This window comes from Crotalus tigris, unplaced genomic scaffold (assembly GCF_016545835.1).
Source record: "Crotalus tigris isolate CLP2741 ecotype Arizona unplaced genomic scaffold, ASM1654583v1 scf7180000018573.505203, whole genome shotgun sequence".
Taxonomy (NCBI): Eukaryota; Metazoa; Chordata; class Lepidosauria; order Squamata; family Viperidae; genus Crotalus; species Crotalus tigris.
Window position 1 is genome coordinate 48,573 of NW_024097080.1, and position 144,179 is coordinate 192,751.

Below are 144,179 nucleotides of genomic sequence, written 5' to 3' on the forward strand. Positions count from 1 at the left end.
CATTCCACTAAGGGTAGTTACAGAAATGTATTTGATCTGTTGACATACTTTAGAAAATTGTGTTTTGTTTTTTTAGTAAAAGCCTTTGACAACATATTGTGTTTAGCAGTCTTCCATCAATTTTATTCTAGTTTAGGATGATGAGAGTTTATAATACAGGTATAATACAGATCTAGTTGATCTAAAGAGTAAGGAGCTGGAAAAAGCTGTACCAGTTTTCATTAGTACACAAACAAGATTTTGACTTTTCAGTCAACAGTCAGCAGAAGAAAGTCTGTTGCAAAATAAATAACCACAGTGTAGAGATAGTGGAGTCAGCAACCATGTGTCATATTGGCAATAGTGGTGTTGCTATGAAAACAAAGGGTTAACAAACACAGTCATATTTCCAGCTCCCTAAGTGTTTGTCAGTATATTTACATATCCTTCTTAGCTAATAGGATGTGGGATCTCAAGATTAGAAATCCTAGGCTGCATAGAAAACATTGGGGTAAAACTAAGCTTTAGTTACATCTATGCCAACTGACCTCAGTTAACTTCTCAGTTAAAATATGGAAGCATGTTTCTGAACAATATAAATATGATGCTAAGGCATTGTCATTGTTAATTGTTATGTATTGATGGTAAGATAAGACAGATAAGATAACCTTTATTGTCATTTACTTGTATACACAATGGCAGACATTATAATGAAATTCCAATGCACAGCTCATGAAGGAAAGAATGCTATCCACTGAATAATGTCACCATCCCAAGGATAACAATAATAATATAACAGCAGGAGCACAAAAAATGTCAAGTTATAAAAAATGGCACCAAAACTTATATTAACCACAGTTCATTTTGAATACCTTTGCTAGTTAATAATGTTGATACTATAAGGAACAAAGCTGTTCCAGAATCGAGTTGTTCTGCTTTGGATACCACAAAGTCTCCTCCCAGAAGGCAACAATAAAAACCGCCTTGATGATGATGTGTAAAGTCCCTGACAATACTACAGACCCTGCTCAAACAGTACTTATATGCCATGTCCTGGATAGAAGGAAATGAACTTCCAATAATCTTTTCTGCTGTCGTCATCACTCCCTGCACAGCCTTCCTGTCTGAAGCAGTAATATTTCTGAACCAAACAGTAATATATTACAACAGTATGTTTTCAATAGTCCCTCTAAAGAAAATAGTAAGGAGAGGAGAAGGAAGATGTTCTTTTCTTAAATGATGCTGAAAATTCAGTCACTGCTGTGCCCACTTCACCAGTGTTTTCCTGTTAAGGGACCAAGCAAACCTATTTGTTAGCTGCACTCCCAGAAACTTAATACTACTAACCACCTCCACAGTTGAATTATTAATACACTGAGGTGTATGTCTGTGCTTGCTTTTTCTGAAATTGATGATGATCTCTTTTTAGAGTCAAGCTGTTCTTATTCCACCAGCTCATCAAGCCCTCTACTTCCTCCCTGTAACCACCATCACTGTCATCCTGAATGAGGCCTATCGCTGTTGTATCATCTGCATACTTCACAATAGGTTGGTAGCAAACCTTGCACAACAGTTATGGGTCAACAGAGTGAACAACAATGGACCTAGGACACAACCCTGAGGAGAATCTGTGCTTAAAATAAATGGTGTTAGAAATATTAGTCCCAACTAGTACATACTGGGACCTATCAGTGAGAAATCAAGCCCCAAAGTCCCAGTTTGTCTACTAAATGTGGAGGAACGATAGTATTAAATGCCAGACTAAAGCTGACAAATAGCATTTGTATATGAGTATTTCTTTCTTCAGCAAAGCAGCTTCTTTCTTTCAAAGTTGCTTTGCTGAGTTAGTCTGCAAAGCACAAACATTTTTTCTTCATGCTGGATAGAAAAACCTATATTTTGTAACTTGAGCTAGCAGTGTTGACACTGAGAACAATGAAGTTACTTTGCCTCAGGTTTCACAATGGGCTGAAAATGAGGTTGCTGGCCTCCTTCTTCCCAGCCTCCTGAATTCTGCAGATCTTCAGAAGGCAAGCGCGGGATTGTGACAGATGGAGGTGACTATAGAGACCCCAAGAGTGGGAAGCAGAACACAAGGTATCTCAGTGGTGGTGGGGCTTCAGAGGCCCAAGACAGGCATCCCTGAGGTACCCCATGTACATTTAATGACCCATGCATTTGTTTAATGTATACATTAGGGAGAGCCAATGAAACAATGAGTTTCATTTAACATCCTCCTGTCTTACAACTGTAATGGGCAGGCTCCATTACTGTTATAACTCAAGGATTACCTGTATTGCCCTTTTAATTAGGAATTCTGAAATATATGTTGCAGGATCCAATCTGTATGGGTCACCAGACAAGAGGTTTAGTCTTCTGAGCTTTCAGACTTGTGCTGGAGTCCAGACTCTGGGAACCTTTTTGTATCAGAATGTGTGCTTTGGACTATTCCATGTGTAGTAACTACACATAGAATAGCCAAAGTACATTTTCTGGTAGAGAGAAGTTCCCTGAGGATGGACTCCAATATGAGTTTGAAAGCTTGGAAGACTAAACCTCTGGTCCTGGTGACCAACACAGATTGGATCCTGTATCTTTATCCTGGGACATGTATATTGACTTTGTTTGTAAAATATATGTCATCACTAATGCTGCAATTAAGAAAGAAAACCATAAAGAGACAAATAAGCCTTAATTTGCTTCACCTCCTCTCACATACATACATACATACATACATACATACATACACACTCAAGGAGGAAATACAAGTCAGAAAAAGTGTAGTTCTGCTAAAAGATACTATAAAGTTAATAAAAGTTCATAGAAAATTTCAGTTCCAAACAGAAACTAGAAAGGTTATCTATGAAGAGTAATAATGAGTAGCTGTTTAGTTCACAGAATGAAGAAAATCTATGTGGGCACTAAGAATTAATTTTAACTTGATAGTGCATAATCAGTTCGAGCAAAACTTAAGTAATGATGTGACAGGATATAAAATCGTATTTAATTGGGAAAACATGATAAAGTTTTAATTTTTCACAAAGTTAAATTTCCAACTGGTTCTACTTATATTCTTATAAAAAGGAATACTAATCTACTTATACATTTAAAAATACTTTATCATTCAGTACAGAATGTAGAAATTCAATATGGATCATGCTGTATGCTGATGGTAATGACCTTCCCAGTCTAAATGTTGATGAATTAAGTTTTTACATATCTTGAGCCTGGACATGAAACTCCTCAAAGATGTCTTTGTAGAGGAGATTATTATTCTATGGTAGGATACATGGCTTTGAGGCAGTCATCTGCCTTTCTCACAGGAATTTTACAGTTCCACATCCTCACCTAATTATCTGTTCTATTATTCCTTCCTTCTTTCTTTCTCTGGTGTGAGGCTTTTGATATATACTGCACTATTTCTGTTGAAAATCTGGAGGTTTTCTATAGAGCAAGGTTATTCGACCATCAAAATACAGGTGGAACAGAATTACTTGCTCTGAGAATTATTTGCCAATTGCCATTGCATATCCTGTAGATCAGGCATGTCAAACTCGCGACGTCACGTGACGTCATGATGAAACCGTCTGACACCCCTGCTTAGATGATCTGTTTTCAGATAGCAGAGTATCATGTTTCTAATTTCATATAAGAAAGAAAAAGGGAGAGGTACTTTTCAGTTTTCACAGGGTGTAGGAAAACACTTCACTACAAGTACAAAACCTTGACCCATGGCATAACCTGTTGTTTTGCATTTGGTGAGGGAGTGATTTTCAGTTGTTGAATTGTCAAAACTCATCACTGATAAGATAAGAAACAGCAGCTTATTTTTCTTTTACAGTATTGCTCTTGAATGTACTCCAGAGGCCTTTGAGAGTTCTTTGAAGAGCTGCATTTGCTTAGGGGAGACCTTCTCTTTACTGTTGTATTATTAATAGAATCCCCTTTCAATTCAGCTCAAAGGACACTTTATCTCTCCAACTTCAGAGTTTGGAGACCAAGATGGCCTATTTTAGTAACTTCACTGAGGTACTTTCTCCTCTCTGACTCATTGTGTATCAATATAACAATCTGTACTAAGAATACTCTCATGGCCATTGGTGCCATTGTGTCTGCTTTCTTCTGACTGGACCAGGCTGTAAAGACTGCCTCCTTTTTAATACTTCCTATATTAAGATTCCACATAAGCCTTTTGCTCACACTTCAGATACTTCACTTATTTTATGATTAATTAGGGATGGGTTTTTTTGCAGCTTGCCCAATCCTAACAGATCAGATTCTATATACACATACTGTATTTGGACACCCCTTCCAAATTAATGTCAACAAAGCATTGAAAACATGTTCTAAAAAAACATTCTGCAATAAAATTAACCTGTTGTCAAATGCCTGCCCAAATAAGGACTTTATAATATTTTCAGGACTAATGAGCTAAGTAGTGAATTGCTGAGAGCTGGAATTAACAGAATTATGGAATTGCTATCAAGACTTTATCTTCAAAGAATTATACATAAATCATATAAACAATAACTGGGCCATTATTTTGCAAATATTTTAGTAATTAAAGAAAATGAGATGGGTCTATCCCAGGGTAGGCAACCTTGGCTCTTTTATGACTCGTGGACTTCAACTCCCAGAATTCTTCCGCCAACCATGCTGAGGGGAAAAAGAGAGGTTTCCATCCTTAGCCATGCTGGCTCAGGAATTCTGGGAGTTGAAGTCCATGAGTCATAAAAGAGCCAATGTTGCCTACCCCTGATCTATCCTCTCTGAGGAATATTAACTTTGATGCTTTGTACAACCTACATGATCCTAGTAGTTACATTCCACATTTCATTGGTCAAAATATTCTGGGATTTACACACTGTGTTAAATTATGAATTATTCAAAGTTTATTAAATAAAATACCATTTGCTAAACTCAATCTGATTGTTGTGAGTTTAGGATTGAGTTTACCAAATGGTGGTTTATTTAATAAACCATGAATAACTAATTCATAATTTAACACAATGTGTAAATCCCAGAATAAATAACATTACCTTTTAAGCCCAAGCCAGACAAAAGACATATAGTGATTTCATAAATGTGGAAACACATTTACTTTTTGTAATAATTATGTTTTAAGATTTTGAAGGTAGAATGAAATTCTTCCTCATGACTGTGTAAGGGACATATGGTTTTTCTTCATAACAAAAAAACTATTTAAGCACTATGAACTTTGGTATTCCCAAGTTCACTAAAGCAATTTTTCAACTCAATCCCTAGCCAGCATTGGAGAAGGCCAAAATCACTCTATTATTAAAAATACCACTCATAGAGATGCATCTAACACAAGGTTAGATGAACTCTAAAGGTGGATGTGCAGTTCCAATAATGAGACAATTTGAGATTTCTGCAAATACACAATATTGTAATTAAATTCTTACCATCACAAAAATTACCAAATCATCAATATCTCAATGATTTTCCACATAGCAACAAGGGCATTGGATTTTTAAGCAGAAATTTTTTTTCAAGAGGTAGCCTGTGTATCTCATTGGAGTATATTATTAGCTTATCCAACCTCCCATTTTTAGATAACCTTGTCATTTTTTTTCTGTGGGCACACTGGCACATATTAGTGATGCTGTATGGTGTATGTAGCCACTTAAAAATTAACCTTCATATCAGCATAATACCATAGAATGGAAAAAGATTTTGTTACAGAGATGCTACCAATTAACTTTCACTATTTTTATGATGGCAGAAAGGAAGAAAGAGACTTACTCTGATGAACTGCCTGTTTTCTGAGCTCAGCTGCAGGCAACAAAGGCAAGTGTTGATTAGTTGTTAATTTTATGAGTTGTATAAACTCTTAGGAATAGTCCATGCTCATGACAACATGAAGTCTGCAATTGATAATCTAGAAAAGTCCCAGCTGCATTTTAAATAAAATCAGAAGACTTGGGAGATGAAACATAAGAGAATTCCTACTTTTTAATCTAAAGACCAAACTGATCAGGGATTGATATGTGGGCCATCTACTGGTAATGGGAATTCTATTACCTAAAAAGTATAGAGCTAATCCAGCATGCACTCTCATATTTACCCAATTGTATATATTTAAGTATGCTCTGGGTAGGCTTTATTAACTCAGCTGATCCATGCAGAAAGGTTTGCAATTATTTCCCTATCATTGTTTAAAGTTCACTACCTCATTAGATAGATTCCATAATCACGCAAGCAGAATTGTAAATTTCACATGGTTATAGTTCTTTGCATGTATTACACAGTTTCTTGCAGAGTAAAGTCTTAGTGGCATTGCTACATCTTCTTAAACCATCAACTACTACTTCTGTAGATCTAGCACAGAGAAATTGTTGAGTATCTGATGCTGTGGCCTTCAATTGAAGTCTAAGAGTTAACAGATTAAATAATAAGTAGTATGTACTTCACCTGATGGGAAAGAGTATTGGCTCTGGGAAGCCTGGAAGTAGCAAAAGATGAAAATGTTATGTGTAATACTTGTAAAAATCTAATAAATTATATCAAAATAAATCCAGAGCTTCCAGGAAATAAATTGACTTCCCTTGTGTCTCTTTGGAAATCCTAAAGAAACTGTAATAAACACCAAATACATTCTATGAAATCACCAGGGATTGCAATAGGAGGGAAGGGAGATGTCAAACATTTTCCTCAGGATATTGATGAGGAGAGGAGAAATTTGAAATTATCTCCAAATAAAAACAAGCTTTTTCTTGGAGGAGAAATCCTGTACAAAATACCATTAAAACTAATCTACCATTTGACAGTTTATTACCTTGTCACTAATAATTATCTTTAGTCTTTTGGGAAGATAAAGGACCTGTATAAAGTACATGATATTTACATGTTAATTCTGTTCTAACCTATGGAATTGTGTTTAAAGATCTGCTTTTTCAGTTGATTTTAGTAAGGTTGCTAAGGCTGTAATTATAGTATCCAAGAATAAGTCTCATATACTACATTGGTTTATTTTCAATAAATGTTAAAAATAACCCTGCTGGATCAGGCCAAGAACTAGTTCAGTCTAGCATTTTGTTTTGTCACAGTGGCCAACAAGCAAGAAAACTCCTATCCCATTCCAGATTTGCAAAAATTTGAGTTTAAGTTTGGATAATATGCTAGGCTAACATATGGTTGACTGCTTTGTTTCTTTTTTTTTTCCATCCTGGTTTGACTGGTTTTCAAGATTTCAACATCCCATGTTGAAATAAGTTAGTCTTTTCTATGTCAGGCCATTGGGCACTAAGAAGGAATTCAACATACAGTAACTATGTTAGGTTTGCCATGTTCTTGGGTCTCTCTGACTTGGAGTTTGAATTCCGTCTTTGTAATTGTGTAATTCTGTGTAATTCTTAATCAAAAGGTTGTTTTGCAGCTCTTGTAGACATTTAAATATAGATACAAATCTGAGATTTGTGATTGACTGTGCCTAATTGAATTTCAACATATGGCAATAAGACACATATTGGTCTTGCTTTACAAGAAAAATTGATTGCTACAAAATTGACTATGAAATTCCCTTTCAAACTGATCTCATGAACTGTATGCAAAGATGTATCAGTTAAAAGCAAGCTGAAATGACTGACCCAAATTACTTGCTAATGACCACACTTTTGCTTGATGCTGTAAAATTTTGTTTACATAATATAAAATTGGTATAGGATTGCAGTATTCATAAATTATCCTGAACTTGTATCAATAAGCTTTTCACATTTTTTTCAGAACTAAGCTTATAAAATCTCCTTGAAGAGAACAGAAACAGAAGATGACTCATTTTGTCCTAAGTTGAAATTTCTCCACCTAGTTCACCATAATTTACAACTCTGTTTTGCTTTCTGCACTAGCCGGCCTTCACAGATGATGTAAATTACAAAAGGCCTCTTCACTGTCGTTTGTGATCTGGCGGCATGATAACATTAACTGCAAGAGAAGTACCTTCAACTCCAGATAGTTTTAACATGTGATAGGTGACCTTTTGTAGAAAGCAGTTTTCAAGCTAGCTTGAGCAGGAGGTCAGCCAGCACGGCAAGCTCTTGATCAGAGAATTCCTTTTTAAAGGCAAGTTAAAAAAGGCAATTGGTACTGCTTGTAAAGAGATTTAAAGTCCCATTGAAATGAATCAGATCTCATCATCCACAGAAGGCATGCATGAAGGACGTTCTTCAATGCTGTGTTCCTGCCTCTAATGAATGAAATGTATATAGGCCCAAATCTCTTGCAAAAACAAAGAAACAGACGAAAACCAGTGACATCTACTGGGCAGACAATAAAGTCAAGATGGTGGACATGGCCATGTGATCAAATGACCACCCTATTTAATGTGGTTGTCACATGCATATTAAAGACAAAGAGGTTTGATCAGGTGTTGTGCTTCACAACTGCCGGATCAACCTAGAACTAAGAACCAAGCAACCTACAACTAAAGAGAAATTTCCTAACAGTGAGAACAATTAAACAGAGGAATGGTTTGCCTTCGGAAGTGTGGGTACTCATCATTGGAGGCTTTTAAGAAGAGACTGGACAACTACTTTTCTGGAATGGTATAGGGTCCCCTGCTTGAGTAGGGGGAGTAGGGGGAGTGCACTAGAAGACCTCCAAGGTCTCTTCCAACTCAGTTATTCTGTTATATGTTACATCATGTTTGTTTTTTCCACTTCCTTTCAAACATGCTGTGTGAAACCAAATTGAATTCTGCAAACATGCAGAAGTTTTGCTCTCCATGCAAGATAGATACTAAAAACTAAAATACATTATTGACCATAACTAACTACCTAGGAAAAGGCAGTATCCAAGAAATAAAGAACCATATGCTTTACTGTAGAAATTGCAGAATCTATATTTAATACATGGAGAACACTTTACATAAAATCTAGTAGTATCAAGTAAAATGTTCTTGAAACCATTGCAAATGCAAATTAGCTTTCATATGTATTAACTATAAGTGTTAATCCAATAATGTAGGATTCTTTTCTTTAATAAGTAAAGGATATTCATTCAATTAGTTCAAGACCAGCACAAATATCCCAAAGGTACTTTTTAAAGAGGCAACTGGACTTTCTTGTTTTTCTGTGAAGATGTTTTGCTTCTCATCCAAAAATGTTCTTCAGCTCTGGTGAAGGAGAAGAGCTGAAAAAAAAAAGAAGAAGAACAAGATAGTCTAGTTGTCTCTTGAAAAAGCACTTTTGGGGAAACCATGAGCTGGATGACTGACACCAAGACAAATAGTAACATAAATAAATGACATGCAATTATAAAACACCATTTAAAGCAGTTGTTATCAGAATAAGGAATAGTAGAAATTTATATACTGTATTTTGGGTGGCATCAGGCCACATAGGGTCATCTGGAAAATCAGATAAAGCTTATTAGCTACTGATGTTTGGAGTAGTGATGAGGCAAGAGGAAAAACACATTAGAAGTGATTTTGTCCAGAACTTCCTCTAAGTGAGTGTTGTTGTTAGTTGCGAAGTCGTATCTGATCCATCGTGACCCCATGGACAACGTCCTTCCAGGCCTTCCTGTCTTCTACCATCTTCTGGAGTCCATTTAAGCTCACACCCACTGCTTCAGTGACTCCACCCAGCCACCTCATTCTCTGTCATCCCCTTCTTCTATTGCCCTCAATCTTTCCCAGGATTAAGCCCTTCTCCAGTGAGTCCTTCCTTCTTATTAGGTGGCCAAAGTACTTGAGTTTCAACATCAGGATCTGGCCTTCTAAAGAGCAGTCGGGGTTGATCTTTTCTAGGACTGACCGGTTTGAACACTTTGCAGTCCAAGGGACTCGCAGGAGTCTGCTCCAGCACCATAGTTCAAAGGCCTCAATTCTTTTCCACTCAGCCTTTCTTATGCACTCAGCCTTTCTTTCTTACTTTCTTAAGTGAGTAACTGTTTGCAATTACTGTATATTGTTTCATCCACACACAAATTGTGCTGGAACTTAAATTAACTTTTTAAAAAGTCACATGGGACATAGTGCAAGAATATTTATTTATTTATACAATTTATATATCTATCCATCTCAATCAAGTGACTCTGAATGTAGAGTTCCATTTTCTGTTCTGTTCCCAGCACAAAGTCTTCCAGTAGTCACAGGATGAAATGTGAGATACTGTATTGTTCCATTGGGTCACTTTGGACAGTGAAATGAGTGGCATTAATTAATTAATTAATTCAATAGAGTACTAATAGAAGATATCAGTCAAGACAAATAAATGTTGGAACTTTATGTTGGAAAGTTTTTAAAATGCTGAAACTTTCTTTAAATCCAAGAATGCAAGCCTCAGTAACATACATTTACATTACATTAAAATGTTAAAAAACACCCATTCTTTTAATAGTTTGGAGGAACTTGGTTGGCAGCAATTCTGATCAGAGAATAAAAGTTGCTTAGAACAGCATTTAAAATCCAACCTGCCTCATATCAATATCTTTGACTTCTCTTTTTTGATGAAATGAGCCAATTAGTGTAGCAAGGGAAGGGCAGAGCAATTGTTTTTAGTTTTATAAATATTAATTGCATTTAGTTGGGGATCTTCCCTGCAGACCTCTCTTGCATAGCAAGAGTTATGATGGAGTTGGGAAGATTAAAGAAGCATCAATTAGATTAATATATTACTATTACTACTATATTACTATAGTAAAATATATATTACTATATTATATGAGATTATGTTTGGAATATTATATATAGTTTAGTTACACATCCCAGCAAGGACGTTATGCTGTAAAAGCTATAGAAAAAGTGTGTGTTTGTGGAGGAGTTTTGTTGGGAATTAAGGTAGACAACAGGAAACATGATAGAGCAATAAAATAATCCATGCTATGGAAAATATGAATAGGGAATTTATTTATTCTCACACATTGTTGCAACTGAAATGTGATGGGGAAAAATGAAATTATTATTTTCATATAGTTAAAGTATAGAATATGATGCCATCAGATAATAACTGCCAATAACTGCCAACTGAGATAACAATGAGATTGGACAAATTCACAGAGGATTTGACTACTAATATTGATGTCTGCTTATGCAGAGGATAGGTTTAGAGGCAGATGATTAACTCAGTACCAAGTTTCCTCAAAATTGGTGCCTTCTAGATCTAAGGACCTCAGCTTCCACTATGGTCTAAATCATGCTATCCAGACACTCAGGCACTTAGTCGGGATATCAGTTGTATAACATTCCCTTTAATATAGGCAGAACCAGATTCAATAGGGGTGTTATCCATATTGAAGTTGGGTAAACCACTATTGAAAATCCATATAGTGTAAACCCTGACCTATGCAAGATGTGAAGAAACAAATATAAAACTTGCGGAGTCATTTGTTTTATTGATTGTGGATTTGTTTATTTCATGGTTCACCTCAATGGGACTGTAATCCAAGCTGTGTCTTTGTAATTAAATATTTCCTCTTGCTTCCATAAACTCAAAGCAATATTCAGTTGACATGATGGAGCCATAACCTTTCTTCATATCTCTAGGGAATGACTTCCTCTCTTCTGCCTAATCATATACTGAGTAGCTTGTTTACCAAATGCCACATTCTTGACCTTAAAAAAGAAAAAAAAAAGCATAGCACAGATAATTTATTTGGCAGTTAAAATGTTCCAATTTGTGCTTAAATCTATAGGGACTAATCTTGCTAAATACATATTTCCCTTCTGCCCTCCCCCACTCCCTCATAACTGACTTTTGGCAGTGAAAGTCCATCTTTCTTCTGAAATTAGTAATAAACATTAGTGGTCTCTGACCTATTTAGTACAGTTCCTTTTTCCTGGGATTCCAGACAGGGAAATCTTTACTCAGAACAATAATATGGGAAAAGGCTTGTTTCTGTTCTTTTCACAATATAATGTTTGGAAATTCACTGTGGGAACTCTTCTTGGCAGGGTTTCTTCACAGAACTTCATGTACTCAAGTGAAGTAAGAAATCGTTCAGTTTGCATTTAACACAAAAATATTTCATTTTTTTTTAAAAAAATATACGAACTGGAATTCAGTATGTGTTGACATCTTTGGTTTCCTTCCTTTATATTTTATATATTTTTGTATAAGTTACACACATTATTTTAGAATAATTTTCTCTTTTCTCTCTCCTCCAAGCTCTTCCTCCCTCCTTATAGTTTGCTTTTGGTTTTACCTAAGCAATTAAAGTTGTTTTAGTTAAAAGGAAGGTATGCCTGTTATTTTTCTTTTTCAGTAGGAAACCAGCTATTAATTACTGTTATAAAACTAAATTTATATATTATTGCAATTTTAACATTGTCAGCATTAAATGATAGATTGCTGAGGACTCAAAGTGAGAAATATTAAGGAATTTATTGATCAAAGTGAAAAAAGAAAATGCAAAACCTGATATGTTGGTCAATAATTATTAAAAAAATATGAAACAAACGCCATTATCTTTCCTTCTTAGAGATGAAGACTGAATCTGCACTCAGCTTTGACTTTTCTACACTTGATTCGTTATGTGTCTTTTCTCAAGTTTTAAATCCTATAATAAAAGAAAATAAAAGCAAAAAGAGATATGAAGTTGAAGACTATCTTCTTTGGCTCAGAAATTCACAGAATGGTGACTGTTATGTCCCGAGCCTTGCAAACGGGCTCGGGGCGTTTGCAGGCAGACCTGGGCAGGTGCAAGCTGCCTGGGACCAGACAGGCTGTCGCCAGCGCCTGTGCGCATGCGCGGGTGCTGGTGCGGGAAAAGTAACACATTGACCCGGGAAATGCCTATATAAGAGGCTGGGAGCTTTTGGGCGTTGCTGAAGCCTTCATCTATAACCTGAACACAGAATAAAAGAAAACCTGAGAACTACAACTGCTTCTCGTGTCTTGCCTTTCGCAAAGGACTCAACACTGGCGACGAAGGTGGGATGCCTTGCACCGACGGAAAAGAAAAAGGTGTAAGCTTACCCAAGTGAGTCCTGAGCGGCGGAACGGCGTTGACTCGGCAGCTACCCGCCAATCCAGTGCGCATTCGGGGGTAGGCTGGCTGATAGACCCGTCTCCTGAAGATGGCAAAAATTGGAAGGCTTTCGGAGTTCGACGTCTCACATCCAGAGAGGTGGGAGTCCTACGTAGCCAGGGTGGAAAACTACCTCAAGGTGAACCAAGTGAGGGAAGATAGCTTGAAGGCTGCCACCCTGCTGTGTGTCTGCGGTCAAGACGCCTTCGAAATCGCAGAGAACCTCGCAGCACCTGTCCCATTAGAGTCTGTCAGCTATGCAGATCTAAAGAAGCTACTGAAGGAGCACTTCCAGCCTAAGATGTCTGTCATCGCATGGCGCCACACCTTCGAGCAGAGGGATCAACGATCCGGAGAATCGGCCAAAGAATACATCGCCGCATTAAGAAAGGCCGCCAAGCACTGCGAGTTCAAGGACCTCGAAGAACGACTGAGGGACTGATTCGTGTGCGGGCTAAGGCATCGAGAGTTACAACAGAGGCTTTTCGCCAAAGAGGACTTGTCCTTCCAAGATGCCTTGAGAGAAGTCACCACAGAAGAAGCAGCAGGCGGCGCCATCAAGAACATGCGGCCGATCAGGAACAGTCCAGATGTTGCATCCGTGCACCAAGAAGAAGTCCAAGGGAACTCCGAGGAGGATCCGGACGAGGAAGTCGACAGTCTCCACCCCACGAAGGAAGGGAACCAGAAAGGAAGCTCTTCAGCTCCCCTCAAGTGCATCAGCTGTGGAGGTCGCCACAGGAGAACCGACTGCAAGTTCCGCTCCGTTATCTGCCGGGCGTGCGGAAAACAAGGACATATTGCAGCTGTGTGTCTGGGCCGATGAAAGGTACAACCTCAGGAAGAATTGCGCCTGAAAGGTACCAGGGTCCCCAGCCAGAATAGGGTGGGGTTTTGCGCTTCGCGAAGGAGCATCTTTAGGACAGGCACACACAAGCCAATTAAGAAAAAGCTGTCACTCAAGGTGAAGCTACAAGGGGTTCCATTAACTATGGAACTAGACACGGGGTCTGCACTTTCAATCATCTCCTTACATACATTTAGGAAGATTTGTTCCGGCAGTGGAACTCAGGCCACGTTAAGGCCTTCTGACATTGTGCTAACAGACTTTCAGAATTCGAGAGTGTGTGTTAAGGGGGAGGCCACCCTTAACGTTCAGTACAAGAATTTTTAAGGTCCACTAGACCTATTAATAGTAGGGGGTGAACGAACGAGTCTCATAGGACTCGATTGGTTTGAGGCCTTGGGGATACACGTCACGGGGCTCAACAGCTTACAAACACTCGACCTGCAGGAAGTGTGCAAAGAATTCGCAGATGTCTTCAGCCCCCAGCTGGCACATTCAAAGGATCCCCCGTGTCCTTAAAACTAGACCCCACTGTCACTCTTATTAGAATTAAAGCAAGAAGGGTCCCTTTTGCTTTAAAGAGTAAAATTGACACTGAGTTGGACAAACTGATCCAACAAGGAATTCTAGAACCTGTTGACTCCAGTCCTTGGGAGACCCCCATTGTCACGCCTCTAAAGGCAAATGGGGACATTCGCATTTGTGCCGATTACAAATGCACTCTGAATAAGGCATTATAGCAACATGCCTATCCTGTTCCTGTGGTCAGTCATATCCTGGCCTCTCTCAAGGGGGGGGGGCGTGTTTTTGCAAAGCTTGACCTAGCTCAAGCGTATCAACAGCTGCCTGTTGATGATGATGCTGCTATAGCTCAGACTATTGTGACCCACAGAGGAGCCTTTAAGGTAAAAAGGCTACAGTTTGGAGTGAATGTCACTCCTGGGATTTTCCAAAGCGTAATGGAAAACACACTACGGGGCATACCGGGGGTTTGCCCCTACTTTGATGATGTCTTAATTGCAGGAGAACTCCACACACATTCTAGCTGAAAGGCTAAGGGCTGTTTTATTAAGATTCAGGAAGACAGGCCTCAAGCTTAAGAAGGACAAATGCAAAATAGGGGTGCCTTCTACTGAATTTTTGGGATTCAAAATTGATGCTGCTGGGATTCACCCTGCTGAATCCAAACTAACTGCCATTTTAGAAGCACCTAGGCCAAAGTCTAAGGCCGAACTTCAGGCCTTCCTGGGCCTCCTGAATTTTTACAATTCTTTTCTTCCACATAAAGCTAGTGTAGCTGAGCCTCTTCACAGGCTATTAGACAAACAAGCAGTGTGGCAGTGGTCACAAACACATGAGAATAGTTTCAATGAGGTCAAGGCCTTGCTCACTTCTAACAGTGTACTTGCACACTTCAATGAGTCCCTTCCTGTGTGCATCGCTTGTGATGCTTCCCCTTACGGGGTCGGAGCTGTCCTGAGCCACCTCAGGTCTGATGGAACTCAGGTTCTTGTTGCATATTACTCCAGAACATTGTCTTCTGCTGAGCGCAACTACGCTCAGATAGACAGGGAGGCTTTAGCTGTTGTTGCTGGAATTAAAAAATTCCATGATTTTTTATATGGCAGGCATTTCACGGTCTTCACTGACCATAAGCCTCTGCTGGGACTGTTTACCACATGTAAGCAAACTCCCCAAATCATTTCACCTAGAATGCTCAGGTGGTCTATTTTTTTGTCTGCATATAATTTTTCCTTATTTCACAAGCCTGGGAAAGAGATAGGCCATGCTGATGGCCTCAGTAGATTACCCCTGCCAGTAATAGAAGCTGACCCTGCGCCAGCTGTTAACATTCTATCCATCCAAGCCTTGCCAGAGTCCCCTCTGAACGCCAAGGATGTAGCCGCTGAATCGGGCACAGATCACACACTTTCACGTGTCCTTTCTTGGGTTTTGTCTGGATGGCCTGAGCACTGTCCTAGTCCTGAGTTTCAGAGTTTCTGGTCTAAAAGGAACGAGTTGTCCACCTCTCAGGGTTGTCTGCTTTGGGGAAACAGAGTTGTCATTCCCACCTCAATGAGGAATAGGATCTTAGGTTCCCTCCACGAGGGTCATCCTGGCATTGTTCGAATGAAGGCCCTTGCGTCAGCCACTTGTGGTGGCCTGGTCTAGACAAGGACATTGAGGCTAAGGTGCATGCATGCCACCTGTGCCAACGCTCTCGCCCAGAGATGCCCCAAGCTCCTGTGCATAGATGGGAGGAAACACAGTCCCCATGGTCTAGGGTGCACATTGACTACGCTGGGCCCTTTCAGGGCCAATTCTTCTTGGTCCTCGTTGACAGCCATTCAAAATGGCTTGAGGTTGTACCTGTCTCATCCACCACCACTGCAAAGACTATTCAGGTACTGAGGGGGATTTTTGCTGCACACGGGCTCCCAGATGTCATTGTGTCTGACAACGGCCCTCAATTTACTTCCTCCGAATTCCAAGCTTTCTTGCAGGCCAACATGATTCGTCATGCCACTTCTGCACCCTTCCACCCATCCACCAACGGTATGGCTGAACGCATGGTTCGCATCACCAAGGACGCCTTGAAGAAACTCACCTATGGGGACTGGCATCACAGGTTGGCTGACTTTCTCCTTTCTTATCGCACCACACCGTCCACTTCTATAGGGAGAAGCCCAGCTGAACTTCGCTGGGGGCGCAAACTGACTACGAAGCTTGACCGGTTGCATCCGGACAGACTACCTTTATCTACCTCACACCCTAGGGCACCTAGACAACTACTTGTGGGTGCCCCGGTTTGGACTCGCAATTACGGGCCTGGTCATACATGGGTCCCCGCTTCTATTTCCAGGGTCACAGGTCCTCTGTCCTACGAGGTCTCCCTGGACAATGGTCATGTCCTGCGTCGGCACATTGACCAACTCCGCCCTAGGCGGGACCTTCTTACTGAGACTCCTGGGTCTTTTCCAGGGGGGAGGGGGACCCCCTTGAGCAAAGGGAAGGGCATGAGCTGCTGCCCATCACCAATGATGGAGCCACAAACGGCACATTCCAAGATTCCGCGAGTGCCCCAAACAGGAATTCTAAGAGCCTATCCAATTACCAGGCATTCACGCCTACTCCAGCCAGGGAGTCACCCCGGGGGTACAATCACTATTCACCTGCACAGCACAGTACTCCAGTCAGGGAGGATACCCGGGAGCATCCCAATAAATCATACCCCGCAAGAGAGCTGGCACATAATCCCCAGAGTTGGCCTGACCTTACCCCAAGTCCTACAGGGGGTCAAACATACAGGGAGATGGTCGAGGAACCAAGTCCCGACCGCAACACCTCTAGCCCAAATCAGGGAGTAACTGAGTTTTGGGAAGGTACAGAAACCCACACGAGCCCGGACACAGAACGGGGTTTAGGGGATGGACAGCCTCCTGACAGGTCTTGGACGGACCTAGGAGGTTCTACAGAGACACCCAGCAGTGGCTATCACTTCAAGGGGCCCGAGGGCCTACAGCTAGGCGGGTCAACCAGGTCACAAAGTGACAGAAGCCCTGGCCTGACGAGCCCGGTGGACAAGCAAGCAGGCCAGGCATTGGGGCACAGTCCTTGGAAGACACCAAGGCATGATAAGGAGAACAGGCTCATGTCACCCCTCAGTCGGGGAACACCTGTCAGAAACCCAGAGCTGAGAAGGTCACAGAGAGCAAGGAAATCGCCTAAGTATTTAGAAGATTACATAACATTGCTGGCTAAACAAAAGCCAGTAAACAGTAGGAGCACTGGGGAGTAGAACATTGCATTAAGAAATGATTGTATGTTGGTAGTAGTTTTAGCCCGGGGGAAAGGGGTGTTATGTCCCGAGCCTTGCAAACGGGCTCGGGGCGTTTGCAGGCAGTCCCGGGCAGGTGCAAGCTGCCCGGGACCAGACAGGCTGTCGCCAGCGCCTGTGCGCATACGCGGGTGCTGGCGCAGGAAAAGTAACACATTGACCCGGGAAATGCCTATATAAGAGGCTGGGAGCTTTTGGGCGTTGCTGAAGCCTTCATCTGTAACCTGAACACAGAATAAAAGAAAACCTGAGAACTACAACTGCTTCTCGTGTCTTGCCTTTCGCGAAGGACTCAACAGTGACATTAGCCAGAAAATAAAGATATCTCTTTTGACAAGTTTAGACAAAATGTTAAAGTGCAGAGATTGCTAAAAGTGAAGGTATATATTATCAAAGTTGTGGTTTTCCCAGTTATAACATATGGATCTTCAGAATGTTGAAATAATGATAAAAGGATGCATTGGAATTGTGATATTATAAAAAAACAATGAAAATTCTTTGAGCTCTGGAATAAAAAAAATCATTCAATGCTAAATGAAGTGAAAGCTAATTGCTTGGCTGAAGCACTAAAATGAACTTTATATATTTTGGACATATGATGCAAAGAAAGAGAAGCTGGCAGAAAACACAAGCATACAGATACAAGAAATCGGAGAAGCTACTAATTATCTTGGCAAAATTATGCCCATCAGGTCACGGATTATTGAAGGGACTAAGCAACTGAACAAGAACATATTTGCTTTTATTTTTTATAACAGCATCGAGAGCCTTGTTTGGTTGTGAAATTGGGCTCATGAGGCTCATATTTTTTTTAATGAATATACATGATATTTGGTTATATTATAATAGTAGTGGAATTAAAAAATGCTACCTTAAAACTTGACATTTTTCCTGAAAACTATAAGAGCAGATTAGTATAGCAAAACCATAATTTTAAAAGCTATAGTGCTGTACTTAGAACACAGGAAGATTTAAATTGAGTTGAAATCCTTGGTTTACTTAGTTCAGTATGTAGATACTGATACTATTTCTCATACATTTTAAAAGAGTTTTAAATGGGACCATTATCTTTCTTTCTTAGAGATGAAGACTGAATTTGGACTCCACTCAGCTTTGACCTTTATACACTTGATTCATTATGTCTTCTTAAGTTTTAAATCATATAATAAAAGAAGGCCTTGATAAAGTAAGGCTAAATGTGATTTTGCATTTATGAAAGGTAGTGCATAAATCTAGATAAATGAAGGAATATAGCTAGCCAGGCTCTGGTGTAGCCTGAACATGTTCAAACTCCAATTCAGTGGGGCTGTGTTAGTGAAAGTGTAAAGCGGAGTTTGGCTTATTGAATATAAAAATAAGCTTTTATATGAATACAAATACAACAGATGTATTATCAGAGATTGGCAAGCATGCAAGTGTTTGAATCCTGTGTTCTTAATGAGAGCATCTGGTTTTCTTCTATTGCTGAACATTGTTTTTTTCTTGATGATAGTTTCTATTTGGCCTTAAAGGGAAAGAGACCCATATTTAAGAATAGGGCTGCTCAGAAACCAGTCCTGTTTCATTCAGTGGGACTTCTCCTGCATCTATTTATTTAAGATGAAACTATAAGGTTATCCCTGTAATGCATAACATAATTTTTCTTGAAGAAAAAAATAGCAAAAAAGAGAATAGCTGCAGGTTGATTGCTTTTTCTTTTACTAAGTAATGAGGCAATTAAACAATGTTCTGAAAAATGGATGTTAAGACGATCCATAGACAGCAAAATAATTATATTAAATGCTAATTTAATAGAGCAGTGCTACCATATGTCTACGATGGAAAGCAGGGTAGAGATTTCATGGGAAGATAGGAGAATTTCATTTGAGAAAAAAATTAAAATTAAATGTTAAGATATTATTAACATTCCAGAATTTCAGGTGTAAAAGGCAAGAATGGGATCTCTCATCAAACTTCTGTTTAAAGTTACAATGACACTTCGTAATTGTACAAAATTGTACAATGAGAATTTTTTTATATTCTTATACTTCTTTTCTGAAGATTACTAGTTCTTCCTATTTACAGAGAAATCTTATGAGTGTTTATTCATAAATCTATATAGGATTGCATCCTTGCAAACTAAATGTATTTTTTTTCTGGGAAGTGAAACTTTGCTGACTTAAATTCAAAGAGAAAGATAGAAAGGCCCATATTGGGTTACCAGGTTGAATAGTATAATTATCCTGAAACTGTGGATAGTGGCTGAATATTAATGTTATTTTGATTTTGATTTGTACTTCTATTGCTATCTCTCATTTAAAATGACTGCTGTTTCTCTTATTTTTTGCTGTTTTAACATGATAAAGTGTACACTTAATTTTGCCTACTTCCCATTCTGAATGAAACATTGAAGGTTTTTTTTGAATTACTTAGACTGTTAGGCAGCGATTGGCAATTAAAATCTTTAGTTAAGGCAAGAAAATATTGTACAGTCTTGGTTCTAGTATAATCAATTAGTGGCTAGGTGGAGTATAGATCAAAAGGTTGGTATTACCTTAATGGATGAGATTTTGGTAATACAGATTAAAGATCAAAATCGAGTGCAAATAAAGAGAATTTATAATGCTTTAATAGAATTGGATTCAGAAACGGATTTAGTTAAAGATTGTATGATAAAATGGGCTCAAAATATTCAGTAACTGATTTCGTTGGATACATGGGAGATAATTTGGGTTACAAATGTAAAATTTACACAGGCTCAAAATTTAAGAGAAAATTTTTATAAAATGTTTTATAGGTGGCATTTGGACCCTAAAAAGTTGTCTTGTATGTATCCTAATCTACAGCCTAAATGTTGGAGATGTGGTGGTTTAGATGCAACTTATTTCCTTACTTGGTGGACTTGTAGAAATATAAAAGATTTTTGGATTATGATTTGGTGGAACATTCAAAAGATTTTTAAAAGAAAGATAAAGTTTACTCCTCAATTACTTTTGTTGGGTGTTATTGTAGATCTTGATGTTAAACTAACCTGATGTTGAATTTAATAACAGCGACAAGGTTATTGGTAGGTCAATATTGGAAGAAAGATTCCTTGCCTACTACAGAAGAATGGACACTTAAGGTTTCTAATCTAGCAGAAATGGCAAAAATTTCTGCCTATTTGAAGGATCACACACAAGAAAGGTATATTTCAGTATGGAGAAGATGGATAGATTATATTCAGAATAAATATGGGACTAAAAAGTTCCATTTATTTTATAAGTAAATTTTAGAGTATTATTTTTATTAACAGTATATTATAGTGAAATTATTATTAGTTTTATTATTGTTTTAGTATTAGTATAGTTTAATAACTTGGATATTGTTTAATAATATGGAATTGTCTATATTATTATGTTTATTTTACTTGTCTGTATTTATGTTAAAGGGGAGTTAAAGTATACTATGAATTTGGTTATTTTATAGTTGGTTAATGTTATTTAGAGTTTGATTATTATATTTGTAATAACCCTGTATTCAGCTCTGGGAAGTGGGGGAGGGGGAGGGAGGTTAGGGTGGGAGGGTTTTGGGGTGTAATTCTTTATAAAACTTTTAAATAAAAAACATGGAAGTTTTTTTTCAAAGCAATAACAATAAAAATTGATGAGGAGAGAGATCTTTAATACTCTGAACTGTGTATACTGCACATGCAAATTCTTGCTTTCACAATAATAAGGTGCCTTTCACAAATTTATGTTGTCCTAGTTATCTATATCCATATTATCTATATTTGTTTGAATATGTACTTCAACTCATCACCTCATATTTGTGTCATTATAGTCATCATATACATTTATCCATCACTACTGCACAAAGAAAATGAAATGCTCAAAATCCATAATTTCCTCCAGATCAGTTCCGTGGGGATGTAGTATGACCATTCTCTTCTTGCAGCTGTTCATTTCTAGGAGGTGGCAACCCTTTATCAAGGAGGCTAAAATGCTGGTATTAAAATCTTGCTATTTTTGTTGTGCTTGTTCACAGAGTAACATGATATTGTAGGCAGGAATGGATCTGTCAGATGACATCTGCCATCTATGTCCTATTATCTTAACAAATAACAAATCCCCCATTGGTTTTAATGACCACCTTAGGTATTACATCTTGTGGGGACAGTCTCATGACAGTTATTTGAGCTGTATCGTAGTCATGCAATGAAGCCAACTGTCTGCTGTGGAACTGGGTTGACCCAGAAACTTGGTATTCGGCCTTTTCAATCTTCTACATATGATCTTCACTGCAACAAATTATGCAAAACTTCACATCAATGTTAACAAACAATTAGCAAGTTCTGGTCCTTGCAGGACTGACAGAAATTATCTGGAGGATTTCAAAGCTAAGCAAGGATTTTTTTTTTTTGCTTGTTGTGGATATCACAAACATGTTTTTGTAAGAAAGCAACCAAATATTTCCTATCCAGCCTACCTAGTAATATATGAAGAGCTTGGGAGTAAGGCTACTAGACATTTTATTGGGCTACCAGATTTAAGCTGCACTACTAGAAGATAGCATAGAGATTGCTGTCATTTAATAATGATCTGGGGTTTTGTAGACTTGAACAGATGTTCTATATGCTTTGGATTCTGCTGGTCCAGCCAGTTTGATCAAAGGCACAGGAAATAGTCCTAAATATCTAGAGGCAGGAATGTAAATGGAATTCCTCCACAGATTTTATGGGAGCAATCTGAATTCACTGCTAAATGAATGACAGGACTGAAATAATTTCATTTGCCGGGGTTGGGGAGATAAACATCCCTGCCACCCTTTTGTCTGTATAACATGTATCTTGAAAATGAATTTCTGAAAGCTGTTTACAAAGAGCTTATATTTACATATATCTGTGTTGTTTGGTATGTTGTGTTACACACATTTCAGGGTAATTACCCCCAACATTTCTTTGTTAGGGAAAATTGTGACAACTTATTAAGATAAACATATTGCTGTGGCATATCTACCTTCACCACTTTGGCTCAGAAATTTCTTAAATAAATGTATAAATAAAATATTCACTTAGATTTAATTTCCATGTGAAACAATAACTCTGCAAAATCATTTGTGAGAGCCACTGACAACTCAACTAGCAAAACAAACATGAATCAGAATTTATGATATACTGACCTTTATTTCTTTCCCATTTTTCTTCTTTTGCCAACACATCTCTTTGCTTAGTTGATAATGTTTTCACTTGTGCTGTCTCATATAATCTTTTCTCTTTTCTTGGGTTATGCGTTTGCCACCTTTTATGACACAATATTAGTGCTGAGCAGTAAAGTGAATGTTATTACTTCAAAGAAGCATTACTTGCTGACAAGAATTAATTAGGATTCTAAATTGTTACCGAAGTCTTCTATTTTACAGTAAGAGCTTTAGTGAAATGATGGAAATAGATAATTAGCACTGCTATTCTGTCTGTTCAGTTTGGATAGTCCATAAAAGATTTGATGCTTCCTTTCCTGAAATAAACAAAACCAGCTTCTGAACTGTCAGAAAACAACAGCAGTTCTTGAAGGCTAATCATTAGCAGCTTTTGTCATGGACATATAATTGTTTCACAAATTCTGCTTCAATCAGGGAAAAATATGCTTAAGTGCCAATAAAGTTTTAAATCTAGTATAATTTTTTCCACTGGGAGGAGGAAACACATTTCTCCATTGGGGAGGGGAGAACCATTTTTTAATACATCTTTCCTATATAGTATGCATTAGAGTGTCTTCTCTTATCTGATTCCTTCTAGATGAATTGAACAATCTAGCTAGCATGCTGGCTGGAGATTCTGGCAATTGCCATCAGGAAACATCAGGTTTTTCAGCAACTAGAAGCACATTAGATGGCCTAATGGATTTGGCCAAATAGGTTTATTAAATCCAGCTCCTCCAACACAAATATGATCCTCAACATGGATCATGTCAATTTTGTTCTTGGCAAGAAATCACAGCTGAAACTGAAAATCTACCAAGAATACTTCAGCTTCATACATGAATTTCAATTTGCCTTGCATCAAAGACTTTTTGGTATCTTTTGTGCTTTTGTAACACATATATGTTTAGAACCATGAAAATGATGAGTGAAATAATGTGGCTTTCTCTTAAAAAAGGATCCAGAATAAATCACCACATTTTTAAATCTAATTCCATTCTTTTCTACTAAATTACATATTCTTAACTTTTGTAGTATCTTTAATAAAGCTGTGTAGTACTTCTACTTGTGCTTCCTGTCTCCCTCATTTGTGTGTCTGCAATAGCTACCACTGTTCCTATGGGGTAAATATGGCTGCCAACCCTTTTATCCAAAGAGAATGGGAAAAGGATCTTTCTGATGCTAGAAACAAAAACTGGACGTATTACGTCACACCAAATCTGGGAGAATTTTTCTGTATCCACACCATTTTGAACTCCAGACCATGAGAACCATTGTGCAGTGGAACAGCTGGCCTCCTACTGTCATAGGTACTCCATCATTGGAAGCATTCAAGCAAAGTTAGACAGCTGTTTGCCTGGGAAAGGAATTGGACTATAAGATTCCTTTCCATCATATTATTTTATGAATCTCTTTATATCTCACCAATATTCAATTGGATTGGAAAAATAAAAAGACAGGGAAAGCAAGCACAGCATGTGTTCTGGGTGTTTTTCTACCCCTTCTACCAGCAATAGACATGAGTATTTAAGCTATCTCCTTGTGTTGCCTCTATGTGTACATGCACGCTGGGAAGCATAACATTTAATGCATATGTTCTTTCATTGCTCAAACACACCAAATCTGATCTTGATTTTTTTCATTTTATTTATTTATTTTTATTTTTATTTATTTTATTTTATTTTATGAGATTCTCATAAAAGATTTTTTTCTATAATTTATTTCCAACATTCAATTGGATTTGGACAAATAAGAATCATGCTACTTGGAGGTTAAGTAAAAATATGCAGAACAGCATAAGAAGCATCTGGGACCTGTGTGTGAAATGGGTCAATCTGACAAAAGCTCTGTTGTCCTGTTGTGATACAAGCCTAGCTCTCTTTGTACATATTGTTACTCAGTGTAATTGTCCAAAAGTGAGGAAAGATTTGATAGTGCAGTGCTGCTTTCATCACTTTCTCAAAAGTAGCAGGAGCTGCAATTCTCCATGTATAACCTAAATACAGTATATAACCTAATCAGTGGTGGGATTCAAATATGTGAAGAACCGGTTCTCTGCGTGGATGCCGCTTCCAGAAGCCCATTCTGGGCCTGGGCAACAAAAAGTTAGCTACCGGTTCTGCTGAACTGGTGTGAACTGGCTGAATCTCACCACTGAACTTAATATATAATCTAAAAAGTTCCCAGCTGATGGTTTAAATGGATAGTCTGTTTTAGAACTGAGATACTATAGGATTGGATTGTTTTCTATCAAGGCTCCTGATTCATTTAAAAATATTCAGTTCCTATGAAAATTGGTATCAATTCAGTGGTTTTCCTAGGGGTTATACAGAAAATAAAGAAGTACTATCAATAAAATCATATTCTACTATAATCCCTGGACCCATTCTCTGATAGTATTCTTTTTTTCCCTTATGGATTTTGCTATGATATTTTTCACTTGAACAGACTTGGAATGTACTGAATTGGCTTTTACTCCTTAATTTGGCAACAGTATTTGCTCAATGGTGCCACATTTCAGATTCTGTATATATAAAATAGGATTATAGACTATACTGTAATTATATGACAAATGTAAACATTTCTTGTTTTAATTACTGCAGTCACAATTAATTTGTCAATTTGAAAATCTGTGGACCTCATCTCCTAGAGTTCTTCAGCCAGCAACATCTTCAAGTTGGCTAGGTTGACATACACAGGCAAATTCTGCCCACAGCCTGGAGTTTGATTTTCATGGGCTCAAGGTTGACTCAGCCTTCCATCCTTCTGAGATCAGTAAAATAAGGGCCCAGATTGTTGGGGATAATAATGCTGACATAGTAAACTCTCAGAATGTTGTAAAGCACTGTGGAGTGGTATATAACTCTAAATGCTATGCTATTTTATTCTTTGTCAATTTTCAACGACATCCTGGATACTGTGGTTGATCTTTGATACTTGGATCTTATTTTATAGAAAGTGTGAGTTCACATGAGAGAAACTGTCGTTTCAGAAACCTGGATCCAAGACATTTAGTCTCAAAGATCATGGTAAGAAATCCAGGACCATATTTTTAAATGAAAGAGCCATCCGCACTAAAACAAGCATGTCAGTAAATGGAAGATTTTCATTTCAGCATTCCAATGTACATGGTTCTCTGCTTTACCATGAGTCCTTTTTATTGGGCTGCTAAAAAAATGACCATATTTGCTTCTTTTAAGAAATAATATTGGCTAGCTCTGGACTTAGTGATCTGTAATAACACAAATGTGAGAACAATTATGATATTTTGAAAACTAATATATATGAATTTTATTTTTCACAGCTTTCATAAGATATAGAAATATAAGGAAACTACAAACATTAACAATTTGTTTGCTTTTGATATTAGATGTATCAAACATGAAACTAAATTTCAGATACAATGAATATTTTTGTATTGTGCAAGGATGAAACTATTAAAAGAAATTTAAATCCATAGATAATTCACAAATACTTTAAACAGACTTCTAATATCAATGTTTTCAAATATATATTATTGTGGAATCACTAACCAAAATATCATAAAAAAATACATTTTGTTTTGCATGTTTTCTGTATCACCAACTGATTGTTACCTTTCTGCAAGTTAATCCATTCTGTGGATGTTTACATTTTATACTAAATATCCAAGAAATTACTTTACATTCATGATGGGAGGAAATGAGTAGAATAAAGTACTGTTATTAATAAATAGAAATAAATATAATTTCATTTACAAATTTAGCAAGCCAACATTTAAAAATAATTCTGCCAGCAGAAAAAAAGTGTTTCTAATAGATGTGGCAATAACTGAAAATAAAAAGAATTGATGTATGTTTTTTGTTTAAACAGAGAGCAATGTGATCTGTTTTCAAGATGATATTTTGAAATGAAGATGACAATAAAAGTAAATGCATAATTTTATGTTGATCCTTTAAGAAACAAATGCAGATGTTCAGTTGGAATTAAAAAGGACAATTGCACTCACATTTGAAATTGACTACCTTTTGCCATGTGATCGAAGACTTAAATAAAATTTTGTCTCAGCTTATGAAATAGTTCTACTTTGACTACCTTTGTCATGTGATCGAAGACTTAAATAAAATTTTGTCTCAGCTTATGAAATAGTTCTACTTTTATTGATGCATGCATGCATCCTACTTTACTTTAGACTTTCCAGTAGAACATCTGGACATCATATGCTATCTTTTCTCTATGTAATTTGAGTCCTTCATGTTTGGGGAATCTTTATGCAAGAGAATGCTTCGGACAACAGAATTCTCCTTTTCTATTTATATCTTGATGACTTATGACAGTGTGATGCATCTTTCTCTTAAATATATTGCTAAGCTATACTCTTAATAGTTCCAGTCAACATCACCAAGAGTGAAGAATTGGTATTGTAACAGGTGAAGGAACACAATGTTTTACTTAAAGGCATTAAAGTAATGTTTTAATTAAAAGTCTTGCACCCACAGAGATGTTAATAGAGATAAAGGATCCTTCTACTATCTTCAAAGCAGATGTTATCAGAATATATATTTTTCTTAAAGGAAAGTTGTAATATACCATTATAGCAATGTTAAACAAGTAATCCATATCCTTTGACTGTTTGGCAATGCAGGATTTACCACCTGGAGACTAAGATAGCCAGTTTTACATAGCCTTAGAAGCACTGATCCAATGTTCTGTTAAAAAGACAGAGATAAGTCCAGCAGTGGGTATGACTATTAATCTCTGGCTCCTTTGCTTGCAGTTATTTGACCATTACTGATACTGAATTAAAATACTGGATATAAATCCTCACTATGATCAAGGGTAGTTTTAATTAATGTAAAATTATAGCTGCATGATTTTCTTTGCACAAAATAAGTGTTTTACAGATTTAAAAGTATGCAAAAAGTATACACAGAAATATAGCTCTGGGGATTGATAACAGATGCTAAAAGAATATAGACAGCACAGGTGCTTAGTTTGCAATTAGAAAATAAATCCATCTGATTTTAATACCTACTGATCCTACCAGAAGTTCTATACCAGGTTGTCAAACTGCCGGCCCGCGAGCCAGATGCATCATGGCAAAACCGCAACCACCCCATTCCTGGCAATGGAAAAAAAAGTCATGATACATCACAACACGTCATGTGATGTTGCAAGTTTGACACTCCTCTTCTATACTATCAATACCTCTTTATTGCTGACATAGCCCTAGACACTGAGTATTCGTTTGGTTCGTTTTTTGTATACTTTAATGGGTCTTGTTCATATATTATAAAGCATTAATATAGTATGTCTATTTATTTGTGTACACATGTGTGTATGTCCACAGGGATGACGGATGAGTGCCTTTTTGGCATCACCCATATTTGGTTGGTCCTACTGTAGTGATTGTCAAACTTGGCAACTTTAAGATATGTAGAGTTCAACCTCCTTGAATTCCCAAATGCACATTTACCACATGCAAATTTGAGTACCTGTGAGACATTTTCTGTGTATCAAGTTGCCCTGTGACTCCCATCTCCCTGGAATCTAAGTATCTAGAAGCTACAGCTGGTGCGAAATGTGATGGCACTGGTAGTTATATGAACCACAAGACTGAGGCATGTTGAACCTCTGCTCTGCAAGCTTTATTGGTTGCCAGTTTGCTTCTGAATTCAGTTAAGTCAAGATGCAGGTTATGACCTATAAAGTGTCTCCCAGATACATTGCACAGAGCTGATAGTACAGCAGTCATTATAGCTGTAATCTGGATCATCTAGAAGATACCAGTAAGAAAAGGTTGTATTATCAAAACCTTTCTGTATTAACACCCATTTTGAAAGGAACTGTACTAAATAAACAATAGCAGTGATGTAGTAATACTTCTGAAAGGCAGTTAAAATTGTGTGAAAGTAAACAGAAATTTTCCACAGATATATTTTGCCAAAAACTCAGAGAGGGAAATAACTTCAGAATGAAGCTTTTGTTCAACTACATTTAGAAACAGTGCTGTATTTTGAATGTGATACTTTAGTTGTATATGTGGCAAGTGTTAATTGAACATAGAAAAATATTCTATCTAAATATGGATTCATTCTATATTGATTAAATTTTTACCCTTATTTCAAAACTTTATGATATTACTGATATACATGAGTTCAGTTCTGTACTTTTCAGGCTCTGAAGAAGATAGGTGTATGTAATTACATATAGTACAGGGAGGGTTTGATTATAGTTAAGCAGGAAGTTCTTTCACTTTCTTGAAATACACCTTTCCTTTCCTTTTTCCTTTCCTTTCCTTTCCTTTCCTTTCCTTTCCCTTTCCCTTTCCCTTTCCCTTTCCTCTCAGGACTCTGAAACAAGTCTTCTACAGAACACCTATGTATAAGAGAACACAAGATAATTTCAGAGATTTTTCTACATGTAGATGGATTAGATGTTCTACCACACATTATCTGCCACCAAACTCTGACACTGGAAGGCAAGATGCCTGCATTCTTTGTTTAGGATGTTCCTCTTCATAACATGAAGGTAGGCCCCAGTTTTCATAAGGATGAAATATTTCAGATGGTCCAACCCTGCAGAAGAGGAGTAGTGTCGCTCTGACCAACTAATAGCAAAAAATGTGCTGCCATATTATCACTCCACAACCAGAGATCCTTTTTGTCTGGAATTGCGGATTAAATCTTCTGACGGTCGATAAGAAAGAGAAGTCATCTTTGTCGACAAACTGGAATGCCTGACGTTTGGAGGGATATATTTGAGTAGCTGAAGGAAGTATTTTCTAAAGTTTTTCCCCCAAAAGCCATAAAAGATAGGATTCAGGCAGTTGTTAAAGTAAGCTAAGCAGATTGTGAAGGGCATAGCTGTATCCACAATATCTTCAACATCACAGCTCTTAATCACATCAAGCTGAATCAGCACATCTATAAAAGTAAATATTTGATGAGGAATCCAAGAAAAAAAGAAAAAAAGAACTATTGCAACAATCAGCTTGAAGATGTCATCACCTCTGCCGTTATTCTTCTGAAACTGGTAAGCCTTTTTCAGAGTTTTCCAGATTAATATGTAGCTTATTAAAATGATCACAAAAGGAATTAAGAAGCCCAGAATATTTTTAGATAGGCCTAACCCAATGTTGATAGTTATGCGACTGGTTGAATTCCTGCGTGTGTCATACCAAAAAGCACATACTGTGATGTTTTCATTTTCAAGGACATATGCGCGGCGGTGAATCCCAACAGGCAAGCTGGCAAGGACAGCCAATAGCCAGATACTGATGCAAGTTACCCGGGCAACAAGCATTGTACGTCGAAGGCGGGCCTTCATGGGATGCACTATTGTTAAGTAACGATCTACACTGAGGCATGTCAAGAGAAAGACACTGGCATACATATTGAAGGTTGCTGCAACTGAAGCAATCTTACACAAGGAGTTGCCAAAAGGCCAATGGTACTTCATGGCTGTTGTAGCTGCCCACAATGGCAGAGTTACTAGGAAACACAGATCTGCCAGAGCTAAATTAAGCAGAAATACACTGGCCACAGTTTTCAGTTTCATGCAGAAGTAAATGATAATCACAACCAAGCTGTTTCCAAATATACCAATGACAAAGATGATGCTGTAAACAGTCGGAACCATAACGAAAATGTAGCTGTGTCTTCCCAAGGAGGGACAGTCAATGGGATTCTTTTTATCGGTCTCTTCTGCAGAGATATTTAGATTCATTGTGATCAGTTTTGCTAGAGGCTGTGCAGGAAATTGATACCAACACCTGAGAAAGGAAAATTAAAAGGTTATTATTCTTGTTTTCTGCTTCAATGCTCCTTAACACCATTTTATTAGATCTTTAAACTACTATAATACATCAGGTCACTTTGATGGGTTAGATACTTTATCCAGTAGTTTGGTCTCCTTTGGCATATAAACTGTCATTGGGCAGAGACCATATTCAACTAGCTGAGTGTGCCCAATGATACCCTTGAAGCAACACTTTTGCTTAGTATTACATTGTATTTTATGGTTTCTTCCCATTCATCCATTTGTTGATATAACAAATTAAATAGCCTACAGACTTAAGCCTTGGACTGAACTCTGAGACCTAAGTAATAATTTAAATGTTCCTTGAATTTAGGTATAACCAGTGCTTTTTTTTTTTTAAGACTTCACTAGAACAAAAGGTGACCTTGTAATCTGGACACAGCACTGTAAATAAATGAGATCTTGCTCTTTTCCCAGTGTTCTGTTATCAGTGCAAAAACTAAATATAGTTCAACTGCTAGATTCCAAATACCTTAGAGCTCTGTATCTGTTTCATTGGGAATAGATTTAATAAGCATCTGAATAAGTTTCTCTTGCTGGTCTTGGAATACCAAGACAAAGAACACAATTAAATGTGCATTCTAATGATTCTTTAAAGGCATTGCCTGAGATCACAGAGGTTTAGCAGACATTAAGAGAACATTCAGGAACTTTTATTGTTTATTTGAATTGATGTAGATCCCTTGACTTTAGGCAATTTTGATGTGATTAGGAAATATATTGGCTTTATTCTTAAATTCACATTGCACATGCTAAAACCAATCTGGTTAAATCAGTAGGACTCAAAACAATGTTTTAATATTGATTATAACATTTAAAAAATGATTTTTTTTTATTTTGGGTCTGCTATCAGTGGCAAATGATTAGCAGTACATTCTGTTGGGGAAAAAACTTATTAGAGTCAATGTTTGACTGTCATGTGAAAACTCTTAAATAATTACTTAATAAAAAGATCTGGGTTCTGTGTGTGTCACTTGTGAATTTGAAGGTGTGTATGCCTACATAAAAGGTAAAGTAAATGAATTTACATTTGGAAATACCATACTTTCCTGCCTGTGTTGAGACAGTATTCTTATCCAGGACCAGTGACTGTATTTGTATAAACTGATTCATGCTAAACTTGGTTGGGATTTTTATGGCTTAGCCACTTTTGCAAAAAACGATTGACTGGTGACTTCAAAGTACTGCATGAATTAAAAAATGGTTAAATCAGAGACAAGATTAAATATATTGGGTATGTCAACACAGCCACTTTGCACATTTTCTACAGTTGCCCTATCATGTACACGACCCAGTAATTTTAACCAAAAATCCTTAGCTGGATCTCTGGGGGAGGGGGAGAAATCAATATTGGCAGTTTTACATTGCCATTAGCAGAGGGAAGCAGCCCTCTGGTCCCAACTGTCAGCGATCTATTAGCTGGCAAAATAGGGACATTCTAAGTGGGCACAAGAAACCTCCTTCCTTCTCTTTTTTATGAAGAAAAAAAAAGGGGGGGAGGAAATTTCTTAATTCACAAACTGGAAACTTTGAATATTTCTCCAGTTTGGAAGGGAAGATTTTTTTATTCTCAGCTATTGGCTATGTTAAAAATGAACAATATTTAGTTCCAGCTTTGTGAGCTTCAGATTCACAATACCAAGTGATAACACTTCGAAATCTGCAGACCCTTCAGGGGAATCAAACTGCCAGCCCACGGGCCAGTTTCATCATACTGAAGCCACGCCGACCCCATTGTCGGCAATGCAAAAAGAGTTGTGATACATCGTGACACGTCACGTGATGTGGTGAGTTTGACATCCGTGCTGTAGAGCAGGGGTCCTCAACCTTGGCAACTTTAAGACTTGTGGACTTCAGCTCCCAGAATTCCTCAGCGAGCACTGGCTAAGGAATTCTGGGAATTAGTCCATAAGTCTTAAAGTTGCCAAGGTTGAGGACCCTTGCTGTAGAGAAACTGTTTTAGAGTGCATTTATGAGTTATTAGCAAGTGGAAGGCTAGTCCTATGGCTGGTTTCTGAACTTGAAGCATATTGGGATGATTTAATGGGTAGTGATGAAAAGGATACCATTTTGTGGCTTTTGTGATCAACTGTGAAAGAAAGAGAGTTTAACTAAAATATTTTCAGAAAAGATTGTTTATGGATTTAATGGCAAAACTAATATCTTTTTAAGTGATCTTTGCTTCTTTGTCCATGTTCTAGTAGTCTGAAAACAATCACTATATGAAACAGAATAAATAAATAAAATACATTTAATAAAATGTAATCCTTTGAATGTAGCATATCATAAGCTAGCTTTTCCCAAATACATACACATCTTGTTCTATATTTTAAACTACTTAAGTAGAGAAAATAGGAAATTTTATTTCATTTTACATTTTACAGGTGCTTTTCTGAGTGAGCTCTAAAGTGCCTGAGCCTTCAACTGAACATGATGTTCTTAAAATATTTTTGACTACAACTCCCAATGCTTGTAGAACACAACTCCTATGACAGTCAGTTGTGATTCACAATATGTGCAGAACATTAAGCTGCTCTCAGTAATTTATACTGTTTTCTACTGTTTGTTGTTTAAGAATTTTCATTTGACATCTTGAAGTCCTAAAAAGTAACACCTGTATAAATTTCTCATGATAAGGTAACAGTGAGACATATTATCTTATCTGTCTGACCTTGGCAGTTATTTATTTGACATTTTTCATATCTTTCAGATACAACAGCCCAGTACCTAAGTTGCATACAGGAACCTCTGCTAAATCCGAATTGGATTTTTGTATCAAAAGAGATCTTCTAACGTTTTGAAAGAAATGTGTTGCTCTGAAATTCACAGCAATAGCACTAGAATAGAAAATTGAAAAACAAGTACTGTACAAAGCAATATATATTATTGCTAGACTAGAAAATCCAGATGTCAGCTAAAGGAGATAGATGACACATGACAGTTCTGAAAATACTTTTGTTTTTCACTAAGGTATTCCTTTTCCTTGCTAAATATAATAAAAATTACAATGCTCTCACTTTAAAAACAGCAATCTACTTAACATCCATTTAAGTTGCCTAGCACCAATCAGGAAAAAATGTTAAATCCCCAAATAATGTATGAAATATATTTAAAAGTAAAGAATTTCACATTATTATAAATGATTCTTTGCTCTATTTAGAATGTCACTTGTGGCAGATTATTTAACAGCATTGATTTTAGCTAATCAAAATACAATTGGGATTAAACCTGGCTCAAGTAAAGCAATCAGTTGAGGTTCTATTTTCATTAGAACGTGCATTGTGAAAATTTGTTACGTTTTTATTTTTATTAGCTATAAAAATGCAAATAATACATTTTGGCCTTGACCTTCTTCTTTTACTCCTCTGTTTGGTAAATCACAATGTGATTAATTATTATCAGGAATTCAATGTGAAGAACCTTGCAAAGCTGAATATTTAATTAACCTAAAGAAATTAAGAAAGGACACTTAGTTTATTTGTGCCTTCTTTGATCAAAGTTCATATTATGCTGCCATTTTGCTGATTGCCTGTAACAAACAGATTTCATTTTTAAAAAAGAGATAGGAATTATTCGAACCTTCCTTCCTCCCTCCCTCCCTCCCTCCCTCCCTCCCTCCCTCCCTCCCTTCCTTCCTTCCTTCCTTCCTTCCAATGAAACAATGGTACATGAAAAGAACAAATGTGTGTATTGGAATGAACAGTGCCAGAAATCATTAACACTGTAAACCCCAGTAGAATCTTGCTTGTCATTATCCACCTCTGTATACTCAAGCTGGAGAAGACTCCTGCGAGTCCCTTGGACTGCAAGGTGTTCAAACCGGTCAGTCCTAGAAGAGATCAAACCCGACTGCTCTTTAGAAGGCCAGATCCTGAAGTTGAAACTCAAATACTTTGGTCACCTAATGAGAAGGAAGGACTCACTGGAGAAGGGCCTAATGCTGGGAAAGATTGAGGGCAATAGAAGAAGGGGACGACAGAGAATGAGGTGGCTGGATGGGGTCACTGAAGCAGTAGACGTGAACTTAAATGGACTCCAGAAGATGGTAGAGGACAGGAAGACCTGGAGGAATGTTGTCCATGGGGTCGCGATGGGTCGGACACGACTTCGCAATTAACAACAACAATACTCAAACAGTGATGTTTGACAAAGGAGCATTCTTGACTGTGAGGAGTTTTGTTTTGCATTGAAGTGAATACATGGAGAAACTCTTTGCAATGCTTCCAGCTCAGTGTAGGAAGATGTTTTGCCAAATGTCAGGGCAGTGATCAGGTGCCTAGGCAATTGTTTCTTTTGGATTCAGAGACAATAAGCACACCAGTGAATAAAGGGGCTTTAAGCTTTTTTGTTAGCTCAGCCAGAGTTAAAAGCAAAACATAATAAGCAAGATGATACCCAAATCTTTTACAAGCTGCCAGCAGCTTCTTAATGCTACCTGAGATGCCCTGAAAGTAGCCAGTTTCCACAGCCCCAGTTTCTACCTTGGTCTGTGCAGAAACTCCCAACAACAACAACCTCAAGGTTTTTATTAAAACCTGGCTGATTTCATGGCCCTGCTATCGTCAGGAGATCGCAAGACCTGATAGTTACTGGCTGGCACATAACTCTGGGATGACAATTGAAAGTCTAAGACAGTGATGGTGAACTTTTTAGAGACTGAGTGCCCAAAACCTGCCCCGCTGCCCCACCTGTGTCCAGTCCACCCTTGCCCACCCTGCTCCTGCTCTGTCTGCCCGCAGGGCCACCGACCACCTCCATGGCCTGCCGCAGATTGCCCAGGCTGCCCAGCAGCGCCAAGGCAGCCATGCCGTCCATCTGCACCCCGCAGCATCATCTGCGCATGATAGGGCACAAGGGTAGAGTCTTATCCCTGCTGCCCGGCTGCCATGTCCTTGGCATGCTGCTCCGTGCCGGCTGTGCCTGGGGGCAACTCTCCTCCAGGGGGGGCTGCTGATGAAGAGGGAGCCGCAGGGGGAGGTGGGGCTGAGGTGATGGTGCACGTGCCCCCAGAGTGGGCTCTGAGTGCTGCTTCTGGCATGCATGCCATAGGTTCGCCACCACTGGTCTAAGACTTTCACAGCAAAAAAACTTCGAAGCTACATGATTATCCCCCCCTCCCCATTTTATTTATTCAGTAAAAATTCAGGCAGGCTATTGCAAAATGACTTTACTTGATATGAAGGAGAAATCAAAATAAGTCACTAAACTCCTCAAAACTAAGAATGCTCTTCTGCATTGCTACTACATAAGATCACGAGTTACCTAGTTAAGGTAAAGAAATGTCTGCAAGAAAACAAGCAAGCTCAGAGAGCACCAAGGACCTCTCAAGATCATGAGTGTTACAGTGACCTTGGTCCTCCCTAGAGATTGTTGATCAATAGCTTAATGGTATAAGGTAGTGTTTCTTGATATTCCGGTTGGGAATTTCTGAGAGTTGAACTTATAGTTGCTAAGTTGAGAAACACTGGTGTAAGACATAGACTTCTATAGAAAAGGTTCTCTGTAGGGAGAGGGAGGAAAAAGAACCCTTGTCTGAAATTCAGGGACAACAGAGTTTGAGAAGCCAATGGTAGGAATCAGTTTGAATTTATTCTATGCTTAAGTAACACTATGTTTTAAACATAGTTTCATTGTGGTCTGAATATCACATATGAGCAACAAATCATAGTTTGCAAGCCACAATGGCTGAGTTTACATATCCTACTTAGCCAAACCAAATAAACCATATATATGACTTTGGAGGTCAGTCAGCATAAGGAAGCTTCCCATATCATGTTCAGATATTATACAATTCCCATGAAATGTCTACTTTTTAAGCTGGGCAAATATTGTGACAAACACCACAACTATAGCTGCCAAATTGCTGTTTCTGTACTGTTGCAACCTGCATAAGTTATTGTGGCAGATTTTTTCCATAAATGCCAGAGGGAAGCTTGGCAACAGTGAGAGATTGTGGACTGACCTCCCTAACACTGAGAGGTAAAAGTAGTCTTTGTGAATAGGCCCTCATTCAAGGGGCATCAAATGTGATGTTCATTGAAGGCTCAGTCTTTCATCAAATTATATGGAGAGCTGCTAATCCCTGTTGTATGTAACTGTCCTGGCTGACCTTTTATTTTCTTTTTAATTGTGATGATTATAATAAGTCACTGATGAGAATGTGCTGTTGCTTCACACTGTTCCACCAACTATTATTTAGCACTATGCTCATTTCCTATGTTGGATGATCATACCTTCTAATTAAACTGCCTGAGATAACGGAGAAGGATGCTGGGCCTCTCTACAAGGTAAACAGCATTTCGCTGAAATGAAAAACAAGATGAGATACTGGTGACTGCAGCTTCCTGTGACAACTTCATTAACAGCAATCACATAAGCAAGGATTGTAAGCCAGATTTCAAGGAAAAATAATTTTTCAGCATTTCAGCATTTCCAACAAGGGCCTTCTTGAATGTAAGTGGATACGTCTGTAAAAAGGTCACCTGAACATCTTATTTGAAGGACTATTTCATTGCCAAGTCTCTAGATATTTGCTCTTGTGCAAATTGAATGATAGCATAACCTTTTTATATTTATATAGCCAAATCGATCCTTTTGGGCACAAAATAATTCTCATGTATGATTTATATTCCTCTATTTACAACTTCCTTAAGAGGAATAGAAAATATCTGGGAATATGACCTTAAGTAAAATAAACCTGGAGATAAAAAAAAGTCAATCAGCACTTTCTTTCCAGCAAGTTCTTGCACAATTTGGTTAAGATTATAAAGCTGCTTCATATAAAGAAAATTTGTATAAAATGTTTTATAGATGCACATGACACCAGTAAGACTAGCGAAAATGTTTTAAAATGTTTCGAATAATTGTTGGAAATGTAAACAAAAGCCAGGTAGTTATTACCATATCTGGTGGGTATGTCCTAGTGCAAAAATTTTTGGTTTAAGATTCATATATGGTTGGAAAAGATGACTAAAATGCAGATAGATTTTAAGCCAGAACTGTTTTTGTTGGGAATAATAGGATCCAATACTCCAATGAGTATTTAATATTACATATATTGACAGCTGCGAGAATAGCATTTGCCCAATATTGGAAAAATGAAAATATACCATCTGATGAGATCATAATTAGGAAAATTTTAGAATGTGCAGAAATGGATAGACTAACACTAGAGATTAAAGAGAGGGAAGATTCAGTCTATTTTAAAACATGGTAAAACTTTTACCAATGCTAAAACTTTTACCAATAAAACGAGCTAGCGAGAAATGATTGTGAAATTTAATAAGATGAATGTTATTTACTGATTGATATTCTTTATGATCACTGTTATTCTTATTGACTACAGCTATTTATTATTATATTAATTATTGTTATTGAACATTTGTATCTGGACAATAGTCTGCTTGCTAAAGCTTGGAAATGTTATTGGGGGCAACCCCATTGTTGTACCTACCCTTATCCCAAATGTATCCCTGAACCCTACCCTGAACCCAAATACCTAGATTGATCCTATCCCTCCCCTCCCCTTATAAAACTTAATAAAATATCATTAAAAAAAGATTATGAAGCTACTCAGTTCTGCAATTAATTCATACCTTCTTGGGTTTATCCATGTCATCAGGAGAGAAAACCGGGTTCACCGTAGTGGCTTTTTGTTAGATTTCAGCAGAAATTCAGTTCTAGTTAGCTAGAGAATATTGCAATATTATTATGTGCCGGTGCAATTTTTGATTGGCCAGCATTATTTGTGATAGAAAAGTGAATAACAAATAATCAAACAGAACATGAATAGTTTCCTATTCCTTTATCACCTCACGTATGGGATCAAAATTTAGATTTTGGTGCAGTTAAATCCAATCATTACTTTCAGAGTAAACGATGACTCTGAAATTAATTTGGCTCAGCATTAGTTTGGAACAATATAATTTATTATAAACATACTTTTAAGTCTTCACTTTAACCAATAATTTGCTCTTTCATCCATTTTTCATGGCACCCAATTTAACTGTTTTAATTTTAAGGGGGGGGGGGATTCTAATTCTTAACTAGGTTGTCTTTCTCTGTGAGTAGCAGTGTTAAACCAGAATCAAAGTTTTTCTTTTATCAATTATTTATTCATTTGATTTCTTCCCATCACAGTCAACACAGTTTATTTTTCCCATCATTTTATAGCCTAGGTTTATCCAATAAACATTGTTACCAAGTAGTTTAGAACAAGAATGTGATGTGCATGATAATTAATTATAAAATTTATGCTTTTTAGTTTAGAAATTTGAATTTTGGGAGTCCTTCAATAGGGTTACACAGATCTCTGAAGAGGTTTTTTTTATTGTTGATATCCACAAAGTAGGGTGCTGTTTCTAAAGATCAAAATATAGGGACTGCCTGTAAGGTGTGAAAGACCAGGACCACATATGAAATTCCAATTAAACTGATGTATTATTACTCATGCATGTACATAGGAATCTATCAGTGGTGGAATTCAAATATGTGAACAACCGGTTCTCTGTGTGGATGCCACTTCCAGAAGTCTATTCTGGGCCTGGGCAACAAAAAATTAGCTACCGGTTCTGCTGAAGTGGTGTGAACCAGCTGAATCCCACTACTAGAATCTACTCAACTACAGGTTAGCACAATTTCAATGCTAGATAAGGGTCAACAGAATTCAGGAGGGGTTGGACTTTGTTTATGGCTATGTAGCAATTCTAGGCTGATTCCTCTTTTGACTTCACCCCAGGTTCTGCCACTCCTTCTTCTACACCAGGGGTGTCAAACTGCCGACCCACAGGCCGGTTTCATCACACCAAAGCTGCGCCTACCCCATTGCCGGCAACGTAAAAAGAGTTACGATACATCGCAACATGTCATGTGACATGGAGAGTTTGACATTCGTGTTCTACACTGCCCCAGTTCACCAAGACTTCTAAAAGTAGCTTCTGCTAATATCATCCTTATTGAATTGATATGCTGATTGATTTGGATCATCTTCATTTCAGTGGTTTATCTGTGTAACATAAAGCACCCTATGAGAAGGATTAAGAATAATTTGAGTAAAAGATGAACACAAGATCCACTTTTTGGCTTGGAGAACAATTTAACTCATTTTACTTTCATATTTAGAAATGCTAATTGCTGCTTCTTTTATCCCCAGGAAATTGTTCATACCTTGATTTCCTCTCTGCCTTAAAGTATCTTAGGCAACATACATAGATAGATGAAATAGCAGACATAAAAGCTTACCAGAAAGCTTCAGGACAGATTCAACACCCTAATGATGACATCAGAGGTGGATATGAATGAGTCTAGCTGGACTTGAAGAGGAAACAATTCTGTACTTTAAGCACATCTAGACTGAGTAGGGGATTTACCTTGCACATCTGAGATTGTATTAATGTGAGCAAATTATCTCACTCTTACTCTTTTCTCTAACTGAGGATCAAACTAATTATGAAATCATTCATGCAACTATGTGAAGGTGTTTATAAAAGGAAAGGCCATGGACTCCAGGTATTTGCAGCATTTCGGAATCTGATGTGTGTCTATGCATGTAGTACCCGTCTGTAACTCTTTAAAGCAGCTAAATCTTTTCTTGGGATCCCATGTCTGCCCTGCCATATCATCTTAGGAAAGCACATGCCTGATTTACACACCCAATAATGTATTTTGAAGCACCATCTTGGAATCAAATCTGAAGCAATGCTCAGCCGTAATAGTCAGTAAGAATAAGCTTGAGAAACAAGAATCAAGAGCCACAATCAAGATAAATAAGATAAATCTGAGTCCAAAGCAGGAATGGGGATGGAGAAAGTGTCTCAGCATTGACCCTACTTAGTTCACTGGAAGATAAAGGGAGGGGGGCATTCAGACTTGCAAGATTCTGTTACTATAATCCTATAATAAAATTAGTAGCATTCATTACTATGTTTACCTAATCTGGTCTACCTCGATGTGATGACATGATGACATCTTCCCTAACTGGGGAGATCCATAAAGAATTGGGACCTCAATGGTGAGAAATGTATGTGATGAGGCTTTACCTTCTTTTGCCTGTTCTAATTCATTTTGGCTCCCATGCGTACCTTCACATGGGGAAGTGGGGAAAGTTTCATTTGACTTCTATAGAAACTTGTCCTTCAGGGCAAAGGTTGACATCTCTCCCATGTCAAGATTCTCTCTTTACTCTTGTAGTGTACTTTGAAAAAAAAAATAACTTTTATCAAATTACTAATTGCTGAACAGCAACACTGTAGGTAAGCAATATCTTTTGTCCTTTTGTTCCTCGGTTATATTAGCATAAAAAGAATGGAAGATCTGAGTCAAAAAAGCAGAATTTTAAGTGTTTTTTTTTTAAAAATGTTTAACCTGTCCAGGAAGCAAAATAGCTTAAATGTAGGTAACTGAAGCTCTCAAGGGAAACAGATTGTTTTATTTTTGCCACCAGCCATCATGAAATGGGCCTCTGGCTGTTGTGTGTGGGGTGCTATTGGAGGGACAAAAAAGACTATTTAAAAACCTTTGTGCGGGTGTGAAAAAAAAAAGCTTGTGACACCTTCAAATAAATGCAATTTTGATTGCTTTATGTGAAAATATCTGCTGAAAGCATGGCTAGAGACAGTTGAAAAAAAATAAAGCTATTTTCAGCTAGATTCTTGTATTTTTTTCTGAAGATGATTTCAGTAGAAAATGAAGGCAATTCTATTACTCAGAATGAAATGGTTTCATTTGGTTCAAAATGTACTTTTCAACAAATACAGGATTTGACCACTAGAGGTCTGTATAACATATTTATTTTTAGAAAAAGAATTTACCATTACCGAATAGTATCTATACTTTTAAAGAATTTCTTCATGTTCCAGAATTAATAACAGAAGAGAGGATAAACTTTATTCCCTGTGTAGATTAGAGGATAATAATAGATTTTTTTCCTTTGCTAATTGCTGCTATTTTAGTATGTTTTTGATTTGCTGATATTTAACCTAATATTCTGCTATAGTAAATAATGGACTGAGATTTTGACTTCTGTTGCTATAAGGTCACATAATGCTTGTAATCCATAAGCATACTGAAACTAGTTATAAAAATGTTGCTTGCTTTAATAAAAATTCAATATTAAGGAAAAATGAAGAACTCACCTGAGTTGCAAATTATTGCCCCAGAAATAATTTTTCAGATATACAGCACATTTCTTTAAGAACACTTAAATTCTGAGAAATTAGAGGATATAAAGTCTGATATCCCTTCCTGATTCTTTCCTTCCATGCACATTTGATCAATCTCACCATTTTTCTGTTACCTTTATTCACTGAAATTAATAGTCCAAAAATAGGAGTATATAGGAACACCCCCTCCCAACCAAAATTATTCTTTTTCTTATAATGACCTAATGCCAGACATGAAAGGTCAGGACATGTGAAATTCCAATTAAACTTATTATTCTTACTCATGCCTATATATAGGAATCTACTAAATTAATGGTTAGCACTATTTTGGCACTAGATAAAAGTTAACGGAATTCAAGGGCAGGCTGGACTTAGTCCATTTGTGACTATGTAGAGATTCTAGGTTGATTCCTTTTTTGACCCCTGCCCCCAGGTTCTGCCACTCCTTCTTCTACTTCTTATCAGTTTTATTATATTGAATTAATCATATAAGATTATTGAGCCTCCCTTAATCTGATAATTAGGTAGGTTCCCCTTGACCTAATAGGTCAATGGGACTTGGTCATGCCCATTATAAAAATCTGATTTTTCCCACCAGTACAGTACAAAATATTATTTTAATTAAATGCAGGTTTATTGACTTGATTTTATTTTTATTTCAAGAAATATAGTGGAAAGGATAACCTTCCTTTCAGGTCACTTATTCATCTATGGTACTGACTCTTCTTCATATTCAGGATGATGGTGATGATTTATACCCGGAATAGTAGCTCTTCCTCCTCCTGTTTTCTTCTTTATAAAAGATATTTTTTATTTAGCTTCTCACCCACATATTCACCTTATCACATTTCAGTTGTTTTTATCATTTTATATAATATTTGTTTGTGTGAAAAGAAAATGTGTATATAAAGGTAATGTTGTTAACAGTCAAAGCCAAAAATAGCGCATTCAACAAGTTAATCTACGTTAAGATTGGGTTAAGTATTTAGAGGGATCATTTAAAAGATGGGAAAATAAAAACCTCAATTTGACTCTGACTGGCTTCATATTTATTTCCAAATACACCAGTGGGGCCAAAGATATTTTTTAGGAAATAAGAATAACAACAGAAACCTAGTGCTTTTTGTAGAAATGCATCCCCTAAACTAATTACTCCCCAAAATATACTATTTTTTTTTTAAAAAAAACAACCACATCTCAGCATCAAATCATTCGTAGTCTTTCAACTGAGGGATATGAAATACCAGGTTACAAAGAGTATTATTTTGATAGCAGTTATGATTCTTACAGAAACTAAATGAGTCCCTAACCTAGGTACTAGGAGAAAAATAATGAATCACAAACACCATTATGCCATGCCAGAAAAACAGAAATGTTATTTTTCTAAATTTTCATCACAATCTCTCATATTTATATTAGTTCTGGAACCTATGTTTTGTCTTCTAATAGGGAATTTATTATCCGAAAGAGAAAATAAACCCACAGATTTCCCCAAGGTTGGGAAAAAAACAGGAATGTTTTGGTAAAAAAAAAGAGTGAAAAATATCTGCATATCTGTGGTCTAAGAAGGGAATAAGCAAAACTAAAGGGTGAGGGGAAAAAGCATTTAACACTCAAATATGGGCACTTCCCCAGTTTCTAATAAGAAAATGATGATGAGAGAAGAAAAACATGAATTTTCTGAAGTGTCGGAAAATATTATAAGGCATATGGTAGCAGAGATGTTGTACCCAACTGTTCCAGAGATGACAACTTATGTTTTTGGCAATTTTTAGAAATTGAAAGCTGTAAGGATTTTTTTTTCTTTTACTCACATTCTTTCTATACTAGGACATATTCAGTATAAAGATTGCAACTAGGAAGAGTAATAAAAAGAAGAGATTTTTTTTTATATTAGACTGAATGATAACATGACAAGTTGCTGAAAGGCATTGGGACTCATCCTATGCAAAATACATGAACATTCTGGTGTGAAGCACTGATGTTGACTGTTTCCACTACTTCCTTTCTTGGGTGTGCCTTGTGAATGGGTCAGTCTTGAATCCTGGTGACTACATGGACAAGTTCGTGCACTTTTCATGGAATTTTTTTTTTCAGAAATAGTTTCCCATTGCCTTCTTCCTAGAGCTGTCAATGACTGGCCTTAAACAACCTGGTGGGACTAGACCTCATGGATTCCTGATTTCTAGTCCAGAGCCTTAACCATCACAGCAAATTAGCTCTCCTTCAATCACAGGATCTTATAAGCTGATTTTAGAAAGACGATTTGAGTATCAAATTAAGAACAATTAACAGCACCTTGATAATTCTGAAGACTGGTAAATAAGTTACCTAGGTTACCATCTTGCAAGGATTAATAACATCATGAGGAAAATAGCCTACTTACTAGATACAATATGAAGAAACCAGGTTTTAAAGGAAGCCCAAACTGAACTCTTAACAGAGGAGTGGACACAATTCACTGGGACAGAACATGCCTAAACTCCCAGATTTCACCAGCATCACAAGGTAGCACCAATCACAACCTTGAAGAATTAAGAGGGCTGGATCTGATCTGTGTATATTCTACTGAGAAAAATGGATCCATAATATGATAGTTTGATGTAAAGCAACTTCCTGTATTAATTTCTTGAGTTAAAGGCAAATTGTTACAGAATCTATATTCTATTGATTATAGAATATATAGCACACGTGGTAATGTAGCTCAGGATTGCAATGAGGGGTCCTTGGTGCTCTCTGAAGCTTGGCTGCTGAAGACATTTCATTACCCAAACTAGGTAACACCTTCAGTGCTAGTGCTTGGTAATGAAATGCCTGCACAAAAACAACCAAATTCTGAGAGCACCAAGGACCCTTCATTGCTGAGCTACAAATATTCTCCTTCAGTGCTGAGATGTAGGTTAACATGCTAGTCTTGCAGTTCCTTTTTTCTTGCATTATAACTGATAATTCATAGCTCAGTGTTAGTCCACCAGAGTGTGGTTTAAGGTGATTTCATACAATATCAAAGTTTTAGTTGTCAGATGTGGGATTGTGCCTGCACATATTAAATTCAACAATCGAATGACAAACATAACTGTAAGCTTTGTCAACATTCCAGATAATGATTGCCTGATCTAGCACCAATAGGATGATCTTTTTGTTTTTTTTTCTCTGTATAAAAATTGTTAGAAAATAACAGCATAATTCCTTTGCTGAGCAAAAAGCAAGCAAGTAGAATCATCAAAAGCAAGAGGAAACAAAATAGTGGTAACAAGAGATCTTAACCGCTAAAAGTGTTTTGTTTGCTTGTTAATGTTTATTTTAACATTAACATAGAACAATAATGCCATTTGTCGGTGTAAAATCAGCTATGAAAGCAGAAGCAGAATAAAATTTCTTTTAGTCCCAGGAGTATTTGGAGGTATACATAAAAAAGGGTTACGCAAAAAAGCCACCATTGGATCAAGAATGCTCAGTAAATGGAATATCAGGTACAAATGCCAGGTAAAAGAACTGTTTTCCTACTTTTTTGAATTAAAGGTGCCACACACCCTGCAATTTGCCAGGATTCTTTCACTGATGGAAGCTGTAGTTCAAAAACTCTGAAGAACACCAGCTTGTCCATTTCTGACTTTCTCCAGGTCTTCTCCTGAAGAGCACATGGAAGTTGTTTAAGGAGAGGTGAGTGCCTTCCCTTCTTTGCCTTTTGAGACTTCCTTGCATGGAGCATAGCAAACTAAGAAAAACTCTACTTGTTTTTGTCTGTAGAATCTATCAAAAAAGAGTACTGTAATTGCAAGTTAACAAAGAAAAAAGAATAATGAAAAAGATAAAGGAATCAGTTTAGTGCAGGATCCAGTCTGGGAAATGTATATTCGCCTTCATTTGTGAATATGTTTAGTCTTCCAAATGTTACTCTAAGATGCACATAACTAAGCAACAAGAGTATAGCAAGTCTCTTTAGTCAACTAAGTATGTAACTTTAAAGTCTTGATTAGTTACTAAACACTGAGTATGAGGTTAATCAGAGTGGAAATTGTTGAATAAAGGCTCAGTGAGTCTTAGCCAACAGTTAGACTAAACTCACATTGTAAAAGGACACGAACAATTGACTCAATTACTTGATTCACATAAAAATGTGAAGGGATCACATTCATGCAGGCTCTAGAAAATGCCTATCAATACTTGAAATAATTAAGTGAACACAACTAAGCCACTTGCAACTCTTCCAAGATTCTCTGAAAGACTAATACAACTTTGAGATTTGATTTAAATAATTTTGAGAATTCATGCCCCAAACTTGCTGTATGATAAGAATTGGTATTTTCTAATCGTAAAGGAATACGTACTTGTTAAGAGACAGCATGAAAGCAATTTATTTATAATGTTTTTCTATTACTTTGACATATAATTACCAATAAGTATGGAAGCAACCCAGTTGGATCTAAGTTCATCTTTATCCAGGCAAATAGAGTAACTAACCAAACATTGGCTTTGATTCTTGGCAATTGAGCCACTAGTCTCTTCATTAGAGATAACTGTAAATATAGCAGTCAGAAATATTTTTAAAATATTGTACTTTTTCTTTTTCTTCTTTAATATATATTTAATAGACAACCATGTAGAAAAATAGAATAAATGAAAAAGAATCAGAAATTTGAGTAAGGATATTCCAAATAAAATTAAGTCAATGCTATATATAAAATTATCTTAACTCTTAATAAAACTGAACCAACAATCAATCTTTAACAGAAGTAACCAAAGTAGTACGCATCTATCAGTTTTAGAAGATCCATCCTTATTCTGAAAAACAGATAAAATATTATATTTAAAATTTTATGTAAAAATATTTTTTACAATTCAGATGTGATACATATCAATGTGTGGACTTATGTTCCATAAATGATTTATAAAGCAAATTAAATTCCCTAGCAGACAAACCTATTGATGTGTATTCCCATAACATAGTCTGCCATTCTCCTAAAGCAGAGTTAATGTGTGACTTCCATTAAGAAGTGTTAGTATCCCGTCAGCTGTTATCACACAAAAGTCAACTTATAGTTGAAGTGATATAATGTTTAGAACAAAACAGAATAGAATGACAGAGTTGGAAGGGACCTTGGAGGTCTTCTAGTCCAACCCCCCCCCCACGCATGCAGGAAATCCTATACCATTTCAGACAAATGGTTGCCCAATCTCTTCTTGAAAACCTTCAATGTTGGAGTGCTCCATACAGTAAATGTGTGACTGAGTTCAAACAAATGATCTGATGGCAGCTGGAATAAAATTATCTTCCTGATGTATTCTTAGAATTGTTACAATATTTGTTAGGGCAAGGCAAAGGGTAAGGATTTAGTGCATATGGTGAAAATGTGCTCCTAGAAATTGTCCTCCTATCTGTAATAGTTAAAAGTTTATCCAGTTTTGTGATTTATCATTTCTCTCCATGCTCTCCCCTAATAGCACTGTTCTTTCCAATGGTTTTTAATGGAGAACTACCCAAGAGTGATTTTCATTTTGGATGACTGAACATCTTGTTGCAATCAATCAGAATAGCAATTTAATGATGCCTTAGTGTATTGGTAGGAACAACAATATGCCAAGTTTCTGACACCATTCAAATATGCAAATTTCATAAGTAAAAATTATGTCACCAGTAAGAATTAGAAAAAAAAATCATGTACATCCATCCAACTCACGCCCAGGTCTGTTTTTTGTTTGTTTTGAGCATTGCTCTAAAATCATGAATGGAAAATTCTCATTTTTAAATTGCATTTTTGCCAATACTCATGATGTGTATTTTTTTCATGAAGCTGCATTCATGTATAACACCACTGCCACACCCCAAAATTGTGTGTAGCAATAGATGACATGCTGCCATCCAGATGTTTTGGACTTAAGTTTCTATTAGCTGCAGCTAGCATGGCCAATAAAAAAAAGATAAAAGGAATTGCAGTCGAAGATGTCTGGAAGGAACCAGGTGCTTAAACTTGGAAGAATGGGCTTAAGATGGTTTAGAATATTATCCTGAATATAATAGAAACTAAGAATACTTTTAAGAGAGAGGAAGGGAGGAAAGAGTGACTAATTCTAGGCAAGTTTATCTGAAAATATGTCTCATGATTTCCTGGACTAATCTTGAGAGAAGTTTGAACATGAATGCAATTTTAAATATATTTGACTTTGAAGCATGTTGTCAGGAGTTTGGTCTATGTGCTGGCTGAAATGCCGATGGACTGATAAAACACAACATTCCCAGGGAAGCTAAAAGATAAGGAAAAAATTTGTGAGAAGTTTTTATTGCTCTTTTTTTAAAAAGAGTTTTGGGAGAAGAAAGAATTGAACTTGACTGAGGCTTCAATATGAAAAGAAAGGGCTTAATTTAACATAAATGTATTACATTTCTTTAATATTTTGTTTGTGTGAACATATTTTAAGATTAGGTACACATCATCATGGAGGAAAACTTGACACTCACTTGACGGCCCATAATCAATAAAATACAATGGTTTCTGACATTGCTTTGTTTGTAAATAAAAAAAAAAGGTGCCATAACTCACACACATCATATAACCTGCCTTGCCTATCCTACAAGATTCCATCCAAAAAAGGTGCCAGAATTCCATTCTGGGTGTTCTATGACAAAAAAAACCCTGGTTTCTGATTGAATGGTGGGAAAATGGTGACAAAAATCTTATAGTGGATTGATTGCCAGAGATGAGCAGTGTTTGTGTGTGTGTATGTGTGTGTGTTTTGTGTTTGTCTCCCCTATTTTGTTTAAGCATCCGCTAGTCAGCTATGTTTGTGGGAGGTGTTAATCTGCATTTTTGCATGAAGCAATGATCTCATAATCTCTTCCAAGTCTATGATCTTGTGAAGAACCTAGCATGCCATCTGTACATTTAAGGAGAGATGGAATATAAATGTAATATTTCAGTAAAATAACATATAGTCAAGAACCACAAATCTTTTCTGAGAGTTACTGGAAGTTCAGTGAGGTAAAAAAAAATTAAGAAAATTAATAAGATACATGGAAGAGAGCAAAAAGTGAACACCTCTAATCAGATGTATTAATACATAACAAGGTATTTCCAAATACAGGTAGTCCTCAATGTATGGCCACAATTGAGCCCAAAATTTATGTTGCTAAGTGAGAAATTTGTTAAGTGAGTTTTGCCCCATTTCACAACTTACAGAAAAATAGCATAAAAGGCAAATGAGTTTTTTTTCTGCCTTATCTTTCTTTTGGCAGGATGGATTTATCTTAAATGCTGGAATGTTTTAGGTAAGTAAATTGGATATTTATTTTCTCCCTCTGCTTATCCCCTATTTTTGCTCCCCTGCCAACTGAATCCTATTCAGATTATCTGCATAAACAAAGGTTTCAATAGAAACTTAATCTCCAATGTGCTAAATCTGAAGTATAGCCAATGGCCAGCAAAAGAAATAAATTAATGGGACAAACAACATTTTAGGCAGCTCAGATGAAAACAATTCTATATTGCAGGTGCAAGTATGACATATTTGGCTTACTTTGTTTTGGAAGATGTTCCTTCTGAGTAATAAAAATTGTCTGTGCTCTTCCATCCCAAATGTGCCATTTGCCAACATTCTGAAATGGCCATTTCAGTATTTAAGTGTGGGCAGAGAACATTTCTCAGATGTTTTAGAAATAGCATACTTTTAATTATGGGTAGTTCTTGACTTATAACCATTTGTTTAATGATGGTTCAAAATCAGGACAGCCTCAGCTGGCTTTTAACAAGAAAAGTCAATTGGGGAAGCCAGATTTGCTTAATGATTGCATGATTCACTTAATGAACACGTGATTTGCTTAATGTCCATTGTAAATGGTCATAAAATCGGTCATGTGATGACTCACTACAACCAAAATTCTGGTGTGTGAACAATTCTTCCCTCCTTTGCAATCTTTTTTAGTTCCACTTCTACTTGCAGTAGTAGCAGCTCTGCAATGAGGATGGCTACTTATCCCCAATGCCATGGACAATACAGCCAGAGAGAGAGAGACAGAGAGAGACGGGGTGAATAAAAGAAGAAAAGGAAAATGATGATCAAAAGTATTAAAAGTATCCCTGTGGAACAGAAGTGTCAACAAGAGCAGTCAATGATATCAAAATGGTGGGTATGACTGTGCACTCAAAGCTCTGCCCCTTTTTCCATGCATGTTTCTGTGTTATGTTATTATATTATGTTTTAATAAGTGTTAGTCACTCAGAATCATTACAGTGAGATGGGCAGCCATATAAATCAGACAGATGATAGATAGATGCTATCAATTTGATGACATATTATACTACTATAATAATAAATATTCTTCTAGTTTTAATTGAAACTCTTTAAACCGACCAACACCACATTGGATTCCATGCTACAATTTAGCTCTGAAAGTTCTAATTTGAAAATGTCACTGTCCTAAATTAGAAATGCCATTGTGAAAGAAGTTTAAAATGCCAAATGAGAGAAGAGGCTAAAGCATATTTTCTTAAGCACAGCTGTGATGTATTCTGTTGATACATAGTCAGATTGTATCATAAGGAAATATTTTGGGGGTTGCTAACAACAAATACTGAGTATTCATTAATCAATATGGAGCATTTTGATTAGATCCAATTACGTTAAATTAAAGTGCATCATACTGGACTAAAGCAAATTGATTGTATCCTTCATAGTTTTAGAGTTTGTTCTGTTCATGATATTCGTGAAGTGTAAATTCTCCACATTGTAAGACACCTAGAATCAGAGCTGGACTGCTATATCAAAATCATGAATAAACAAATTATAACCCGCTTGTTTACATATTGGGGATATTAGATGAATATAAAGGATTTTTTTGTGGGAGGGGTTATCCTGTCCACCAGGGCAACAAATGTATTAAAAAGTGCCATTTTGCACCAGATTTAGAGAAAAAAATCCCAGCATTATTTTTTTTTAAAAAACCCAAAGCTATTTTGTCTACTAGCAATATCCTGGAGGCAATTTCTGGAAAATTAGGCAATACCACTCTTGATTTTCAAATGTTCTAGAAACAAGCATTGTGTTTCATAGATTTTGGTCAAAGTAAATTTTATCATTTTTGCAGTTTCTCATTTTTTCATGCAGATGTTTTAAATACTGTATCAATTAACTTTTCACACTGTTGCCAAAAACCTTGTTCCTTTTTGCAACTATTAAGACTCATTTTCCTAAAGTTATTAATTTCACTATGAAAAATGTAAAACAGTTCTTCTGAATCATTAACTTAAAGGCCAGAGAAAAGTACAAGCATAAATAGTTTTTCTGAGACCATCTACAATGATGATAATAATAATAATAATAATAATAATAATAATAATAATAATAATAATAATAATAATAATAATAAAGTTGGAAGGGACCTTGGAGGTCATCTAATCCAACCCCCTGCTCAGGCAGGAATCCTACACCATTTCAGACAAATGGCTGTCCAGTCTCTTCTTAAAAACTTCCAGTGTTGGAGCATTCACAGCTTCCAGAGGCAGGTTGTTTCGTTGGTTAATTGTTCTAACTGTCAGGAAGTTTCTCCTTAGTTCTAAGTTGCTTCTCTCCTTGATCAGTTTCCATCTGTTGTACCAAAAGCTGAACTAAATACATTTTCAAATCTACACAAAATGTTGCAATTTCTTATTTCTTTCCTTGCATATGGGCTTCCAAACATATATAAATATTCCAATACAATTGAAATGCTATTTTCAAATCCTAGGTGTGATTTCTAACTGAAGAGAACTAACTGAAGTATTTGCAGTTAGTTCTTAGTATGAAATTACATCAACCTTACTTCGGGGGAGTGTGAAGTTTGGGCATATAGACCAAGGTTAAAATTTTTCATTTTAGATATGGGGGAATTGAAAACTAAACAACAATTAGAGGAACAAGGAATAAAGATGGATTGGTTCATGAGAACACAAATACAATCTAGATATGAAAAAGATGTTAAAATAGATGGTGTTAATTTGGGGAGAACAGAGTTAGATGAAATACTCACAGGAACAGAAGAAAAATGGATTAAAAAATGTATAGTTATCTACTACATATGGAGTTAGAGAAGGAACAAGTGAAAGAGACAATGATAAAATGGACAAGGAATTTTGGATACACAATTGAATTAGATAGATGGCAGCAACTATGGGAAAGAAACTATAAATTGACAATGGCGACTGCATATAAAGAAAATATGTACAAAATGTTTTACAGATGGCACATGTCTCCAGAAAGATTAGCTAAGATGTTTAAGGACAGGTCTATGAAATGTTGGAAATGTCATCAGATACCAGGTTCCTTCTGCCATATGTGGTGGACATGTGTAGAAGCTAAAACTTATTGGAATATAATTAGAACATGGATAGAAAAGATAATGCAACAACGTATAGAACTAAGACCAGAAATATTCCTGTTGGGTATTCTACCAGAGAAATACAATAAAAACATATTTAATTATTCATATAATCACGGCAGCCAGGATTGTGTTTGCACAAAATTGGAAAGCACTGAAAGCCCTCCAAGAGGGAGAGGTGATTGGGAAAATACTGGAATGTGCAGAAATGAATAGACTAACAATGAGAATTAAAGATAAAACAGAGTCATACTACTATGAAATTTGGGGAACTTTTTATGATTGGCTGGAAAGAGAATATGGTTAAAAGATAGTAACTTCAATTTAGATAGAAGAAGAAGGAGCAGATAAGGAAGGAGACCCAGGCGACACAGTATTGAATAACTGGAGGTTGTATAAATATTTATAGAAGTATATACCAAGAAGGTTAGATAAATAGAAGTATTAATGTAAGAGAAAATTAATCTTATTGTATATAATACAGATAGGGAAATTTGGAGAGAGGAGTTGCTCAGACATTACCCCTGAATTGTATCTGAAGAGGGATGAGAGGGAAGAAAGGAGAGGAGAGAGAGTAAAGGAGGGGAGAAGGAAGTAGGAAGGTTGGAGGAGAAGTGGGGAGAAGTGGTGAAGGAAAGAGAAGAGGAGAGGAAGAAGAGGGAAGTAGGAAAGAGAAGAAAGGGAGAAAGAAGGTAGAGAAGAAGGAATGTGGATACAGTGAAAGGGGAAATGGGCGAGCAACACCAAAAGTCATGTGTATGTATTTATTTCATTTTATCAAAACTATCTTATATATGAATGTAAAAAGAATGTATGTTAACATCTGATAAATATCACGGTATATGTATGGGGGAGAGTTTGGAAAAATAAAAAATAATTAATAAAATTTTTCATTTTAAGCTGAATTGTTTTTTTTATTCCACTGTTTTGCTTATAATTGTTCCTCAGAAGATGCTTCAGAAATCAGATTGATTGTCTCACTGCAAGGAGAGATGATGCTCCAACCAGAAAGGGAAAATCTTCACTTGTTCTAGAATCTTCTGCACCCTGTATTTTTCCAGTGTTGGAGCTTCAAAATAGGAGGAGGAGGAGGAGGAGGAGCTACCAAAGATGAGAAGTTTCTGGGCAAAAGATTCTAGGTTTTCTCAAAGCATACTCCTGAAGACCCTAGTAATCCTGTCTATTTTTCTCTTCCTCCTCCCTTGATATACAATATATGTCACTTTGCTATTTCTCTCCTCCTATACTCCTTAACAAGAACTTTGTTAATAAGAAAAAAGAACCTTTTCTTTCTTGTTCCTTGACACATAAAAGGGTTGGACACACTGCCAAAGAAAACTGCAACCCAACATCGTCATTTTTCTGGTCAGTCTTTAGGATGGGAAAGTACAGCCAGGTCTTCCCATGTTTATTGTAGTAAAGCAGTACCATCATCATTAGGGGAATATATATGTTGTGCAAACAAAAGGTTTTTGAATACTCAGACTGAAACCTGCTTCTCCTTACCAATGAACTATTTAGCCCTATAGTTGAGATAAATTAATTTCTTTCCTGATTTAAGTGTGAGAGAATTTGCTACAAATCATAACATGGCAAAAGTCAGGAAAAGCAGAACATTATTGCAGAACGTTTATACTTCCACTCAAGTTTCTTTACTAGGCACACATCTTTTATGGGATCTGAAATGGATTGGCATGAGGATCAGCTGAGAATTTTGGCAAAGGATAGCATGTAAAAATGTTTCTAGAGTCCAGAATGGGGGGCAATGATATATTTTACAGTGAAGTTGTATGCGCAATAAAATACTGTAAATATAGATACTGCATTAAAATGCTTTCCTAAGAACTGTATTTGTACTTGTAAATACTGATGACCACTGGAAAATTTAATAAATGCTGAGCTTTTGTGATGAAAGATCTTCATTAAAAATAAAAATCAGGACAATGAAATGAACATTCATGCTGCATAACCAGCATTATGTGAACTCTAAGTTCAAAATAATTTTAAAATAGCAAACAAGATAAAAAAAATACATAAAAAGACTGCCTCCCTTAGCTGATTCACATATATAGTGTAGGTACACATGCACAATATAGATGGTACTTTGCTCAACAGTAGTAACTGTGAGAGGGATCTCAGAGTCCTGGTAGACAATCATTTAAATATGAGCCACCAGGGTGCTGCAGCTGCCAAAAAAGTCAACATAGTGCTAGGCTGCATTAACAGAGGGATAGAAGCAAGATCATGTGAAGTGTTAATACCACTTTATAATGCCTTGGTAAGGCCACACTTGAAATACTGCATCCAGTTTTGGTTGCCACAATGTAAAAAATGATGTTGAGACTTTAGAAAGAGTACAGAGAAGAGCAACAAGCATGATTAGAGGACTGGAGGCTAAAACATATAAGGGATGGTTGCTAGAATTGGGTATGTCTAGTTCAGGGGTCGGCAACCTTAAACACTCAAAGAGCCACTTGGACCTGTTTCCCACAGAAAACAAAACACTGGGAGCCGCAAAACTCATGCGCGTGTGCGCAGGGGGGGGCTTGATTGAAGAGTTTAATTAAAAAGAAATAGAGGCTGCTGTGCACATCTCTCTCTCTCTCTCTCTCCCCCTCCCTCCCTCTCTCCGATCTTCTACTCACCTTGCAAGCTGGCTTCACGCTGTTCTCTGACAAGTTGACACACATTCTTATTGGGCTGGCTCTCTCCTGCCCTTGGTCTGCCAGTCCTTCCCCCACTAAGTAAGTAAAAGTGTCTGTGTGTGACAGAGAGACAGACAGACAGACAGAGAGAGAGAGAGAGAGAGAGAGAGAGAGAGAGAGAGAGAGAGAGAGAGAGAGAGAAAGAGACAGACAGAGAGAGCTGATGCTTTCTGCTTTCTGCTGTTTCCTGCTTCCTGCAGAGACGCAGCAAAGGCAGGAGTCCTGCCAAATAAGCTTGTCAGAGAACAGCGTGAGGCCACTCTTTTTTATATACACACACACACACACACACACACACACACACACACACAGAAAGAGAGACAGAGAGGGAAGGGGGGAGGGAGGGAGGGAGGGAGGGAGGGAGAGAGAGAGAGAGAGTGAGAGAGAGAGAGAAGGAAAGTGCAGGTGCCTCTCTCTCTCTCTCTCTCTGCAAATCGTGGAGGAGACTGGGAGCCACAAGGCTCAAAGAGCCACATGTGGCTCCGGCGCCGCGGGTTGCCAACCCATGGTCTAGTTTAATAAAGAGAAGGACTAGGGATGACATGATAGCAGTGTTCCAATATCTCAGGGGCTGCCACAAAGAAGAGGGAGGCAAGCTGTTCTCCAAAGCACCTGAAGGCAGGACAAGAAACAATGGATGGAAACTAATCAAAGAGAGAAGCAACCTAGAACTAAGGAGAAACTTCCTGACAGCTAGAACAATTAACCAGTGGAACAACTTGCCTCCAGAAGCAGTGAATGCTCCAACACTGGAAGTTTTTAAGAAGAGACTGGACAGCCATTTGTCCGAAATGGTATAGGGCTTCCTGCCTGAGCAGGGGTTGGACTAGAAGACCTCCAAGGTCTCTTCCAACTCTATTATTGTTATTGTTATTATTATTATTATTATTACTATTACTATTATTATTATTATTTTAATGCAACATCTATATTTTAATTTTTTCCATATGGTAAGGTAACACGTGCCTCTCCAGAAATAACTGGATTGTGTCTCCAAGGATTCTCAGTATTTTCTAAGGCCGATATCAAGAATAAATTCATCGTAGAATGCTCTGTAACAGGGAGTAGTCCGTATTCTGCCATATGCAGAATACAAGTGGTGTTTATCTACATCATCCTTTAGTTTTCATAACAGGTACATCTGCAACACGGATAAAAAAAGTCAAGGTGACATGTGTGACTGAATGGAACCTCACATGCACAACATGTAACTCAGAAAAAGGGGGTGGGGTTTGAATCACACAGTTATACCCTCTTTGTTGACTCTATGACACTTCCCTTAAAGATGCTCCTGGTTGATAATATTTTTATTGTTGTATACATGGACACATTACTTTTTTTAAAAAATATTGTTTTGTGTACATTGCTAGACTTCTTTAAGAAGTCAAGCAATAAGTTTTGAGAATTATGTATCATTAAATTCAAAAGAGATAAACATATATAGGATAGGGCTACATACAGTATGTGTTTATTAATCACATTTCAGAAGGATTATTGCTATCTCTGTAGATTAGAAAAAGAAAGCAAATTCATAAAACAAAAAACCACTGTAATGGCATGCCACACTCAATAATTAAAAGTCTGTTAGACTTCTTGCTGTAATAAATCATATATGATTAACTGAACAAAATTGTGTAATCTGTTGTGTAATTTTTCTCCCCCAAGATCAGTTACATTGTAACAAACAGAACTGAAGTTATACATATCTAGATTTGGTATACTTTAAACTTTTGAATTTCATATATTTTTTGCTTATGCTATCATCCTGCCCATTAGATTGGGATGAAAAGTAAGCTAAAGCAATTTCAAATAAAATTCTAGCATTAGGAGATATTTATAATATTGCAAAACAATCCCTCAACATTCTTCCTTCCATCAGGTCCCAAATAAAAAGAGAGGGATAAAATGTGTATATAAGATGAACTTTTTAATAACTTTAGCATTGTTACATATGAAAACTACCCTGCTGGAGGGACCCTATTTAAATATATTTTCTAAAAATGGTACAAAGGCTGTTTAAAAGTGCCTGAAGCATAAAGCATTAAAAAAAAGAGCAGCAAAATCAGCAAGGGGTTTCTTAATGGCTTCTTTGTTATGGTCCTAAAATTAAAGGGTGGGTGGAGGAAAACATATAGGTTATGCAAAAATATAAATCGGTTTAAGTGATCTAGCTGGAGACCAACCTCTAGAGGTCTACATTAGCAGAGGGCAGGGATGTGGTAAGAAAAGACAAGGTCGGCTCAGGTGGTCTCTTATCTTCTTTGGAGTAGCTTTGCCCGTGTGTGAGGGCAACACAGATGTGTTTATAACTAGAAAAACAGATTCCATTTAGTTACTTTGTTCTGTTTTTATTCTCAGAGGCTTTTAATGATCAACTTTAATGCTTTCCTTGTTGTTCAAACTCTTTGTTTACCTACATCTCTCTGAAGACTGCTGTGATTGGAGGATAAATCATTTTCTGAAAATAAATTTAAGCCATTTTCATTAAAGTAAGGGGACAAACAGTCATGAAATATGCCACAGATTATGGGAAAGGGAAGTAAGATATTCAGATGCCATGATATATCTATAACTACAAAGATTAGAATAGTGCAAGCATGACACTCTATAGGAGAAAGATTGATTTGAAAGAAGCAGGATGGGGAAGACTATTGATGCTTTCAAACTTTTGTGTTGGAAAAGACTCTTAAAATACAGTGGACACCAAAACAAAAACAATCTCCCCTCCAAACAAACACATAATTGAACAAACCAACCCAAATTCCACTCAAGGCACAAAGGACCAGGCTCAATTATCACACTTTGGACACATTATGTAAAGCCCTAGCTCTCTAGATAAGGCCTTAATGGTAGGAAAAGTAGAAGGAAAGACCAGAAGAGGACAACCAGCTATTACAGTGGCGATGAATGTGCCCTTTGGAGAGTTGAAAGACCAGATTAGGGACAGATCATCATGAAGAAAATCTATAGATGTGATAATTAAGACAACCAACCAATCAATCATGGAGTGAAAGTGCTGCACAATTTCCCTAGACTGAGTGAAAGCATCTAACAAAGGTTCTTTTGTCTGATTTTAGACCAAGGCTCCCTAATCATCCACCTTTCCATTTTCCACCCTACCATTTCACATTGTAGCAGAAAAGAAATAAACAGGAAATGTCTTTTTTATAGATATTTTATTAAGTTTTTATAGTTACAAATCTTTAGTGCTTAATAAACAATATGTTGTCTGGGTTCATATATTTAATATTAATAGTAATACAACTACCATTTCTATTCCCTACTCCGTTTTTCCAGCCATTTATAAAAATTATCCCATGTTTGAAAATATTCTGTATCTTTTTTCCATTTTATTTTCAATGTAAGCCTATCCATTTCTGCACAATCCAAAATTTTCCTAATTATGTCTTCTTCCAATGGTGTTTCTTCGTACCGTGCAAATACAATTTTCGCCACTGTTAATACATGTAATATTAAATATATACATTTTTTGTCACAGTTCTCTGTAATTATACCTAGAAGAAATAGTTCTGGCTGAAAATCTACATGTTTTCTTAACATTTTCTGTAACCACATGTGTATTTTTCACCAAAATTGTTTTGTTTTAGGGCGTGTCCATCAAAGGTGATAGTTAGTATGTGTCTGGCTTTTGCCTACAAACAGGAAATGTCTTTGAAATATGTTTCCTCTTCATAGTAATTTCAGATTCAACTCTTCAAGAATTATGAGAAAAAGATTGTATGCCACCACTTTTTTCCCATTTTGCCATTGGTTGAGATAATACATTTTGCAGATCCTTACTCCACTCTAAAAACTGTTAATAACATGACTTCCCATTGAAATTAAAAGAGTACAAGTTGAACCTGTAAAAAATGTTTCTTCAAGATAATTACATTTTATCCTCCATCCTCATGTTGTGGTCATTCAGCATGCTCAATTCTTGAACTTCTGGCATTTTTTCCCCATCTGGGTCCATGCTTTCTTGTATCCTTTACTTACTTTTAAGACATGCAAGAAGCATCATAAGGAAACAACGATGCACCTGATGAGGAATTGCAGTAATTCAATATTATATGTGTGTACTTAGCCTATTGGTTATTTAATGCATATTGTTTCAGCTTTGGTTTAACACACAAACTGCCTAAAAATTATACAATCCAATGTTATGCATTGTATAACCAAATTGAAGCAGTATAAGCTTGAGAGGCTCTGGAACTGGCAAAAATGAGGAAACAAGTCAAATATGGATCACAAGTGACAGATATCTCACTTGTTTTAGGATGCTTCTTCTCTCTGCTTAAACTCCGTTAGCTATCTTGAAACCTACTGGTCTTGAGTATGGAAAATACTATTTTATTGACTATGGAATGATCTAGTGATGCTTTCCCAAGGATGATAAGCAAAAGAAAACATTTCAGTTTGCTTTATTTCTACAAATGTTTTCTTGGCTGCTGTTAAAGTTGGAATAATTTTCTACTGAGATTAATAAACCAACAAAAATAGCAACATTCATGGGAATGAATGAAAACCCAAATAATCACATTTCTTCAATTATAGCTTATAAAATTGGGTTCAGCATGTTTCGTACAACAAAACCCTTGGATTTCTGCTGTAGCCACTCCAACAAACCAAAATTAGATCATTCATCATTATCATTGACATATACTGAATATTTAATGTTCTTTCACTAAGCATTCTGAAAAACTTTTGCTTATTTTTACAAATTTACTTCACTTGTAATTTGCTATTGATAATTAAGTCTTTTACAATTTATCATTGGACCAAGTACAAAATTCTAGCTCTTTATATATAGAAACAGAAAATGCCTAAGTGCACATTATAAATAATAAGTCTAATGAATTATCAGCAACAATTTGCACATTAATGTCTGCTATTGAATGGTGAACATATTTAGTTTTAAATCAACATTCCAAATCTGATTTTTTTTTAAATCTAAAAACAGTGTTGAAGAGTATAGTCATATGTCAACATAAAAGAGGAATTTCATTACCAAAAGAGAACAAAGTAAGGAATGGACTTGAATAAAATCTATGTCAATAATGACTACAATCTTAAGTGTTCATTTTATCACACTCTAGATTAAATTTACCATGATAAAACCCTTGTCCTCAATTTTTATGGTTCTTTACCTTGCAAGGAAATATTGACTGAAGAATACTTCAGATAGAGATGGGATGGGAAAACAATGACTTCAGGACAGGACCAACTAGGTACATGTCATCAAAATGGAACCTGCCACCTACCCAGCTCTCTTTCAGCTTCACATACAACTGTACCTGTGTTTTTTGTTTGGGTGGAGGCGTTTATATTTTTTATATTGTGGATGCTTTATTTGCTTTAAATACTTTATGTAAATCACAAAGAGTCACTCGATTGCAGTGGGGTAGGAATGTAGCATATCATCAATCAATTACTCTGGCAAGCAGAACATGCAAACAAGGATACACTTTAAGAAAGCTTAGAAGTCTATGGAGTATTTCACAGATGTTGCCTACCAGATGTTTGGATAATATCTTATGTGGCCAGACTGTGCAGTCTACAATAAACCTCAGAATCTATGAAAATCTAATATATATTCCTACCAGATGTTAAGATAACACCACATATTATCCGAACATCTGTTTTTATGCAAACAAGAAAGCCTTTATTTTATTGCAATGTATCCTTGTATCATGCAAAGCAAACAGATAAATGCAGGAATCAGATTATGGAAAGTGTGAAAATGGAGAATAAAATCTTTTTCCTCATAAAGGCTCACTGTAATGACTAACAATTCACTTGACCATATAATCAATAAATTATTTGACCAACTATCTAATCAAATGCATATCTTTCCATTCAAGCATGCTTAATATTTTACATTAGAAATGAAATGGCAGTTAGATATCTTCTCTCTTACTGTCTCTAAACTTTTCCTGGTGTGGTACATATTCACACATCCAAGTTCATCTTACCCTTCAGAAGTGAAGGTGAAGGTGAGGATGAATAATGCACAATATCTTCACTCTCCAGCATGTGGAGTGGTCAGTAATTTGACACAATACTTAAAATTATGAATTATGAACACATACTTTTTTCCTTTTATATGTCATCTCTCCATCTACCCATCCATCCATCTCTCCCTCAGATTTGAGATTCATTTTATATCTTCAGCTTTGTTGCAACAATTATAATGAATTTTTTGATTTTTGTCTACTTGAAGAAGCTTGGTTTATGGTCTTCAGCAGGAGGATTCATCTTTTTTCAAACAAAGTAATTTCTGTGTGTTTTGTATGGATTTGAGGAGATCATTCCAGCACGTAGTCTTGTTTGTGAGAAAGATTTCATTGGTTTCACTTCATTTCACCATGAGCTGGTTGGTTGCCAGTTTGTTTCTTGACCCAATTCAAAATGCTGATTTTAATCTTTAAAGCCTTTCATGGCATGGACCTGGGCTATCTGAAGGACGCCTTTTCCCTGGTTACATCAGCCTGCTCTATTAGATCTTGCAGAAAAGGCATGATGCAGGTATCAATGACAAAAATTTCATACTTTATAGTATGGTGGAGTCTTCACTTAACATTTACCTTCCTTTTAACAAATAAATATTTTCATATCCAAGTTATGAAATATAACATTATTCAGTATTATGCAATACTAAAATATAAGTTTTTTTTAAAAAATTTTGCTTTAAAATGAAGGCGAAAGTAATCTTGCTTGTCTTTTCATGTTCATATCTGTGACATTCAAGAGGTTTTTTTTTTAAAAAATGAACAACAAAATTTTGTGATTGACAACCCTGAAATGATCTCCTTCTCTACATTTTTAAATGTAAATTCTGAATTTTGTAAGATTCCACTGGTAATCTTGCTTGGGATGATGCACACTGCTGTCTAAGTAACCTCAGGGCATCCAGTTAAGTATAGCATTGTGAATGAAAAAAAAAGAGAGAACATTATATGTAATCTTAAGGCATTTTCCAAATGTTCTTTCACTAGATACTTGAAATACACATCCACTCTTCGTAACACTGAATCTAAAATTCATTTTCATTCTTTTCCACTTTAAATTTAATCCTAGCAGTGAAACGCTTAGGCTCTATGATGATTTTACAATTCTCTTTGAATGATAGGCTTTTATTGCCTCGGTTTGTTCTGATTGGTTATAGAAATAAAAATAAACCAAATAAATGTACTGTGGTACATTTTATAAAAGTTTATGCAGTCCCTGTAAAACAGTCCTATTATTAATCTGTTCTGTTATAGTGAGATATCAGAAGGCTGTGTCAATTTTATTAGAAACTGTTTACTTTTTTCCAACTCACTGTCACAATCCATTCGTCCCTTATAAAGAAATGAAATATTAACATACATTAAATAGTTATGCCACATGCTAGAGACCCGATGTTGAAAAAATATTTTCATTTTCAAAAGGAAATGTTAGTAAGAACGTCTTCTTTCACAAGGAAAATGTTGGGGAAACATGGAAGCTAGGGTTTATCTCCCAAACGTGTCTCATGTGCCTCAGAAAGTATTGTTCCAAGTTCACTCCATTTCTTCCCCGACATCCAAGCCAAATACAAATGGAACACATACACTATCAGCACAACCTTCTGAATCCGTAAACAGTTTCTGATGCTTCCTCTCTTTTATTTTAGGCAGGAGAGCATATACATTGTTGGGTACACTTGGCTGAATGAGCAAAAAAAAACAAAAAACAAAGCTGAGTTCAATTTCTAATGACTACATAAGGACAGTCCTATAGTCTTCTTGGAAACAATGCAAAAGAAACAGAATTGCTGTTACTAGGATAAAATGAATGGCAATCTCCATCTAAGCATTGATCAGGCAAGATATAAATCTAATAAACAAATAAAATAAATATGGTGGACATACTTACTGAAGCCCACCAACAAAACATTCTTCTTTTATTTTTAAGTAAATTATGTGAGAATTACCAAAAAAGTGAGGTTTTTTTAAAAAAACTTAGATAATATTGATTAGTTGTTGCTGTTGTTTTAACCATTCAATCATGTCTGACTGACTTTCAGTTGTTGCATGCTCATCTTTGTATCAGATTTGACGTTATCAAGCCAGCGTGTTTTTTGCTAACCCCTTCTTGTTCCACTAGCCATTCCTAGCATCACTGACTTCTTCAATGAATTTGCAAGCAAGACATGGCCAAAGTAAATCAGACATAGTTTTATGATTTTAGCTTCTAGTGATGTGTCTAGAATCACTACTGTAAATCACCCCAAAGCAGCTGTGGGAATGAAAAGAGGCTGTATTTTAAAGCTGGAAGAAATAAGATGGTCATCTCTCTGCTGCTTCTCAGTGCAATTTTTCCCAGCACCAGTTTTTGAACAAAGATTTAGCACTCTTCTAGAATTCTACTAAGCTGTATCTAAAAAGAGCCCAACAAGCATTTCTGTTATAACAAATTGCTTTGCAGTAGATTTTCAGGCCTCTTTTAGACATGAGTTTAGTATTGTTCCAGAATAGCCTAACCCTCTTTATAGGAATTCAGTTATAAACTCATAGTCGACTGTACTCACACAAAACACTTGCACCAACCATAATAAATGGTGACAGACAGCTAAAAGTGCTGGTATAGCCGTCTTCAAAACTTGTCTACTCCCCAACACCAATCCATATTATATAATGGTTATTTTTCTATTGGAAAGAAACATTTGATGTGAATGGATGAAAACATAGCTGGGGAGTCCACCAATCTCTGTCATTAATGTGCACCATACCTTAAATAAAACAGCACTATTTATTGGCATCATGCCTCTGGCAGAATAGGATTGTCAATATACACAGCAAGTTATAGTTTTCTAAAAACTCAAGGACAGGTGGGTAGCACTTTAGCTCAGCTGTCAGGAAGAGCTGTAGAATAAACAAATTCATAGTAATGCCTCTATAAAATCTGCACACTAGTTTTAAACACAGGGCAATGAAATGAACTTTGCAATAACAAGTCAGCCTAAAACTAAGTGGAAAAAAAATAATCCAGTATAAAACAGTATAAAAGTTTAAAAGGCATGGAAATCTCTATCTGTCTCTATCTATATCCATCTCCATCATCTCCCTCTCCATCATGTCTGTATGTCTATCTATCTTGGAATCAAGATTTTTAGGGTAGATGAGGCAAGCCTGTTGTGTAGACCAATATTGTCTAAAGAGATAATAAAATACTACTGAATGTGCATCAGTTTCATAAATCTTGGGTAGAGATCTTTTCAATTATCTTATTCTACCTGATCAATCAACAAGGCTCGATGTTGATTCTGTCTTGCTTGACATTGATCTCATCCCTATAGTTCTTTAAGAAGCCAGTTTATGAAATCATACAGATTACTAACTCAAGTTTGTATACTTCACCCGGAGCAATTCTTAAACAGAGGTCTTACCCAACCACTGCAAAGTTTATTTACTTTTTACATAAAAACCATGTGTTCTACTACTGATCTTCTCTTCCCCATAATAAAACCTATCATTAACCATTCTGATTTATTGAATTTCTGAAGCCCAGATAAATTTCTACATGCATTTGGATCACGAGCATTTTTCCAGTGCATTTTTTGCTCTGAGTAACAGACATATACCTTATTCTGACAGTTAAAATTTTATCCATGACTGTTGTGATAAAAATTCTAATTACAGTAGTGGTCAAAATTGTGGAAACCTTTTGGGAAAAGTGTATTTTTGAGGTTTGATGATTAATAACACTTTTTTGGGGAAGTAGTACCAGTGCTGTTTCTAAAAAAAAAAAAATGTGCTGGAACTCACACATGTCATACAACCCGCCTTGCGTACCCTATAAGGTTCCATACAAAAAAGGTACCGGAACTCCGTTCTGGGCGTTCTATGACAAAAAAAAAAGCCCTGAGTAGTATCATAAAATTATATATCAATGGAAAGATAATTTAATGCAACAAAATTGGTTCAATTATCTGCACTGTAGTTTATGAAAAGTTATAGCCAAATAACCAGAAAAAGGAAGCACAATTTGCTTAGGTTGATATCAGGTAGCTTTCCTTTATCTGATTGTAACCAATGAGCATGAATGCTTAGAGAGCCAATCAGGTGACATCTTGTTTTGGCAATGAGCCAATCAAATCACAGTAGGATTCAGTTATTGATGTCATGTATTGAAGCTGAGAGGAGGACATTTGTCAATGTGTTATGTGATCGCTATCAAGTTGGTTGGGGTTTTTTGTGTTCTTTCATTTAGTGAGCTTGTAAAACGTAATAAAATTAAAGTAATGGTGCAAAGAGTTGACTGGTTGCCCAGAAAGTGATGTAAAATAGTATTATTAAGTGAACAATGCTACAGTTATAAAGAAATTAGAAGAAAAATTGGTGGAAATTTAACCAACGGAAGAGGGAAGAAACCAATGGAGAAAAATGTATCCTATTAGGATTTATAAGGATAATAACTGTAACTATAGGGTAATAACAAAGCTAGTGAGCCTAAAAGCCATAGTCTTGGAGGAAATCCTTGAAAATCCTACCTGGGAGATAACTAGGTTTAGGAAAATAGTTAATATGCAAAAACTGTGTTTATGAGCCATCTACTTCCACTAACTAATGACTCCTTAAGAAATATCAAAATAAATCAAGTTTGCTTTGTATCCACACAAATTGCAAGAGGTAAGAACTGGTTCACTGCCTTTATTTCTCACTTACTTTCCTTCTTTCTTAGCTGGTCTCTTTACATGCCAGAGTTGTTCTTTGGTTCTTATTTGAAGTTTTTTTTGTACATTATGAAAGCTAAGAGGTCTCTGGTATTGCCCCTTATAATCATATCCAACCTTTTTCCTATCTAGATTCCTGTGTTCACACACATACTTTTCACAGATGAAAAAGTGATCAACATTCCATTTGGGAAATTCCCACCATTTTCTCTGTCTATGTTTCCCAAGCATTTTTCTCCCTTTTCATATGTCAGTTACTTCTTCTACTGTCTTCCATAATTATGCATCAAAGGTCATGGAACAAATCTTGCTAAGTCTTTTCAAGTAATAGCACTAATTTCAGCTTAAAAGCAGAGAGACAGACAGAGTTGGTGTCTAATCTTTCATGCATGTTTATCTGTATATATCCTAAATCAAGTAATGTTTATTCTGGCTGTTTTACACATGGCAAAAAATCAGTATTAGGCAGACTTTATGTAGCATGATTCACCCTTTACTTTTGCATGGTAATGGAAGTGTCCACCTAAGACAGGCCCCATACTGGTAATGTTTGACACACAGAGTTGTTTTTCTTCCACCTGGTCTCAAATATTGCCACTTCTATGTTGAGGGACCAAAGATTAGTATAATCCTCAGTTTTTCTTAATCAGAATTTTACATATTTTTAAATTCTGACCTACACTTGCAATAAATGACAGATTCTTTTGTCCTTTGTAGTCTATTAAGACTACCAATTCCAATTCACTTAGCAAGATTGGAGTGTTAAGAAATCATTCCTCACTTTGCCCACATAAACCAACTTCTGTGTTCTACAATACAGGGTACACATACCAAGCAGTCAAATGTGGATAAAATGGATTGGTTTGGAAGTCAAAAATAGTAACGGGTAACTAAATTAAACATATCCATGGAGCTTTCCAAGTGCAAAGTACATTAAAGTACACATTCCTATTAGTTAAATGCTGGACTTTTATTTACATCAGACTTTGATAATAATCAGGGGACAAGACAAAGTACTGAAGGTCATAGAATGCAAGGAGTTTCCTAACTGAACATGTGATTGTGATCCTCTACATAGTTTGGCTATTTAAATGCCACTAAATTCAGTGGACTTTAACCAAACCAACCAAATCAATAGAGCTTCCCACTCCAGCATTTAACTGAAAAGAGCCAATGTACAGACCTAATGCACTGAAACCCCCAGAAATCAATATTTTATAAACATCTTGTGGGAGATAATCTAGAAAAACTCAACAATTGTTAAGAAACAATATGGGCATGAAATTATTTCAATGTCCAGAAGAGAACAGATCCTAAACACAATTGTTTATTTTCTTGATCCAAGCGAGACTATCGCTTCTTTCATTAGATGCTGTGATAAGTTGGAAAATTTGCACTTCTACAGTAATGGGCTAGTAGTCTGCACTGTTAAGTGATAGTTTGGAGGTGCTGAAAAGAGATACAAGAGAATTCATATGATGAGGCCAGAAGTGTACAGACTGTTTATCATTTGCACGCAGCATTGTTTCTGTGGCATTGTTTCAAGGAACTAGCCTTGGAACAGCACAGTTCTCTTCACTGAGGGGCCCAGTTGTTATTGTGAATGCAATTCCACTTTCAAAGTTTTCTGAATAGAGTGTACAACTTCCCAGAAAATGTTTATATAATGTATATATGCAACTCGAAACAGACATATTTTGTATTGTGCTTCATCAGAAAAAGAGCTATATGCGTAGTAGTGTAAATAATAATAAATCTTAATTGCAATACTTTATCATAGAAACAATTTAAATATCTTTAAATATCTCAGCAAGTTAAATATCTCCAAATTCTATAGATTTTAATAAAAGGGGTTAAGTATCCCAGAGTTATGATGCAATAGTCAAGTTTAGCCAAGTACTATGAAATTCAGAAATCAAGTTGCTGGATTTTGATTGCAACTGTCTGATTTTTAAAGCAAAGAATAGAGAGGAGGAAATAATACCCAACTCCTAGTATTACTACCGCGTCTGCGCCTCATAGGAGCAGCCTACGCTTAAAGCTGCTGCGGCCTCAGTATCCCTCAAGTCATAGCTACTCAGATCTTTCCACCTGACCTGATCCTACAGATGTGGGCCCGGGGAAAGAAAAACCAAATGCGTGGGTATTAAGAAAGTTGAAGTTGCGCTAAAAGAGTGGAGGGGAAAGAAACTTACAGGAGAGCCTCCGCGCGTGTCTCGCTGGGCGGAGGTGGCCGCGGTGGTACACCTACGGACCGGTGGAACTTTCCTTCTTCTCGTTTAGTGCAGTCTCTCTGTCCTCTACAAGTCCTTCTCTTCGCCTTCTGAGCTTGCTGGTGCTACTATTGCTAGGAGGCGGAGGCTCAACTCAACCCACTCCCCTGGGTAACTCGAAGGGAGTGTCATGAGGCTTGGACTTGTCCGGTGTTAGTTCTGGATTTATAGCAAGGGACGTTGCCCCGCTTGTTTCCCATCTAGCTCACTCCACCCGCCCCATTCCCTCCTGGGAGACCCCCTTCTGTCCATCTCGCTTTCTTCCCCCACCCCGCTGCCCTTCCCAGCGCGTGATTCAACCTGCCTTCCAACCTCCACGATCCCCTGCCCCGCCCCCGGAGTCCAGGCTCCAGTAATGAAATCGCTGCGTCGACGGACGGGCGTGTGCCTCAGCTTCGCCTGCTCGGCGCCTGAAGCCAAGGTATCCAGCACCGCGCTTCCCTGCCGCTTCCCTGTCTCTTCAGAACGCAGAAGGAGGAGATCAAGGAAATCGGGAACGAGTCCCTCGGTTCTCGAAGTGGTCCTTTGCAAAGTTTTCCGTTCTTCGACCGGTGGGAAAACTGAAGTTTCAGTGTTCTTTTGCGTTTATCCGACGGAGGCAGCGCTTTCCTCCTTTGATAAAATGCCTGGCTCTCCAAAGCCGCCCCCTCCCCCGCCAGAAAGCGAACAGCTTGTTCATGTTTTCGGGGGCCTCTGAGGGGTCCTCAGGGGAGCAATTTCTTAAGGCACAGCTCAGTATGGTCTGGGCGTTACATCCGGAGTGTGTGAATTGCAGAGAATTTCACACACAGTTCCCTTCACTGATTTCTGAAATTCTCACATTGTATGTATGCACGTGCCTTTGTGTTCTGGGGGAGTTGGATGGGGATATACGTGTTCAAAACGTTTCTTGGTAGTTCTCAAACCTGGGCTCTGTAACTTCTAGATGTCTGGGATTTAAATAACCCATTCATTGCTGTTGGCAGGAATTAATCAATGTAAAGGGTTTGTGACACTGTATGCAAAAGATCTGGGGGATACCTCATGGCTTTCCTTCTCTCAATGTCATCTTCAGATCAAATACAAATAGCAGACAAGTGGGCCAAAGGTACAATTTAACTGGACATTTCTTTTGATAGGTCAGTTTACTTCTGTTTTGTACTTTGGAAGGATTTCATTTTGGATTTGGAACCTAGACTAAACCACACAATGCCTTGCTCCACTGCAAGCATGCCTTATCCTTCATTTTCAGAGTCCAGGTTCAACAAACTTCTGCAAATATTCCACTGCAGAATCCTTCATAAGATGGGTTTTTGTGCTGCAAAGCAAAGTGATGTTTCCGCCCTTCATGTTTTAAGTCACTGTATGGGGGCAACGGGCCCTGTGTTGATGAGTGTAGGGAAGGTATCTTAAAAAATGGCACTTCTTGTATGTCTCCCATTGGCTATGCCATGGTACTGGTCCTTTGCTACTCTGTCTGCTCCTTGGCCTTCCCATGGCTGTACAGTCAAGTGGAGCTCTTCCTGTCAGGGAAGTTCATGTTTTGGACATCTTTTTGTTCTCTTTTTGGAAAAAGGGCAAATGACACATAGCCAACTATTCATTGCTTCTGTGAAACACCAAAACTTAGGGTGCCCTTACCCCTTACCCATACTTGCATCTTTGGAGCTTTTCTCATCTGTTTGCTTTGGATCCTCCTTTTTAGCCCTCTTATCTTGGTTTCAGCTTCAGGCACCTAGTTGTTGTTGTGCCCTACCCTTGGCTTAGATTTTTTTTTTTTTTTAAAAAAGCACACTGGGAGAATCTGGGGTTTAATCTGGAGAACATCAGCTCTCATATCAATCACAAATCAGTCTATGGGGTAAAATCTTTGAGTGGAGACATGACTGTAAAGAAAAGTAGAGCTGCTTGCACTGTGGAACAGAAGGTGGGCAAAATTTCCTCATAGATGGCAGTTGGCTATTATCACAGAAATGGAGAAGCAACAATGTACAGATAGTTCTCAACGTACGACCACAATGGAACCCAAAATTTCTGTTGCTAAGTGAAACATTTATTTTACGATTTTATTTAGTTTTATTCATTTATAACACAACATGTGAAAATAAAAAAGTAGGGGGCAACAGTAGAAAAAGGGAAAACAAAAAAGGTGTGAAGAAAAAGGGGGGGGAACAAAAGGCATTGACTTCCGACTCTCTGTTGCAGTAAAATCAGACATTAAAATCAAATCTCAACTTTTTACATTTCTATACTAGTATGCACCAGCCATTTCTGTATTGGCAAATCAGTCTAATCAATAAAACCCAAAATCATGATATCATTTTTTCCCACCTCAAGCTAAGTGAAACATTTGTTAAGTGCCCCATTTTACGACCTTTCTTGCCACAATTATTAAGTGAATCATTGTAGTTGTTAAGTTAGTGACATGGTTAAGTGAATCTGCCTTCCCCATTGACTTCACTTGTCAGAAGGCCACAAAAGGGATCACATGACCCCAGGGAACCTACAATGGTCATAAGGGTGAAAGACAGTGATAAGTCACTTTTTTCAGTGCTGTTGTAACTTTGAATGGTCACTAAATGAACTGTTGTAAGTCGATGACTGTCTAGTCTTTTGTCAGCTGCCCTTCTCTCCCCTTCACACAATACCTTGAGGGTTAGTGTATGAGTTGTAGCTTCCTCTCCTCCAAAATTGCATAGTCTGTAGCCTTGTAAAATTCATCTAGAGTTGCAGAGGTATCTGTTCAAAGGTTTCCCTTTTGAGATCAAGCCCAATGCGCCAATATTCACCTAGAATAGGAATAGGCAACTTTGGCTCTTTTATGACTGGTGGACTTCAACTCCCAGAATTCCTCAACCAGCATGTGCTGCTCAGGAATTCTGGGAGTTGAAGTCCACGAGTCATAAAAGAGCCAAGGTTGCCTACCCTTCACCTATAAAGAGAGTTGCTGGTTGCTGGTAATGTGCAATGCCTTTCGGTCTGACTTCAGGACCAACCACAAGAGGAGCTTGATTTCCTTGGCCTACCAATGCACATCAGCCTCATTGGCTGTGGTCCACGAGAAGCCTAGAGTGAGAAGACAGTCACCCTCTGGAAAGTGTCAAAAACATGACAAAAGTGCACAACCTCTATTGAAACCCTTTTGTAATAGCATATAAGACTGAGTAGTTGACACTAACTGGAAAGTAGTGGATAGGGTTCACAGTAATGGGATAGTACATGAATGGATACATTGAAAAATGGATTTCTGGGACTGATGGAGTTAAGAAACAATACCACTGGACCCTGGAGTATGAAATATGAGCACATATAATAGTTATGTGTAAATGGAGAAAAGAATGTTCTTGCAGCAATTAAAGCTCAACCAGGCAATGACAGAGGATAGAGAAGATAATGGTATTATCCATACCATAGATCAGTGGCCCGCAACCCTAGGGACTGGTTCTGTGGAGAAAGGTTTTTCCATGGACTGAAGGAGGTGTGGCTTTGAATGCTGCCTGCATCCCACGGATGAGGCTTCGCTTGTTTGCATGGCCCTGTTGCTGGCATGCCGCAGACTGATGCTGGTCCATGGGCCGGGGATTGGGGACCCTGCCATAGAGAAATGATAAAGGCATTCCTTTTAGTTTGAGCATGCAACTTTGACTATTCATGAAACGAGCAATTTGGTTATGATGTGGAAAATTGGCACTAGTATATGTGTATGTGTATATTCATATTTATTCTAAATGCAAGAATAAATGCATTGAGATCTTAAATAAGCAGTTGACTGGACATTAAAACAAGTTTTTTTTTTAAAAAAAAAATTGTGCACTGCTTATGCAACAGTCTAGAGATGCTAGGGAGAAGAGTTGTCAGTGAAGAAGGACCAATCAAAGTCTTTGCAGTGATGTGGTAGATGAGAAACATGATATCAATAGATAATAGAAGAGTGAAGGTTTGATGTTGAGCCACCAAGATGAAAGTGACATGATTTATCAGCAGTAGTGAAGTAAGGAAAGCATGAGAGATTTACAAGTGGATCTGCCTTGGATGACAAATAGAACTTGAGAAAACTTATATCTCAGTTGGGGAAGGGTTGATGTGTGTCCTGAGTAGCGGGGATGTCATAAAGGTTTTTTTTTACCTTCCAATAGTTTAACCAGCTAAATTGAACCATCCTTTTGAAAACTACTCCAACAATGCATTATTACAAATGAGAATGCAAAGCAGAATATAGTTCTTTAAAATTTTCATTTATTGAAATCTCATGATGTAATTTACCAGTGAAAGAAAAGTACACAGGAGAAAACATAATAAAAATAATGGTCAAAATATAATATATGCATACCTTTGACAAAGTGTAACCTGCCAAAAGAGTGTTTGTTTACAAACATATCTAAGAATTATGGATTAAAACAATATATCTGTATAGCTTCCATCTTCTGAACTCTAATTCTTAAACTGCAACACTGTATTGAAACTGAACTTTGTGTAAAAAAAAACATACATTGAGAGATAGTATTTCTTTATTGCTTATTTAATGCAATTGTCAAAGTTCAAGCTGAACACCAAAATAAATATTATAATTTCCACAAATTATTATAGGGTGATATGGTCTAAATCTAAATAGTAGCTACAATATCTACTATAATGTGTAAATAAAATGCAAAGAGAAAATGAGAAAATATTGTAGAAAAATATAGAATTGCACTAAAAAAACAACAATAAGAATCTTAGGGGAAATCCCACAGTCTATATTGAGAATACTACTAGAATATTAAAATCACAACATGCTATGACATGGCTTGAATATAAGTCTTGTTTCCCTCATTTTTTCATCTGTCTTTTACATTTTTAAATGTAATGTGAGGGGGTTATTTGTAAACCTTCAGTCAATGTAATACAGATGTTGTCTCTGGAACGGATCATATAATTAAATAGAAAAAAAATAGCTAAATGGATATATTCATTCAACCCTAGTTCTAGATTTAAGGGGGGAAAACCCTCTTCAGATGTTGTTTCAGTGTCATTGGTATTACTAATCACTGATCCTAACTGTAATGATGCCAATATAAAGACACAAGCATTGACATGCAAACCACTGCTCTTTTGCATTTAATACATAAGGGGAAGATATGTGATAGAGAGAAAGAGATACTTAAAAGACATCTGATTGGTCCCCATTCGAGGCTATATTAGATCAAGCTTCTTTAATGAACATAAAATTATTTCTAAACTTAATAATTATGATGATGGTGGTGGTTGTGGCGATGATAGATGGCTGCTGTTATGCGCTTGCAAGTGCACCTTTTCAGCTTCCTCTTAATTTTGAAACAGGAATGACATATTTTTCTCAGCAGCTGTTCATGTATATTCAATGGAGAACGGTCTGGCAGTTGTGTGCTTGCACATCTGTTTACTTAAGTTGGAAATTCAAAGGAATTCAGAATGACTTCCAAAGACCATTAGGAGAATGGGGTTTTTTGTTCACCTGAGCAGTATACACACTACTTCAAGTCATAACTGTAGGTATTGTTGGTCTAATTTTGTTTAAATTCTGCCTATTAATTTAAAGCACTATTATACTCTATTCTTCAAAGTGAACATTATGTTGCTCCAGAAAGCTGGGCTATATTAAAGATATCTTTCACATGATGAATTCCAGAAAGCAGAATTTTCTGGTTTGTGCACTATACACAATTGTATGCAATAAAAGGCTGGCGTAATATTCAGATGTGTGAAAAATAGCATCTTATACAAAAAGATAGTAATTTGACTAGAATTATACAAAAATACTTTCCTCTTCTTTAAAGTATGTCAGTACTGTAAGCTTCATCTTTGTAATGATTTAATTAGCTCTGTGCAATAGTAATTTGTATTTATTGAAGGAGAAAATATTTATCCAAAGCTGCAGATATGGTTGAATTTCTTGTTAGCGATATCACTGGTATGAAAAAGGAATGTGCTAACATTCTTTTTCTTTACTCTTTCTGCATAATCAGCACTTTCTGACTAAAGTCATGTTGGGTGCATGTAGGAGAAGAGGGAAAAGAGGATATGTCAAAATCCACATGTCTGGAATTTTTGCCTGTCATTAAGCTGTGGGAGAGCTTGTCAGATGGTTTATCTATTCTTAACTATAACTGAATATCTATGGAGATTCTCATTCATGCAGATCATGGTTGTCCCAAAGGTGCTTTTTCAAAAGGCAACTGGACTTCCTTGAAGATGTTTCACTTCTCATCCAAGAATCTTCAGTTCTCCAGAATTTCTCCAGAACTGAAGAAATTTCTTGGATGGAAGTGAAACATCTTCAAGGAAAAACAAAGAAAGTCCAATTGCCTTTTGAAAAAGCACCTTTGGGATTAACTGTACAGGTAATCCCTGAGTTATGAGCATTCATTTAACGCTTGTTTGAAGTTATGTGATGAGCTCCCCCTAGTATTTACGAGCAAGTCCCAAAATTATGACTGTTGCAGCACCATAGCAGTCGTTCGTCCTTACGAGTGACTTTAGTGGCACTGCAACGTTCACCCTACTCCTTCCCCTCACAACTGCTTCCCCCTCCCTTCCTGCTGTGCAGGACTCACTTACCTTGCAAAAATCCTCTCTGTTGCGATTTCTTTCCCTTTGAGGGAAAGGAAAGTCAGCTTGGAAATGTTTTTTGCTCCAAGAATGGAAGTTTCTTTCATTCTCTATGCAAATGGTGCTTGTCTCCTGCTCCTGCCCCCAACTCCTTTCTGCCTGATGGCAAGACTGAAGCCTTCAACTGAGGGAGAAGGCCAGGCCACTCACACCTGCGTCCAACCTGCCAGAGCTCGCCGCGCTGGGGGAGGGAAGGTGAAGGATTGCTCCAAGCTGCTGCCACCCAGAATGGAGCTTTCAAGGGCCTGATCCAAGCCTCAGAGGGTCTTACAAGCCATTTGTGCCAGGAACAGAAATTGGGTGGCTTCTGCATGCCTCTGGAAGTTGGATCCAGCCCTCAGAGGATTGCTCCAAGCTGCTGCCACCCAGAATGGAAATTTCAAGGGATTGATCCAAGCTTCGGAGAGGTCTTCCTAGCCTTTTGTGCCAGGAACAGAGGTTGGGGGGAGCTTCTGCATGCCTCTGTTCTGGAGGCGGTGGCCGTGTGGCTCCTGAGTTGGGGGAAAGCAGGAGGCAGACACCACAAACAGCACAAGAATTCAGGCACCCATTCTCTGTGAAAGTGGATTGGTGCCTGAACTCGTGTGATGTTACAGCTCCCAGGGGCTTCCATCAACTCTCCTGTCCCTCAAAAGCAGAAAACATGGCAGAAACGGATCTTTTCAACGTAAGTGAGTCCAGTGTGGAAAGAATGGAGGGGGAAGCATGAGGTATCTTAGTGGGTCGGGGAGGCCTTGGGGTCCTGTTCCATCATTAGGCCGTTTATGGCCTTCCCCACCCTGAGATACCTCATTTACACTTAATGAGCCGCAACATTTTAATGAGCAAGGTAGTGATCTCTTTCGAGGTACGAGATTCACTTTATGAGTTTTCGAGTTATGAGTGAAATGTGCAGGCTCCATTACACTTGTAACTCAAGGACTACATGTAGTTGTTAATTCCAATTCAATACTACCACTAGGTCCAAAGCATATTGTTATCAATTTTTAACAGCTGTTTGAAGTGGAAGTGAGTAGTTGGGTTTATACTGAGCTAGTTTCCAATGCAATAAAATAATGGTTTCAGGCTAAGACAATTTAATACCTCAGGCAGAAAACCCAAACAATATGAGGCACAGTTAATTCTCTTGAATTAAAGAACAATTGAAGGAAGCTCTTTGAATGAACTATGTCCTTCTGAAGTAGATCTTTCTGCCTCCCATTCTAGTTGTGTTGATGGTCTTCTAGATCTTCCACTTGTCGGTGTCTGTCTCCTTCCATGTTTGTTATCTTGTTTTAGGTTTTCAAGAATGGATTTCTCTGTGATTTTGAGTAGTACTAAATAATTTTGCATGTCCAGTAAATTCATGGATACATTTTGTGAAATGTTTTTATTTGTTACTGAAAAATGCACAGTGCTTCTTTTATCTGATAAAAAGCAATAATTATCAGTGAATGGGAATAGATAGTTACATAAATTGATTGATTGAATGAATAAATGAATGAATAAGACTGTATATCCAATGACTAGAATAAAAGAGCTGTTAAAAAGAAGGGTATGTGGCAGTTTAAATGGCTGGAATCATTGCTGTTAAAAAGCATGAATACCTTGAAAGATTAGCAGTTGCTTGGTGTTAGCAACTTACCTGCTAAAGCTAATCTTTTGTATAACATCTAAACTGAACTCTTCTCTCTTGTTTCATTTCAAATCTGCTTTGTTATTTCCATCCAGTGTTGTTTCTCTTTTCTTTCCCTGCTATCCACCCTTTCCTTACCTCACTTTCCTTCATCTCCTTTGCTGAAGGAGGGAGGGGTACTGGTATATATATATTTCTATGTGGGAGAATGAGTTGTGTATGAAAAAAGAGTTATCTGATGCAGATGGAGGGTTAATTTTGTATACAAACACATGCTTACATGCTTATACCTTTAGTAAGTTGTCAAATGGGAACATCTAATGGAGTGAAGAATCATAGGTAAACAGTGATGTTTCTGCATGTTTCTTTCTAAATTTTAAGAAACATTTAAAAATATAATAGGAATTGTGGTAAGGAAAGAAGTAAGTGATAATGTTCTTTCTAATGTTGCTCCTTCCCTTTTATGCTCCGTATTCAGAGTGTAACATGACCTTAAATATTCTTACTACAGCTTGTGTCTGGATTCCGCCACCTCCAACTGCTATTTAAACATTTTAAAGGAACCAGGCAACATCATCTGTGTGGTAAACATAATGTGCACAGGTTTGATCTAGAGTGCTCAATCTTAAATCCTCATTGTCTGGCCTTCATTCAGCCTTAATTTTTTATATTTATATATTTTATTTATGAAATAAGAATACTATATGAATGTCATAGTATGCCATGGTTGTTTCAAATATTGGCTTATAATGTTTTACTTTTCTTTAAAAAAATTACAGATGAATCTAAAGTCATAGACACATTTTTTTCACAATGTACTTCTATGTAAGACCCAGAGATTATGTTCATATGAATGTTTATTCATATGAATTTAACCATGATTCATGGAATGAATGCTGTTTCCTAGATATGCACAACACACTGGACCATTAACTCCCCAAATTATATAGGCTAATGTAGCATCCTGGATTAAAATGTTGCTGACTAATTTGTAGTTCAATTATGCATATATGAATAATGCTGACCTTAAGAATTATCAGGATAGGTTTTAAAGACCTGTTTTTCACTGAGTGGATCCAGAATAATATGAACCTAAGGATTTTTTGTATGCACACAACGAGACAGGATCCCTATGCATTTTATTAAGACTAAGAATGGGTGAGTTGAAATCATAATTCTTTCACATTTATTTTAAGAATATAGAAAGCTTTTTTTTTTTTTTAACTAACTAACACTGTTTGTCCGTCTAGACTACTGTCGTCAGATTCAGTGATCAGCATTGAAAGAAATCCTTATTCCCGAATCTGGAATCTCTTTAATATAAACCAAGTGTTCTGTTACAATTCTTGATGCCTTAGTAATTTGGCATAAAGAAAGTTAAACAGTTTTCTCAAACAGGTATTCTTTTTTGTTAAGAACCATAAGATCAAAACTTTCATCAAATAGGTATTAAAAACACAAAGGGCACATTACAAACAAAGTTAGCATGTACATGTTCCATTTATTTGAATATATATTTCTGAAGTACACTTGCATTGTTTTCAATTAATTAATATGTTCTCTTATATTTTATTCTGAAGTGATTTTCTGATTATATCTAAAGTATTTTTCCCAGTATTGGTATTATACAGAGTTGTTGATAATTTCTTCAACCTTTATTTTATCACATCTTGAAGATAGGAATAATTGCTATAATTGTTTCCTTGTACCTCACTGTGGTTGGTCTGGTTCACTCTGTTTTTTTCTGTTGAGGCTGAATTAAACAGGACATCATTATTTGTAAATAAGACTGGGCTAAAGTAATCCTAAATTAAAGTCTGTTGGAGAAACTGGAATGACTGTCATTCTATCTCAAATCTGCCTTTTTTGAGACAATGATAGCCATACAAATAGATTTCTCAAAGTGAACTTTTATGACCCCTAATATCCTCTTATCAAACTGATAAACAGCAATGTACGGTTAACTTGTTCTTCCCAACATTTCGGATCATAAGAAATTATACTATTCTTTGATGGACAATTGTTTGTTTATGCAACTTTTCTGTATTTCCTCATTTTAAATTTGGGATGTGCAACTTGCAATAATGGGTTTCTTCATATTCAATAGTACACAGGAGTATGCCTTGATTTGCTACTTGTCAGCTTCCTAGAAGCATCTAGTGGTCCACCATGTGAGATAGAGGGCTGCCTAGAAGAGCATAGGTCAGAAGGTCAGATCCAGCATGGTTCTTCTCAAATTTTCAATGGGTTTTCTCTTGGGTAAATGTGCAATGCATATACAAACATAAAGAGGCATAGACATATTCATTGATTCATTCTCTGATTGACTCATTGATTCAATTATAATATTTATATGGCTACCCTTTTCACAAAAGTGATTCTGGACAGTGTACATTAAAAGAAAACTATAAAACACTAATCTAAAATATAAATAAAAATATTATGATTAAAATACAGGGTGATAGCAACATATATTAATAACAGTAGAACCACCTCAGCAACTCACCAAATATAGAAATGTTGAAAAATATATAGGAGATATTTCTTGTTTAAAATTTTTCTTTGATATTAGTAAGAGATGGCTGCAGAGTATGGTATGGTTAAAAAAGTTAATATGGGGATAATATTGTATATAAAAAGCATAAATCATATCATTGTGTCTACCATTTTGCAGTTTCTTTTACCACAGGCTAACTTTACCCACAGCATGGAGTTCGATACTGATGGGCTCAAGGTTGATTCAGCCTTCCATCCTTCTGAGATTGATAAAATGTGGACCCAGATTGTTAGGACTAATATCTGATACTCTAAACTGCTCAGAGAGTGCTGAAAAGCACTGTGGAATGGCATATAAGTTGAAATGCTATTGCTAAATTGCTTCTTGTAATCTGCTTCCTTTTTCTTTTGTTTTTATTTCCCTTCCTCTTACTTTTTTGTCAGAGCTGAAACAATAAGCTACTTGAAGCAAAAACCCACCTCCACAATTATATTGTATAGTAAAATATGGAAATGACAAAATGAAGTTGAGGAACATATGTCTACGAGAATATGGAAGCCATGCATGGGAATCTATATTTTTTAAAATAGTAGTTAATCTAATTCTGCTTTTGTTATATCTCCCCATGAATATTGTGTCTGTTCTGGGCATGACATTTAAAAAGGTAGTCAACCTAGAGACAATTTGATAAAGAGCACCGTTGATAATAAGGAATTTGTAAACAAGTCCTAAAGGAGAAATTGAAGAAACTAGGATGAAAGGTGGAAATATGATAGTCCTCATCAAGTTCCTGAAAATCTGTTATATTGAAAAAGGGGCGTTGTCTTACCTGAACGCCTTTTGTCAGCATGATGATGGAGAATCCACGGATGGGTTGTCTTAATTAGACTTAGTCTAATTGGAGCAGATAGATTAAGATAACCCATCCGTGGGTTCTCCATCCAATCATGCTGGAGAAGAGCCAGCACCAGGTTTCTAACATCGCAGGATACAGAACACGGGACAATTATAAAATCTTCCAAGACTTAGGCTTTTTCGATGAGACTTCGTAATATTTCAGGGATAAAATCTTTGAAATTTCATGAGATGTGTTTCAGAAGGTTTCAGGTATTTTTAGTTTTGAGAGAAGGCATATATTGCAGAAGTTTGTACAAGGGTATCTGATGTCGGTTACAGAGAACATTTTGTTAAGAGCAAACTGTTTAAAAATATTAGACACATTTCCCCCCCCCACCACCACCACCACCAGGATCTTTGCTGTGCCTGCCCTGGTGTATGAATCATGCGTTTACAAGGTGCAAGTTTAAGATGGTCAGACATACTTCTTCTTATACTTTTTTTAAATTGGAGAATAGATGGATGGCTAGCAGAGATATTATATGTCTCTGGTAGCTTCTATATATGGTGATTTACTTTTAGCCTGGGGATCATTTTCTTGGAGTTCAGCATAAAAAAATCTCTTTTAACTATTTTATTTATTTATTTATTTATTTATTTATTTATTTATTTATTTATTTATTTTATGAGACTTATATACCGCTTTAAGTGCAAGCACTCTCTAAGCAGTGTACACCAGTAAGCAATGTATATATATATTACATTGCCCCCAACAATTTGGGTCCTCATTTTACCTACCTCGGAAGGATGGAAGGCTGAGTCAACCTTGAGCTGGTGAGATTTGAACCGCTGACCTGCTGAACACAGTCAGCTAAAGTGGCCTGCAGTACTGTTATTGTATTTTTAATTTATGTTTTTGTTTGCATTCTATTCTTTTTATCTTTTATTGTATTTCTGTATTTTATATAAGACATTTTGAAGCTATTGTGAATGAGGGAGATAAATAAGAAAATAAATCACTTAGAGATGCAAATAACTCCATGTGCTAATCATTTCAATGTTTATTGTTTTATCTCCATCTGAGTGTGAACTAACAGGATAAGTCAACCTTAATAACAATAATGCTTTATTTATAAAAAATTCATACACTATGAAATAATGTAAGAATATAAGTAAACTACAAAAATAGAATTCACTCTCCCACTAAGTGAAATTTGCATAATGTAGGAGTAAACTGAAGAATTTTTTCATTACTTTAGATACATTTTTGACTGTTTCTTCCAAAGCTGATATAACAAAGACTATGAAGATAACTAAAATTACCATATTTTAAAAAAGATTATTTTAAAGCTCATTTCAGAGTACCTTTAAATATGTGTATGACATTATACATACATCTTTTCAGTGCTGTGAGAACTTAAACTGAATGTTATCCAATAAAATATGTAACAAAATTCTTGGCATATGCTTCTGTTTCAAGAGCCGCGATGTCGCCAAGGAGGGGGAGAACAGTGTGTGCTTAATGCTTTCCCCTGCTCGTCATTTTTCTGTTGCATCTCCCTCAGCTGTTGCTTCTTGCTCAATTCAAGATTCACACTGATATAGCTGATATTCTATGCGCAATGAAGTTGGAGAGAAGAACGGAAGCAGAGAAATGGCTGGGAGAAAATGCATTGCAGGCCCTTTCCATTCCATCTACCAGTTCTTTAATCCAGATCTCCCTGTCCATGAGTAATTTCACTATATAAGTCATAGTCGTATTTAATTAAATCTCTATTCATCAAGTTGTTCTTTATCTTTAGTTTTCTTTTAGACCAAGAATTTGAAACAGATCATCTGTTTCTTAATCCATGCTGAGTTATTTATTTTCCTATTTTTGCCAAGATAGAATTGCTGTATCTACACTTGTCAATAACAAAAGGATGTGAAAGGGGAGATAGATAAATTTAAGGAATAATAAAAATACCAGATTAGAATATATACATTGTTCAATAATTAGTTGTCAGTTTGATGACTTATATTCATTTGTAAAAAATAGAAAATTATAAGCATTTGGGTTGTATTTTATAAAACAGAGTCATATAAAATTCATGAAAATGTAAAAATATACAAAATAGTACTTGATGAAGATTACATTACTTAACCAGAAATTCAATTCCCAAACTAATAGATGATCGATCAGACTAGGGTAAATCTGGCACCCATATCAAACAGCTCATGATGTGGTTTAGTTGCAGAGCAACTGAATATTGCTTAAAATATGTGACAGCCAATGTGCTATATGTGGCAGTGGGCATAGACCATATTCTTGGACATTTTGAACAGGGTCCCCAACCTTTGGGCTGTGGCCCACTAATGGGCCATGAGGTGTTCGTAACCAGACCGTGGAAACAGCAGGCGAGCGTGCACGTGTGCACATGCATACACATCCTCATTTGTGCGAACAGTGTGTGTGTGTGTGCACACCCACATCATTTGTGTGAGCGACAGGCACATGTACACACCACTTGTGCAAATGGAGCTACCCATGTGTGCTTGCCGGGCGCTCACGCAAACCATCCCCTCTACCCCCCTTCACTGGTCCACAAAGCCAGAAAGATTGGGGAACTTTGCCTGGGAATCATCAGTTTTTTCTTTTCTATCCATATCTTAGAATCACACTTTACTATATCTCCTCCGAGTGATAAACTATAAAAATTAGAAAATTAAGCAATGTTAAGCTACGGATCAAGAACTGTGGAGTAAGCTTGTAGCTTAATATGCTTAGCACAGAACATGAAAAAAAAGTTAAGCATGTTCATTTTCTAAAAGCATCTGGAGATTATTCTGACTGTGTACTTGATTTAATGTGTTTAGCTGTTTTTTATGTTTTTTCCAGTTTTATAGAATTTCCAGACTCCACCGGAGTTAAGTGGCCACTAATTTAATAAATAATAATAATTCTAATAAAGTCAATAATAAATATATAATATTTATATATTTATAAATATATGTATTTAATATTTATTTTTATTATAAATATATAATAAAAAATCTATTAAACATATATAAGAAAAAAAAGAGCCATTGACTCAATTATGGCCAGCAAATCCTACAATATTTTTTGCAGCATCTCAGGTGTAATAACAAGAAGCTCAGAAAATTGTTCATATTGCTACATCATCCAATTTGAGCATGTGGTAATCAGTTCTATAAATGTTCTATAAAAGATTTGGAAATCTTTTCTGAATATGAACTTTATTTTAACTCTTTCATATGTATTTCTGTGAGAACTGACAATACCACACTCATAAAGAATGTCAATATCAAAATTTTCATTAAGAATTATTTTACTCCATGAAAGCTTCATCTTTTCCCCATTGCCAAATAGTTCTTATTGCTCAATACCGTTACTCTAAGCAGTTCATTTAAAGGGTGCAGGACGTCCTACAAGATATTCCAAAGCATTGCGCCATAGCCTTGAATTTCTTTAAATCAACAACAGATGGTAGTGGTGGGGGTATTAATTCCTAAAATGCTTCAGCTTTCTTTCAATGAGGACTCACTCCATGTTAATTTATGCAATGACCCAGATACACGTGGGTTTTTTTAGGGATAGGAGGCATTTTTTTTGTTTTTAATTTTCAATCTGCAGTTTTTAAACTTGTTAGAACTTTGGGAAGTCTTTGGACAGGTTCACCTTAAATTAACCATGAAAATTCAATTTCTCACCAGCTGCATGCATACTCCTTTGGAACATCTTGGAAACACTAGAAATCCTAAACAGTATTCTTTTATTCTTTTAAAAAAAGGAACAAATTGTGTAGTAAAGATAGATTGCTACACAATCTGGCATGGTTAGCTTTTCTAACATATAGGGCCTAGATCAGGCAGTAAGAATACGGCACTTGGATTTTTCTTTTCTTTAGCGTGACTAGTCTTCTGGTTCACTGATTGCTTCATTCATTTTATATGGCACAATTATTCTGAAATTCTTTTTACTTTAAGACTAATATTATCCTAACTGTGTGAAGTTTATACTAAGTGGGATAGAAAGTGTATTAACACTGTTGAACTTTTGTGTTGGAGAAGACTCCTGGGAATACCAAAGAAATGGATGATTGAACAAATCAATCCACAGATCTCATTTGAGTCATAAGTGACTAAATTCAAATTATTCTCTTTCATAAACATTATGTGAAGACCGAGCTCTCTTGAGAAAGCTCTAAAGCTGGGAAAGATGAAAGAGAAAAAGAGGACAAGAACAGCAGCATAGTGGATAGACCCAGCTACAGTGGGTAGCACTGTATGAGTGCACATCTGGAAGATTTGAAATACCAGATTAAGGACAGATCATCATGGAGAAAATCCATCTATATTGTTGCTATGATTTGACAATGACTTGATGGTCTATGATCAATAATAAATCGTTCCTTCTTAAGCTACATTTTTTTCCGGAAGAATGACTAAGACATTTGTTGGGCTACATGGAGACTTATTCCTCATGGCACATTGGTTCTATTGTTAGAGCTGCTGCTTATCTAAGAAGAGTGTTTATCTGTCCAAGAGAATGCATATTTTAAATTCACATTCACTATGGGCTAGTATTGGCTATAAATATCCTAAGTACATTTTTCCAGCCAGTGTTTCCAACAATATTTCTTAGAGATGAGCAGGCTCTGGAAACTTCCACAGAAACTTAATGAAAATGTGATTATATCCTATTCTGTGCCAATTGTAAAACACACCATATGGCCATTGACCTGTCAAGATGCTTACAACTAGAACATTTAGCAGAGTTACCAAAGCAAACAATTCGTTCCCCCCACTCCACAAATGCTTGTGTTATCACCATGCTTTGCAATTTTGCAACTTCTCTTACAAAGTATAAGTAACTCCTAAGAGACAATGTAATTTTTATTTTAGGGTGGGGAAGCATGGGGCAATAAAGTAGGAAAACTAAAACATGGCCAGAATACTATTGAAGAATCCAATACCTTAATTTTTTTTGGTGTCATTTTTCCAGGGTACCTACTTTCTCCAGTTGGAGTTGGTATGACTTAGCTAAGGTACTTCTAGGGAAAAAATACTTATAGTACTACATTACTGAAAAGTTCAGAGGAATTATAACTGGAGGTAAGGCTAACCCCTCTCCTTCTGTTTTTAGATAGATGTTAAAAAATGAATTACTTTGGAAGGCTTTTCTTATGTTTCTAACTGATGTCATCTTATTCTTTTTCCTTTTTTTTACTTATTATACTTATCTTTCTTGTTATGTACTGTTTATTTGTTTTTGATAGTTTTGACAATGTTCCTACTCCATTAGTGTTGTAATTGTAATTGATTTTAGTTTTTGAAACATTGTGTAAACTGCAGTAAAGTAGATATGTATTTGATCAATACAATAATGAAGCAGTATTTCAATCTGGAAATAGCAAATCAGTGCCAATAGAATGTGATGTTTCTTTCTAGTGATCGTAGCTCGATATAATTTTGGAATTCTAGTATACAATTTATATAAAATTATATTAAACAGGTAATTTTCTGATGATCTTTTTTTCAGAAAATTTATAAGCTATGATGACCTACCTATAAGTCTCATAAAAGATATATCAGTTCCCTAGCATAATTCAACACAGCTACAGTATATCCATGAGTGCGAAAGAATATAATTGGAATAAATTGCCAATTCCTATGTTATCTGAAGTTTCATTTCTTCAAAGCATTGAAGCGAGAAGTCTGGACTGATTGATTTTATTCATCTTTTCTGAAAAACATGACTGGTTGCTAAATAAGTTGCCAGTGCCTTCCTCTGGTGTAAGAACCTAGTGAACCTCCAGCAGAACTATGTTCAGATTATATGTTTGACTCAAGTGAACCAAATCAGTGATACAACTGGAACAAATTAGCCTGTCACCTGGGTTGCCACTATCACTGCTTCTGTTCTTCCTGCTTCCTGCTTGATAAATATGATGATAATCCAGAGATATTCAAAGGCCAGATATTCATCAGGCAGTGTGAGTGATACATTTCATTGTGAATAGCTGGGCTACGAAGTGGTACATTAAAACCATACCCAGAATGAATTGTAGGGAATGATGTTCTTATGAGTGAACTAGGTCAACTGGTTATCACTAAAGTTTTTTGAAAGCTCCTTCCTGTTTCCAGCCTTGTTCCTATGAACATAGTAGCATCCAAAATGTATTTTGGACAAACTTCTTATGAGACAACCTGTCCTTGCCCAACCAGTCTTGGTAACACTTACTTAAATTGCTTTTATATATGGATTTGAAAACATTTTTTGAAAAAATCATTTTGCATGGGAGGAAAAAACAAATAGCAAACTCTGATCCTACTCTCATAATGATAACATTATGCTATGTTCTTTGAACACTTATGAATGCCGCCATTAATAATACTGATCATTAAATTTGTTGCAATAGTTTTGAACCTTTTTCTATTCAGAATTAGTTTAATGATTATGCAAATTTGTGGCAATATTTTTTTATACCTTTTCCTGTTCAGAATTAGGTTAATGATGATGCAAAATAACTGATTCTTTGCTCAGTTTAAATGCTCTTGTCCATCCACAGTAACATTTGGTTCATTACACACCACTGCTTTGTTATTAACACCACATTAAATGCAAAAGATGGCAGACAACCAAACTAAAAAGAAATTTTGGGAAGCTAAGTTGGACTGTGCTTTTCTGAGATGTTTCTATGGAGTTTAGGAGACCTGCAAAAGCAAGATATAGAATTTTTTGTTCTTTATAAATCCATTCCAGGAAAGAGATAAGCTTCTAATTAAAACAGCTAGCAAAAACCTGTCTCTAAATAATGCCTTGTGCATGGAAAAAATTGGGCTTGCTGTAAGACAGGGATAAACACACAAACACATAGACAAATACACATTTAATTTGTGTACTTTTTAAAGGGATCTTGAAAAAGAATGCCAAGCACTGTTTGCAGTTGTATGGCTATCATTAAGCCCTCTTCTCTCGCAATTTAAAATAGCATGTGAATGACCTAACAACTCTAATTTTACTCTTACCACTATGACTTTATTTTGTTCTGGCCGCTACTTTAAATCTTATTATCCAACTGTTTTGTGTTCTTTGAAATACTGAAACTTGCTTTCTTAAACTGTCACACTGCCATTCTTTAAAAATGTAATGTTTGCTTTGTAAATAAGTACAATATAAATTTAATAAATAATATAAATTAATAGCCTTCCTCCCTTTTTCTCAGATATATGTTTATATGTTTATTGTTTCATCTAAACAATGAGTTTTTCTGTCCAGGTATTGGTTATTTATTAGCTAATTGCTGCCCTCCAAATACTCTGTAGAGAGGATATTTGATAGGATGATAATTAGGTGATGGCAACTCTATTCCAAAATGGTGGCACAGTGTCAACAGCAGCTGCAGGTACAAATCTTTGTTTGGGAGAAATGCCAATTTAAGGCAGAATAAGCATCTTGCATTTGTCCATCCACATTTGTAACTGGATAGAATACCACATAAAACCCCTGGTCAAGGTCTTCTCTAGGATGATAAGATGCATTTTGTTGTTCATCAGATGAATTCATGCTGGATTTTCATATTTTGTAGCCTCCTTTCTTGTACCTTTTGTAGTGATGCATTTCTTCCATGGTATACCTAAGTAGAATCATGATTTTATTGATTTCATTTTTTATCTTTTCAGTACAAACTTAAGGTAGCTTACATGGGGTGGGGTTTCTTTTGTAATTTCATTTCCACAATAATACCCTGAGAGGTAGGCTAGTTTGAGTAGAAATTATTCTCAATCACTTAGTGAGTTCCATGTTTGAGTGAGGACAAATCAGGATCTTTACTGTCTCCTCTAACCTTATAGACCAGGGGTAGGCAACCTTGGCTCTTTTATGACAGTATGGCTGGCTCAGGAATTCTGGGAGTTGAAGTCCACTAGTCATAAAAGAGCCAAGGTTGCCTACCCCGTTATAGATCTTATATGACAGTGATTTTTCATTGAAGAATTTTCCAGTATTCTTCTAATTTTCCTTTTGCTCCCAACTGAATTTTTGTAAAGGCCTTTAAGATAAAAAGACCTAAAAATGTCTTTAATTTTTCCACCTTTCTTTTTTTAATGACAAGATATGAGATTTATATGTTTTGGGTTGGATCTAATTACTCAAGTGGCAGCTGTTTTTGCATGGCTTCAATATTTTTCTCAAAGTTTTACTTCTCTACCTCTCCATCTTATTACTGAACATTGTGTTGCCTTTTTACACTTTTGGTACTATGACAGCTGTGATAGCTGAACAAGTTAGGTATGTATTACTCTGACTCATATCTATCTATCTTTTAGATCTGCCAAATTCTGCTTCCAGAATTTACAACCAATGTGGGTAACAAAGTTACTGGCTAAGAAATCTGAAAATTATGTTTCCAAAACATCTGGAGAACAGCAGGTTAGGAAAATCTAATACAATGACTTTGTTAAATAAATATTTTGTTAATAACTCCTACATAAAAGGAAGAAATTTCTGATTTTTTGCTACTTCAATGTCCTTAAGGAAGAAAGGTATAGAAACAGAATTGCAAATATCTATAAATACATTTAAAATGAACAATTTGTTTTGCTTTTGACAAGCCTAGAAAGCAATTTGTTTATACTGTATCTACAGAGCAATCTGTCCGTTGATAGAGGATATTTATGAATCTTCATCAGTGGGTCACAAGGTCCTTCCTCCATTTGATGGAATCTTTCTGAGTATTCAGAGAAAAAGAACCGTGATGGCTGTATGATGCAGTGGAGCCATGCCTTCTGAAGCCTATGTCTCCAATATGGCAGTGGTGGAGATGCAGAATGGTTGCCCTTTATGTAGGAAAGGATAGGCTAAATGATCAGAAGGCTTGTTCTGCCACTGGGAGGCCTTGTCAACAATTGGGATTTTAAGTTGAGACCTAATTAGTCAATTCAAAGGAGCTTGGCTTATATAAACTATGTTTAGACAACTTGCATGTATGACAAAGCAAAAGTAGAAGTAGATTGTGTTAACATTTTTTGTTCAGAATTCAGGCCTGGGCATGGGACACAAGTGACATTAGTTGCTCCAGCTGATGACCTATTTTAGGATCTAAAAGAGGGAGTGAACCTGCCCTCACTGAGGTCCTGTGGTTCATTGGTTCCTCTCCTTCCCTAATGGACATCTATAAACATATATTCTGATATAGTAGATGAGCTACCTCAGTAAGAAACAGTGAAGCATTTTGGCTTTAAAGATTTTAAGAAATTGTGCTATTAACTGATTCTGAGATGTAATTAGAGGCGTATTTTGTAAATGCCAAATGGCTGGTGGCAATGAGCACAGCCATGTGAAAACTAGAATGAGATTAAACTATCCTGTTGTTATAAAATTATTTGATTATACATGTACATGTAAATATATATATAAAGAAATACTGCTGGCTTAAGGCAAACATCTTGCCTAGCAACTTTGCCTCTTACAGTAATGACTGCAAATAGAACAAAACTCAGCAGTTAATATCTGAGTTACAGTGATTTCATTGGATTCAAGAAATGAATATAGAAATCCTTTCCTTTTAGGTGTCCTTTGCTCCTTGTAAAATATTTATTAAAATGTTTGAAGCAAAGTAAATGGGGCATTTTCACTCCAGATTGCAGGACACAGAATAATTGCTTTAAATTACAGGGAAGCAAATTTCACTTGATTGTTAGCAGGGAAAACCCAACAGGCAGAACAGTTTCAGAAAAACCAACCATCAAAGCAAGTGGTGAACTCCCCCTTTTAAATGTTTTCAAGAGACACTTGATAAATATCTGTAAGGGATGTTTTAACTATAACGAGAAGAGATTGGTAGTTCAATACAGGACAAGTACCATCCTGGTTGTGGTACAGGCAGTCCTTGACTTACAATTATTCATTTAATGATCATTCAAAGTTACAACGGCACTGACTTATGACCAGTTTTTAGACTTACAACAATTGCAGATCCCCATGATCATGTGATCAAAATTCAGGCAGTTGGCAACTGGCATGTATTTAAGACAGTTGCACTGTCCCAGGATCTTGTGATCACCCTTTGTAACATTTCCAGATGGCTTCTGATAAGCAAAATCAATGAGGGAAGCCAGATGACTATACCATTCACTTAATAACTGCAGTGATTTACTTAACAACCGTGGCAAAAATGGTTGTAAAATGGGGCAAAATTCACTTAACAACTGCCTTGCTTATCAACAGAAAATTTGGACTCAGTTATGATCATAAATTAAGGATTATCTGTAATAAGAGCTTCCCTGTTGATTCTAGATCTAATGAAGTTTCATACATGATATCTGGAGATTGGGAATGATACATGGATTGTAGGGGTGGCTGTTGGGCGAAGCCATGAATTGAGCACAGCCTGAGCTATCATAGGTAGTCGGGTTTAGAGTCTGGTTGTCAGGGGGGTCTGAGGGCCCAACTTAAGGTTATCCTGGCTAGTCAAGCCTGTCCTTGGGGTCGCCCTTGTGGCTGATTCTAGTTGGGAAATTCCCCTGGGGGGGGAGACCAGGCCCTTGGGGCTGAGGCACAATGTGAGGAAAGGGGTTCAAAAATGGGCCTTCCCGTTGTGCCTGTCTGACCTGGGGAAGCTGCCGTCTGTGGATTAGTGGTTTCCCTGCATGACTTGGCTCGTTTGGAGTTATTCTTTCCACTTGCCTCGGTAGGATGATTCCTCTTGGCCGGCGATGGTAGATTTTTCTGCCATGATGAATCTGCTTTGGGCTCAACCTCAGCAAAACGACCCCCCCCTCGGTGTTATAGCTTACTAAGGAAGCCCAGCAGAGATGATCCGGCCCAGTGAGGGGGGTGGGCCATGGGGGGGTTGGTAGGCACTGTGTCCTTCCAGAACGAGCTGGCCCTCCCCAATCCAATCACTCTTGTCCGGTGATAAGGTTGATCAATCTAGAGGCCTCTGTCTCAACTTGTCAGAAAACTGGCTTCTGGAATGATCCTGCAGGCAGTCTGGGCCTCTGTAAGTTCCAAAATGGCATCCGGGAGGTAATTCAAAATGGCGGCCACAAGCTCTGCACGCCAAAAACGGCCGTTAGAAAGGAGGCCTTGAGGCCTGAGGCCTAAACTGCGATGAGCCCTCGTTCCTGAGAATCGCCTGGGCTCCTAGCGCAGCGGAGGCCTGAACTGCAGTGAGCCCTCGTTCCGAAGAATCGCCTGGGCTCCTAGCGCAGCGGAGGGTGTTAGGATGGTCAGCTGGGAGGCGCTGAGGCTGGCTGAGGCCGATAATGCCTCCAGGCCTCGGAAGATAAGATCGCACCAAAAATGCTCTTCTGAGGCCGAGGGACCTGGAAAGGTTCCCTCCAGGCCTGGCGAGCTTCGTCGCCGCTTGCGGAGCCCCCTTGTCGATCGGCAAGGCTTACCCTTGCCTCTGGAGCCGCAGGCAGTCGGTGGACGAGGATCGGGCCCTCCGACGATCAGCTGGCAGTCGGGGAATCCTCGGAGCGGCGGCTGACGTTTCGGAAGCTGAGGAACGGCCCCCTATAGGGGCTTGCCCTGTCTCAGGTGAAGGTAGAAAAATCAAAGGAATTGCTCTTAAGGAGAGTTGTTCTTAAGGAAAGTTCTCCTAAGTAAGAGGGGTTCCCTTGAAGGGAAGAGTCTGTAGATGCCCAGCCTGTCAGCCTAGCCAGGCTGTAGGCTGAGGGAGGATTGATCAGTAGATAATCCTGTAATAATGTTATCAGTCACAAATGATAAGGATTGGAATTAAGCTAAGGAAAAAATACAAAGTCTTCTGCTCCAGGAGCGAAGAAAAAACGTGTCTTAGAGCAAAGAGACTAAGTCTAAAACTGGGGTGCAGTTGGCACAGAGGGGGCGGTACTAAATTTCAGACTTAGTCTAATTGGAGCAGATAGATTAAGACAACCCATCCGTGGGTTCTCCATCCAATCATGCTGGAGAACAGATTCCTGCTGGACTTTGTGCTGAGCTGTGCAATGGTGAACACAATGAAAGAAATTAATGATACATTCTGCAACATATAGCTTAAAGCATATTGTGGTTACCTTTTTCTAATGCTTAGATCATAGCGGTCCATTCTTAACTGTGATGATTATTGGATACATCATCGTGTCTACTAAATTGTTCATTGGCATTGCAGATTAGAGGAGGGATCAATGAAGTCATAGCTTCCGCTTCTATTTTTCCACTGTTACATACCTAACTAAAGACCTATCCCTTTGGGACTGTCCATACTAATTACAGGCAACTTTGTTTTCATTGGCTTTAGAAACATATTTCATTATTCTATAGATATAGATAGATATATAGATAATGTAGATTGTTGTTTAATCATTGACCCTTTTATATCTTCCCATTTGTTGATGTGTTTTGAAATGATTTGCTTAACTGTGACAAAAAAAGATTGTAAAATTGGGTGTAATTCATTGAACAACCATCTTGCTTAGCAATGGAAATTTTGGTCCCAATTCTGGCAATAAGTTGAGGGCTATCTGAACAATGGTATAACTGGGATCCATTACAGGTAGTGCTCCCTTAATGACTGCCTTATTTAGTGACTATTTGGAAGTATGATGATGATGAAACAAATAACTTTGCAATTAATTTATGGCCTTTGCAGGTCAGTAAAGCAAAGGAAAACTGAAGATGTGATGTTCCACTTAATAACTACTTCACTTAACAACTGAGTTGCTAGTCCCAATTGTAATTGCTAAATTAGGACAGTAGAATAAAAAAAGAGCATGAGCTCCAGACAATTTATTCACTTAACATAATATGTCAGATTATTTTAAAAGTAAAAGATGAATGTCAGCCATATTCCTTCATGGATTCACTGATTGCAAAACACCCAAATTTGTTCCTACCCTACAATCACTAAAGCACTCATTTTTCTGTTGCATTTTCCTCTATTATATTTTTTGTAGGATCAGATTCTTTTTCTTCCCTGAGTTTATTAGATAAAAAGAAAGCTCCTTTACATTTGTTCCTAATTGTTCTGATGTTTCTCTCTTCCAAAACAGATTTTTTTTATTTAAATTGTTTTTTATTAAAACAATCCATGTGTGTGTATATATGTGTATGTGTATATATGTATACACATATATATGTATACACACATATATATGTAAGAATTATATGAATTATATATGTACATACCTATTTAATATACTGAGATTTATACATATTATATACTATAAATATGCATGTACCTTGCTAATTATCTTTAGATTCCAGCAGCTTCTAATTCATATTTAAAACTCCATGGAATACCTCCAAAATGGTTTTGAATGAATATGCATTTCCATACCAGCAAACACAATTAATGTACTTAAAGATTTTAAACAGATGTTCTTCATTAACAATGACATTGTGAGAATATTACATATGCTGTAATCTGTTTTGAATACTGTACATTTAATACATAATATCCAAAAATACAAATTGGAAGGGAGAAAAAATAAAAGTACAAAACAAACATAATATCCAAAAGGGATTTATAAAGTTAAAAAGTTTACATGACATATAATCTGCAATCTTTTCTAATGTTTATATCCTAATTAAAATGACACCTTTGAGGCAAGCTATACCAGGAAATAATTGATTTAGATAGTTTCAGCTAAAGATGCCTTTAGTTAGCTCTCTTCATGTTGAGCTCATGAGGATGAGGCAATTATTTGGGAATTCCTTCTCCTTTTAAACATTATACAAATTGTCTATTATCCAAATACTCTCATCCAAGTCTTAGTCACATGGAAATGGTATGTAGGTATTCATGCCACATTCAAGAATTAGAGATGAAACTCTAGATTTAAATAGAAAAAGTCAAATGTAGACATAATAGTGATTAAATTGTTACAGCTTTGATAAAAACAGCAAAAATTTGTTGATCTGATTTGCCTTATCATCAAGATTTAGGAAAACTAATATTTTAAAACCTAAATATAACATTATAAGTCAAGAAATATGAAGTATTTTGCTGTAAGCAGGAAGTATTTTGTTTAATATTTTAACTTTTTCAGATAGACCGTATTTTCCGGCATATAAGACGACTTGGTGTATAAGACGACCCCCGACTTCGGAGAAGATTTGCATGGTTTAGAAAGTTGTCTTATATGCCGGAAAATACGGTACTCAAGGAAGGCAACACTTTACTGAGAAAGCATTCCAAATATTTGATTTTTTCTTTCTTTTCAGAATTAGAAAAGAAAGTGTTAGGTCTCCTTATCTAAAGCATGGTTTCAGAGTCACATTTCCTTACTTGTGAAGAAAAAAGGAGACATACTGTATATTCATTTTTCCTTAATAAATAAATATTTTTGTTTTAGACAGAGAGGGAGAAAACGGAACTGGGAATCAATAAAGCAAGCTGTGAGATGATAGGAGTCCTTTTTAATTAAATGCAATTATATTTGATGCTATGCATATAATAGTGTAATGTAATATGAAGTAACATGCTTTTTAATAACATTTGTTACTCCGAAAATGTGCTGTCAGAGTGCTTACAATTTAAGCATATGAAAATGGCTGATCAATTCAGGATGATATCTACATAAGGTCCTGGTTTAGGCAGTAAGAAGACTCACAGTTCAAAAGCAGAACCCTACTAGAAACCCTACTTTGTAAGAACTGATGCACACATGCTATGAGCAGCTAAACTTCTATTTGTGTCTTTAATATCCTATCCTTAATTTTAGCCACAATACAATTTGCTGATGTTTTCTTTACAAAGTGTAAAATATTGTATTCAAAATACCGTATTTTCCAGCATATAAGACGACTTTCTAAAGCATGCAAATTGGCTCCGAAGTTGGGGGTCGTCTTATACGCCGAGTCATCTAATACGCCGGAAAATACGATAGCTTTAGAAACATTATGTTTCTGCCCTTGAGTCTCCTGGAGAAAAGAGATATATACTGCAAATAGTTTTAAGTGTCAAAATAAAGTCTTCCTCAAGTCAAGCTCCATTCCTCCTGACTGCAAATAATCTAATTTACAAACTTAGGATTTCTCAGTGATTAATTATTTTTCAGAAGGAAACATGCTTAGCTTTTTGAGAGTAGCCAAGTTTGACTAGATGTTCCTTTAAGAATATGGGATTTTAAATCAACTTAGTCAGTTGGCAATGGCCTAGACTGTTAATTAAAAGACAAACTGCTGTACATAGTAACTTAATTAGTGATTAAAAATATTATTAACATGTAAATCATCCAATGAATGTTAATGGAGTGATATATTTTCATTTATCCAAGATCCCTGGGCTATCTCCTATTTGGGTGTTACAAGACAGAGACTTATTTTCTTTCAATAAGGCTGATGTATTATTTTATTTCTCTGATTGGGTCAACCACAGTTTATTGAACAAGCTGTAACTGGCTCAAATTTTTATAATGTGTTAACCTTTAAATTAATGGTATATGATTTAGAATATATCAATTGATCTCAGATTATTCTCTGATTCCCTTTCTAGTAAATACATTTTCATTTTATTGAATCTACTCCACAAGAGTCCCATTAGTTTCACCACTACTGTCACTACAGTTATTATTAAGTTTATTTATATCCCATCTTTATTTTATAAACAGCTGAAGGCAATGAACATATTAATACTCCTTCCTCATCCTGTTTTTCCTACAATGAGAAGTTGTTGGGCTGAGAGACAGCGGTGGCCTGACTTGGAGATACACTTCAGAAAATACAACTTCTTATCTAGCTTTATAAGAAATTAAAAGAAAATGTCAGTTATTGAACTGAGATTAGACATTATCCTTTGTTGTTAAACCATCTGGGATTGCTTGTGGTCATCTAAAATTTAATTAGGATAAAAGAAAGTTGAGAAATTGGTGGGGGGGAAGCTATCCAAAGAAACATTTTTGTTACGTTCAGAATAAAATAAAATAGTGCAATATTAATAAGGCAGTTTGATTTTGTTTTTCAAAATATTTCAAAGAGTGGACTTTGTAATTGGACGAACAGTGCAGGATAATGAATGTGACATGCCCACATGTCATCTTTTCCCAAAAGTGTTAATATATTATTTATTGTAAAACTGTATCCAAAATTTCATTCATCCTTTCATCCCTCTGTCTAAATAAATTATTTCCCTTCCAATCTTTCTTATACTATTCCATATGCATATGGATTTTATATCAACAGAATAATATCTTATTCAAGCTAAGGAAGCTATATAGAATTATTTTTTAAAAAAATATTTATTGATGCTTCCAGTAAGAAATTACAGTATATGTAGGACGTGACCTATCTTTAGTGAAATAAAAATAGTTAATATGTGATGATGTACTTGCTGCTGGATAGAAAGTTACTGGCTAGTCAGTGATTTGAAGTGCTGAAACATCAGAAATTGGCAACTTACTCTGATTATATTCTCTTCTATCCATAGATATGCATGTGTTGAACCACCCAGACCTGGAAAAGACCACTAAATTGTGTATCCAATTAATATAATTTTATATTAACTGTGCTAAAACATTGACAGCCCTTAAATTTAACTCTATGCCAACAACAATAATCAAAAGGAAAGATCTTCAAATTTTACTGGCATAAATTTCTTGGGCAATAGAGCAGATTACTTCAGGATTTGCTTTGGTGTCTCTTATATGTATTTATAGAAAAAGAATTAGGTTCCTATTGTTTAGATACTGATGAGGATACAATGGTGCTTTTAAATCAAGTTGCCCAATCGTTTAATGTGTGGCTTCTTCTGTCATAAAAATCTTAACATTTCAACTTGTGGAGGTCTGTCATATATGATGATCTGTACATAACATAGGTCTGAGGAGAGGCATAGGATACCAAGCAGTTGGCATATCAGAACCACCCTCTGAACCTGCAGAGAAAAAAGAAAGACAGATACTGGTAACAGAAACCAGACGGATGTGTGGTGGGAAAAGAGGCAATATATGGGCATAATAAAGGCCACTGTTTATGGTACATGATGTTACTATCTGTCATTAGGGCTGGATGGAGTCCTGTGATGAGACAAGAATGTAGAAGCAGTCACTCCATTATATTATTAGTTATTACACTTCTGCTGTAAAGGTCGCTGTTTAACATACATTGCTTTCTTTACCATTGCCATGTAACATGGCAATGTTTGTAGGGAGTTTAATTTATTAAGGAGTTTAACTCCTAAACTTGCCTGATTTGTAGCTCTTTTGCATTCTGCTGAAGGGGAGTCTAGTGAACACTTTAGTTGTCTTTCCACATATGTGTCTGTGTCTATATTAAACTTTTTGTGGCTGAGCATAAATGCTTTTAAGATTATGGCAACTGATTGTAAAGGCAACTGCCTATTTTAATACCATATGTTAAAAACATTGTATTAACACTCTTTGTTACCAAATTGATATTTCTGCATCTGGTTTGGAGTAAATATTATATAAAACCAGCACAGTTAATAAATTCCAAATAAATTTTAAAATATTCTGAACAGCATTCCAGTTATTTTCAAAAGAATATGCATTGGATTGTGCTATTAGTCTAGTTTTATATGCCCAAACAGTTCTTTTTAATGATGTGGTAGAAATTAAATATTTGGTCTCTAGGAGTGTATTATGATACACTTTAATTCATGAATTAAATCCCTGTTAGACATCCAAATAAAGTAGCATTTCTTTGCATATAACTATATATGCCACCAAAATATTTCTTGTTCTTTCTATGTATGCTTGACAACCTCATCTTCTCATTTTCATTGCTTGCATTTAGTCTTGCAGCACCATGCTTTTTAATTATGTTTCTGTTTTGTTTAATACATACAATGCATTTAATATCCTTTTATGTAGTGAGAAGATTGTGGGCAATCATTCTATTATATGTGGACCTAATCATTTTTTCATTCAGTGAGCTTTGAATAAGAATATTCTGTTCTAATAACCACAGCAGCTTTATGCTGTACCAAAGAATATCCAATCAGAATAAGGATGGATAAGAAAAGACAAATCCAAGGGCACTCAGAGAATTTTCCAAGAGACATAAATGAAATATATCAATCAAGAAAATCACAGAATTATGGGTGACTTCAAATGTTGGAATGTTGACTTACAAAATAAGAGATTATCATTTTGTTTTCATTATTTATTTATTACATTTATATGCCACCCATCTTATGATAACTTTTGGCAACTTACAATCTGATAAAACAATATTATAAAAGAATAAAACAGTAAGACAATAAATATAACATTAGCATTAATTTTGGAATCTATTAAGAAATATCATTTACAGCTGAACCTGTTTAAATCATATAAAGTAATTGAACTATTCTGCAAGAAACCCTACAACTAAAACAAAAGTTTTAAAAAATTAACAAAATTGATACTGAAGCATCTACATCAGCCAATATGATAACAATGGGTCAAATTGAAATGTAGACTAGGTAATATTTTGCAACCTTTCCTTAACTCCATTTCAGTTTGGATGTTGCAAGGAAAAATGTGTTGCAAAGACTTTTGTCAGGAAGAGACTACAAAAAAAGCAGTATCTACAGATAGTTAGGGGAGTGCTAAGTCCTTGAGGGAAGAGTCTAAACAGGTAAGAGTGGCAGAGACAAAGAAAAGGTGGACAAGGACAGATCAAAAAGTGAGGAATTCAAATAGAACATCAACAAGGAGATGCCAAGTTGGATACAGAGAAAGAGAATGAAAAGGAACAAACATAGGAAGAAAAGGCAAGCAAGAGGGGAAAAAAAGTTCAGGACGATATTCAAAAAAACAGAAGTATGAAGTTGTGGTTATGGGTCACATTCAGGCATTGCTCTAAACTGCCAAATATGAGGGAACTGAAAACACTGTTTTTCTTGTGCGTGCCTCTTCTAAAAACAAAGCCATATTAATCTCCCAATGGGTGAATTAGACAGTAATAGCGACTGAACAGAATTGCTAGCATAATTTTTGCCTGGGTAGAAAAATAACTAAAGGGAACTGTCATAATGCTGTAGTACTAATGTTTCAACACTTTAATTTCTACAATATAATCAGAGTCAAATTAGTAATAAATCTCTTTCTGTACACCATCATGTTGCAGTTTTCTTTCCCTAGTTTGTCTTTCAAAAATAAGGATCAGAGGGGATTTATCAGATTTTTGCCAAGTTTTGACTCTGGGAGAGATAATGCTAGTTTTATTTAAAGAGCTTACTAGAAGTTGAAGAAGTTCCAATGCAATCTTTGGAATAGGCTAACTCCTGAAACCAGAAGACTCTCATATTAGTAGAAGGGTGACAGTTATATTGTTGTAGAGCGTCCCAAAATCCTTTGGACACCAGGGACCGGTTCTGTGAAGAGATTTTTTTCTGTGGACCAGAGGGGAATGTGGTTTCAAGTGCTGCCTGTATCCCAAGTCTGCATGATGGGGTTTCACTCATTTGTATGGCCCAGTTTATGGCACCCTGCAGACTAGTGTGGGTCCATGGCCTGGAGATGGGGGGCCCCTATGTTATAGAAATATGCAATCTTTTCACACAATATGTATGTAGTGTTAGGATTTTATTTATGCCATGAGAATAAAGAATACATTAATCATCATCTGTGATTCCATTATAGCAGCGCATGGGGCACAAGTAGGAGCAATGATAATATCTTCAGATTAATTCAATTCCAAATTAAATGTTTTTTTCCCAATCTTTTTTCAACTGGGAATTTTGTTTCTTTTGAAAACTTGCTTGGTCATGGTGAACATCTGCTTATTCAATTTGAAGAAATAAAGGATATGTAGAAAGAAAACTACAGTATAATTCCTCATGTAGAATCAGAACAGACAGAGACCACAATACAAACTTTGGAAATGGTCCAGTCTAATATGCAACATAAGTGCTGTAAATCAATTAGATGCCAGGTTCAGGATTGTTTCCTATCATTAGGCAGTATAAAGCAACTTCCTTAGATAGTAGATTTGGTATATAACAAAACATTGTACATTTTTATTAGAACTATGCAGTGCTTTAGATACAACTTCTAAAAAATTCTTCAGAGTATAAGTATTTGCTTCCCACTCTTTAATGCAATAACATTTTCCTCCTCAGGCTATGCCTTGGAATGGGCCACAGGACAGCAGAAGCAAAGGATAGAGAGAAGCACCTGCTTGTTAAATCTACTGCTCCCCCCCCCAAGCATAGCTTTCTCAGTCTTATTTTAAGCTTTAAGGCGGAACATAAAGCTGAAAGGAAATCATGAGGTAGTATGCTTTTATAAATGTTTTCAGCAGTGGGATACAATATGTAATTCTTAAATTTATTATCATAGTTCAAAGCAGATAAGTTGCCAGAAATTACAAGTGCAGAAGTCTAGAGATCTTTATAGTAGCTGTAAATCTCACTAAATTGCAGGAATACAAGAATTTAGGAAAACCAAAAAAGTTGACTTCAGGCATTATGACTCAGTCTATGCAAGCAAATCCACAAATCAGAGCAGAGTGTAATTTTTTTACCAGACTCAAGGACTGCTCTTGGGTTTTTTTTGGAGAGGGTGGTGGCTCATAGAACATTTCTTTGGACTTATTTGGTTATTTATGTATTTATGGGTGTATGGGTCTGACAATCTTTCCTGCTCTAGATCAGGTAATTCCGCCTGCTGCTCTATTTCCACATTAGATTTATTTATCTATTTTGTTTATCTAAAATAGTTATATAGCCACCCATCTTTCAATTCCGGGTGGCTCCCAATCAAAAATTAAAAGTCTTCTCCCCAAATCATTTTTAAATCTATAAAATTCAACCAGTTTAAGCACAAAGCATTAAAACAACAAAACCTTGGTGCCATTCTTTGCTAATTTTATTATCTAATATTCTCCCTAGGCTGGGGGGGGAGGGGGAGTTAGATCTTTTAAAGCCTTACAAAAGGCTAAAAGTGTTAATTGTAGATGGTTGATTGATTACTGATTGCTCTGGACCTGCAGATTCACCCTCTAAGAGGCCCTCTCTTTTTGAGTCTCATCTATCTGAAAGCCTATAGGCTCCTAAAGTACATGGACAAAAACCTGTCAAGCCTTGCCTGTCTAAGGATTCATCAGAGTTCGGAGTTTCTGCTTGCCATATAATAAGGTTTGTTTGTTTGTTTGATTGATTGATTGAAATATAATTTGTACAATATCTCATGAGATTTACCTGTAAGTGATTTGTAGAGAACCCTGTGAACTTTGCATCTGGGTGATTAAACTAGATTTGAATAGCTATATATTTCAGTAAGAAGAATCTCCCTTGCCCCAAAATAATGCAAATGTCTTTTCTTGGAGTTTGGTTTTCTTTTATTTATTTATCTATTGCAATTATTACATCACTTTTTTGTTGAATGTTAAGCTCCCTTTCCCCCTTTTATTTAAATCAGGGATCCTCAACCTTGGCAACTTTAAGACTTGTGGACTTCAACTCCCAGAATTCCTCAGCCAGCAAAGTTGGCTGAGGAATTCTGGGAGTTGAAGTCCACAAGTCTTAAAGTTGCCAAGGTTGAGGACCCCTGATTTAAATGAAAGATTTAAATAAAATAGATGGCTTTGTTATTAGACAGTATTTTATCTTACTGACTTTGCTTGAGCTATATATATTAATGCATGATGTCAAGCTTCCTTGGAATTTTGGATGAATCAAGAAGAAAAATAGAAATCTGAATAATATTGGTGGAATTGGGACAACATCACAGTCAGGTATGAACATTAGGCCAAGACTATGTTAGGTTTTTCATGTCTTTGGCCGGCTTGTTTTCTACTATTTTTCCTTGTGTTTGTGAAGGTTAGCAATTAGATCTCTAAAGCTGAACACTTAGAAAGCTAAATCCTGGTTATTTATTTTGTTTACATTTACTTAGCATGTGGCATACAATATCAGGGAAATCTACAAATACTAGACACAATGCAGTCCTGACAGCCTAAATTGCTACTTTATTCTGTTTGATACTTGCATGCCTATCCTTGGTGCACTGCAAGGGGCAAACTAGCTGATTAGTGGTGCTTGAGTTGCTGGCTCTTCAGGCTTCTCCACTGGTCTTGCCTTGCGTCTCCTCGTGTTACAATGCTTTGCATCCAGCCAGGTCCAGCACTGGCTTCTGTTCTCCACACCTATGAAAGCAGCTAGGTTTCTCCCACTGAAGTGGTGCACATTTATGTACTCACAATATTGCATGCTTTCAAACTGCTGGGTGGACCGGAGCTGGAGAACAAGTGGCAGGAGTTCACTCTGACTTGTGGAGCCAGACTTGAACCACTGGAGTACCAGCCATTTCTGGCTGACAGTTCCAGCATCATTAAGTCACTGTGTCACTGTGTCCCACTGGATCTGCTAGGGATTCCTTATTTACTCTATGATCTGAGTGAGGATAATGTCTTACTCTGTTATATTTTGTTCAGTATTTCTGGAGTGTCCCAAAAACTACAGCATATAACATATGAAGTAATTAGGATTTGTAGTATAAATCACATGCTTTCTTATGCAATAATAATTACACTTGTATACAATCTTTTTCAGAAGCTGTATGTAATACTGTGCTGGAAAAAGTGCTAAATAAGACCAGACACTAATTGGAAAATGAAAGGAGCTGCCTGAAGAATGTATATAGAAAACTTTCTTTAAGAAACTTGGAACAAAATCTGATTTGACGCTTAGACAATAAATGAGTCTGCACTATTATGCATTTGCAAAATGAAACTAAAGTACAGATTTTATGAAGGATATAGTCAACATGACAGCTCTTAAATGAGATAAACATTGAGGATAATGGAACTGTTTATTGGATTAGATCTTATTAGTAAAAAGGAAAGCAAGCAAAACAGAAACATTAAGGTCTTCATTATTTGCTGTATTCATTCATTCCTAAGAACAAATATTTCAAAAGGACTAATTGCTGCTGCAACTAATATTGTTTGCTTTTAAAAGGAAGCATGGAATAGAACCGCTTCATGAGTTGTTTTTTAATAGTTTGAAAAATAACACCAAAACATTAATGTAGACTGAAGGAGAGAATTCTTGGCTGAAGAAAGGGAAGTTTAATGTTCAAAGCATAAGACTTATTACAATATCTTTACCTTTTTTAAACAGACTTTAAATATGTGTGCTATTTATTCATAAACAATGTGGTTAAAAAATATTCCTATACATCTGAACTAGCACTTTTTTATTTTAGGAAAAAAAATAATAATTTGCATTTTGTTCCTTATCTATCTTTTCAACTCTAAAGATCTCTGGAAATAGCATTTTCACTTCTCCCATAGTAATATTTACAATAATTATCTATATAAGAATTATTTATTCACTGAAGGTAACAGGACATTGTGGTATAGGTTGGATTGGGAAATGGTCTAGGTTATTTTTTGCCCCCCCCAAAAAAAAGTTTGAGTGGATTGTATTTTGAAGTTATTCAAGTCTGAATATTCCACATTTGGTCCTATAATCTCAACTGCAGTATAATCTTGTCAGTCTTATGTACACATATCTCACAGAGGAATCAAGCATGGGTTCATCTGCACTTCAACCATTGTGATAATTTGATCCTTAACATTATAAATGTACTCTAAATCAAAGTTAGCAATAAAATGTGTTTTCTAAAGTCATCATGAAAATAGGACTGAGTTAACCAGCATTCTTAAGAATTCTGTAGATCAGAGATACAGTATTTGTGGGCTTTGCTGTGTCTTAACAATGCATTATTGCAGAGAAAAAGTTTTTAAACTGTTTCAGGGTATAGAACCTGCTGGTTAAAAAAATAAAATCCCGGAACTCTTGATCAAGAGGCAAACCAGTAAATCATGAGCACAAACACCTCTGAGGGAGGAGTCTGAATGCCACTGATAAGCCCCACTCTTCTCACAAAAAAAATTGCTATGACTGTCCCTGCGAGGATGCTTTTTTTCTTTTTGCCCATGGTTTTTAATGGAACCTCCTCAAGTTATCACAGAACTCCAAGTTTCTGTGAAATACCATTTGAAAAGAGCACATTTTGGCCAAGGGTTTGGAGACAAGGATTACAGTTAATATCTAGAATAAATGTCAACACAACCATAATCTCACTGAATGGCCATCCTGATAGATATTTAGCTGAATCTGCTCACCAATTTGTATTTTGGATGTATTCTATTGTATTATATGCAGAATAGTTGTAAATATATTAATAGATATAAGGACCATGTCAACAAGCAATAGTGAGATAAAGTGCTTTCGTCACTCCAAAACATTGTTTACACTACAGGCAGAAGAATAATTTAAATTTATGACAAAATGGTCTTTGATTTTAGAATCAGTTTTAGTAATCCTGAAAAACTTAGCTCATGTAAGGATTGGATTGCAGTGTTTCTCAACTTGGCAATGGTAAAAAGTATGGAATTCAACTCCCAGAATTTCTCAGTCAGTTTCTGAGGTTGATAAAATTGCTGATAAAAAACAATGTTCTGTTGTAATGGTGGTAGCATCTTATTTGTATGGAAACTTGGATGGAATTTTCTCTGTAATTTATCTAGGTAGCATTCTGCTTATTTTTGGCAAGTTTTCCTCAGTGATGCAGTCATACTGTAGTATGTTGAATAGTACTTTGTTAAATTTCCAGTGATTATGTGTTCCATGACAGTCTATTTTGACTAATCCAGGATAAAAAAAAAAAAAGTAAGAAGGAGTATGATAAATAATGGCATCAAAGCAGCCATGAGGTATGGAAATGGGTGAACAATCTCACTGCTATTTTTGGAATGAAGATGGAAATATTATCCAAGTATGGGAACTTTTAGTTTTGCTTTGCTATTTTTAAATATTAGACTAGTAATGTCTATTCTCAAATGGTCTACTAATCCTGTTACATTAATTCTTACGATTCAGCCATTTGGAGGAGTGATTTCCCATGATAAAGTACTTGACATTTTTACTTTATCAGTTATAATACTGCAAGTGTAAAATAAGGAAAGCAAATATCCTTTATCATACACTGTTGAACATGTCAAATATTTTGGTCTTTTAAAATATCTATTTGCTAGGGTATGTTTCAATGGACACTATAAATAGAAATGTCGTTCTCTTTTTTCTAAATTATTTAATATATAAACAATGTAAGGAAAGAACTTTCTTTGGAATGAAAGATTAACTTTGATATTGCATGCCCATATTTTTATTTCCAAGCAACCATTAGGGATGAAGCAACCTCTGCCACATTTCTGCTACATTTACTCTACAGATCATGATGTTTGCTTTCATCTACAAAGTACTGTAGAGAGAGACACAGTGCAATCACATTTCTATTATGAAAATGCAAGAAAAGGAAGTTGGTGCGGAGCTAAGAGAATGAGCAACATAAGAGGTGGGAGGGCAAAGCAACTTGTGATGTTGTATATTCAGTGAGCCATTTAGAGGTAAAAATATGCTATAACAACACTACTCATTGTGGGTTTTATGAAAACGGCAAAACCTTTGTGAATATTTTATGTCAGTGTAAAAATAAAGAACTTCTAGAACTGCATTTCTCAGACTTGTTCTACAGACAATTTAAAAATGGCTAACAGTCTTGGTGTACCATTTATTCTATTTTTGTTTGCTTGACAGATCAAGCCTTCATGTAAGTCATACTTTTAATAGATTTTAAAATCTATAATAATATTCTCATAAAGATCCATAGTATCAATGTTATAAGAATTAGATGAAAAGGATCAGTCATGGAGATAAAATCAGTAACAGCTACATGATGATACTAAGATGATAATACAGGTGTAGGATTAGACATTTGTGACTGCTTTGTGAATTCTGCAGCTACATAAATTAGTCTATCATAAGTGGTCTTTAGACCTATTGGAGAAGTTCTGAGTTGATGTATATAACAATTAAGTCTGATCTTCTTTATGTTATGTATTTATTGTTCCAGAAGTGGGGAACTAAATCTAGTCCAAATATGAGATCCAATTCCTCAACTGCCTTGGTGAGCCAAGTGGCAGCAGGAAACAGCAAAGCTTCAGAGGGGTAAAACCCCACCTTCCTAAGAAAAATCACCCCAAACTGAAATCATTAATTTGTCCATGCAAAACTAAGTGGAGAAGGCTAACCCCTTTTTTCACTGAATGGCAAAAGTCATCTATGCAGGATGAAAATGGGAATCAAAGCTTCATATTTTGCTCTGTGGACAGTCTTTCTGCCCATGATAGCAAACAGAGCATGTTATCTTTATGTTCTCCATAGACAAATCCCACCTGTAAGGATTGGCTTCAACTGCCCCTACCTTCTTCCACTAGGGAAGGAAAAGATAGGTGAAGAACAAGCTCATTTGAGTAGCCCCTGATTTTTTATATTGAGGAGGCTGCATGGGTGATGAAAAAACTACAGGAGAAGAAACTCTCATGCAAGCTTTGGTAGACAACTCAGATTACATTTATAAACCAGAAGTTTCTAATTTATCTTGATCCATCTTGTACTTCCTTTAACAATGTGTGAAATCATATATATAAGAACTATTCAAAATCACATATAGTAAATTATATGTCCTTTTCATTAAAGCTTCTAATAACAGAATAACAGAATTGGTGGAAACTTGGAGGTCTTCTAGTCCAACTCACTGCTCAAGCAGGAAATCCTATATTATTTCAGACAAATGGCTGTCCAATTTCTTCTTTAAAACTTCCAGTGTTGGAGCTTCAGCTTTTCCAGCTTCTTAACTGAAGAAGTTTCTTGAATGAGAAGTGAAACGCCTTCAAGGAAAAACAAAGAAAATCCAGTTGCCTTTTAGAAAAGCACCTTTGGAATAAACATGACTGAGAATCTCCATAAACATTTCAATTTTGTACAAATGTTGGATATATAGTCACTTTTCTGAGTAAGATGGGCAACAAATAAATTTAATAAATAAATAAATCTTGGATGTATCTGTTCCAAATAAATCATTTGGTACATAGCTTTTCCAAAATGAATGCATTTTTGCCTATTGAATACATTTCCATCACTAGTACTGATGATATTATCCAGTTTGGGTAATGCAATATCTGCATGAAAACAACCAAGCTCAGAGATCCCCAAGGATTCCTTATTTCAACCCTGTGCTACAAATATTCTCCTTTACTGAAATACATTTCCCCAAATATAAATGGTTTGCAGATACTCTATGTATTTTAGAGATAATTTTTGAGCCAATAAAAACATGGTGGTGGAGCCTAGCAGACTCTATGAATTAAATGTTCATTTATACTGTGATGGATTCCATATTAATGAACCACAGTGTTTTATTTGATAGCCCCTCAAAGCTGGATTTTTCTCTGCCATCTCTTCTCTTGCCTTCATTGTGAGAGATGATTTTGATTGTTTGTTTCCTATAATTCCTGTAAATCTCAATCAGTCAGTTAATTATTGCCAATAAGAAGAGTAAATTGAATGTTCCTAACTGCCCCTTGAGATAGTCAGGCTGCAGGACTGAAGAAAAAAATCCAAACTATTCCATCACCTGTGCTGAGAGATTAAATATTTTGATAGTCCCCAATTGTTACTTTGGGTATCAAAGGGTATCTGCTTTGGGTCTACAAGGGTATCTGCCTTGGGTATCAAAGGATATCTGCTTTGGGTATACAAAGGTATCTGCCTTGCTCCCTCCTTATTGGCTCCCTCCTTACAATAGAAATTTTGTGGCTTAAAGAATTGACCTTTCTCATTCTGTCTTTCCTTGTATCAATACTACTTGCTGGAAAAGCAGAAATATCTTATTACATTCAGTTCATATTTGTGGATTTGTGGATTTCCTTAAGCCATTTTATTGGATGCATGGAAGCTGGGTGTTGGATGAGACAAGTTTTCATCTAATCCTACACCACTTTTCTTATGTTCTTATATACTGTATATTTTGATTTCTGAAATAGGGCAAGATACAAACAATTCAGGGAAATAAAATGTGACACTAAGCTGATGCCTTACCCATTAAAACATTTTTTTGTTTCAGGGGAAATAAACACAAGAACTATTGTCCAAGTTTCAGTCAGGGATGTGTGGGAAATATATGCTGGCTAAATGATTTCATTGTGATTACAGAAGCATAAAAAAAGGTGAAAGGAAGTTTAATTTTTGAAGTCTACAGTTACTTCAGATTAATGATTATGTAAACAGCTGCAGAGCTGCAGCAAGCTACTCCTATGAAACAGTGTCATTAAAACTGCAGAAAAGGGTTTCAATTTTTATAATGTCATATACAACTCCCCTCCCATATACAATAGTGGTTATTATATGCACACAAATCTGTACTCTCATAAGGAAATGTCAGTAAAATATTTCTGATGTGCTTCTTGGGTAAGAAAAGGAAGGCATTAACATCTTCATTCCTAGATACCAGACACAAGTCTTTAATATTCTTCAAATGCTTATCCTAGTCAATTATTTCAGAAAATGTGAGAGCAGTTTGTGGAAATAGTTTTCTGTTTAAATTCATATTCAACAAAGCAAACATTGCAGACATTACATACTCTTTGAATTGCAGCCTGCAATATTTTTTTCTTTGTTAGTCTCTTGCTTTTTCCAGTTATTTGTTTTGGTTTAGATTTGTTTTGTTTTGCTGTTTAGTGATATAGATGTGTTGTGCATTTTTTATGTCTGAGCATAATTGCTCTGGTTTTGTCCATTCCGTTATCAACAAAGTTGCTTTATTATATATGTAATATTTGGATATAACCAGATAAAGTTTGTTTAGGAATTGGATCAAAAACTAATCCCTCCATAGCAAATGTGAGGGAATTTCCCTTCCTTTTCCTTTCTTTCTCTCTACCCCATTGTCTCTTATTTTATGAAATTAATAATCTAGATGTTTTTTGGATGTCCAGCTTGCTTCTTATGCAGGACCCAATTATTTGAAAGAACTACTGATAGCTCATATACCTGTCAGTGAAAGCAATCAGAACCAGAACCAATAATACCAGAGTTTTATTGTGTGCGTTACAAGAATCTTGCCAGATTTACTGCATTCCCTTGGAAATGGCAAAATAAGGCTTCAAAAATTCTGGGGAAAGTCTAACATGTTCAGTGCAGAGACTCCAAACTTCTATGAAGTTGATTTATAATACTGTAAAAGCCTTTTTATTAAATAAATAAATGCCTTTTAAAGTTCTCATTTAAATTCACAGAAGTTTGTTATATGTTGTGAACCTTTTAGTCTAAAGGCTCCTTATTTTCTATAATGATATTATGATTCATTGTAATGTAATGAATAATGTATTTCAGTTATGATTTTACTCTATGTACTTCGCTTAGTCATAAGTACAAATGAAACAAAATTATTACTGCCACTATTAATAACATGTTTGATTATAGCTCACTTACAGAGTGTTAACTCAGCTTTTTTTGCCTGTTTAGCTTACTCTTTGAAGACAACTTGCTTCTGAGATGATACATGAATTGCAAAGGGACACAAGAAACCCACCATAGGCCTGCCATAATTCTCTTTCAAGAAGGAATATCTCACTAGAGAGAACACTAAAAGTGCAACATGATCAAGAGTTAGAAACTGTGCTTTTGTGTTAACATGAATCAAAAAGTATTAAAACACTTTTGGATTAGATGTGTGTGAAGCATGTGTGTGAAACATTTGTGTGAGAATATGCATGCACATTTATTTTTTTTTTTTTATTAAAAGTTTTATAAATTTTACAAAAAAAACAAGAACAATACAGAACAAAAAACAACATATACAAAAGAGAAAAAAAAATTAAACAATACATATAAAAAAAAAAACCCCACCCCACACCCCTCCCAAAAACCCTCCCTTCCCCCCCCCCTGAGCTTCCCAGAGCAGAATATAGGCTTAAGAAATAATAAAATAAAAAAAAATAAAAATTAAATTAAAAACTTTATATTTATATATATAAAAAAGATATCTATAATATATATAAAAATAAAACTTATGAAAAAGCTATATAATATTTTTGTATACCCAATCTAAATTGTATAAATTTTATCCATTTGTCCCAGATAGCAAAAAACTTCTCTTGCGTTTGTTGCTTTAAGAAAGCCGAAATCTTTGCCATTTCCGCCAGATAAGCTACTTTAAAAAACCATTCCTGCAATGTAGGCAAAGATTCCTTCTTCCAATATTGTCCAACTAACAGCCTCGCGGCTGTGATCAAGTTTAACATCAATACAACCTCCTTTGTATCACAATCTGTAACAATACCTAACAAAAATAATTGCGGAGTGAATTTTACCCTCCTTCTAAAAATTCTCTGGATATTCCACCATATTTTGATCCAAAATGCTTTTATCTCTCTGCATGACCACCAAATATGATAGTAAGAAGCCTCCTTGTAACCACATCTCCAGCATTTAGGTTGCACGTCAGGGTACATATAAGACATTTTTTGTGGATCAAGGTGCCATCTATAAAACATTTTATAAAAATTCTCCCTTAAATTCTGTGCTTGAGTAAATTTGACATTTCTCACCCAAATAGTTTCCCAGGTGTCCAATGAAACTGGCTCACCAAAGTTCTGCGCCCATCTAATCATACAATCTTTAATTAGTTCCGTTTCTGAGTCCAATTCAACTAAAACCCCATAAATTCTCTTAATGTGGGTTTGTCTTTGATCCTTCAGTTGCTTAATAAGATTTTCATCTTCTCTAAGAAAACCCACCTTACAATCCATCTTCCATCTATCTAGTAGTTGCCTATATTGGAACCAAGAATAAGTAAAATTTTCTTGTGCTAATTCTTCCCGTGATTTTAATTGCCAGTTTTGTCCATCCCATTTAAGTAACTGTCTATAAGACACCATATCCATTTTAACCCCTCTTTTTATTCCTTCTATCGCATGCCAAGGTATAGCCCATAATGGTACTTTAAAATCACTTTTATAATATTTTCTCCAAATCCTAAGTAAAGAAATTCTTAAAATATGAGATTTAAAAGCCCAATCTATTTTTTTATTAAATATTAAATAGGCATGCCACCCATAAAGTAAATCCCATCCCTCTAGATAAAGTATCTCAGAATTTGTCAAATTTACCCAGTCACTAATTAATGTTAAAACCACCGCATCATAATATAATTTCACATGCACATGTATTTTTATAACTAACTACCATATATAGTTATATTCCTACTTTTCTATCTTAGCCACACTGGTTTGTATTTCCATGCCCACAAACATAGCTGAGGATTACTTAAATTTTTCATGTGCTCACTTTTTTCATATGGATCCCTGATTTGGAAGTGGAGCCATGGATATGACTGTGCCTTGTTAATATAGATATTCAAATATAATCAGACAAAATAAACTATGGGATGGAAACCAAAGTAATCCCATCAATTCTGGCTCCTGAGAATGTCTTCCATTAAATTTATCCACCTATCCTGTCCATCCTTCCTTCTCTTTCTCTGCTTTGTGTGTTGCTTTTATCCTACTTAAATTCCTGTAGCCAGGAACTGCCTTGAAATCCTTTTGTGCTGAAAAACAAAAACATTAAACAAATCTTAAAAGTATGTAGGTGGCTTTCCTGAAGAATTACAGGTTTAAAAAACAATGTACAGGGATAAAATAAAGGTAAAGATTTCCTCTATCCAGTTGTATCTGACTCTAGAGGGCAGTGCTCATCTCCATTTATTAGCCGAGGGAGCCAGCATTGTCTGAAGACATTTCTGTGGTCACATGGCCACCATGCAACAGAGTTACCTTCCCACTGAAGTAGTACAAGTATTTATCTACTTGTATTTGCATCTTTTTATACAGCCTCGTTAACTTTCCTTTAAATACTAATTTTTAAAAGAATAATTAATCCAACTGAAAACCTACTTTCTGCAGCAGTCATTGCTATGATTCATCTTTTAGTAGTCTGCTCTTTTGTTGCTCTCCTTGTTGGTGAGATTAAAAAATTATTTATTTTGCAGCTCCCAGTGAAGAAGCAGGAGCTGTTGGCATTGCTATTGACCCAGCTGTTTTGTTGGAAAGTTTCCCTTTCTTCTTGGGCTTATCAGTCATTTATCTCCTTAATGCTCTCCTCTTCCCAATTTACTATTTTCTTCCACCAGTGTGCAAACCTATGGTTTTCATCAGACAATACATGTGCTTGGCTTTAAAAAATGTTTTTATTTGAATTCCGCCTTTATATTTTTACAAATAAGTCAAGGTGGTGAACAACTCCAACAAACCGTCCTTCCCTTGTTTTCCCTACAACAACAACTCTATGAAGTGGCCCATCCACCTGGCTTTCATGGCTAAGGTGGGATTTGAACTAAAAATTTCCTGCTTGCTAGCCAGGTGCTTTAGACCTTTTGCCTAAGCATGCTATTTGATCATTGAAGAATAAGTAGGGGGACATATTCCTAAAGTACAAGTCTATTATTTTCTGCTGATTTCCCCTGAAACTAAGCTCCCTCAGCAACAAGAATTTTAACATCCCATAACATATTAAAATCTTTTTTTTAAGCAGTGGGAGAGGACATTGACTGAAATGTTTAAATTGTCAGGTATATAAAAATAACACTGCAAAACTATATTTAACAATAAAAAAGGCAAATAGAAATAAACTAAGGTTAATATGTCACCTATAATTATATTTCCCACAGTGAACAGGAAATAAAGTCCTAGTGTTGGAATACACATGTGCATATGAGCGCACACACACACACACACACACACACACACACACACACAGAGAGAGAGAGAGAGAGAGAGAGAGAGAGAGAGAGAGAGAGAGAGAGAGAGAGAGAGAGAGAGAAAAGATTCTGGTTTCTAGACAGTTGATGGACAACTTCCTTTTTTCATCTCCCATAAGCATTAAAGGTCAGCAATACAGTCTAAATTGATGAAAACAGAAGAAGTTCTGGGACTAGTAAAATGTGCCAAACTGTTTTCAGAGAGGAATAAACAAAGAACAATCTATAGCATAATAAACATTACAAAGTCATAAAATTCGTATCAAGGCTGTCATTAATGTTTACTAGGACTGATTACTGGATAAAATAAATTAAATTAAGTATATGCCTGTATTAGTAATTCTTGGCAGTTCTACTTCTATTTCAGAAGATGTGTGCACATGTTATGTGTACTTCATTATAATTATTGGAAGTTTAAATAAAACATGCTTTTTGAATTTTAAGCACTCTAGAAAAGTTGGTATTAGGAATTACAAAATAGCACTAGCAACAGCACTTAGAATTATATACTGCTTTATAGTGCTTTTTCATCCATCTCTAAACAGTTTACAGAGTCAGCATATTGTCCCCAACAATCTGGGTCCTCATTTTATTGACTTCGGCAGGATGGAAGGATGAGTTAACTTGAGCCAGACACCATCGAACTGCTTGCAGTGAGCAGAGTTAACCTTCTAACTCTGTGCATTTTAACCACTGCACCACCAAAACTCTATATTCTCATATAGCATGGGTAATGGTGGCTTTTCAAGACTAATAATGAATTCTTGTGGTTATAATCCACAATCTGGAGGATATCAGATTGAGAAAAGGAGAAAAAGGAACTACTAAAATACTACTATATTATTGTGATGCATTTATAAGGATTTTCATATGAAGAATGGTCACTGGAAATTTATTTTGTAAAATTGAAATATTGTAGATATATAAAAAGAACTAGACTGCATAATGTTTTGAAGCTGAGAGCCATACTTGATCTCTAAATACTATACTAAGGGAGACAGCAGAGAGTCATCTTTGGTGTACTGGTGAAGGTATCAAGGCTAGAAACTGGGAGCAATTTTTCTGAAGAAAATGGACATGAAATCAGTACTGTGATATAGTTTGGATATTAGAAGTCAATAAAATTCACAACTGACAATTTTAATATTCCTTTTATTAATGTAAGGCAACAGAAGTAATTGAAAATGATCACCTCACTTTATGTAAATACATATAACTACAGTGAATTGCTGTCTGACTACTGATTTTACTTGTAAAATTTATTTCTTTTCTGTTCTATACTGTATGTGTGTTGAGAATTATTGGATAAATCTCTTCACAAGCTTTGCATGCTCCAATATTCACTTTATTTTTGATCACAGAAATCCTGAAACATTAATTTATTAATCATCTTGAATATGTATACCAAATCATAATTAGCTGTTCACAAATCCAACATCAGGCCCAGGCAACAAGCCTTTTGTTGTTGTTGTTGCAACCTATGGATCTACAGCCATCTTTGCCAAAATGCGACATGACCCAGATGCTATGTTTAATCCTTCAAGATGTCATTTATCAATGTGAAAAGTGGACCCTGGTCCAAGCAGGAAAAACTCTAGGAATGTGATGATGATGAACTGTGTTCACAAATAACAAAGGTCATCTTACTGTCAGGCCTTCTTCCAATGCATGAATTCTTCCATAAAGTAACATGAAATTATGAAAATTTGTAAATCTACAAAAGCCATGATGCTATAAGATTTCAAACATCCTCTGGGTTTATCACCCCCATTTACAAAACAACAGATTATAGAAGTGTCCATGTACAAAGACATGAATGAAAAGGATACCATGTTTACTTTTAATCCTACCTCTGAAAGGGCTAAAGATGAGTTGGGGATGTGAAAGTAAAAGTCACACGTAAAATTTCTGACAACTTTAATAGGACTAGCACAAGGCTATTATATTACCACTATAAAAAGCTAGCAACCCATCATGTCAGTAACATTAGGAGATAGACGATTTGATTAAATAAATGAAGTCTTCAGTTTTCAGTTTTCATCTTGTAATTTCTAGTTCATTGCTTTGTCATTTGTCATTATTTCTTAACTTCACTGAATATTTACCGTATAATTTATTAACTCCTTCTTTTTTTCCTTCTCTGAACAAATGAGAAGCATATCCAATTCTACAGTATTTCTTTATATGTTTTTCTGTAAATGTACCATGTATTATATGTTTTTAATTTACTGAAGATTTTATCTCACATTTCCTAGACAGATTAATGGTATTTGTCATAACAGTCACTGGCACAATAGTGGATACTGTCTCACATGGAATACTGCTTTGCAGTCACATATTTGTGTCTGATTACATCTGAGTTCATGCAATCTGTGCTAAGATTGAGAGATATTCCTTTAGTTTAGCCTGCTTTTCTTGAGGTATTATCAAGCATGACTGAACTCTAGCTGTCCTGGAACTCAGCATATGTATAGTACAGGTAGTCTTTGAATTATAATCATCAGTTTAACAACCACTTGAAGGTAGAGTGAAACTGAAAAAAGTGACTTATAACTGGTACATGCACTTCCAACCATCAAAGTGTCCACACCAGCACGTGTTCAAAATTTGGGATAGTTTGCAACTGGCATATATTTACGATAGTTGCAGTGTTCTGGGTAATACAATATTTTTTTGTGACTTTTCCAGGGGTTTCCAAGAAGCAAAGTCAATGGGGCAACTGGATTCGCTTATCGACCTGGCAAAGAAAGGTCATAAAATTGAGTGTGACTTACCTATTGCATTACTTAGGCCCCAACTGCAGTAGTAAGTTGAGGACTATTTGTTCATGTTGGTCTAGGAAAGCTTTATCACACTTCTTTAATTCTATTCCTTAAGATAAAGTTTTTTTCTTGTTAGCAATAGAAGCAGCTGCAACAATCCAATTTAAAAATAAACAGCAATATAGAAATGATATAAAGAAATGGTTCCTACCTATTTTTTATATAAGTGTATTCCTTCCAAAGTATAGTATTAACTGCTCTCCCTTCCATGCTGCACAACATAACTCAATAAAATATAAACAAGATTAGAATAAGACTCTGCTTCACTGATCAGAACTCAGGGTTATCAACATCCTCCTAGCCATGTGGACAGATTTTGTTTATTGAACTCTGGGTTGAATATCTAAAGCTGAGAAATTCTATAATTTCTCTTCTCTTTCTCTTCATTTTTAAAATTCCACATAGTTAATCAAGCTGATATACTGCTGATCCATTTTTCCTCTTCTTTCTTTTCAGACAATTCTTAGGAATTTACACTAGGCTTTAATTTAAATATCCTGTTGATATTTAAATCATGTATTTAATTGTTTCCATTATGTGTCATGTCATAATGTCAAAATTGTGGTATAATTACCACTTTTAGGAGGCTTAGGGATCATATTCAAAATTTTTGGAGTAAATGTTACCATCCTATGGACAATCTTGTATCCAAACTATACCTTATATTTGATATTAGCTATAACAATACTGTTTTCTAATTCAGAACTAAGTGTGGAGGATTTGGTTTATATTTTGATTCATAATGGCACAATACTAATATAGCGGGAGATGACAAGATAAAGGTTACTCTTGAGTCAAGCTCAATGTCCATGCACTGATCTTGGCTACAGTACTAAAATGGTAAGCCACTATCTTCTATCAGAATATTTTTTTCAATTTCTAGGTCCAGATTAAAGCCCTAGATTGCTATGTTCTTTCAACTATGTACTGTTAAACTTAGAACTAAGTAGTAACTTGAAGTAGCACTAAGTACTATTGATCCTACATAGCTTTGCCACTCACTGGAGCTGGAAGGAACATGTATGAGAACTTAAGCCTTCTTGTAATCTGTAACATTGTTTAGGCAAAGATATCTTTTTCCCCAACAAAATTGCAACCAAGTGCCTTGCAAAGCTTAGGTCCACCAGGAAAGCTTTGCCGATCCTTTAATTGTCACCCATCAGCCATTCCATCTGACTATAACAAGGCAGATATGGAAAACAAAGCACTTTCAATTCATTGAAGAAGCCATAATATAAAGAAAGGGAAATTACCTGTAACCTGGTCTAAGTTAAGGAAAAGTATGACCATAAACTCACCCAATAGTTCTTTTAAGAAAGAACTAGATCCTCTTCCGGTGGCGCTGTGTTGCCGATCCGTCTGAGACAGCGTTAAACCGCCGAGGACAGCAGACATCAGCTGTTCCGCGGTTTGAAACTTCTTTCCTGGGCAAAAGGAAAGAGGTGAGTTTTTTTTACCCTGAATAGTGGTAGAGCCTCTGAAACCCCAAAGTGTTTTTTGGGGGATGAAGGGTGAGCTCCCACGGAGTTCAGGGTATCTGTGCTTCTCAGATGCCTTTGTCCCTTGTTGTTTTTGGGACAAAGCAAGACGCCGCTCCCACATCCGCAATTAAAGTAAACTGGTGAGTTGATTTTGAAGCGGACAGAGCTGATCAGTGGATTGTATTTTTATGTTTTATTTGGACTTTAACTCTAAAGAATTATATATATTTTTTCTATAGTGAGGGAAAATGGCAATGAGAGGCTTCTCCCTTTTTTTTTTAAGCGCACGGAAGGAAAGTGAAAGGAGTTTTGTTACTTTATTACTTTTTTATTCTTTTTTTTGTAATAGTTTCAGAACCTTTTGGGATTTTGGGTGTTTGTAAGAAGAGGAATATTTCTTCTTCTTACAGATAGAAAAGGGTTTTTTTCTTTTTGTTTCCTTTTTTGGTCTTTTGGATTTTTTTAAGAAGGAGGAAAATTTTTTAAAATGGCTTCGAAGCATCAAGCGACCTCTGCTGTGCCTAAGGTGGCTTCTTCTCTGGCAATATTACCAGCGCAACAACCTAAACCTAGATCACCACCACCTTCTCCGTCTGTACCACCACTCACGGTAAAAGACATTCAAAATGTTATGGGAAATGTTGTATGTCAAATTAGAGAAGAAATGAAGGAGCTTTTAGAAGAGAGAAATAAAATCTTGAGGGAGGACATAGTATTGGCTTTGAAAGGACTTGCTTCTGTTGTTGAAAAGCTGGACTCTCGTATTGAGGATGTTGCAGACAAAGTGGATTCATTGGAGGATAGGGTTGAAAGTGTGGAAAAAACGGTGGAAACTTCACAGGATGAAATTGTTATGTCTCAGTACAGAGAGATGGAGTTCGCTTTAAGAATCAGGGGCTTGAGGGAAAATATGCAAGAAAACCTGAGAGAGGTGGTGGCAAATGATATTGCTGTGATTTTGGAGAGGGATTCAGAGGAGATATTCAGAGAAATTGAAAAAATATTTAGAGTCAATTCGTGGATCGCAAAGCAGAGAAATTTGCCAAGAGATGTGGTGATTTATTTTGGAAAAAGATCTTTACGTAATGAAATTATACAAGCATTTTACAATAAGAGATTACAGATTGCTGCTCAGGACGTTATAATTTTAAAGGAGATTCCATCTAAAATTTTAAGAAGAAGAAAGGACTTTGCTTTTTTATCAGATGAACTTAAAAAGTGACAGATGCCATTTAGATGGGATATTTCAATTGGAATTGTGGTGAGTCACGCGGGGACACGTTATAGACTTAATACTGTCTCTAAGGCAAGAATGTTTTATATTTCGGTCCTGGGAGCGCGCTCGTCACCATCTATAATGTTTAAAGCTTTGGAAGTGAAGGAGGGAGAGCAGTTGGCTGAAGATGCTGTATCAATGAAAGCTGGAAAATTACAGGCTGAGTTGTTACAGCAGTCTGAGATGAAAGAACAGAGAATGACCCGAGCAGCGCATAGACGAAAAGAAAAGGAGCAACAAAAGAAGGAAATTAAAGAAGTTACACAAGAATTTGCTTCTGAGCCTGTGGGAGGAGCAAGACCTAAGAGATCTTTGTTGGTTCAATCCTCGATGGTAGATCTTCAAGCAGCCTTCTCCAGGCTAATAGATGGAGGAGATGGCAAAGCTCCTGACCTAGAATGTTAATGGCCTTAATTCTCCACAGAAAAGGAAGAAAATATTTCATTATTTGAAGCAATATAATAATGACATTGTTTGTTTGCAGGAAACCCATATTATTTCAAAGGATCAAAAATATTTGATTAATGCTCGTTTGGGTTCTCATTTTGTATCTTCTGCTCCTGGGAAAAAAGGGGATGTTGTTATTTATGTTAAGAAAAATTTATCAGCTGTATTAATAGATTCTGATCCTCAAGGGAGATATGTTATGATTGAAGTGGGAATGTATGGTAAGAAATTGCTTATAGTCGGTTTGTATGCTCCTAATCAACAACAAGAACAGTTTTATAGATTTTTACATCAAAAATTGATTTCATTGGATTATAGATCTGTTATTTTGATGGGGGATTGGAATGGAGTTCTGGACACACATAGAGATAAGAAAGGATTTTCTACTTCTTTCAAGCAAGCTAAACTACCTAAGGCTTTTTTTGATTTGAAAGAGGACTTGGAAATGAGAGATATCTGGCGGGAACGTAATATGGAAGAGAGAGACTTCACTTTTTTTTCTGACAGACATCAATCGTTTTCAAGAATTGACTTTTTTTTATTACAACGGATTTATATTTTAGGTTAAAAAATGTAAAGATTTTTCCAAGGACATTGACAGATCATAGTCCTATATGGATGGAATTGGTTGCTGAGAAAGAGGAGAGAAGATCTTGGAGGTTGAATGAAAATTTATTTAGACAAGAGGCGAATGTTCAGAAACTTAGAGAGTATTTAAAGGAATATTTTATTTTAAATATGTATAAGGCAGTGATTCTCAACCTTTCTAATGCCGTGACCCCATAATACAGTTCCCCATGTTGTGGTGACCCCCAAGTGGGTGTGGCCACCAATAAGAGGGAGTAGGACAGCTAGGGAAAAGGGAAAAAAATGGCGGACAGCATGGTTTGGTGACCTCCGTGAAATGGTCATTTGACCCCAAATGGGGTCCCGACAGATTGAGAACCACTGGTATAAGGGAACCTCAATGGCAATGGTTTGGAATGCTAGTAAGGCTTATATGCGTGGGGTTCTGATTCAAATGAACAAGGCTTACAGGCAAAAACAGATGCAAAAGCATAAGGAATTAGAAGATGAGATTAAAATAAAAGAAAAAGCATTAATGTTGAATCCTTTGGATAAGAATGTAAAGGCTTCTATAAATTTGTTTAAATCACAGTTTAATATGTTAATGGCTGATCAGGCTGCAACTAATTTACTTTATATGAAACATAATACATTTTGTAATGCCAATAAACCAGGTAGGTGGTTGGTTTATCAATTAAGGAAGAAACAGAAGTCGAGAATTATAGATAAAATAAATTATAATGGTAAAGTGGTTTTTCAGAAAGAATTGATTAAAAAATCTTTTTTAGATTTTTATACAAAATTATACATGGGTAAGAAGGTACAGAGTTCAGATATAGATAAATATTTACAAGATGCTCATTTTTTAAGTTATCAAATGATCAAAGAGATGAGATTAATGGATTTATTACTTCACAGGAAATTATTGTGGCAATTAAACAATTAAAAGCTGGTAAAGCACCTGGCACCGATGGATTGACATCAATTTATTACAAGACTTTAAGTGATGAGATGATAGAGCCCTTAAAGGAACTTTTTAATACTATATTATTGGGCTTAGAGACTCCCCCATCTTGGGGAAGGGCTTTTATATCTCTGATTCCAAAAGAGGATCAAGATCTTACTTTACCAAAAAATTATAGACCTATATCTCTTTTGAATGTAGATTATAAAATTTTTTCAAAAATCTTAGCCAATAGACTTATGACAGTATTGAATCAAGTGATACATAGTGATCAAACAGGTTTTATAACTGGGAGATATATGAAGAATAATGTTAGACAAATTATTAATTTAATAGAATATTTGGATAAAAACAATCAGATTTCTGCAGGATTGATTTTCTTAGATGCTGAGAAAGCCTTTGACCAGTTAAATTGGCAATTTATGTTAAGGTTGGTTGAAGAGATGAATTTTGGAGATAAAATTTTGCAAGCTCTTCGAAGTATTTACCAAAGACAATCGGCACAACTTATAATTAATGGAGGTTTATCTGAGGTTTTTCAAATTGGAAAGGGTACAAGACAGGGTTGTCCACTGTCTCCTTTGTTGCTTGTTTTAACGTTGGAAATTTTGTTGATTAAAATTCGTGAATCATCTAAAATAAAGGGAATAATGATTGATAAGAATGATTATAAATTAAGAGCTTTTGCAGATGATTTGGTTGTTACTTTGTCTCAACCAACTTATTCTGTATTGGAGTTGTTACAGTTGATAAATCAATTCGGACAAGTTTACGGTTTTAAAGTTAATAATAATAAAACTAAAATACTATCTAAAAATATGACTAATTTGGATAAGGAGACCTTGGTTAAATTGACGGGCTTTGAAGGTGTAAAAAAGGTTAAATATTTGGGGGTTTATATAACTGCTTCTAATGTAAAATTGTATAAAAATAATTATGAAATGTTATGGTTAAAAATACAGAAGGATTTGAATGATTGGAAAAAATTGCAATTATCTTTGTTAGGGAGAATTGCTGCAGTTAAAATGAATGTTCTGCCAAAATTCCTTTTTTTTGTTTTAAATGATACCTATTTTAAAGAAAGAGGTAAATTTAGAAGAATGGCAGAAGGGTATCAATAAATTCATTTGGGCAGGGAAAAAAACAAGAGTAAAGCTTAAAATTATACAAGATGTTAGAGAGAGAGGTGGACTCAAGGTGCCGAATTTGAAATTGTATTATGATGCGGTGGTTTTAACATTGATTAGTGATTGGATCAACAAATTTAAATATATTTTTTGGGGAGGGTTGGGAACTATTATTTGGATGGCATGCATATTTAATTTATAATAAAAAGGTGGATAGGGTTTTTAAGTCCCATATCTTAAGAATTGTTTTATTGCGTGTTTGGAAGAAATATTATAGATCAGATTCTAGAATACCCTTGTGGGGAATTCCAGGGCACACAATAGAAGGGATAAGGAAAGGAGTGAAAATGGATAGTATTTCTTATAAACAATTGCTTAATTGGGATGGGAATAATTGGCAATTAAAATCTATGGAGGAATTAATGCAAGATAATATTAATTATTCTTGGTTCCAGTATAGGCAATTATTAGAAAGGTGGAGAATAGATCAAAAAGTGGGTTTTATCAGGGAGGATGCGAATTTGATGAAACAAATTAAAGATCAAAGTCGAACTCATATAAAAAGAGTTTATAGTGTTTTAGTGGAACTGGATTCAGAAACAGAATTAGTTAAAGATTGTATGGTTAAATGAGCTCAAAATTTTGAAGAGCCGATTTTATTAGATACATGGGAGATAATCTGGGTGAGGAATGTCAAATTTACTCAAGCTCAAAATCTACGAGAAAATTTTTATAAAATGTTTTACAGGTGGCACCTTGATCCACAAAAGATGTCTCGTATGTATCCAAATGTGCAGCCTAAATGTTGGAGATGTGGTTGTTTGGATGCAACGTACTATCATATTTGGTGGTCATGTAGAAATATAAAGGCTTTTTGGATTAAGATTTGGTGGAACATTCAGAAGATTTTTAATAAAAACAATTTTTAATTGTTTTTGTTAGGTATTATTGTTGATTATGATGATAAAAAATTATTTTAATGTTGAATTTAATTACAGCGGCAAGGTTGCTGATTGGGCAATATTGGAAGAAGGACTCTTTGCCTACTTTAGAAGAATGGTTTCTTAAAGTTTCTTATTTATCTGAAATGGCAAAAATTTTGGCTTATCTGAAAGACCAATCGCAAGAGAAATATATTTTGGAAAAGATGGGTGAATTTTATACAGAATAAATATGAGATTAGAAAGTATTACTTAGCTTTTGAATAGCTTATGTTTAAGGGTAATGGTTAGAATCTCTGTTTTTATGTACTGGAGTTAAAGTATTTAAAATTTTGTTTTTTGGATGTATGTATAATTGTTTGATGTTCATTTTAGTTGTATGTTTTTTGTTGTTTTTAACCCTGTATTCAGCTCTGGGAAGGAGGGGGGAGGGTGATGGGGGGTGGGAGGGGGGAGTATTTTATTGTAAAACTTTAAAAATTTTCAATTAAAAAAAAAAAGAAAGAACTAGATGGATGGTTGGTTGGATGGATAAATAGATTACATGAAAATTTGTAATGCTGACCTAAGGCTTATTTAGAATAAGTCAAAATCCAAATCAGAAATGAAGGCATTTTCTGGCTTGGGTTCTGCTACTTAGCAGGAGGAATCTAATCAGAAATATCTGCATTTATTACAAATAAGAAATTCTATTTTAGCAGGGACTTTTTTTTAAACAAAAAATTTGTTTCCTAGGAAATCTGGACTGCTGAAATTAAGCTCTGGAAAAAAAATGATAACATATCTTTGGTGTAACTCTTAAGTACAGTATATACTATTTGAATACTTATAGCAGAGACAGACAATAGATACAGAATGTATCTATTGTCTGTCTGGGAGGTGGTTGGCTTATCAGTTACGAAAGAAACAGAAAGCTAGAATTATAGAGAAAGTAAAATATAAAGGTACTGAGGTTTTTCAGCAAGATTTGATTAGAAAAAGCTTTTTGGACTTTTACACAAAATTATGTTCAAGTGATAATATAAGGGGTTTGGATATAGATAAATATTTACAATCAGTACATTTTCCTAGACTTTCAGAGGAACAACAAAATGGGATGAATAGTTGAATTACTGTGGAGGAAATTGGTTTAGCTATTAAGCAGTTAAAGATTGGAAAGTCTCCTGGAACAGATGGACTGACTTCTAGGTATTATAAGATCTTATCTGAAGAAATGATAGAGCCATTAAAGGAACTCTTTAATAGTATTTTGTTGGGTATGCAAGTTCCTCCTTCTTGGAAAAGAGCCTTTATATCACTGATTCCGAAGGAAGATCAGGATCTTACAGAGCCTAAGAATTATAGGCCAATTTCATTATTGAATGTTGATTATAAGATCTTTACAAAAATTTTGGCAAATAGATTAATGCAGGTTATGAAAGACTTGATTCATAGTGATCAAGCAGGATTTATAACAGGGAGATATATGAAACATAATGTTAGACAAATTATTAACTTAATTGAGTACTTGGATAAGAATAATCAGATTCCTGTGGCTTTTATCTTTTTGGACGCTGAAAAGGCTTTTGATCAATTGGACTGGCAATTTTTATTTTCTTTGGTAGAGAAAATGAATTTTGGGGATAATTTTTTACATGCACTTAAAGCTATATATCAGCAGCAATCTGCACAAATTGTTGTAAATGGGGGATTGACTGAGAATTTTAATATTCAAAAAGGGACAAGACAAGGATGTCCATTATCCCCATTGTTATTTGTTTTAACATTGGAAATTTTATTGATTCAGATTCGGGAATCGAAGTTAATTAAGGGTGTAAAGATAAGGAAGAATGAGTATAAATTGCGGGCATTTGCGGATGATTTGGTTTTAATTTTGGAACAGCCGAATCAGGCGATTGATGGTTTATTAGAACTTATAACACAGTATGGGAATGTTTCTGGTTTTAAAGTTAATAATTATAAGACTAAGATATTATCTAAGAATATGTCAGTTAAAGAAAGGGAAAGTTTGATTAAAGCCACAGGTTTTCAGATGGTAAAAAAGGTTAAATACTTGGGAGTATATCTAACTGCTTCAAATGGAAAATTGTATAAGAACAATTACGAACCACTATGGGCAAAAGTCCAAAAGGATTTAAGAGATTGGAAAAAATTGCAATTGTCATTGTTGGGGAGAATTTCAGCTGTAAAAATGAATGTTCTACCAAAGTTTCTTTTTTTGTTTCAGATGATACCTATTCTTAAAAAAGAGGCAAATTTGGAGGAATGGCAAAAGGGTATCAATAATTTTATATGGGCCGGGAAGAAACCAAGGGTTAAATTTAAGATATTACAGGATGCTCGAGAAAGAGGGGGACTTAAGGCACCTAATTTGAAATTATATTATGATGCAGCCGCCCTAACTTGGTTAAGTGATTGGCTTAATTTAACAAATATGGATATTCTTTTTTTGGAAGGTTGGGATTTAATATACGGTTGGCATGCATATTTAATTTTTAATAAGAAAGTTGATCGGACTTTTAAATCACATATTTTGAGGAATGCCTTACTTTGTGTTTGGAAGAAGTATTATTATAGATTAAATTATAAAATACCTATCTGGGGGATTCCCAGACATGCAATTGAGGGAACCTCTAAGGGGACAAATTTTGATAAAATTTCATACAAAGAATTGTTAATTTGTTCTGGTTCGAATTGGCATTTGAAATCCCTAGATGTATTAAGGCAGCAAAATATTCTACAGTCATGGTTTCAATATTTACAAATAATGGATAGATGGACTGTAGACAAGAAAGAGGGAATAACACTAGAAGATAGACAATTGGTTATTCAGATTAAAAACCAAGGTCCGGCTCATATAAAAAGAATATATAATGTTTTATTAGAGTTAGATTCGGAAACAGAATTGGTTAAAGATTGTATGATTAAATGGGCTCAGAATATACAGGAGCCGATCTCATTGGATTTATGGGAGATAATTTGGATAAGAAATGTTAAATTTACACAAGCTCAAAATTTGAGAGAAAATTTTTATAAAATGTTTTATAGATGGCATTTAGATCCTAAAAAATTATCTTGTATGTATTCCAACATACAGCCCAAATGTTGGAGATGTGGCAATAATGATGCGACATACTTTCATATTTGGTGGAATTGTAAAAAAGTAAAGGCTTTTTGGATTATGATTTGGTGGAACATTCAAAAGATTTTTAGAAAAAAGATAAAGTTTACTCCTCAACTATTTTTACTTGGTATTTTTGTTGACTTAAATGAAAAAGAAACTACTTTGATGTTGAATTTATTAACTGCAGCAAGGTTACTAGTAGGTTTATATTGGAAGAAAGATTCTTTGCCTACTTTAGAAGAATGGATATTTAAAGTATCTAGTTTTGCAGAAATGGCAAAAATTTCTGCTTATTTAAAGGATCATACACAAGAAAGATATATTACTGTATGGGGAAGGTGGATAGATTATATTCAGAAAAAGTATGGAATTAAAAAGTTTTATTTATTTTATGAATGAATATCAAATATTATAGAGAATTGTTTTATAGGTTATGGAGTTAAAGGTTAATTATGATATTTTTTTTCTTTCTCTTTTTTTTTCTTTTTTTTTAATTATTATAATTTTCTTTTTTTTTTAACCCTGTATTCTGCTCTGGGAAGTGAAGGGAGGGGGGGTGGGGGTGGGAGGGAGGGTAAGGGGGGGTTCTCTATTTTAAAATTTTATTGTATTTTTATAAATGATTGTATGTTTTAAAAAATAAAAATTTTCAATATAAAAAAAAAAGATACAGAATGTAGAATGGATTTAGATTATTCAAAGTATATTGATTAAATATGATCCAGGCTGAGTCAACCATAGCACAGTGTTTCTCAATTTTGGCGACTTTCACATGTGGGGACTTCAATTTCCAGAATTCATCAGCTAGGATTTCAACTTCCAAAATTCCCCAGCCAGCCATGTAAAAGTTGCCATGGTTGAGAAACTCTGCTCTTAATATCATCTATCTTTGCTAGATAGAAGAAACATGGATAGAGTGCCAAAATAAGAATATGAAGAAAATGACATCTTTTCCACAATAGCATTTTTCTTTTTATCCAGATCTGAGGAATGCTCAGTTTCCTGAACTGAAATTTGTTCCTATAAGCTTAGATCAGCTGTGACAGGAAAACACACACCCGTGCACAATCCTTTGAATGAATGAAATACAAGCTGTTTCTAAGAAAGACTGTTAAAACAAATATATTGTCTAGGGATTTATAAATGTCCATGATAGATTTATTATGCAAAGAATGTATGAATCTCAGGGGCTCACTCAATTTTGATATTTAAAAGTAGAAAGTATTAGACATTCATTGGGAAATGTACCACATACAGGACAGAATGGTATTTTGATTGCTTTCTTTCTAAATCATCATTTTTAAATTGTAAAACAGGAAATATCTGCATGTTCAAACTTGTGCTCTTTCTCAATTCAATGAGACTGTATGTTGTTGTATCTGTTTTATTTCCTCATTTGCTTCAGATGAAATTAAAAACTGAAATTGCAGGAATTAGTTTCTGAAATGGGTGAAGCAATCAACAAGACATCCCTTGAGACTTATAAAATGTTTGCCACCCGTTGTCCTTGTAAAGTCAATAGGCTGACTTGAGGGTTTTCTTTTTAAAGATTCTACGAGAAAAAACACAGTTTAGTGTAGTGATTAAAGCATAAAATTAGAAACTGGAAAATCATTCTAGTCCTGCCTTAGCCATGAAAGTCAGTCACTTTCTCTTAACCCTAGGAGAGAGACCATAACAATACCAAACTGCTTCTGAAAAATCTTGTCAAGAGAACTGCAGAGATTTATCCAGGCAGTCTTTGAGAATTGGACATGATTGAATTGAGGAAAAAAAAATAGAAGAGAGAATGATAATTTATTAGGATTTCAGGAAATACCAGGATTGCAGGCTAAATATAGAAGTAAAAAAAATGCTCCTGAAAAAGGCCACGACAAATCTTTCCAGTTTCTTGTCACGAAAGGTGTCTATGAAGTCATCAGAATTTAAGCTTGACTACATAGTAGGAGGTGGAAAAATTAAAAGTACTGAAACAATTCTTGAGGTAGTTATTTTTACTGTTTGAAATGGAAAATATCAATGTGATCATTTCAAATACAGAAGGTAACTTTTGTATAGGATCTGGAGAAATTATTCTGATTGCCCCCAAAGTAACCTTAGGACCCATTGGTCTTTGTTTAATACCTACTTGTTTAATGAGCCCTCATAATTATGACAGTGCAGAACAAGTGCTAGTGAGGAGGGAAGGAGGGAGGAAAGGAAAGGAAGAGGAGGAAGGGAGGGAAGGAGGGAGGGAGGAAGGAAGGAAGGAAGACTTCTTCTATTCATCTGTTTAGGTAAGGAAATATTTCTGAAATGATGACTCAATGGGATGTGGGTTGTATAGTTAGAATTAAATACCTTCTTAACTTGATCTATTGATTTCATCCTTTTCTCATATATAAATGGATGTGCAACACTCACAAATAAAGTATAAAGTATTCCATCTAAGGATTCCAGCCAACCAGCCATTCTTCTATCAGGATTCTCTCTTTAATTATTTCTTTCTTTTCCACAATTTTCTTGTTCCTTCAGCAATCGACTGGAGCCCTTCCAACATGCTACCTCCCTGCTGATTCTGTCTTTTCTCCTCCCATCCATAAAGATTTGGGCATAATTTTTAAAGGCTGGACTTTTCCCAATACTTCAGAGACCTCCTTTTCATGTTTGAATGATACCACTTTGGCTACATCAGGACAGGCATTCGGAGAATGAACTTGCAATTAGTATATAGAACAAGCATGTGTTGCTTACAAGGAATTATGGCTTTTCTTTTTGTAAGACTGTCCCATTCATTAATATTTTCTGGCTAACATAATGAATACCATCTGTCCCTGAGTTATGTGACTGAAACCAGATACTAGGAACTGAAATGTAACTCATAAAATTGTTTCAGTTGTGTCTCAAGAGTGAAGAAAATTGTATAGAAAAATAAAGAAAAGATCACATACATAGCTTTTTATAAAAAAAAAATCTGATCACAGATTATAAAGCCAGCTACTTAACTGTAAAAACAATTATTTACTAAGGAATACACACAGTTTACTTAATGTTCAACTATTCAACTAATCTATAGACTTATTTGCAGAATTTCTGTCTGATACTATAATATGCTATGTTCCAATAGTGTATTCCAATGGAGTAGAACATAGAAAAGTTTTTTTTTTAGCAAATGTCTCTTTTAAACTAGTCCAATTTAATTAAATCTTTAATTTAAGGAATGGACAGAAGCATAACTTTCATTTTAAATTCATCTAGTTTTTCATTTGCTTCAGTAGACTTGTCCATTTGTCTGAAAATTCAGCAAAAAAAGTTACTCCAAAATTTATATATGTGATTATGTGTAGTTCTGTTAATGCAGGCATTTTTACACATATTAGGAACATTTTTAAGAAAGATTATAATATGATTTCTGTTGCTTTCCTGGTAATAGTTGTACATTTAAATGTACTTCCATGATACTGTATGGTTATTTTGTATTTTGTAAAATAGTTGAATTCTGAAATACAGATATTTTGGGTTATGCATGCAATTCAATTTGAAATGTGTGGTTTGTATAAAATTAAGCTATTAAGCATCTCTAAATATTATTTAATGAGTTACTTTTTGTAGTGTTTATTTAGCAAACCAGGTTATGGCACAAACAATAAAAGAATTAAAGCTGCAATTTTAAACATATTACAGATTAAGTCCTATCCCAGTGATGGCGAAACTTTTAGAGACCCAGTATCCAAACTGCAACCCCAAACCCACTTATTTATCATTGGAAGCTGAGTGGGCATGGCTTCAGTGGTCATGGCAGACTGGGTGGGTGAGGCCAGGGAGGCAGGGGCCAGTCCCTCGCCATCTCCGGGGCACTGCACGCGTGCCCACAAAGAGGGCTCTGTGTGCCGCCTCTGGTAAATGTGCCATAGGTTCGCCACCACTGCCCTATGCCATGGTTGGGCATGTTACTTTACTTAAAATATTTAACTCCTTTTCTATTTAAAAAATATTCAAATAATTGCTTAATTTTCAGCAAGCTTTGAAGATAAATAGGAAGGGAAATGGGAAAAAAATCTGCTTCATCAGTTTTTTAATAAATTTAAATGAACACAGTAGATTAAAATGTGAGGGCTCAGAAAAAAAATCTTCTATTTTTCTTTTGGACTAGTATAAATGAGGTAAAACATAATTCTACTCATGTAAATAAAACTCACTGATGTCAATAAGGCTTATTCCCACCAAATAGATATGGGACTATATCCAAGGAGAAGAACTGTGACCTTGAATGTGCATACAGTGTCTGAAGACATCATGTCACTCTATCAGTTTAACACCATTTGTATCCAAGGTTTGCTCAAAACTGAGAACAACAATCAAAACACAGAGAATGGATGAAAAGCAGCATCTTCCCCTCCCCCTTCCACCAGATAGCATCAATCATGGACAGTTTAGAGATGATAGTGATGACATAGAGTCAATATTGCAAAATTATTGTAACATTTATGTTATTCTAGGTTATCAGAGCACATGACACTGATAACAAAATAGTGTCTTCCTATTCCCAAAACTGTATGGAAGCCCAAGGTGCCAAATATAGTGATCAGAATCCTTATGCTCTCTTGTTTTCCTGCACTTAAAAAAAACAAGAATGTCTTTTTGGAATACAATTTTCAACATTTTTTTTTTAAAAAAGGTTAGACTTCCCTGTTCCATCATTGCCTCCATCTTCATACTGCTGACTTCAGAATTTAAAATATTTTACTATGTTTTATACTTTAATCTACATTTGTACAGCTATGTATGTATACATAATATATTATTTATATGTTAATAGTGTGAAATAAATATTCCTGTTACGCATATTTGAGAGTATTTAAAAATATAATAGTTTTTAAAAAAAAATAAAGAGAAAAAAGTAAAAGAGAAAACAGGACAATAAGGGAAAAAGAGGAGGGAGAGGAGCTAGCAGAATGTAATGAACTCACCACTGTGACATGTGCTTGGTTAACTCCAGGATGGATTACTATAATGTACTCTATGTGCATTCCAAAACTTCAACTGATAAAAAAATGCAGCTGTAGTAGAGCTGAGTCTTCAGAATATATCACCAATTCCAAGCCATTTAGCATTGGATACTGCTTGATTTTTGAACCCAATTTAAAGCCCTGTCAAAGACCTAAACCAGGACATTAATTTTTTCCTCAATTACGTTGCCTTGTCAAGACCATTTCTTTTGCTATCTTCTCCCACACCAAAATGTTGTTCTGTCTGTTTTAAGAGAGTGTAGACCAACAGACGGACAAACTGATAAACCCCTGAATGTGTTCTTGTTTTTGTTTTTCTAAAACTCCATTGAGTTGAAAAGAATTAAAATGCCTCTATGAGAGTTGTGGCTTATTGGTTGTCATCTCTTCCATGATGAGCTTAGAGCCAAGAAATACAAGAGGAATTGGCATACTGCATAAAAATAAAAATCAAGCCCTGCCCCCTTAGTGTTTGCATGAGCACTCCTCACAAAGAGGTTTGGTGTCAGAGTATAACCATCACCTTGAATTTTTTTGGTTCTCCTCACTACATCTGCAGGCTCCTATTCAGGCTTTAGTCTTTATTCACTGACCTTGTTCTCATCTGCAAAAATCTGTATGGCTACTATATAGTGCAAAAAGAAATATAAAACTATTAACCATTTCCAATAATTGAAAAGATATTCCAGTTTTATTAAAAACAGATCATTTTCAGCAATATGATTTACTTCTTTCTTGTGTCTGAACACACTCATGGAAAAATTAAAGTTACAAATATGTTTATTTTATTCATCTTTATACTTGCTTGAATTAATTCCTATCAATCCCTCCCCACTTCTGTATTACCTCAGATATTAATATTAAAGTAATATATACCTATTCTTATAGACATGCAATTAGCTTTATCCTCCATAGATTTGCTGATGTTTTTTTTTTTAAAAATCAGATCATGTATTTTGAAACTTTAGAATTCTTATATAAATATTTTTAAAAACTTATCAATTGACCATAATGGTTAGATTATAATTTTTCTAGTGCTATATATTTAAATACATGAGTCTTCCTACCTGAAAGCAAAACTATATCCCTTGTTTGCTGAAGGGTCTAATTTGATGGTTTATAGGGACTCTGTTGGTGGTGAACACTCAGCTTTCATTGACATTAATTGGGCAGTAATGTTAATCATCACCTCAAAAAAGTGATATACCTGCATAATTTTCAAAGTGGAAATAGGCATTTAGATGTGACTCATCTATGTGTTTCATCTAAAAAGAGAACATAAAGTGTTGCTGTCATTTAGACATCCATGTAGTTAATTTGTTTGAAAAATGCATTATAAAATGGGTAGTTATTTATTATTTATAAAGAGGAAGGAGGAGCAACTAAAGGCTATAGCAGTTCACCGATGAAAGCCTTCTTCAGTGCTGAAAGGCAATAAACTGGAAAGAGAACATAACTTAGACTTCTCCATTTTAGGGCCTTCCAAATGGGTTGAATTGTCAGTTGTATGATTATAAGCCAATAGGCATGTTCCTCTGCTAGATACAACACATCTGGAGGGAAGTAGGCTGCCAAATATTTAATTTTTATCATTTTAAATTATTGGAGTAGAATATTGGCCAGAATTATATGAACGCACAATACCAGTTATTTTTTTCCAACTGTATCCAAAACAATAACATCTAAAATTTCTGTTTTTTAAAAAAGTATTGTAGATTAGATGATTTATCAATCATCGTTTTGCTTTTTTTTTTTTTTAACTGACAGAGGCACTTCACTTGCTACCTGATTCTTTAAATGGAAAATGCCAGGAACAGAAATGAACTGCACTCTGCTCAGTGCAAAATATGCTTGAAAGTATGGCCTGCAGTTCTTCTACTGTATTAACTCCATGGAGATCAGAGTAGGTGCTTTATTGATCAGATACTGGCTTTAAAAGAAGGCCTACTCAGCTAGCTCTGGGTGATTGATGGACCCTAATAGGTTTCAGAGGGAACTTGGGAGTTTTGCCACTTCTGACTGACTTGTCCCAAAAAAGTTTCCCAATCAACAGCTTTGCAATGTTATCTGAACTGCATTGGATTCTGTTATGTCTAAGAAAGTGGATGAGAATTTTTTTCTTTTAGTCCAGTTACATATTTGTTAGATCCTGGCCGCTCTTGGGTTGTTAAAGTAGCCAGATTCATGGTTCCCACTCCTGCAAACATGATGATAGCATTTACAGGCAAATGACATCACCAAATAATTCACATGATGTGGCTTGTAAAGGATATCTATGTTAGTATTGTGAAGGCTCTGCTATAGTGTAATTTATTTGGGTTTGGCTTAGTAACCCAGCCATTGTGGTTTATACTTGTGGTCACTTGACAGTGAAAACCATGGTTTAATGCATTGTGTGAAACTTCAGAGCTTTTGAATGTTTCAGGCACTCTGAAGGAGTTACTATAATCTTGGCAATAACCTTCTAAGGCAAATCAGTATTATTATTTCTGTATTGAATATTGAGCCTCCGTGCTGGAAATCGAGTTTAATGATAAGAGGAAAGTGTGATAAAAGCAGCTGACTGAGAAGATTGTACTATCTTGTTTGATTGAGATTGTTGTAAATATTTTATTAAATAGATCCTGCCTAAATTGATTTCTTTTACCACTTCGTTTCCATTTTAAGTAGTTTACTGAGCACAGACTCAAAATAACAACAACAAAAAAAAAAAATCCAAAGAATGACAGGTGGCCTTAAACTCTGAGTAGATTCTTCCATAACAAATATGAAATGAGAAATTGAAACAACAGCTACAGGTGCATGGCTTGCCTAAACATACTTTTATTAGCTTCATTTTCTCTGAATGATTATTTTTCTATTCTTTTAAAAATTCTGAACAAACTTCCTTGTGCCCCCTTTTCTGCCTTTCCTCAGAACTCTGTGTTCCTTGACCAAAATGCTATATAAAAACAAGTTGTCATATACAAATGTTCTCCTTTGACAAATAAGGGACAGAATTGGTTTCCTTCTGCTCATACTCTAATTCCCCTGGAAAATGGAAATCTCACGGGACAACAGGGCACAGCAAAGGTCACAGGATGAATTTTCCTCTCACAAAACCATACACAAAATTAAATGGAACATTATACTATGTCTTAGTTCATTAGCAGCTACTTAAATCTGCCTATTTGGAAACATACCAGCAGCAAGAGGCAATGTTTGAGAGGGTTTTAAATAAACATCAGAGTTTATGTCTACAATCTGCATCTTGACATTCAACGTGCTAAGTAAGAAAAAAAAAAAACAGGCTGACGAAAGTAATGTGGGAAATATCCCTTTCCACTGTGAATTTTATTGATTTAAAGTTCTTGTTCAGCCTTTCTTCTAGTTATAAGTATTCGTCACTTAATTAATCCATTAATAAATTATTTCACAAAATTATTCACAAAAGCCTTCTTCTTAGCAAGCTAGAAAAATATGGGATAGACAGCAACATCACCACCAGATAGATCTATAACTGGCTGACAAATAATACTCAATGTGTATTCCTCAATGGAACTACATCTACATGGAGGGCAGCAAACAGTGGGGTACCCCAAAGTTTCGTTTTGGGCCCTATACTCTTCAATATTTTCATAAATGATCTAAATGAGAAAATAGAAGGGGAACTCATCAAACTCATCATTAAGTTGGCATGAATAGCCAACACACCAGAAGACAAGTTCAAGATCCAAAAAGATCTTGACAGACTTGAACACTTTCTAACAAAATAAAATTCAACATAGATAAAAGTAAAGCATTATACTTAGGCAAGAAAAACCAACTGTATAGGTATAGGCTAGATGAAACCTGGCTTAATGCCAGCAATTGTGAAAGGGATCTTGGAGTTGTAGTGCACAATCATTTAAATACAGTGTGTCAACAATGTACGACAGCAGCCAAAAAAGCCAATGCACTCCTAGGTTATATTAATAGAGGGATAAAATAAAGATCACGTGAAATTCTAGCACTTGGAATACTGCATCCAGTTCTGGTCACTACAATATAAAAAAGATGTTGAGACTCTGGAAAAAGTGCAGAGAAGAGCAACAAGACTGATTAGGGGGCTGGAAGCTAAAACATACAAAGAACAGTTACAGGAATTGGGTATATCTAGTCTAATGAAAAGAAGGTCTAGGGGAGACATACCAATATTCCAATATTTGAGGGAGTCCTACAAAGACAAGGGAGTCAAACTATTTTCCAAAGCACCAAAAGGCAAGACAAGAAACAATGGATGGAAACTAACCAAGGAGAGAAGCAACCTAGAACAAAGGAGAAATTTCCTAACAGTGAGAGCAATCAACCAATGGAACAATTTGCCTTCAGATGTTTTGTGTGCTATATCACTGGACACTTTCAAAAAGAGACTTGACAATCATTTATCTGAAATGACATAAGATCTCCTGCTCAAACAGGAGTTGCTTCCAATTCTATTCAATTTTCTATTTACAAATGGATGCTGGCTGGTTAACAGCAAACCACAAAAGATATGAATATGAAAAGAATAAAAAACAGTAAGTTATATATTTTTTTAAATAACTAGGGTAGATTCCCACCATCAGCTAGTCTCAGGGATATGTTAAATAAAATAAATAAAAGTTCTCAGAAGCTTGTGAATGAGAGAAAGGTTGTAACCGTATATAACTTTAGTAAAAGCATAATTCATAGTATTAAGGCTATCACCAAAAGGGCAGTCATGACTCCACTCTCTATGTACAGATGGGTCTTGAACACAATTGAGTCCAAAATTTCTATTAAGTGAGACATTTGTTAAGTGAGTTTTGTCCCATTTTATGACCTTTCTTGCCACAGTTGTTAAGTGAATCACTGCAGCTGATAAGTTAGTAACCCAGTTATTAAGTAAATCTGGCTTGCCCATTGACTTTGCTTGTTAAAAGGTTGCAAACGATGATCACATGACTTTGGGACATAGCAACAGTCATAAGTATCTGAATTTTGATCACATGATCATAGGGGATTCTATAAAGGTTATAACTCTGAAAAATGGTCATAAGTTTTTTTCAGTGCCTTTGTATCTTTCAACAGTCACTAAATGAACTGTTGTAAGTTGAGGATTACTTGTACTTAAGAGAAGGACTTCCCAGTAGATTCTCTCTAGATGTTTGGATTAGGTAGGCATGTTCAGTTCTGCATTTAAATGTCAATAAAAGCCTGTCCTGCATTTCTCAGGGGAGGCAGTATTTTCCAGTTTGTGATCCTGTCCTTTCTCTAGCCCAGAAGTTGATAATTATGAATTCAGAACCTCATTTTGTCCTTCGCTCAACTGCTTTTTTTTGCACCCATAATCAGTGTTGTTGTTTTTTTTGTCATAGAACGCACTGGAACGCACCTTTTTTTGATGGATTTTCCAAGTTTTAAAAGTAACTTTTGAAAATTTGATGTTTGGTCCATGTGGACTTGAATCTCCCTGTCAAGCATACCAAGTCGGCGGCAAAATCATTAAAATGATACATGCGGGCTGCTTGTGTGTTGAATCCGATGCATGCGTACTTTGTCCACGCTGGTTGTGATAACGCTGCTCGGTTTGTGGCACTGCTCGGCTTGTGATTGGTTGTGTGGTCACATGCTGAGTGCTTACTGCAGGCGGCGACCATTATGTTTCGTTACACAACTGATGTGTGGGTGTGGGTACAGTGATTGACTATGTGCAAAAGGTAATTTCTTATTTTAAAAAATTATTGGTGAATTGAAAATCTTTTTTTTAATTTTTAGTGTAGAAGTGTAACCTCAAATTTTAAAATGAAAAAAAAAATTACCTCTCAACTTCCGGGCCTGCTAAGAACTGAATATATAATTTTTTAAATAAAAGCTTAACAAGATGTGACTTCTGGCAACTTTTTTCTTACAAAAAAGCACTGCCCACAATTATATAAAACTGGAAAGAAAATTTCCATTCCATTCCTTTAGGTGATATGGAAGTTACAAATGATGACAAATGATTTTTTTTCTTACTGTAAGAATTTGTAAACATCTGGAGAAAGCACAGCAGAACATTGACTTTTGACAAGATCTAGTTTCAAGTGCTGGAGCAGGATATAGTATTCTTTTATAATTGGGAATACTATTAAACATATTACCAGAGTTGTTTATTATTTGCTGATGTAAATTGTAAAAGCTATAACAAGTTTTGGTATCAACAGATATAATGAATGTTAAAATCAGTATTACAGAAGAGCAAGAGCTGTGTTCTCAGATTTCATTCTTGCAGAAGATTAAAAGCACATTTGAAATGTCAAAATACTTTCCCAGATCACATTCTACAGTAATTTATTGTAATCTAAAGTGGAACAGACAATTTCTCAAACTCGTTACCGATTCTTGAGTTGCAAACATAACCTTTGATACAATTCTGTGTTTCTTCATTTTGGCATTGTTGTGAGCCCAGATTTTATATGTGCTGTCATCAGAACTAAGCTTTACCATGTGTGCAAAGTGTTTTCCTACTCCATAATTTCCCTCCCCAAAAAAGAAAAAAAAAGAGAAAGGGGCGTTGTCTTACCTGAACGCCTTTTCTCAGCATGATGATGGAGAATCCACGGATGGGTTGTCTTAATCTATCTGCTCCAATTAGACTAAGTCTGAAATTTAGTACTGCCCCCTCTGTGCCAACTGCACCCCAGTTTTAGGCTAAGGCGATACTCAGACTTTAGTCCGACGCGTCTGAACAATATGAGAACCAGGCCAACTTACCTAATGGGAGGGAGTGGATTCTCCATCATCATGATGAGAAAAGGCGTTTAGGTAAGACAACGCCCCTTTCTCCAGCATGATTGGATGGAGAACCCACGGATGGGACATACCAAAGCCCTGTGTCCCTAGGGTGGGGAATTAGATTGGGCCTGGGTCCCATCCAACGTTAATGCGTGTTCTAGAAACTTGCGGCCAAATGAAGCCGTAGAAGATGCATATACATCCCTCTTGTAGTGACAGACAAAGGAAGAGGGCGATGCCCATGTTGCTGCTCTACAAATTCCCTCTACGGAGGCCTGAGTAGACTAGGAGCTGTAGTAGCTGTGCCCCGGTTGAATGGGCCGTGATATGCCTGGGATCTCGCAGTGACTGAGACTGGTATGCCAGAGAAATACAAACTCTAATCCACCTGCGTATTGTGGTTGAAGAAACCTTCTGACCTAGTGATGAAGGGTGATAGGACACAAACAGAGCCTCTGTTCTGTGGAAAGATGAGGTTCTCTGTATATAACAATATAAGCCCTGCGCACATCCAATTTGTTCCACTGAACCTCTATGTCATTAGATGGGTTAGGACAGAAGTCCGGCAAAACTATTTCCTGAGATCTAGGATACAAGGACTTGACCTTAGGCATGAAGGAGGGGCCTAGCCTAAGGGTTACCCTGTCCTTATGGAACATACACAGGTCCTTCCTCACTGAAGAGTAGCCAGTTCAGATATCCTTCTCGCTGAAGTTACAGCAACAAGAAATTCCACCTTCATCGATAACTGTTTAAACAAACCAGTGTCAATAGTTCAAAGGGTGCGAAACAAGAGCCTATAAACCTGATGAAGATCCCACAAGGGGTATCTATGTACAGTTGATGGTCTGACGTTGTTAGCTCCTTTTAGGAAGGAGCGTATCATAGGGTAATGTGTTAAGGATTCATTGCCACAGGAAATAACTGTGGCAAGTGCTGCTACCTGCCTGCGGATGGTGCTTGTGGAAAGCCCTTTGTCTAGACCATCCCTCAGGAACTCCAAGATAACTGGCATTGAAACCGCCAAAAGGTCAATTTTTCGAACTGAACACCAATTACAGGAGTCTCTCCATGTGGCATCGTATATTCTATTCGTCGAGGGTCGCCTGGATTGCTGAATCATAGCTATGACCCTTGACGAATATGAGTCTCAGCCTGCCTCTCAAGTGCCAGACGGTTAACTGGAGTCATTGAGGGTCTGGATGGCGTAGTTCCCCCTGAATGTGGGAGATGCGATTTGCTGTGATCCTCCAGGGAGATGATGCAGAGAGCTCCATCAGGTCGGCGACCAAAATCGTCTTGGCCAATGCGGCGCAACCAGGAAGACCTCTGCTCGTTCGCGAAGGATCTTCCTGATCGTGGCAGGAAGAAACGGCAGAGGAGGGAAGGCATAGAGCAGTTCCCTGGGCCAGGGACTGCGGAGCGCATCTGTTCCCTCCGCTGATGGAGGTGGGAACTCGGAAAGGAATCTGGGAAGTTGTGAGTTAGTGGGGGAGGCAAAAGGTCTAAGGTTGGGGAACCAAACCTGTCCACGATCTCTCTGAACACCTTCGGATCCAGCTGCCATTCGGAATGGTCCATGGTTGCTCAGTTCAGTGAGTCTGCCTGCTGGTTGGTCACTCCGGATATGTGCTCCGCCCTGATGGACCCCAGCAATTTGGTCTCCTGCATGAGAGGCCTGGACCTTGTCCCCCCTTGTCTGTTGACGTGGGCCTTGGCTGTAATGTTGTCGGTTAAAATCAGGACATGTTGGCCCTGTACTATATCAGTGAATCCCTTTAGGGCCATATGTATGGCTCTGAGTTCCAGCCAGTTTATATTGTTCTTTAGGTCCTGTTTGGACCACTGACCTTGAGCCCAGTGCGTGTGGAGGTGTGCCCCCCACCCAAACAGGCTTGCATCTGTGGTAATGGTAATCCTGTCTGGTTCTAATACTGCTCTCCGTGACAGCGCTGGGGAGTCCCACCATTGAAGGGAGTTCAAGTCTCTGAAATGGAAGGAGAAGCCATGTAATTCTCTGGCGTGGAGGCATGCCCATGGCACAATTTGCATGTAGGACACCGTTTTCCCCAGTAGCTGTGATAGGGAGGCCAATGTGACTACTCTGGCCCTTTGGATCCGACGTACAAGAGTCTGAATAGAGTTCCTTCGGTCCTGAAATAGGTAGACCGTACAATTGTCCGTGTCTATAACAGCGCCCAAATGGAGGAGCCGGGTTGTTGTATGACTTTTCTGGAAATTAACAGAAAACCCGTGCTCCTGAAAGACCTTGATGGCTAGGGCGAGGTCTGACTGAGCGTTTCGGAATGATGATGACTGAATTAGTATGTCATCTAAATAGCATTGAATTCTGATTGGAATTTGTCTAAGGTGGGCTGCGAGCACTGCCAGTACCTTGTAAATACCCTCGGTGTCGATGAGAGGCCAAATGGTAAGGTTCTGTACTGGTAGTGGGCATAGCTGAATCTGAGGAATTTGCGGTGGTTAGGAAACATTAGGTCTATTGAGGTAAGAAAGTCACCTTGCCTGATGCTGGCCAGGATTGATTGAAGTGGTTGCATCTTAAACTTCGTATACCTCAAGTAAGGTTTAGATCTTTCAAGTCTAAGATTGCCCTCCAGGCCCCCAAGTCTTAGGGATGACGAAGAGGTTTGAGTAAAACCTTCGTCCTTCTTGGTCTTGTGTACTGGTTCAATTGCTCGTATTTGTAATAAATGAGCTATGGCCTCTGACATAATCAGCCCTGGACCTGCTCGTTGGGATAGGACAAGAGCGGAATTTGTCAGGTGGCTGAGAACAAAATTCTAGTCTCAAACCTTGCGTGACAGTGTCTAACACCCATGCATCTGTAGTGATGGCTGTCCAAGTGCTGGAATAAGGGGCCAGCCGGCATCTGTAGTGGTGACTGCCCAAGTGCTGGCATAAGGGGCCAGCTGGCTTCCTATGGGAAGTGAGACTGTGAGATCACTTGCCTCGTTTAGAGGAACGGCCCCTCGGCCTTGAAGGGGCCGCTTGGCCTGGATCTGTGGTCTGCTTCTGCATGCTGAACGATCCTGCTGTCATTCTTGTCTCTGAAAGGAATAGAGGGATGCCTGGGCCCAGTCCCAGGATGGAGCTGGTCGAAAGGCAGCCTCCTGTAACTGCTCTGTGACATGAGTTAACCAGAGTTTTACGTTTGTCCTTACCTTCAGTTAAGTATGGTTCTAGTGCCTTACCAAAGAGATGTCCACCTGTGTAAGGTTTAGAGGCCAGACGCCACTTGGTCTTGGTGTCTGCTCGCCAATTCCTGGGCCAAAGGAGCCTTCATGCTGAGATGTCTGCAGCGATGGTCTGGCAGTGTATCTAGCCATGTGCAGAGAAGCATCGGCTAGGTACTGGGATGTAGCCACTAATTTACCCAGATTTTGGTGAGCTCTGAGCTGGTCCGGAGGGATCCTGTCCTGGAGCTCATGTAACCCAAGGGCTGAAGCCCTGGCGAAGAAGGCCATGGACGTTGCCGCCTTTGTTGCCCAGGCTGATGCCAGATGGGAACTACGCAATGCGGAGTCAATCTTTTTATCCTCCACCCTAAGTGCCTCATTTATGTCCCCAGGGATGTTAGCATTGGGAAACAATGAGTTCAAGCCTCATCAATCTCAGGAATCTCCAATAGGGAAGCCAGAGAACGGGCAACATTGAATAATGTTCCCTCTACTGCACCAGGGCTTAAGAAGGATCCTAAGTTCTCCCATTGTTCTTGAACTATATTCAGAAAAAGGGGAGGGCAGGGAATATTGTTCTGCGAGACTGAGGGCTCGGTGTATATGGCGTGGGGACCCTTGGACGTTGTAGGTGGGGTCTCCTGTTCTTGGGGGAGGTTTGCAGTAGTGCAGGCCCTGAGTAGCAGGGAATTAAAGAATGAATGGTCAAAGAGACTGACAGGAGGGGTGGGGTCAGAGGGAGTGATGCCCTCGTCCTCAAACAAAATCAGGCCAGATTGTTCAGCCCCTGTAGATTCCAAATCCGATGAGGGATCCTCCATCAAATCTGGAGATTGTGGATGATACGTGGCCTGGGGGGGTGGCTGTGGGGTGTTGGAGGCCATAAACTGAGCCACAGCCTGGGCTATCATGGACTGAAGGAGGTCCGGGTTCAAGGCCTGGTTCTCAGGAGGGCGAAGCCCTGCTGCAGTGGGGGTGAACGTGGCCTGGGTCCTGGGGTGTCCTGGTTGGTTGTGCCCCTCCCTGGGTCCACTCTTGTGGTTAAATCTAATTGGGGAATTCCCCTGGGGGAAGACCAGGCCCCTGGGGCTGAGGCACAATGTGAGGAAAGGGGTTCAGAAATGGACTTTCCCATCATGCCTGTCAGATCTGGGGAGGCCGCTCTCAGTCTTTGGGATTCCTCCTCCCTCTGTGGCTCCCTGCTGGGCCGGGCTCGCTTGGTGGTGTTCTTTCCACTTGCCTCTGTTTGGCATTTCCTCTGGGCCGGCTCGCTGATTTTCTCTGCCATGATGAGTTGCTCTGGGCTCAACCTTGGCAAAATGCCCCCCCCCCTCGGCACTGTAACTCACCAAGGGAGCCTACAGAGATGATTCAGCCCGTGAGGGGGGTGGGTGGGGAATTAATGGGCACCGCGTCCCTTGGGAGCGAACAGGCCTTCCCTGGTTCAACGCTGTAGTCTCGAAGCCTCTGCCACCGGTGATGAACACTGCCTTCAGGAGAAACTCCAGGCAGTCTGGGCCTCAGTCACACACAAAATGGCCACCGTGAATCAATTCAAAATGGCGGCCGCAGAGTTCACGCCCCAAAAACGGCAGTTAGAAGAAGGCCTTGAGGCCTGTGGCCTAAGCTGCAATGAGCCCTCATTCCAAGGAATCGCTTGGGCTCCTAACGCAGCGAATGGATTACAATTAGGTGAGCTGAGAGAGGCTGAGGCAGGCCGAGGCCTAGTAAGGCCTCCAGGCTCTGAAAATTGGATCGGTGCCAAAAACTTTCTCCTGCTGCTAGGGCTCCCTCCAGGCCTGATGAGCCTCGTCGTCCCTTGCGGAGCCCCCCAGTCAATTGGCAAGCTTACCCCTGCCTCTAAGGCCTCCAGGCTCTGGTTAGAAGAATGGAGCCTCTGATGCAGAGGAACGGCCCCTGGTAGGAGATTTCTCTTGCTTCTGGGAATCCAATTTTCAAGCTGATTGTGAAGCTGAAAGGCTCTCAAAGGGAGAAAGGGAAAGTCCCCCCCCCCAAAGGGAGGTTTTGTCAGCCTGTCAGCCTGCTAGGCTACAGGTTGGGATGAAATAAAATAGGAATACACAGTCTTCTGCTCCAGGAGCGAAGAAAAAACGCGTCTTAGAGCAAAGAGACTAAGTCTAAAACTGGGGTGCAGTTGGCACAGAGGGGGCGGTACTAAATTTCAGACTTAGTCTAATTGGAGCAGATAGATTAAGACAACCCATCCGCGGGTTCTCCATCCAATCATGCTGGAGAACAAAGAAGAACTCTGAACTTGACATTTTTATTTTGCCAAGGTTTTTTTGTGCTACTTCAGAAATTAATTCACTACACTTTCTTAATAACAAGGCTAGAATTTGCAGATTAGGAAGGATTCAGAGTGTGCTGACTGTGGACAATGCATTTGACAGTAGGGAAAAGAACAACTAAATGTGAATAATGTGTTATGATATGGAATATTTTTAGATTTACTGTATATAGAGTCAAATGTACAGTACAAAAAAGTCATGTTGAGAATAAGACTTCTGCCAAATAATCCCACTTTCCCCATGCCTATATGTAAGACTGAGTTGTAAAACCAAAATAAATGGTTCATAAATAGAATGAACTAAAGATCAGAATGAAAAAAGAACAGATAAACCTGATTTATAATACAGAATTGAGAATTTTTGTAAACATTGGACATATTGAAAGTTATTTTTGAACAATGGGCCCAGAAGTTAACTTTAAGAGTGTCAGCCTCTATAGATAGACTGTAACTGAAAAATGTTATAGAAAAAGAGCATGTTTTACTGAATAAGATTGAGACTAATATGAAAGCCGCTTTAAAAATGACAGGATAAAAGAACGATATAGAAAAATATGCTACGTGAACATACAAATGAAACTGGCTGATGATTATCTAGCATTTATTTTAATCTTGGTCAAAGAAACCAACTTGATAGATTCCTTGTATCTCTAATTATTTGTTTAAATAAGAGCTAGGGCATGAGAAAAAGAGATAATTTGTTGTATTATAAAAAAAAAGTGATTAGTTACTGTTGAGTCCTCGAGTCAACGGCGAATGAATACAGCTCATTCTGTAATTCCAACAGCCCTTTATTTTAAGTAGTTCTCTCTCCGTCACAGCTCTGAGGCTCGCAGGCCTCTCTGACTCCTTTTATAGAATCCCTGGGCAAAAAGATAACATTCTGGTGTGCTTCGGTGCCTCGCGCATGCGCGAGAAGCCGGCGCCACTCAGTCTGGTCCCGGGCAGCTTGCAACTGCCCGGGACCATTGCAATGTCCCGAGCCTGCCTTTGCAGGCTCAGGACACAACACCCCTTCCTCCCCGGATGAGACTTATTAACTATATAGGTAGTTATATGCGACCTCAACACGAGTGTGGTGTGCCAACCCAAAACCTGCACATCTATTGCAGCTGTGCACTAGCCACACCACAAATGGTACTGGGCTATTGTTTTGGAATTAACTACCCAATACTCACACTCCCAGTTTTCCAACAACAGCAGGCACCTTCTCACTTTCCTTGCTTTGACAGCAGGGTTACAAAGTCCTCAAGATACTTGGGAGATCTTTTTACTCTCTGTGACCTCCTCAGGTTCTGAGAATCCCCTACTTCTTCTTGTGCAGAGGATGAAGTGGAGTTGCCCCCTCTTTCAAACCCTGGTGGCCCCTGTGAACTGTGTCCCGTTGTCCGGTCTGCTTGCTTGCCCACCGGGCTCGTCAGACCAGCACTTTGCTCCCCCATGAACCTGGTTGACCTGTCTAACTGTAGGCTCTCGGGCCCATCTGTATGCCTGCCAATGTTTGGCATTTCTGTAGAACTCTCCAAGTCCACAATGGAGCTATAAAGGATCGCATCCCTTCACTCCCAAGCCTCGTAATGGGATTGTCTGGGGTTTCTGCAGTGCCCCAATACTCAGTTGCCCCCCAATCTATGCCGGAGGTGCCAGAATTGGGATTTGCCTCTCTGACCACCTCCCTGTGTGAAGACTTCCTTTTAGAAGCAGTAGCAGTACTGGGCCAACTTGACTGTTTGTGTGCCAGTTCTCTTGCAATGTTTGGGTTATTAGGATGCTCCCGGTTATTCTCCCTGACTGGAGTACTGAATGGTAGTTGTGAATGATGAGTATGGCCCCTGGGTGACTCCCTGGCTGGAGTAGGCACTGGTGCCTGTATTATTTCTTGTTCCTGTCAATTCCTGTTTGGAACACTTGCGGAACCCTGGAACAGGCCGTCTTCGGCCTCTCCGTTTGGCCCCAGCTGCTGCCACCACCCTTCCCTTTGCCCATATTTATTTATTTATTTATGAGACCTATATACCGCTTTAAGTGCAAGCACTCTCTAAGCGGTATACACCAGTAAGCAATGTATATATATATTTACATTGCCCCCAACAATCTGGGTCCTCATTTTACCTACCTCGGAAGGATGGAAGGCTGAGTCAACCTTGAGCCGGTGAGATTTGAACCACTGACCTGCTGAACACAGTCAGCTAAAGTGGCCTGCAGTACTGCACTCTAACTGCTGCGCCACCTCGGC

General features: G+C 36.6%; 1 protein-coding gene and 1 long non-coding RNA gene across 2 annotated transcripts; one reads left to right on the forward strand and one right to left on the reverse strand.

Annotated features, from left to right (window-relative positions):
- Window positions 1-26,092: 26,092 nt before the first annotated feature.
- AGTR1 (angiotensin II receptor type 1) lies at window positions 26,093-68,050 on the reverse strand. The gene is made up of 2 exons (XM_039354644.1): window positions 67,721-68,050; window positions 26,093-30,564 (listed from the first exon to the last, which is right to left on the reverse strand). The coding sequence occupies exon 2, from the start codon at window positions 30,516-30,518 to the stop codon at window positions 29,430-29,432; it is 1,089 nt and encodes a 362-aa protein (XP_039210578.1). The 5' UTR covers window positions 30,519-30,564; window positions 67,721-68,050; the 3' UTR covers window positions 26,093-29,429.
- A 16,273-nt stretch (window positions 68,051-84,323) lies between these two features.
- Window positions 84,324-102,474, forward strand: LOC120313104. The gene is made up of 5 exons (XR_005558055.1): window positions 84,324-84,468; window positions 87,685-87,787; window positions 99,393-99,544; window positions 100,265-100,409; window positions 101,826-102,474. It is a non-coding gene; the product is annotated as an uncharacterized LOC120313104 (long non-coding RNA).
- Window positions 102,475-144,179: the final 41,705 nt, after the last annotated feature.

Excerpts from the sequence above, each read along its gene's own strand:
- AGTR1 (XM_039354644.1), bottom strand. The coding sequence starts at position 30,518 with ATGAATCTAAATATCTCTGCAGAAGAGACCGATAAAAAGAATCCCATT.